Source organism: Rhododendron vialii, chromosome 3a (assembly GCF_030253575.1).
Source record: "Rhododendron vialii isolate Sample 1 chromosome 3a, ASM3025357v1".
NCBI classification, from domain to species: Eukaryota; Viridiplantae; Streptophyta; class Magnoliopsida; order Ericales; family Ericaceae; genus Rhododendron; species Rhododendron vialii.
The window spans coordinates 34,037,119-34,158,733 of NC_080559.1; the positions used below are offsets into that span (position 1 = coordinate 34,037,119).

General features: G+C 38.9%; 12 protein-coding genes and 2 long non-coding RNA genes across 24 annotated transcripts; 7 read left to right on the plus strand and 7 right to left on the minus strand.

The window, feature by feature from the left end:
* Positions 1-1,109: 1,109 nt before the first annotated feature.
* Positions 1,110-24,530, minus strand: LOC131320241 (F-box protein At5g07610-like). Of its 2 annotated transcripts, none has more exons than XM_058350880.1 (2): positions 24,334-24,505; positions 1,110-2,477 (listed from the first exon to the last, which is right to left on the minus strand). In XM_058350880.1, exons 1-2 carry the CDS (start codon positions 24,478-24,480, stop codon positions 1,290-1,292), a joined length of 1,335 nt encoding a protein of 444 aa, XP_058206863.1. In that variant the 5' UTR covers positions 24,481-24,505; the 3' UTR covers positions 1,110-1,289. The 2 variants fall into 2 exon arrangements, with proteins under 2 accessions (XP_058206863.1, XP_058206865.1); XM_058350882.1 differs by lacking the exon at positions 1,110-2,477 and adding an exon at positions 19,134-23,264 and having other exon boundaries at positions 24,334-24,530.
* Positions 11,197-13,665, minus strand: LOC131320246 (F-box protein At5g07610-like). Of its 2 annotated transcripts, none has more exons than XM_058350891.1 (2): positions 13,435-13,665; positions 11,197-12,606 (listed from the first exon to the last, which is right to left on the minus strand). In XM_058350891.1, the coding sequence occupies exon 2, from the start codon at positions 12,587-12,589 to the stop codon at positions 11,567-11,569; it is 1,023 nt and encodes a 340-aa protein (XP_058206874.1). In that variant the 5' UTR covers positions 12,590-12,606; positions 13,435-13,665; the 3' UTR covers positions 11,197-11,566. The 2 variants fall into 2 exon arrangements, with proteins under 2 accessions (XP_058206874.1, XP_058206873.1); XM_058350890.1 differs by having other exon boundaries at positions 11,197-12,571; positions 13,435-13,659.
* A 793-nt stretch (positions 24,531-25,323) lies between the features above and the next one.
* On the plus strand, positions 25,324-31,501 carry LOC131320248 (methyl-CpG-binding domain-containing protein 11-like). Of its 2 annotated transcripts, none has more exons than XM_058350892.1 (3): positions 25,324-25,436; positions 25,503-25,606; positions 30,349-31,501. In XM_058350892.1, the coding sequence occupies exons 2-3, from the start codon at positions 25,526-25,528 to the stop codon at positions 31,201-31,203; spliced, it is 936 nt and encodes a 311-aa protein (XP_058206875.1). In that variant the 5' UTR covers positions 25,324-25,436; positions 25,503-25,525; the 3' UTR covers positions 31,204-31,501. The 2 variants fall into 2 exon arrangements, with proteins under 2 accessions (XP_058206875.1, XP_058206877.1); XM_058350894.1 differs by lacking the exon at positions 25,324-25,436 and adding an exon at positions 27,595-27,711 and having other exon boundaries at positions 25,496-25,606.
* Positions 29,578-30,303, plus strand: LOC131320251 (uncharacterized). Its single transcript, XR_009198165.1, has 2 exons — positions 29,578-29,917; positions 29,978-30,303. It is a non-coding gene; the product is annotated as an uncharacterized LOC131320251 (long non-coding RNA).
* A 3,133-nt stretch (positions 31,502-34,634) lies between the features above and the next one.
* LOC131320245 (glucan endo-1,3-beta-glucosidase 14-like) lies at positions 34,635-38,444 on the plus strand. 2 transcript variants are annotated; one of them, XM_058350887.1, is made up of 3 exons: positions 34,635-35,058; positions 36,687-37,720; positions 38,162-38,444. In XM_058350887.1, exons 1-3 carry the CDS (start codon positions 34,992-34,994, stop codon positions 38,243-38,245), a joined length of 1,185 nt encoding a protein of 394 aa, XP_058206870.1. In that variant the 5' UTR covers positions 34,635-34,991; the 3' UTR covers positions 38,246-38,444. The 2 variants fall into 2 exon arrangements, with proteins under 2 accessions (XP_058206870.1, XP_058206871.1); XM_058350888.1 differs by lacking the exon at positions 34,635-35,058 and adding an exon at positions 35,081-35,401.
* Positions 38,445-43,994: 5,550 nt separating this feature from the next.
* On the plus strand, positions 43,995-46,341 carry LOC131320249 (umecyanin-like). Its single transcript, XM_058350895.1, has 2 exons — positions 43,995-44,385; positions 45,745-46,341. Exons 1-2 carry the CDS (start codon positions 44,202-44,204, stop codon positions 46,113-46,115), a joined length of 555 nt encoding a protein of 184 aa, XP_058206878.1. The 5' UTR covers positions 43,995-44,201; the 3' UTR covers positions 46,116-46,341.
* Positions 46,342-49,926: 3,585 nt separating this feature from the next.
* Positions 49,927-51,853, plus strand: LOC131320250 (cucumber peeling cupredoxin-like). The gene is made up of 2 exons (XM_058350896.1): positions 49,927-50,225; positions 51,398-51,853. Exons 1-2 carry the CDS (start codon positions 50,048-50,050, stop codon positions 51,679-51,681), a joined length of 462 nt encoding a protein of 153 aa, XP_058206879.1. The 5' UTR covers positions 49,927-50,047; the 3' UTR covers positions 51,682-51,853.
* Positions 51,854-55,859: 4,006 nt separating this feature from the next.
* On the plus strand, positions 55,860-57,043 carry LOC131320252 (uncharacterized). The gene is made up of 2 exons (XR_009198166.1): positions 55,860-56,316; positions 56,396-57,043. It is a non-coding gene; the product is annotated as an uncharacterized LOC131320252 (long non-coding RNA).
* On the minus strand, positions 56,599-59,224 carry LOC131320243 (uncharacterized). 2 transcript variants are annotated; one of them, XM_058350884.1, is made up of 4 exons: positions 58,802-59,224; positions 58,435-58,549; positions 57,735-57,849; positions 56,599-57,611 (listed from the first exon to the last, which is right to left on the minus strand). In XM_058350884.1, the coding sequence occupies exons 1-4, from the start codon at positions 58,900-58,902 to the stop codon at positions 56,683-56,685; spliced, it is 1,260 nt and encodes a 419-aa protein (XP_058206867.1). In that variant the 5' UTR covers positions 58,903-59,224; the 3' UTR covers positions 56,599-56,682. The 2 variants fall into 2 exon arrangements, with proteins under 2 accessions (XP_058206867.1, XP_058206868.1); XM_058350885.1 differs by lacking the exon at positions 58,435-58,549.
* A 7,942-nt stretch (positions 59,225-67,166) lies between these two features.
* On the minus strand, positions 67,167-70,378 carry LOC131320239 (probable clathrin assembly protein At4g32285). The gene is made up of 2 exons (XM_058350878.1): positions 70,058-70,378; positions 67,167-69,345 (listed from the first exon to the last, which is right to left on the minus strand). The coding sequence occupies exon 2, from the start codon at positions 69,299-69,301 to the stop codon at positions 67,415-67,417; it is 1,887 nt and encodes a 628-aa protein (XP_058206861.1). The 5' UTR covers positions 69,302-69,345; positions 70,058-70,378; the 3' UTR covers positions 67,167-67,414.
* A 4,154-nt stretch (positions 70,379-74,532) lies between these two features.
* On the plus strand, positions 74,533-80,057 carry LOC131320240 (BRAP2 RING ZnF UBP domain-containing protein 1). Its single transcript, XM_058350879.1, has 11 exons — positions 74,533-74,864; positions 75,658-75,766; positions 75,867-75,981; positions 76,138-76,235; positions 77,778-77,884; positions 78,025-78,274; positions 78,904-78,957; positions 79,059-79,202; positions 79,408-79,472; positions 79,606-79,660; positions 79,733-80,057. The coding sequence occupies exons 1-11, from the start codon at positions 74,569-74,571 to the stop codon at positions 79,880-79,882; spliced, it is 1,443 nt and encodes a 480-aa protein (XP_058206862.1). The 5' UTR covers positions 74,533-74,568; the 3' UTR covers positions 79,883-80,057.
* A 242-nt stretch (positions 80,058-80,299) lies between these two features.
* On the minus strand, positions 80,300-93,836 carry LOC131320238 (topless-related protein 4-like). 4 transcript variants are annotated; one of them, XM_058350877.1, is made up of 26 exons: positions 93,664-93,836; positions 93,464-93,569; positions 92,450-92,629; positions 92,218-92,331; positions 91,966-92,124; positions 91,694-91,877; positions 91,476-91,599; positions 91,116-91,225; positions 89,844-89,964; positions 89,638-89,747; positions 89,461-89,530; positions 89,280-89,353; positions 88,994-89,089; positions 88,823-88,918; positions 87,294-87,421; positions 86,942-87,176; positions 86,685-86,849; positions 86,522-86,611; positions 86,247-86,393; positions 85,173-85,283; positions 84,900-85,079; positions 82,502-82,630; positions 82,266-82,361; positions 81,817-82,005; positions 81,157-81,323; positions 80,300-81,061 (listed from the first exon to the last, which is right to left on the minus strand). In XM_058350877.1, exons 2-26 carry the CDS (start codon positions 93,541-93,543, stop codon positions 80,863-80,865), a joined length of 3,354 nt encoding a protein of 1,117 aa, XP_058206860.1. In that variant the 5' UTR covers positions 93,544-93,569; positions 93,664-93,836; the 3' UTR covers positions 80,300-80,862. The 4 variants fall into 4 exon arrangements, with proteins under 4 accessions (XP_058206860.1, XP_058206858.1, XP_058206859.1 ...); XM_058350875.1 differs by having other exon boundaries at positions 89,844-90,012; XM_058350876.1 differs by having other exon boundaries at positions 91,116-91,228.
* Positions 93,837-102,906: 9,070 nt separating this feature from the next.
* LOC131320253 (uncharacterized) lies at positions 102,907-107,410 on the minus strand. Of its 3 annotated transcripts, none has more exons than XM_058350898.1 (3): positions 107,149-107,410; positions 104,995-105,084; positions 102,907-104,312 (listed from the first exon to the last, which is right to left on the minus strand). In XM_058350898.1, the coding sequence occupies exon 3, from the start codon at positions 104,233-104,235 to the stop codon at positions 103,153-103,155; it is 1,083 nt and encodes a 360-aa protein (XP_058206881.1). In that variant the 5' UTR covers positions 104,236-104,312; positions 104,995-105,084; positions 107,149-107,410; the 3' UTR covers positions 102,907-103,152. The 3 variants fall into 3 exon arrangements, with proteins under 3 accessions (XP_058206881.1, XP_058206882.1, XP_058206883.1); XM_058350899.1 differs by having other exon boundaries at positions 104,995-105,102; positions 107,149-107,404; XM_058350900.1 differs by lacking the exon at positions 104,995-105,084 and having other exon boundaries at positions 107,149-107,405.
* A 3,137-nt stretch (positions 107,411-110,547) lies between these two features.
* LOC131320254 (auxin-responsive protein IAA28-like) lies at positions 110,548-112,660 on the minus strand. Its single transcript, XM_058350901.1, has 4 exons — positions 112,243-112,660; positions 111,960-112,138; positions 111,005-111,086; positions 110,548-110,720 (listed from the first exon to the last, which is right to left on the minus strand). Exons 1-4 carry the CDS (start codon positions 112,548-112,550, stop codon positions 110,669-110,671), a joined length of 621 nt encoding a protein of 206 aa, XP_058206884.1. The 5' UTR covers positions 112,551-112,660; the 3' UTR covers positions 110,548-110,668.
* Between the last annotated feature and the right edge of the window lie 8,955 nt (positions 112,661-121,615).

The window sequence follows — 121,615 nt, forward strand, 5'->3', positions numbered from 1 at the left end:
CCAATTGCCATTGTCACTTTGCATTTGATTAAATTCTGAAATACGGCGAGAAACCATGAATTCACTTTTGAAAAAAAACCGCATTGCCCTTATTTGAGTTGTTGATTTGTTTCCTAAAATCTCCGTAGAAATTCGATTAAGGAAAAAAAATAGGTAAACTGATGGGTCTCATGTTAGAAAAAATTATTACTTGCTCTTGCTGTGCTCCAAAGGCATCTACTACCCACGTAACCTCGTTCAAGTGAAATAATTCAAGACTAAATGTATGGACCTCATCTGAATGTGTGCTGTTAGAGGCCCCTCGAGAGCACTGAATAAGCACTCCTCATGTTAGATCCTTTTAAGCCCAACAATATGGCGGACACAATTCAAATTCGTTCTATATATACTCTACTTTCTAAAATCTCATCTGAAAAGATGCATCAATGCTGGAAAAAACACATCAGCAGCAGCAGCAGCAGCATGAACCCCCCAGGCTTTCATGATTAAAAAGGCCAAATGAAAATGACACAAGGAAATACTCCTACTGGCCATTGTAACAGATGAAAAACATAATACTACTCCCTCCGTCCCTTTTTAAATGTCCTATTTCGTAACTCCAACTTATTAAAAAAACATCATCATTATACCTTTCACATTAACTTTTTCCTCCACTTTCCCTACTTACCCATCATCATTACACTTTTTACTCACTAACTTTTCAAATGAAATCTACTTTTAGGGACAAAATAGACAATGTACCACCTTTTACCTACTAACTTTACCAAATGGACACTTATTAAGAGACAGCCCAAAATAGAATACTGGACTATAATAAGGGTACTACAAATGCTCCTGTCTTTTTTTATCATCTACAGAGAAAAAGCCAAAGGAACACTACTTTCATTGTTGTCCATTTTATGGTCAATGACACCTTTTTTTCCCTCGGGTTGTATTGGAGTCAGTGGAATAAACCCATTAATTGTAGTAAAGACTCAACACCTGAAACAGATTTATGAATTAATCAACATTTACTGTTGTAACACTAAACTAAAGAGTGAACTATAAAAGAACGAGAGATGGGTAACTTGCTCATTGTAGTATGTGGGCTTTCATGCAAAAGATGATAGCTGAATTTCTCAGGAAAAAGATTGCGACAATAGTAACCACACATTTTCATAGCAAGCACCTACTACAAATTGGACAACCAAGAATGAAAGCATTACCATCAACAAGTTGATGCACAACAGAAAATCGTATTCAAGATTGGGCGTATTGAAATCACAGCTGCTTCAACATGTAGTAGACACTCAAACAGGGGTCAAGCTTTCGATGAATCGATAAGTGCAGAGATATGAATTGTAATACGATTGATAAGAGCCACACTGCAAATCAAGAAGCACCTTCACTGACTTCAAATTCAGATTATAAGCCATCACTTTTCCAGCAGTAGCTAACACGAGCACAAGATCCTTTCCGTTTGATCCATTTGCACAACAAAGTACATTAAATTCCCGAGAATATCCTTGATGGTATACAGAATATATGGGCATCATGTTTACCCGGTACTTCACAATCCAACGACAGCAGTCTTTTTCCATCTCAAGGATTCTGAATCTCAAAAAAATGTACTCACGAGTCTGAATAAGAAGCAAACTGCCACCACATTCTCCAAAAAACCGAGTCTTCTCTTCTGCAAGAATGTTAGGTACTTTAGGCATAACGGTTCCCGTCAGATTCTCGGTATCAACATCGAACCGAATATGAACATTGTCGTGATTCATCCAATGAATTGCTCCGTTCCAAAAGACCCTGCGATAATAGGAACCACCATCGGGTGCTTTTGCATGGATTTCTTTCCAAGACGCAGACTTGGAAGAGTAGATATGAATTCGATAATAGGCAGATCTTTCTTTATCGCTAGAACAGTGGGCTATCAATAGAACTTTGTAGTAAGGCGATTTTAAAGGATCAAAAGCCAAGTAAGCACCGAATTCTCCACCAACATATCTATATGTAGTGCTGCGACCAGGTTCGGGAAGTGCAATATGTTTCTGGGTGGTCGGATTGCAGACAATATAATCCACTCCTCTCCCATTTGAGAACAACATCAAACCATTGCAAGAGTCCACAACCCTAGACTCCGATCCTTTCCGAACGGGATCAAGGAAGGCAAGTGTGGGAAGGCTTAGGTGGCCATGAAGTGAGACAGAATTTAGTTCCGAAGGTTTGTGATAGAAGTATATGCCTGAGATCAAGGAGGAACTGGGATTTCGCCGGGAGTGGTTGGAGGCAAACTTTGAGTCAGTGATGAGAGACTGCCAATGCTTAGATACACACTTGAAGTTAAGGAGTGGCTTCACAGGCACAAGGAAAAGGATCTCTGTTAGGAGATCTTCATTGCTGACAACTACTTCTAGTGCCCGTGAATGCTCAGACGATGTACAAGAGATATCTACCTTCCTTCTTTTGCTGGTTAATTTCTTGTCTGTCTTTGCCTGTTCATAACCCACGATAAGATCAGTGAGAGAATGTGCAGATACATGGTTACAGAGAAATGATGTATCTTAATTGCAATAGCTTTTCAATCCTCCTAAAGAACGGCACCACTTGCTCTCTTTACTTGCTAAAACCCATGAAGTCTCATATTTTTCTTACTTTCTTCCCTTGCACTTTGTTGCTTTTAACGACATAAGAGGTGCAACCTGAAAAAGCCTCCTAGGAATGTGAAAACTTGGTTCAGTCTGTTTAAACGACAATTGGTCATGGAGTGGCACTGATGGTAAAGGTAAATTTGATGCTTTAACCACCCTATTCCACTGAAACAGCACATATGGCCATGGGCAGATGGGGGTCGTCGGTGTTGGTGACGGGTCACTGTAGGCGAGTGGGAAGCTCACCCTGCCCGAGCCACCAGGTGGCCAGCATGATAGGCATCCTGAGTTATTCCACTTGCAGTTGCGAAAACCCCCCACTTAAGGCCTACATTCAACCGCTGTATGAAACTTATCTGGATTGTGTGTTTGGGCAACTAGATAATCCATAAAGTGCAACTTGTGAACCAAACACTTTTACACTTTTAAAGAAAAAGAAAACATGAAAGCTTCTCGCTCTAGAAAGTGGTGGCGATCTGGTGTCTCCTTCTCGTCGTCCTCTTGCTAGGGTTTTCTGCTCTTCTCCTTTGCTCGCAATGGCTACTGTGGTCTCTAGTAATGAGTTTAATTCTGCTTTTCCTCCTTTAGGTTTGCATTGTACTACTTCTGCTTAAAAATTAGGGCTTTTGAAGCCAGTTGTTCTGACTTTGCTACAACAAGATTCCAATTCGTTGAGTAATGTCAATTTGATTGATGTTTTGGAGCTTTTTCTATCTCTAACAATGATCATCTTGAGGTCCAAGCAACTGATTCTCCTACGGTAAAACAGATCAAAGATCTTTCGACAGAGGTGATGTCGTTCATAATGAACTTGACACCAAGAATAAGTTGCTTGATTCTTTGAAGGATCAAGGCAATCAGTCAGTTGGTGGTCTACGTTTAGGAATGTCCTGGAAGGATAAGGTCTCTCCTCCTAGTGAAACTTGCCCCAGGATGAACTTGCAATTTTTTCCTCCTGAAGTGGAAGGGGAAACAGTTCGGGTCTCCCCCCCTAAACATGTTGAGCTTCAGGGCTCTGAGAAGTGGAGAGATTGCATAGTTGGGCATTTTGTTGATAGGAAACACCCTTTCAAGTCAGTTAGGTCAATTGCTTTCAATAATTAGCGTGACTATGGACTCAAGGATGTTCTAGCAAACGACAAGGGCTTCTTCTTCTTTGTGTTTGGAGTAGAAGGGGCTTATAGACAAATCTCTGAGATTGGTGGTTGGCATTTCGCTGGACGATCGATGGTACTACAAGAGTGGCATTCCAAGATGGATTATGAAAAGGAAGGGTACTACAAGAGTGGCATTCCAAGATGGATTATGAAAAGGAAGGGTTACATAAATTGCCTCTATGGATTCAACTTTATAATGTTCCCCTTCAGTATTGGACCAAAGCAGGTCTTAGTTATCTAGCCAGGGCTGTTGGGAAACCCCTATATGCTGATGCTATGACTAAATCGACTAGTCGAATTAGTTATGCGAAAATCTGTGTAGAAGTGGATGCTCAATCTCCCCTGCCTCACTCTATCGATCTTATTACTTCAATAGGAAGGATGGTTAAGGTTGGTGTTAAATATCTTTGGCCATTCAGAATGCAGTAAGCTAGTTAAACCTCCAATACAGTTGGAGGCTACTCGCAAAGCTTAGGATTCCATTCAGAATAAAGTTTGGGTTGTGAAAGGCAATAGGTCTGAGGGTGATCCTAATACTTTTCTTGACACTTCTGGAGATCGAGTTGCCCCTAAGGAGTCAGTGGTGAATGTTCCTTGTTCCAATCAATTTCTATCCTTGCAGACTGAAGACAATTTGATCGATGATGCTGCAGAAAGTGAGAAAGAGATGGTTAGTTCACCATGTGGGGATGAGAACAAACCTAACTCTCCTGCTTCTAGTGTTGTTGCTGCTGGAAATAATGCTACATCTTTAACCTTGCCGGAGCCTAGGCCTTGCATAAACCAAGAGGGATCTGCAGCCTTTGATTTCTTACCTGATCTTGATGTGGGTTTACAGGATCCTGATGTTGTATTTCAAGCCTTATCTGTTTTGGAAGGAGAATCTTCAAAGAAGGTTTGTGAATGGGGAAACCTTGGAGTAGGGAAGAGACGCAAAAAAACAAAGCATAAATGGTAAAGTTTGCTTCAAGGAATGTGAGGGGGTTGAATAATCCCATTAAGCAAGCTGGAATTAGGAAATTTATCCTTGCTAATAGTTTATCTCTGTTAGGGATTGTTGAATCTAAAATTAAGAAAGAAAATATGGCTGGTGCTATGTTACACTGTCTTCCTTCTAATTGGGATTTTGTTCACAATGGGGATTTTGGTCCTGTTGCTAGAATTGTGGTGGCTTGGAATAAGCAGGGGTCAATAGTGAGAAAGTTGTTTTCCTCAGACCAATTGATCCTTTTATCTGCTGAATTTGATATGAAGTCTTTTATCATCTCAGTTGTCTATGGTAGTAATCAAGCCAGTTCAAGGAGGCAGCTTTGGGATGATTTGAGACTCTGCTTTGGGTCTTTTGGGCATCAACCTTGGATTCTTGTTGGTGATTTCAATACTGTTAGAAGACAAAGTGAAAAATCTGATCCCACTCACTTTGATGCAAATTCTGCTTTAGATTTTAACAATTGCTTAGAGGATGTCGAAATGGAAGATCGGAACTCTAAAGGCTTATGGTTCACCTGGTCAAACAAGTGAACTGGTCATGATCACTATAGTAGTAGATTGGACAGAGCTATTATCAACTCTCATGGGCAAAGCTTATTTACTGAATCAGAGGCAGCTTTTCTTGTTCCAGGTATTTCTGATCACTGTCTAGTTGTTGTTTCTGTTCTCCCTTATCAAAGAGGGCACAAACCTTTTAAGTTCTTCAATTTTTGGATGTCTCATAAGGGATTTGCTCCTCTCCTCCTTCAATCATGGGAGCACTTAGTAGAAGAGTTCTTGTCTCCTATGTTGGTCCTTTACAAAAAATTGAGAAGACTTAAGCCTTGTTTGAGGACTTTCAATTTGGAGTTTTATGGTGATATTCAAAAGAAGGTTCTACTTGCTAGAGATGAGCTCCATTCTATCCAAACCCGTATTGCCAATTCTACTGGAGATCCTATTCCTTTGGCATATGAAAAATTCGGTCTGTTATCTCTCAATGAGCTTAGAACCGCAGAAGAAGCGCGGTGTAGACAAAAGTCAAGAGTTAAATGGCTTGAGTTGGGTGACAATAATATGAAGTTTTTCCATAAGAAAGTGGCTAGTCACAGAATGCGGAATAAAATTTTATCCATCTGTAAAGAGGATGGGACTAGACTGGATACTCTTGCTGAAGTCAAGTCTGAGATTTTGAGGTTTTATCACAAGATGCTGGGTACTAGATTTGACTAGAAACGGCAAGGGGAAAGGTTAATTTTTACTGACACTGTTCCTCCTGCCTTTCAGACTCAATTAGTTTCCCCTATAACACCTGAAGAAGTGAAAATGGCTTTATTCTCAATCAATGGTGATAAATCCCCTGGTCCTGATGGATTCAATGCTAGCTTCTTTCAAAAGAACTGGAGTTTGGTGGGCCAAGAGGTAACTGCTGCAATTCTTCATTTTTTTTCAATCTGGTTCTCCTTAAAGATGTTAACACTACTGCCCTTAATTTGATTCCGAAAACAAGCTACCCTCAAACTATGAAGGAGTACGGGCCAATTGCATGTTGTAATGTCCTCTATAAGACCATTATAAAGGTATTGGCTAATAGACTTCAGCCTATCCTACCCCTTATCATCAACAAAGCTCAGGCCGCCTTTATCAAAGGCAGGCCGCCTTTATCAAAGGTAGGTCCATCTCAGATAACATTTTGTTGATGCAAGAGTTAGTTAGGAATTATCAAAGAGACAGTGATCCTCCTAGATGTGCTATCAAAATTGACCTGATGAACGCTTTTGATTCCGTGGACTGGGACTTTTTATTTGAAGTCGTGGTAGCCATGGATTTTCCTACTCAGTTTATTATTTGGATCAAAACTTGTATTTCTTCTGCTATGTACTCTGTTGTCATTAATGGGGAGCTTGAAGGTTTCTTCAAAGGGGAAAAGGGCTTTAGACAGGGTGATCCTATATCTCCTTATCTCTTTCTGCTGGTCATGGAAGGTCTTTATGCTTTGTTGCAAAGGAATATTTCCCAAAGGCACTTCACCTATCATCCCAGATGCAAGGACCTTTCCATCTCCTTTCTAGCTTTTGCCGACGACCTCTTCCTTTTGTCTGGTGCTGACTGCCACTCCATTGAACTTATCAAGGATGTATTGGATGAATTCTACCACTCCTCAGGGTTGAAGCCAAATTTGCAGAAAAGTCAGATTTTCTTTTCAAGTGATAGTAATGAGATGAAGGCTGCTATTCTCAGAAAACTCCCCATCCCAAAAGGCTCATTACCCGTGCGATATCTTGGAGTACCTCTCATCTCTATAAGTTTGAAGTATGAGGATTGTATACAGCTTGAGGAAAAAACCCAACTAAGAATAGCAAGTTGGACAAATAGAACCCTCTCCTTTAGGGGCAGAGCTCTTCTGATCCAATCTGTTCTCTTCAGCATGCAAACTTACAGGTGCTCTTTGTTTATTCTCCCTCAGAAAGTTATTAAAGAAGTGGAAGCTTTACTCAGAGCATTTCTTTGGTTAGGGCTTAATCTAAAGAAGGTTGGGGCTAAAGTGAACTGGATGGATGTTTGTACTCCGAAAGCAGAGGGTGGATTGGGTTTCAAATCTCTGAAAATGTGGAACAAAGCCTCCATGTTAAGGCACCTATGGGCTTTAAGCAAAAAGGAAGATACTTTATGGGTCCAATGGGTGCATAGCTATCAAACATCACAACATCTAGTAAATGCCTATCCCCATTGAATGTTCTCGGACAATTAGGAAACTTATGAAGTTAAGAGATTTGGGTCAGCTCTTTGTTAAACACACTGTAGGCAATGGCAAGTCTACCTTCCTTTGGTTGGACAATTAGCACCCAAAAGGCCTTCTGTACAAACTCTTTGATGATAGAACTGTGTTCAGGCTTGGCTTATCCCTTTATGACAAAGTCAGTTCTGTAATTGAGCATGGTGTTTGGCATTGGCCTAGACCACGGAATAGGGTCATCCAGCAGATCCAATCCTCCACCCCTGCCTCTCTTCTTCCTATTGGGGACAGTAAAGATGTGGTCACTTGGACTTGCTCCCCTTCAGGTAGCTATTCAACTAAACATACTTGGGAAGCTATCAGAAACAAGAATCCTAAGGTAACCTTGTCTCCTCTTGTTTGGTTTTCTCAAAATGTCCCTAAATGGGCTTTTATCTTGTGGATTGCCTGCCTTCACAAGCTCCCCAGCAGAGATAGACTAATCCGATGGGGTATGCCTATTGACCTTCATTGTATCTTATGCTTGCAACATGATGAAACTGCCAATCACCTTTTCTTTGAATGCTCCTACTCTGGTCAGATTTGGCAGTCTATATTGACCAAGTTTCAAACTATTAGAAGTTCAGGGAACTTTGATATGGAACTGGATTGGATATTGGCTCACTGCAAAAGTAAATCATTTCGAGCTCTTCTTATCAAGCTGTCCTTTGCTACAGCAGTGTACCACATTTGGCTTAAGAGAAATTCTAGGGTATTTGGTGGAAGACTGCGGAGCTCTGAAGTGGTTTTTGCTTGCTTAGAGGAAAATTTGAGGCTTCGAGTTTCTACCTGGAAACATTTTCGAAACTCAGTGGAAAATGCAAGGTAATGTCAACTTTGGAACCTTCCTAGTAGAATTCTGCGAACTCCCCCTCATTAGAGTTTTGATTCTTTCCTGCAGATAGTTGTAGGCTTCCCATGTATTGGTTTACCTTTGTTTTTGGGTTTTCCCACTGGTTTTCTTGGTTGTTGGCTATAAAATGCATCAATTACCACAAAAAAAAAACGAAAAATCTATGAGTACCGACCATTGGGGGAGAGAAAACGTACCGACGGCCGCCGGCGGGCCGTCTCCGGCCACCGGACGGTCGATCCGAGCCGTTCAAAAATTCTAAAAAATAAAACCGAGGGGGTCAACGCGGGAATCAAGGGCATCCGAGGTGTTTAGGGTGCTTGATCAAAGCACCCTTTTTTCGTGTATATATGTACACATATATACACGAAAAAAGGGTGCTTTGATCAAGCACCCTAAACACCTCGGATGCCCTTGATTCCCGCGTTGACCCCCTCGGTTTTATTTTTTAGAATTTTTGAACGGCTCGGATCGACCGTCCGGTGGCCGGAGACGGCCCGCCGGCGGCCGTCGGTACGTTTTCCCTCCCCGTGGTCGGTACATATAGCAACACTCCACAATTATCACGTACACGGACGTGGCCCCACTCTCTCTCCCTCACTCCTCTTGTTCTTGGTACAAAAAAGTGGCGGGTAATTTTCGAAAATTTGGGGATTTTGAAAACTCAGACGTTTATCAGCTCAGTAATCAGCTTCCAGTGTTCCACCACACGTTTTCCCCTCTCTCTCTCTCTCTCTCTCTCTCTATCTGGAAGTTTGTTTCTCTCTCTCCCGACTGCTTCTCATCTTCACCACCACTACCGACGCCCACCCCCACGTCACCGACGCCGGTCCGACGAAGCCATTGCCGCCAGTCTCTCGCCGAGTCGCTGTCCCACCGTCGCCGCCCGTCTCCCACGGACCCGCCCTCGGTCTCTCGCCGTCCAACACATCTTTATTCGAAGGGCTCAGACTCTCCAAATCCCATGGCGAAACCCTCGAAATCGAAGAACCCAATGGAGGATAATGCTTCATACAAGTCCTTTAGTTCGTCACAGGAAGATGATGAGGTGCTCGACCTCAATGCGGGTTCCCACCTCGATGCCGTCGAAAAGTCGCCGTTGACGGACAATGGCGCCGGTGACAAGGAGGTAAGCTTTTATTTTTTTACCTTGAGAAGAGGTAATCTAAGACATCACTTTCTATACACAAATGTAATCACAACTTCCTAAATAGGTTCTCCATTTGATTTTTTTTGCCTTTTCTTTTTCCGTAATCATCGGTTTATTGGAACACTAAAATGAGTCTATGTTTAATTCTTTTTGGTTGATCTCCTCAAATTTATAGTGCAATAAGGGGTTTATCGACCTGATATCCCGGTGTATGTATAGCCCACTTAACTGGTAGTAATTGGTAAGATTGTTTGTCAAGCGTTATTTGCCATTGTTCCATTCAAACATCGGACACGCAGCCTGTTATCCTATTCTATATTTAATCAGGCAATCCAATCATGGCAAGCCTCTATGTTGTGCTATTTCAATTGTTCACGAGTTTTTTTTTGAGTGTTGCTATATGTACCGACCACGGGGAGGGAAAACGTACCGACGGCCGCCGGCGGGCCGTCTCCGGCCACCGGACGGTCGATCCGAGCCGTTCAAAAATTCTAAAAAATAAAACCGAGGGGGTCAACGCGGGAATCAAGGGCATCCGAGGTGTTTAGGGTGCTTGATCAAAGCACCCTTTTTTCGTGTATATATGTGTGTGTACATATATACACGAAAAAAGGGTGCTTTGATCAAGCACCCTAAACACCTCGGATGCCCTTGATTCCCGCGTTGACCCCCTCGGTTTTATTTTTTAGAATTTTTGAACGGCTCGGATCGGCCGTCCGGTGGCCGGAGACGGCCCGCCGGCGGCCGTCGGTACGTTTTCTCTCCCCCAATGGTCGGTACTCATAGATTTTTCGATAATTGTGCTTTAACTAACGACCCGCTTTTTTTTTCTCTTTTTAATACTCCTCAATTCAGGTGGCTGGCCAGCATAATCTCGACTATAATTCCATGAATCAATTTCACAATCTATTAGTGAAGGGCTTAATTAAAGCTAGAGCAAAACTTCATTCAATTTAATCCCACAGGAAGTTGAGAGCTTCAAACTTGAGATTTTAAGAATATTAACTTTACCAACATAAATTCTTCACAGATTGAACATGTTAAGCTATATTTGGTAAAGTTGTCAATTTTTTATTTTTTTGTTTATAATAAAGAAGAAATGAGTTTTTGTTTATTTATAAGAGAAACTAAAGACATCCATTCTTTAGTAAAAGAAGCAACCCTAAAGGAGGTGCAGGCCCAAAATGGCCCTACCTCGGAGCAACTCTTCGTTTTCCATTGAAAAGAATGGGAAAAAAATGACGACAAAAAGAGAGAGGGTAATAATTTTAACACTCTCTTTTTTGTTAAATAAAGTATTTTCCTTGTCTTTTAGGGAAAAAAATTACACATAAAAAATTCCACTACAAGACAAGAAATGGAGTACATTTATAAAATAATAATAATAAATAAAATTGAGTGCAAAAAAAGAAAAAGAAAACATTACAAGAACACCACGCACCAGATCCATTCCATTTCTATTTCGTTACATTTTTTCAAAACTCCTTCAAGCATTTAAAACCAATTCTCCATATTATGTCATCAAAAGCAGATCAAAACCATAAACCAAGCAATTACCCAGACGATACTTCAGTAGTTTTGCTTTAAAGAAACATCTCACAAGTCACAAAAGCATTCTGCGAACCAGAAGAGTGAAATAGAAGAACTCTGCGAACTTATGCAAAATGATGAGAGCTTCCTCACCCAAAAGATTACGGCAATATTAACCGAAAATGTACAACAAACACCAACTACCATTTGAGCAATAAAAATGAATGTATTACCATCAAAAGCGAAAAAAACACTAGTATTAAAGATTGGGCACAATGAAGGCACAGGTGCTCCAACACGTAGTCAATGCTCAAAGAGGGAATAAGCTTTCAATGAATTGATAAGCATTACGATACCAATACCCAGGAGGCGGATGAGGGTCACCCTGCAAATCAAGAAGCACCATCATCGTCTTGCAATTCGGATTATACGCAATAACTTTTCCTGGAAACATGAACAAGAGCGTGAAATCTTTTTCATTTGCTCCATTTACACAAGTCAGCACCCTATATACAAGGTGGTATATCCTTCAGGGAATGCATTACATATGGGTCTCAGATTCACCTTGCACTTTACAATCCAACGATAGCAGTCCTTTTTCATCTCAAGGATTCTGAATCCCATAGCAGAGTCCTCACGGGACTGAATAAGTAGCAAACTGCCACCACATTCTCCAAAATACTGAATCTTATCTTCCTTAAGGATGTTAGGAACTTTAGGCATTGGGGTTCCGGTAAGATTCTCTGCATCAATGTCGAACCGGATGTGAATATAGGTGGAATTCATCCAATGAATTGCTCCGTTCCAAAAGACCCTGCGCTGATAGGAGCCACCGCCAAGGGGTGCTATTGCACGCATTTCTTTCCAAGATGCAGTCTTTGAAGAGTATATATAAATTAGATAAAAGCTAGATCTTTCTTCAAAAGAAAAATGGTAACTTATTAATACAACTTTGTAGTAAGGCGATTTTGAAGGATCAAAAGCCAAGCAAGCACCGAATTGTTCCCAAAATCCAGATGACGTGCTGCCACCATGTTGGGGAAGTGCAATATATCTCTGGGTGGTTGGATTACAAACAAAATAATCAAGTTTGTCACCATTAGAGAACAATAGTAAACCATTGCAAGAGTCCACAACCTTAGACTTCGTTCCTTTCCGAACGGGATCAAGGAAGGCAAGAGTGGGAAGACCTTGGTGGCCATGGAGCGAGACAGACTTGCGTTCTTTGTTAATCCAACGATAGAAGTAGAGGCCTGAGATCAAGAGGGAAGTGGGATTTCGACAGGTGTGGTTGGAGCCAAACTGCGGTTGGGAGATGAGAGAGTGCCAATGCTTAGATACAGACTTGAATTTGAGGAGTGGCTTCGCCGGCACAAGGAAAAGGATCTCTGTTAGGAGATCTTCATTGCTGACAACTACTTCTACTGCCCGTGAGTGGTCTGATGATGTACAAGAAGTATCTACTTTTCTTCTTTTGCTTGTTACTTTCTTGCCCGTCCTTCCCTGTTCATAACCCACCATAAGACCAGAGAGAGAATCTGCAGAGGCAAGGTCACAGAGAAATGATGTATCTTAATTTCAATAGCTTTTTAATCCTCCTAAATAACGGGCCGAATGGCACTACTAGCTTTCTTCAGTTTCTAAAGCCCATCAAGTCTCTTATTACTTCCTTTTTGTCCTAACAGGTGCACACTTGGCAATTTTGAACGACATAAGCAGTGCACTCTGAAAACAATCATGCTACAGACAAGCCTCTCAGCCACTCCTCTCAAGTAGTGGAGCCCGCAGATATGTGGAGCCCACTGCTTGTGAGAGAGGAGTGTCTGGGAAGTGGCCGAGAGACGTGTCCCCAGCATTTCCGGCCTCTTAGGAATCTGGAAACTAAACTTGGTTCGGTGTGCTGCTTAAATGTCAATCGTTCACGGAGTGACACTAATGGTAAAGGTAAATTTGATACTTCAACTACCCTATTCCACTCAAACAGTATATATGGCAACGGGCAGGTGGGGGTCGCCGGTGTTGGTGGTGGTTGTGGGGTGGGTGGGTGGTGGCATGACAGGCTTCCTAATTATTCCACCAGTGAAAACCTCCCTTAAATCCTACATTCAACCACTGTATCTAATTTTCTATCGTGTTCCAAAAAGAAAAAAAAAACACACTGTATCTAACTTGTCTGGATTCTGTTATTGGGCAACTAGGAGTAATCCAAAATGAAACTCGTGAACAAGATAAATGGCACAACATAAAACCGTAAGGCCATAATTGGTTGGACGGATTAAACAGAGATTAGGATAGCAAGTCGATATTACGAAAAAAGGAGAAGGAAAAATCATCAAATGGATACATAAAGTGATTTCTAAAGTCACCTCGTCGTTGTCCGTCGACGGCGACTTTTCTCCGGCTTCGAGGTCCGAATCTGCATCGGGGTCGAGCACCTCGTCATTTTGCTCCGACGAATTTGAGGCCTTGTATTTGGCATCATCATCGTCCTCCAAGGGGTTCTTCGATTTCGAGGGTTTTGCCATGGGGTTCGAAGGGTTTGAGCCCTTTCAATACGGATTTGTCAGAGCATAGGCATAGAACAGTGAATAAATTTTTTACACCGACACGTGTTAAAACAGTAGGCATAAATAAGAAAATAAAAAATACTAACCTCAGCACGGTAGGCGATGATTAATATGTTTTTAGAAATGCTAGGTGCAAAGAAAATGAATAAAGAAAATATTTTTAAAATGTACATGAACGATTTTAATATACTGCACAGTAAATCTGAACCGTTCATATACACTATAAGGATATTCTCTTTGTCAATTTTTTTTGTCCTTAACACTCCTCATGCAAAAATTGATAGAGGCATATGCAAAGTGTATAGAGATTCGGAAAATTGCATTAAAATATGTGAAAATTACATTGAAACTCCAATTTTTTGGGTGAAAATTTGGCACTCCCAACCATAATTCACATTTTCCTTTCAATTCATGTGTGTAAACACAACGAGACCCTCTTTTCGCACCCCTGACAACCCCCTCCTCCGGGTCCCACCACCTTTTCCCGCCCTGCCCCTCCGTTTTAGGTTTTTTTTTTTAGTTTCTTTTTAGTTTTACTTTTAAAAGACTTTAATTACTTCTTCTTTTTTACTTTCACTATTCTTTTTACTAAGATTTTAATTACTGTTTTAATTTTTTTTACTTTAATTATTGTTCCAAATTTTAATCCGTTTGAACCGGTTGAAAGATTTTAGTTTTCTGATCATTTTATCCTAAATGGTCATAATTAAATTTTAACTCTAGGGCTCTCGTTGATTAACCCTAAGAGATATTTGATTCTACAACTTTCTTAGGGCTATTCAATGAAAGTTCTAGATTCAAATTTTAATTAAGACCATTTAGGATAAAATGATCAGAAAACTAAAATCTTTCCACATGTTCAAACGGATTGAAATTTGAAATACCTAATTTTTTAACCTCTTTAGACCGTTTATATATTAAAAAATATAGTTAAAAAATTAAGTGTTTCAAATTTCAATCCGTTTGAACCGATTCAAAGATTTTAATTTTCTGATCATTTTTATCCTAAATGATCATAATTAAATTTTGACTCTAGAACTCTCGATTGATTAGCTTTAAGAAAGTCGTAGAATCAAATATTTTTTAGGGCTAATCAACGAGAGCCCTAGAGTCAAAATTTAATTATGATCATTTAAGATAAAATTATCAGAAAACTAAAATCTTTCCACTGGTTCAAACGGATTAAAATTTGGAACACTTAATTTTTTAACCATATTTTTTAATATATTTAATATATATAAACTGTCTAAATAGGTTAAAAAATTAAGTGTTCCAAATTTCATTCCGTTTGAACCCGTGGAAAGATTTTTGTTTTTTGATCATTTTATCCTAAATAGCCATAATTAAATTTGATTTTAAGGCTCTCGTTGATTAGCTCTAAGAGATATTTGATTCTACGATTTTCTTAGCAGAAAAGCTAAAGGTACAGCATTTGCTGCACAGCAGCCATGCACAGATCCGTTTTGCGCTCGTCTCGGGTCCCGGAAAGATGATCGGAGCCGCTCATTTTGTTCCAAATGCGTCGTTTATGGTCCCAGTAAAAAATCACCTCAATCCGATTATCGGAAAACGTGTTTATGAATCATCCAAATTTGCTTCAAAATTTAGGCTCATCTTTCCGGGACCCGAGACGAGCGCAAAACGGATCTGTGCATGGCTGCTGTGCAGTAAATGCTGTACCTGTAGCAGAGTTCCTTTCTTAGTGCCAAAAATTCAGTATGACTATTGAAGGTAAAATGATAAAAAAAATTCCACCGATTCAACCGGATTGAAAATCGAAACACTAAAATAATATTAAATAAATAAAAGAGAAAAAAGATACAGAGTATAAACATTATTATGTAAATAAAAAAAAGAGAAAATGGGTTCGATATTTCTGGGATGTGTGGGGGTATTTTCGGAAGAGGGGGAGGTGGGGCCGGGGGTGCGTGTGTCAGGAGGGTGCGAGAAGAGATTTACAAACACGTATATCTCAATTTTATAAAATTTCTCTACGGTTAGCTAAATTTGGTAGAAAATTTAAATTTAAAGAAAGAAAATTAGACTCTTATGTTTGTTTATAGGGAGAATTGCATTTCAGTGGAGAGTGGGGCAAAAAATGTCCAACTCATGGACCATGTTTTTGGAATTGCTCAATCATGAGAAGGAAAACAATAATTCCCAAGACATGGAATTGAAGACAAAAATACCCCTCCCTTCTGTCATGAATCAGGGGCAACTTAGGTTCATACACGGGGCAATTTAAATTCATACACAGGGCAACTTAGGTTCATACACGAGACAACTTAGAGGGCAACTTAGGTTCATACATTGGGTAATTTAGATTCATACGCGGGGCAACTTAGATTGATACATGGGGCAATTTAGATTCATACACGGGGCAACTTAGAGGACAATTTAGGTTCATACATAGGGCAACTTAGGTTCATACATAGGGCAATTTAAATTCATACATAGGGCAACTTAGAGGGCAACTTAAGCTTATACACGGGGCAATTTAGATTCATACACGAGGCAACTTAGAGGACAACTTAGGTTCATACACGGGGCAACGGGGCAACTTAGAAAGCAATTTAGGTTCATACACGGGGCAACTTAGATTCATACATGGGGCAATTTAGATTCATACACAGGGCAACTTAGAGAACAACTTAGGATCATATACGGGGCAACTTAGATTCATACATGGGACAACTTAAATTAACACACCTTGATACCTTAATACAAGGTGTATCTTATTTTCATAACATCTTTGTGCCGGCTCAAACGGATTGAAAATTGAAACACTTATTTTTTAATATGTATATAGGAAAAAAAGGAGAAAAAAAAAACAGTCGGATTCATTAGAGGCAATACTTACACCTCATGCTTAGAGTGTTGATTCGTGTGCCAAAAATATTATTTCTGGAAGCTATAAAAGGTGGACTTTGTGTTTCAACTATATTTTTTAACTAAAAAATTGAAATACATAATTTTTAACTATATTTTTAATATATAAATGGTATAAAAAAAATGTTTCAAATTTCAATCCGTTTGAATCGGTACAAAGATATTATTTTTCTGACCATTTCATCCTAAATGGTCGTAGTAAATTTTTGGCTTTAAGGCCTTTTGAACGAATACCTTAAGATTCTTTATTTAGTTTTAGAGTTCTCTTAGGGTGCACATTGAAAGGCCTTAGAGCGAAAAATTTATTACGACCATTTAGAATGAAATGATAAAAAAATAATATCTTTGCACTGGTTCAAACAGATTGAAAATTGAAACACTTATTTTTGTAACTATATTTTTTAATCTGTAAAGGACAAAAAAGAAAAAAAACAGTCGGATAGAAAGCGAGAAAAGAAAATAAAGAGAAAAAAAGAAAAGAAAAGAAGAATATTCAAACTGGAAAGAAAGAAAAGGAATTAAAGAGAAAAAAAAATAATTTAACAATCAAACTGGAAAGATAGGAAGGGGGTTAAATGTGGAAATGGGGTTGTGGTGTCGGGGTGGGTCAGGGAAAAAAACACAAAGTAAGAACTTAATTTTTAGGGTTTCAAATATGTATTGGGTATATTAGTCCTTTTACATAGCATTTTTCATGCATTGAGAATTACTTTTCTCCTTTTCATATTTAGATGAATTTTCAAAAAAGTGGTCTATGAGTTGGGCATTTTTTACCTCTCTCCCCACTGAAATGTAATTCTCCCTTGTTTATACTCCTTTCGTTCCAGAATTTTAGTTCCGTTGGGGAATTTCTAACTTTTTAAGAGAATACACATTTAGCATAAAAAAAAAAACACACACACACATTTAATGCACCAGAAATCCTATTGGTACCGACGGGTACCATAGGGAAAATGTACCGACGGCCGCCGGACGGCCGTCTCCGGCCACCGGACGGCCGATCCGAGCCGTCCAAAAATTTTAAAAAATAAAATCGAGTGGGCCTACGCGAGAATCAATGGCATCCGAGGTGTGTAGGGTACTTGATCCGAGCACCCATTTTTCGTGTATATTTGTATATACGTGTATATACACGAAAAAGGGGTGCTCGGATCAAGTACTCTACACACCTCGGATGCCATTGATTCCCGCGTAGGCCCACTCGGTTTTATTTTTTAAAATTTTTGGACGGCTCGGATCGGCCGTCCGGTGGCCGGAGACGGCCGTCCGGTGGCCGTCGGTACATTTTCCCTATGGTACCGTCGGTACCAATAGCACTACTCTTAATGCACTTCAAGTCATATCAAAAGGTTTCGCCATGGGTTTTGGAGGGTTTGAGACCTTTGAATACAGAGGTGTTTTGGATGTACGTGGAGTTAACACGTAGAATAGAATGAAAGTGGAGACATTAGGCAGATTGGATAAAGCAATTGTTGGAGTCCTGTAAAAAGAAGGAATCTCGGTTTATATGTTCGGACTTTATGCAGAGTTTTCAAAATGAGGTTGTCTTTTTTACTGAGGCTCCATGAACGGTTGGTTTATGTTTGGACTTTATGTAGAGTTTTTAAAATGAGGTTGTCTTTTTCACAAAGGCTTCATAAACGGTGTATATTGAGCTGTTCAATTTCACGCGTCCAGTTTAATTTTGAACGGTCGCGATTCATTTCCGTTAACATTTCTTTACGGAAACTTCCGTGAAAAAGTTTTTCTGGTCCAAAATAACCTTTGCATCTTCTGCACACCACAAGCTGGAAATCAGTAGATGGGCACGAGATGTAAATAAGTGGTGAAAGAAGGAAGAAAGTAAAGCTGGAGGCGATATAAATAATGGCCTCCAACGAGGAATTAGGGTTAGAAGCTTCAGAGCATCTCCTACACTTACCCTCAACCGAGTTTGAGTTTAGTTCACTCTCAACCCCGCCGTGGGCTCGAACCCTGGACTCTGACCATCTCAAAACTTCAAGATCTTGAGGCTTCAGCAGGGAGATGAGGGCGTTTCTGAGGGTGGTTGCCCCTCTCTGCTACTCATGGTGATGATCTCTAATCACACCATCACAGCCGATGATTCCTCCCAAAAAAATCAACAGCCCTCCTCTGTCTCTCTCACACACACACACCCCTCTCTCCTCTGTATATGTATGTACCTATATGCGTGCGTGGGTGTGCTTTTTTTGCTGGGAAATCAGTACTGGTAATGATAATTAAGCTCTCCTTCATACCCGCAAGGGTACCCAGAAAGAGAAACAGACCATGGAAGAGGAAAGGCAATACATTGGCTGTGAAGATAGCTTTTTTCTGAGCAGATGATTGGACGGAGGATCCGACCCGTTCACTGGCGGGGCATTCACAGAGCTGCTGTGGGTTGCAGCCATGGCGGAGTCAGACTCCTGTCTATTCATTCACAGATCTGAGCCTAACTAGCTACCTTACGGTGAGTTCCAAATATGGATGCTCTTTGGAGCAACTCCAACCGAGCTCTGCTAAGGTTCTTCACTTGTAAGTACTTATTTTCCGCTTTACGAGACCGTCATTCCATCACAATACATCACTTTTGATAAAAAAATAAGTGCTTATTAGCGGAACGGGCCTTACTCTCTGTTGCGAACTGTCTATGGGTACACCATTTGGTAATGCGAAGCAAGGCTGTGCTTCAGGATTTTGAGGCTTTCAGCAGAGAGATTAGTGGGTGTTTCTGAGGGTGGTTGCCCCTCTCTGCTAATCAAGATTATGATCTCTAATCAGATCATCACAGCCGATGATTCCTCCAAAACAATCAACAACCCTCCCATCTCTCTCTCTCTCTCTCTCTCTCTCTCTCTACATGTATGTATGTATGCATCTATCTATGTGTGTGTATGTGTATTTGCGCGCGCTTTTGCTGGGAAATCAGAACCTGGAAAATGACATTTAAGTTAAGATCCCGTCCAGTATCCAACAAGGTTACCCAAAAGCGGAACGTACGATGGAAAAGAAAACCAAAACTTTGGCTGTGATGATAGCTTTTTCTGGCAGATGATTCAGGTGATAGAGGATCCGACCGTTTCTTGGTGGCGGGGCATGCACAGCTGTGGGAGATGAAGGGGGTTTTCTTCTTTTTTCTCTCACGGTTAACTGTGTCTGCAGCCATGGCGGATTTGGACTCTTTTCTGATCATACACAGATCTGAGCCTAACCCCTATACATGCATCTGAAATTTTTTCATCCAATCTGGAGATTTGAAAGATTGGGTGGAGATGTCCTCCCCCAATAAATCATACTCCGTATTTCGTATTGGGAAAAAAAACCCAGAGCATGATTATGTTCATCCAGAATACGAAAATGCCCTCTAGATAAATGTCCAAAATGTTCTGGGGGCGTTTCCGGTAATGAATAAGTTTTGAGAAAGAATTTTTACAATTAAGTTGTTAATTATTTCCGGTAGTAAATAATTTGTTGAGAAATGTCAAGTTGTTTCGGGTGGTGAATAAGTTGTAGATGAATATGTGAGTAAAAAAGTTGTTGACAAGTTGTCAGTTAGTGTGAACAAGATGGTAAAATGGCCTATGTTTTTTCACCAAGAACTTGATGAAAACTCCACCTTATACCCATACCTCAGCAATGCCGCTCAAACCGCGAGGTTTTTGGGGCTATAATTTGGGAGCTTGGACCAAGAACAAGGGTTGAACTCAAAATGGGTTCAGCTTGCCTATCAAAACAAAAGAAACAAAGAAGGGTTCAGCTCTTCTACATACCTCTTCTTTTTCTCAAGAATGAGGTTCCAAAAGAAAGATGGGTTGTTTCTAACGGTGGTTGCCCCTCTCTTCCACAAAGTTGATCCCTTTTTGGATCATTTGAGCCGATGATTTCCCCCACAAAACCAACAACCCTCTCTCTCGTAGACGTACACATATACAATATGTTTGCCTGCATAGTGTGTGTGGAAAATTATTTTGTGTGTTGTGTATGTGTGGAAAATTATTTGGTGTTCTTGGACATGGAGGAAAGCTTATAAATGTGCACCAGCTGGTTCTTTTTTCATTGCACTCCTGTACTTAAAGGTTGTGATGATAGGTAGCTTTCTGAGAAGATGATCTTCAGGCAAAAGGATCCGATCCGTTTCTTGGCGGGATAAAACAAAGGGCCCATTTGAGGGGAGGGAGGGATTGTGGCTGATTCTATTTGCAACCCATTATTTATCCTTACCCAAATCTTCTCTTCACCCCAATTTCCTCTCTCAACCTTATGGGCAACTGTTGCTTGCAGCCATGGCGGAGTCAGTTTCTTGCCTCGTCATACCAGATCTGAGCCAAATCATTGAATTGCCTACTGTTTATGCGTATGTACACACAGTTATATGTATATTTTTTAATTGTTCAGTTTCTGGATGTAATAATGTGTTCGGTTTGGGGAGCTTGGTGGTTCTTGTTCATGAATTGGGTTTGTCTGTTAAATTTGTGAGGTTTTGGAGGGTTTATTATCAGTTTGATGGGTTGCATGTCGTGCAAATATTTTTCGGAAAGTGTTCCCCGAGCCCCCTCTGCCCCATTTGTGAAACTGAGAGTGAATCTATTGAGCACATTTTGTTTCGGTGTTGGACCAGAACAGTTTGGCTTGGAAGTGGTTGTTCCTTTTGGGTGTTGGATGGGATAATCACAGCTGCAGATAAATGGGTGTTTGAGCTTCTGTGTGGAAATTTAGCTAAGGAGTCTCCTAATGATGTGATTGCTCTTATTTTTCAACTCTGTTTGGCAATTTGGAAAGGGCGTAATTTTTTTGTGTTCAAGGGGACAATTCCTAATCCCGAGAATGTTCTCTCCAAAGCTAATTTGGCTAATGCTGATTATCTAGATGCTGTTTTTCCCGGGGTGAAATCTGCTACCTTTATCCCCTCTCAAAGTCATTCTCGGAGTGGAGGCTGGAATCCACTTCCTTTGTCTGTGTTTAAAGTTAATTGTGATGGAGCTTACTCTTCCTCCCGTAGCTTAGCTACCTTTGGCAGGCATCGTTGTCAGAGACAGTGATGGAATTGCTCAATTGTGCCGTTGTGGGGAGCTAAGGTCTCCTCGGCAGTTGCTATCGACGCTTGGGCGCTGAGAATTGCTTTTGGTATGGGGTTAGAGTTGGACTTTCCAGAGGTGATTTTCTAGACTGATTGCAAAATGAAATGATAGTTGACTGCATGAATGGTTGTAACAGTCAATGTCCGCGGGAGATTTATGCCATGGTAGAAGATATGAAGAGCTGGGCTGCTAGTAAGAAGTGGTCCTTTGTCTGGGGTGTAATAGGGAGAGAACTAGAGTGGAGCATTGGCTTGCATCTAATAGTTTACGCTTTTCCTTTGGTTGAATTCCCCGCCCGATTTGCTTCTCTTGTAGCCTTTCATAGGCGTTCTTAGTTCGTTAATATATTTTGATCTTCTCAATATATATATATATATATATATAAGTTTGATTTCAATTGCATAATCAGTTGTAAAACGAAGTACTTGGCTTTGGGTGATATGATATGCCTAGAAAGATTATGGTTTGTGGCAGACGTTTTGATGAGTTTTTAAATTCTCAAAGGGCATGTAAATTGAAGAACGAATAAGGAGAAATTTTTAAATTCTCAAGAAGCACCTTCACTGTCTTCCCATTCAGATTATATGAAATAACTTTTCCCGTAATTACAAATGCGACCGTGAAATCTTTTTCGTTTGCTCCGTTTACACAACACAACACCTTATATTCTTTTATTTTGATCGGCCACAACACCCCGCATTTTGCGCGGTACCCTTTTTTTGGTACACCTGTGCGGTATCCTTTAGGGTGTACAGAATGTATGGGTTTCACACTGAACTGATGCTTCACAATCCAACGACAGCAGTCTTTTTTCATCTCAAGGACTCTGAATCCCAAAGAAGGGTACACAGTCTGAATACGAAGCAAACTTCCACCACATTCGCCAAAATACCAAATCTCATCTTTACCCAGGAACATTGGCATACTTGTCAGGTTCTCTGCATCAATGTCAAACCGATTGTGAACATTGGCGTGACTCGTCCAATGAATTGCTCCATTCCAAAAGACCTTACATCCAACTGAGCCACCATTGGGTGGTTTTACATGCATTTCTTTCCAAGACGCACTCTTTGAAGAGTGAATATAAATCTGATAAGACCTAGAATGGCAACTTACCAATACAACTTTGTAGTATGGCGATTTTGAAGGATCAAAAGCAAAGTAGGCACCAAAACCCCAAGTTGAACTATATGAAGTGCTGCCACCATGTTGGGGAAGTGCAATATATTTCTGGGTGGTCGGATTACAAACAATATACTTCATTTTGCCACCATTCGAAAACAATAGTAGACCATTGCAAGAGTCGACAACCCTAGACTCCGATCCTTCCCGAATGGAATCAAGGAAGGCAGGTGTGGGAAGACTTAGGTGTCCATGAAGTGAGACAGACTTGAGTTGATAGAAGTAGAGGCCTGAGATCAAGGAGGAACTGGAATTTCGGCAGGCGTGGTTGGAGGCAAACAGTGAATCAGAGATGAGAGAGCGCCAGTGCTTAGATACAGACTTGAATTTGAGGAGTGACTTTGCAGGCACATGGAAAAGGATCTCTCTTAGCAAATCTTCATTGGCAACAACTACTTCTACCGCCTGTGAGTGTTCTGACGATATACAAGACATATCTGTTTTTCTTCTTTTGTTGGTTGATTTCTTGTCCGTCTTTGCCTGTTCATAGCCCCCAATAAGATCACAATGCAGAACGTGGTAAAAGAGAAATTATTTATTTTAGTTTCAATAGCTTTTCGATCCGCCTAAAGACCAGCACAACTTGCTTTCTCCGGTAACTGAAACCCAAGTCTCTTATTTATTCCTTTTCACCTTTTTTTTTTCTTCCCTTTCATCAAATGTTGGGAGAACTCCCAGAACTCTACATTGAGGGGAGGGGGGAAGGGGACGTGATGTATAAACCACCCCTGCCGCATTACGTCGCCTATAGTCAGGTTTGAACCCAAAACCTCCCAATTGCGAGGATCAAGGAAGTGGCATATGGGCTAGAGCCCATTGGCCTTCCTTTTTATCTTAAGAGGTGCACAAGCTGTCGTTTTGAATGACATAAGAGCTGCATTCTCAAAAGAGCTTTTCAGAATCTGAAAACTTGGTTCAGTCTGTTTAAACATCAATTGGTCATGAAGTGACACTAATTTTACGGGTAAATTTGATGCTTCAATCTCAGTACTGTTCCACCGCGGGAACAGAATGTATGGCAACGGGCAGATGGGGTCGGTAGTGATGGTGAGTCACTGTAGGTTAGTCGGGAACTCACGTTGCCCGAACCGCTGGGTGCGCTAAGGACCGAGGGATTGTGCTGCGCAGCGTGTTGTGCGGGGCAAATCGTCGCCGCTCCGGTCTCGCTCTGATGATCGAAAACGTTCACCTCGTAAAGCTTGTCGAGTAAAACAAGTGTATCAAAAATGGACTGAGGGACTGTGCTGTGCAACATAGAGGCTAGAACTCGAAGGCAAAAGGATAGATTGGCCCAATCAACTACTATAATCAGACTCCAAATTGCACGACCAGCATTTTGAATTGAACAATGACAAAATTCGGTGGACAAAACAATCTTGGGATGTGTTCGTTACCAAATTAACAAATGATTATTCGTTTCCCTTCCTCTTGTATCAGCTTAGCAAAAAAAAAAAAAAAACCAAATGATTATGGAAAAAGGAGAGAACCCATTAGGAAGTTTTGATTACGCGATTTGTAGTATATAGAGAAAAGTGATGTGCAAAGTTACCTCTTTGTCACCGGCGTCATTGTCCATTGACGGCGACGTTTCTCGGGCTTCGAGGTCGGAATCTGCATCGTCTTGCTCTGACGAATTTGAGGCCTTGTATGTAGCATCGTCCTTCAATAGGTTCTTCGATTTTGAGCGTTTCGCCATGGGGTTTGAGTAAAAAAAAAAGTGTTTTGGGTGTATAATTTATGGTGGTAATTACTGCAAAAGAAAAACAAATTTTGTAAATGATATGCTTATTTGGATTATTTGTTTGACTAGTATTTGTTACTACTTATCATTTACTATTGTAGAATTGACTATTAGGATTGTAGATAGATTTGTCAATTTCTCTTTGATTGTCTCAATTTGCTAGCACATCTAAATTCATCGGGAAAAAATCTCATACTCCAGTACTTAAAGACTGTTTTTTTGAAAAAGATAGTCTATTTAGCGTCGTCTTTTGTGAATTTTTAAAACTTTGATTATATTTTTATACTTTTTTGACTTCTCTTGTCAAAATAAACGGCACAATATAGAAATTTAGATCGAGTCTAGTTAAAATTAAGAGAAAACAACTAAAAAGACAATATTAAAATTAAAACACATAAAAAAAAATTAGCCCTACTTTGTTTTATATTTTTAGCTCAAAGGGCGAAAAACACACTAAAAAGTGATAAATCAAGGAGACAAGTTTTAATCATCCAATTTTATTTGATTTTGGATGAACAATTTTTATTTATTTACGAGATGTCTGAGTCAATTTGTAAAGCTCTGAAGGTAATGACCGAGTAAAAACAGTTTGGAGTAATAATTTCATAAATGTGGGGCTCTTTCTTTTTTTTTTTTAGGAAAATGATTTTGCCACTCACTTTTTTGTTAACGTCACTCCCGTGTAAGTATATTTTTAGTGTAAAAATATACTTGCAGGAGAGTAACGTTAAAAAAAAAAAGAAATAATAAAATCAGCGGCCATTTTTTATGGCCCAATATTCCAAAACAGAAGACACAATGACACGTGTGCCGGCGTTGGTTAAAGTTAAACTATCCGTTCTAATCCTCTACGACTAACCAGAGGCGCATGCATTCATTGTCAACTGTCGAGGAGAGACAAGACAGAGAAGGTAGAGAGAGAAAGTTCTACGTATATACACGTACATAGCTTACCTTCGTCTTGGTTTGGTTTTTAGGGTTTTGATTTCGTCTGCGGAGAATGGCGAGCTCAGTCGAGAAGGACGCCCAAGACGAAGCTTTCTCCCTGGAACTCCCTGCTCCTCCTGGTTGGACCAAAAAGGTTTGTTATTTCTCTCTCTCTCTCTCTCTCTCTCTCTCTATTGATATTTGTGCGCATAGTCGCAATTAGGTTAATTAAGCGAAGTCGTGGCGTTTTCAGTGCTACTAATTAGGTTTTGCTGGGGTTAATTTGGTTGGATTGTGTGGTTCTGTTGTTGAACTTGACTCAGTAGTGATGGTTTTGAAGCTATCAGTAGTCGGCATGGTTTATTGTGTTGGTGAATTGCGCAGGGTTTGCTTCTTTAACGAAAATTCTTGAGAAAACAGAGATTGAATCACTCTCGTTTTCTTCTTAGGGTTTCTTCAAGGGGTTTGTATTTGGTAGTGTCCTCTCTCGCTCTCGCGGATTTGGTTTGTATCGTATCCTTTTCCGCTGTCGCACTTTTGGTGGCCAAGAGATTAGAGAAGCTCCAATGTGATTTCCTCTGGAGTGGATGGGTGATGAAGCATTAGTATCATTTGGTGGGGTGGAAATCGTTAGATCTCCTTGGAAGAAAAGATATTTGGGGATTGGGAAAATGACTTTGGAATTTAGTGTACGAAACGGAGAGCTTTACAACGAGGGGGGCGGCAGCAAATATGGCATGATATTTTTTCTTGGTTGGGTGGGTGGGCTCAAAGAACATAGCACTGTCTCATGATGTTTGTCAGTGGAAAGCTATTAGACGTGGTTGGGTTACTTTCTCACCCATTTTCAGCACATGCTTGGAAATGGAAATCGGGTGCTTTTTAGGAAGCACTTATGGGCTGGGGACAAGATCTTGGGGCTGCCTTCCCAGCTATTGCCAGTATTGCTAGTAAGATTGATGTAGCTACTAATAGTTGTCTCATGGTGAAAAATGTTTCGGTGGTGTGGGATGCTGAGCTAGGGAGGATGTTGAATGGAGGGGGCTTTCTGTGGAGAGAATTTAGAGTTATCAATGCCCCTCCAAAGTTAGGGCTCTTTACATGGACAGTGGCACACTGGTGTAACCTTTTTTTTTGAACAGCACACTGGTGTAACCTGACCATTGTTGATAATTTGTTTCAAAGAAGGCATACTCTCTTTGATTGTTTCTGTATGTGCTATGATGATAATTACATGGTTGATCATCTTCTTCTTCATCTTGATGTAGCAAGGGAGTTGTGGTCCTTGATTTTCCTCTTGGTAGGTGTGGAGTGGGTGTTTTCTGGGAAGGTGATGAAGGTTCTAAACTTTTTGGAGGGGAGGTAAAGTGGGTTGTAGGGGAAGGAAAGTGTGGGGTTGGGCCCCAAAACAACAGAAAATTTTCGAGGGAAAGAAGTGCCTTATTTATTTATTTATTATTTTGGCTCATTGGCTGATTCTCCTTGAATCAGATTTTGTACTTTGACGAGGGTTTGGAGTAGCATTTCATGTATGGCTAGGATGAGGAGCTAACCTTTCCCTTCATTTGTTTACATTAACTTGTTACTACTTGGGGACCATAGTACTTGGATTTTGCTTTTTCTTATGGTTGACGCGATAGTTTGGAGTGACGCGGTTATAACAGATGGTAGAACTAAGGGGAGGGGTACATCAAAATTGACTTTAGAGGCTGTAGTCGGAAAGAATTTTGGATTTTGTTTATCATGGAATAGGATGCCCTTGACAGAGCTCAATGGAGAAAACGGATCTATGTAGCCGTCCCAATTGATTGGGAGTTAAGGCTTGGTTTGGTTTAGTCAATGTGTTAGTTGAATCTTTATGAGTTTATTAGAGACAAGAATCAAACAGATTCAGAGAATAGCCCTGGCAAGAATACCAAGGTATCTGCAAACGGAATTTAGCTTCCAAAGTATCTGAAAGAGCTATAAGCCTATAACTTTACATGATTCGACAACAAAGGATCGATGCCATTCACTAGCTGATGGCAATTAGCTATAAAGACATTTAATATTGGCTTGAAATGAAGTCCTTTAAATATATGTACTAGCTGTTGCAGAGGGGACGACAAAGACCCACATTTTTTGGTTGCTGTCATTTTGCAGTAAAAAGAATGGGGATTTTTCTTGTACCGGAAGATGTCACTAACTAAACAAGAAGCAAGAAGAAAATTTGCTTAGTTTCCCACCACCTGAATCGATGTTGCCCAGAAGTTTTCTGGGGTAAGCATTTCAAGTTTAGCTGTTGGCCTTCACACTTTGTCTTCTTTTGATGAGTTAGCTGTTAGCCTACACGTAAATAACCTTTATGTTGATACTCTAGCTTGAGTTGTGAAAATTGTCTTTTAAGATAATTCCATATGGAAAGAAAATGTGCAACTTGCTTTTTATCTGTTTTATAGATATTATAGACCTGACTTCTACTCTCAATGAGCTGTAGGCATTCTGTTTTGACGGAGATAGAAACTTGTAATCCACACTTACCTGATCATTTGTTCTGCTTCGCCTATTTGATTGCGGATTCTTGACATTCTTGTCGATCAATTTACATTGGAGAGGTTTGTTTAGGATAGATGCTCTATTGATATGGTTCTTAGAGTTTCAGAATAATGGACAAAAATGTCTCCTTCAGAGCCCTTGTTTATACTAAGAATATGATATATGTAGATTATAAATGTAACAAGCCTATCGTTTACTTGACTTCTTAAAAAAGAAACTTGCAGTTTAAGAATTAGCATTTTTGTACTACTTTTTATGTTATTACACAGTTGCCATGTTGACATCAATTAGATATGCTACAACTTATGGTAGACAAGAATGTTTTCTAAGATAAAACATAGGGTTAAATACCGAGACACCCCTCGAACTATTCTCGTTTGTTTCGCTCACCCCCTAATAGAATTTTGCCTACGGAGAGACCCTCTCATTAAAGTTTTATTGTCTCGTGCACCCCTTCCGTTAGGGTTCCATCTAGAACCGTTACTCTTTTCACCTAAATTCTGTCAAAAGTTGTATAATGTTCCAATATTACCCCTAATATTTTCCCCACTTTGGCCAAAAAAAAAATTACTCCATCTCTCAATTCCCCTCATCAACGACACCCACCTCCCACCTTTTCTGCGCCTCACCAAATGACACCCACCTCCGCCACGCACCACCACCAAACGCCGCTGACACTGTCTCTCCTAACTCCCATTTCTCTCTCTCTCTCAACAAACCCCAAATACCTTCCCAAAAAACAAGATCACAACGAAGAGGGGGGCTTCCTCGAGTTCGTTCGAAATCTCCAATTCGCTACAGGACTCATTCCCCGGGCCCATGGTTTTCTCCTGAAAGACGATCCCCTAATGGATTTAATGGGCTTCCGAAATTAATTCACAGGAGATCTCTCAACCCGGTAATGATTTGAGGGATCTGGAAGAGACCATGGTCATCTGAGGTCTGCTATGCCCAACAGGAGAGGAGCCCACCTGACCAGGTTTCATCTTGAAGGAGATTTGATATTCTAGATCCTCGAGAGAGGACAGATGGCGATGACAATGAATATTTTGGTTGATTTCATGAGCTTGGCGGTGACAGAAATGGTGATGAGAGGAGAAAGAGGTTGTCCTCCGCTCGATGTAATATCCGACGACGCTCTGCTCTCTCCGGCGGCCTACGACTTTGATTCCTTCGTCCTCCAGCCTTCGATTCTGTCGTCCTCCGTCGTCTCCAACATCGTCTTACCCAGTGTAATCGTGATTTGTGATTATGTATTGAGATATTTTTGTAGTGTTTGTGATTTTGTGATTTCGTAGTGGTTGGGTTTGTGATTTTCCTAGTGTGATTGTTGCGGTTGAGTTCGTTGTCGATCAGCAGGGTCGACTTCGTCGTCGTCAGTTCTTCTTCTTCTTCTCTCTGTGTGAGTGTGCCAGGGAGGGGAAGGAAAACATGGGGTATTTTGGTCTTTTCATTCATTCCGTCCAACGGCGTTACCCCTCCAAATGGAAACTTTGCTCAAGGGGTCTGGCCGTAGGCAAAATTCTATTAGGGGGTGAGCGAGACAAACGGGAATAGTTCGAGGGGTGTCTCGGTATTTAACCCTAAAACATATTAGGGCTGAGTTTTTCTTGAGTGTGCTAGGCTTGATAATATATTGGTTTACATTTGGCTATGTTGAGAAGATTCATTGTGCAATAGAATGTCAACTCGTTTGCTCATTTTCCATGTTTTGTGTTCATTATTTCTTGTATGTGCACCCTGGTTGTTCTGGTCCATGGACAATAGTTAATTGATTTTGTGGAAGTTTTAAATTTAACTGTGCTTTACAGCCCCTTTGGATTCAATGAGTTGGTAAGAAAAGAAAGAAAGTAGTAGTGTTTCTCACCCAAATCACTAATTTGCAACGAGTGATTGGTGAGAAATATACAAAAATGATATTTTGTGATTGGTTCATTCCTCTTTCTCACCAAATCTCACCGGACATTTTTGGTTAGATTTGGTGAGAAAGGGTTCTTGGGATCTTGATCTTCACTCCACCTTGATATCAAGCAGACCAATGGGAGAAGAGTCCATTGCATGAGGATGATGGAATGGTGGACGAACTAGTTAACTTCCTATGGTAAAGTAGGATAGCCAAATGAGAGTGTTTTATTAATCTCTAGTGCATGAGACTGGCTTAGATCTGTACTGTAGTAAATGTTTTCTTTTTCATTTTCGGGTTTTCTAGAGCTCCTGTAGATATGATCTGTTTAATTTTAAGAATTTTAGGTGTGCTTTGAAGACCCTCTACGTAGATTTTATCCATTCTCATTCACAATAAGATCATATGCTTCCATACCAATAACCTGCTCTTTGAAATACTTAACCCTTTATCTGCAGTTCATGCCCAAGAAAGCAGGCACCCCTAAGAAAAATGAGATCATATTCACTGCCCCTACGGGAGAGGAGATCACCAACAGAAAACAGTTGGAGCAATACTTGAAATCACATCCTGGTGGTCCCAAAATATCTGAGTTTGATTGGGGAACTGGTGAAACTCTAAGGAGATCAGTCAGGATTAGTGTGAAAGCAAAGGCAGCTCCTCCTCCACCAGAAACTGAGCCTCCAAAGAAGCGTAGCAGAAAATCTCCGGCTTCAAAGAAGGATACCAAAGAAAAACAAGTAGCTACCGAAGAAACTGAGGTGGTTAAAGAAGTCGTGCAAGGAGAGATAACTGAGGAGGTGAAGGCTACTGTAGAAATTGAGGAGGATGTTGTGAAGGAAAATCAAGAGCAGATTAAAGCAGAAGATGCTCCTGAAGAATCTAAAGTGGGACAAAATGTTGAAATGCAAGATGCTGAACAGGTCAAAGATGATGTAGAAGAGACTAACCTTGGGAAATTAGTCAATAGTTCTGAAGTAACTCAAAATAATGCAGGGGAAGTTGAGGTTTCAGAAGTTCAAATGGTAGAGCAAACAACATTTGACGCAGAGAAAAAGGATGGCCTTGGGAAGCAGGAAAAACCCGATACAGACATTGCTGTGGAAAAGATGTACCAAATGGAAGGTGAGGAGAAAGTGAAACAGAAAAGTAGTGCCCTTGGACTTGGAGAAAATAATGAGAAAGAAGCAGCGGACAAGAAAGACAATGAACAAAATAAGCCAATGGTCAATGACATAACCAAGAAGGTCGAGGGAGCTGCGACCAAGAATGGTGCCGAGGTAGAAGAGTCCAACCCTTGCGTTACAAATTAGATGCCTTTTCTTGACTCTTTTAGGCTTGTGGCTAATTCGGATTACTGAAGTAGTAGTATAGTAGCTGTCTATGGTAGTATTATAGTTGTTCATGAAGACATGTATGTATGTAACGTTGTAGATTAGAGCTCCCACCCACGTTGCGGGCACACGTTGCGCGTAGAGATTGTTGTAAAATTACTAGATTAGGTCTTCAGGGCTGGCTGTGTTGCTGCCTTTTGTGCATTTGATACGCTTAGCGATCTGTGTGACACTGTACTGTTAAAACTGGTGGTTCAAATAAGTGCTTTTGCATTCAGTTTCTGATTCTATGATCTTGAATTCTTCGATGGGATGCTGTACAAGTTTTGAGCAGGTTATGAGTGGGGTGTGAACAAATGAATGAGCTAGTTTTCCATAAGTGTTGTTTTATCATATTTGCTACTCTCTGATTAGCTGAATTGGGGAAATTGACAAAATGTGGGAAGGACCACATGCTAGTTTTATGCTTGTTCCTCTATAGGCTCTCTCCAGAGCTTTTCTTTACGGTGGCAAATAGTGGTGTTTTGGCGGATGCTGCCAAAGATGATGGTAGTAGAAGGTGAAAATTGACGGAAAAATTGCCCCTCTCCGCGAGCGTGTCTAGAAGGAGATACATTGCGATCTTTAATGTCTCCTCCGAAAAGATGCAACGTACAACTTGAGATGAGAAAGAGAGCAGCAGCAAAAGGAGATTCCCTTAGCATCGGTGTATGGTTGTTATCTAGCTGGGTATGGGAAAAGCAATCCCATTATTTATGGCTAGCTTTTTTCACATCACTATTATTAGTATGAAAACATACCCATTTTTAAGCCAGCACTAAAGACTATCCTTTAAAGTCAGCTATACCGTGTTGATGTCGAGGATGATCACTTCCACCACAATGCTTTTGCTAAGCCAATACAAACAGAGAGAGAGAGAGAGAGAGAGAGAACGATCTTCCACCTCCATTCTCACTGTTTGCTTCGAACTTACTTTTATTATTAGCTGTCCACTTCTTATAAGGGTGCCCTTACCGTATTACGGTAAGGGCGTCCCCTTTTCTCCTCTTTTTCCGACCAAATTTTGATGCTCAATGTATTCAAAACGCGATTTTAAGGGTAACCGCAAGAATAAGCAAAAAAAAGGCCGGGAAGGGCTTAATTTGAACAGTTTTTATTGAACCGTTCGATAAAATACAAACAAAAACTGCTCAAATCAAGTCATTTCCGGTCTTTTTTTTTGCTGATTTCTTGCAATTGCCCGTAAAATCACGTTCTGAACACATTGAGCGGCTCGGATCATCGCAAATTGGTCGGGAAAGGGGCGTCCTTACCGTAATAGGTAAGGGCACCCTTATAAGAAGATTTGTGTTATTATTAGTCAAGGACTCGATTGTCATATTTACTCAATCAGCAATTTACAACCTCAGGCTCAGTTTGAATGCCCGTAATCCTTTGTAGGAATAGGAATTTGATTCCAATTCCTAGTAATTCAACACCCAAAGTAATTCTATTCTAACGTTTGGATTAATTAAGTAATCTTCTCTAGGAATCAATTATTTTGGAAATATCCTAAAGTCACATGTATCCTTTTTATATTGATCAAGATAGGAATCCAAGATTCCCGTGGATGGTGGGAGGGATTAGATTCCTCCTATATTCAGGAATGTGATTCCTCCTGGATTGGAAGATCAGTAATCTCATTCCCACTCTTTACAAACATAGAAATGTTAGACTTCCGGAATCACATTATCATTCCCTCCTAAGATATTTGGCTATCTGCCATCAAGAATTAAAGAGGTAATGTCATACAACCATGATTTTTATATAGAAGAATGATGTGATATTCTCTAGTTCTTTTGGTCTCAAATTAAAAAATCTATCGTTATAGATTCTTGTTTTAACATTTATCATCACTAGATTTATATTGTCATCACGGGATTCATATAGTTTTACGGTCTTGCTATTGTCAACCCACTGGGCTGACAATAAACACACTAAAGAACAAGGAAAACACAGATTTCTGTGCACTTTTTACACTATTTAATACACAATCACACACTTACTATTGTCAGCCCATTAGACTGATTTTAGAATTTTTCATAGTTTTACCGTCACATTATGCTAGCTAGACTCTAAAATCTCTATCTATTTTCTATACAAAGGTCATTGGATAAAGTTTAGTTTCATCTCAATATCTTTCTTATAGATCTCTCTTAGCATCAAATCAACCCACTTGAGTCCCAATAACCACTTGGTACATTTGAAGGCCTTTTGCACCCTATGCAACAATTCAATCTCTTTCTTATAGTAGCTCTCTTGATTTGAAGACTTCTTCTATTTCTCTCCCATTTTTTCATTCGGACCAACTAAAGCACATTATTATTACTTTCTAGGGACCAATTCTACCTTCATAAGTGGGGGTCTGATTGAAGTCGCGACAAGTCTCGTAGGACTCACAAAAATTGTTAGCATCTACGAGGTTTTGAACTTGAAACAAAAACAAACCAATAATTAACCGCCAATTGTTATGCTCTCTCAGCCGACTAATACGAAGATTAAGACATGTGGATAGCTTACCTAAAAGAAGAGTGGCATTAATATATATAAAGCTAAACTACTAATCCATAATCCACACAGCCAAGAAAGCATCATTTTTTATAATCTCAGTATGTCATGGTCATGCATTAACAATTGGTTCATCTTTTGAAATTTAAACTTAAGACAACTAAGCCCAATGGTTATCCTTTCGTCAAGATTAAGGGTGTGCTCTTGGTATTATTGTCATTGCCATTTTGGTCATTATTTTTGACTTTTTGTTAAATTCGCGTAAAATCTTTTGGATTATTTATTTGCTCGAGAAGAGGAGTTAAAAATTTGCAAAATTATGACAAGAATAAAAAGTTCACAAGAGATGATGTCAGGCATGCCGACAATACCCCGTGACTGACCTCCTGCAAGCTCGACTGTGATTCACCAATCCGGAAATCCTTCCGGACCCTCATCAATGACCCAAATCATTAATTTTCAAGAACAATTACCACATTAAAATTTAAAATTGATTAGATATCGTTTGAAATGATTTCAGAATAAATAATTAGATAAATGGTTATAATGGTTTTCGATCGAGTGTTTTCCTCTCTTCTTTGGACAAGATAAATGCGTTTTAAAACAAATACTGTATCAAATGATATTTTATCAAATTGGTACTCGACGTATTTTAAAAAGTAAACGATTTGGATCATTGTCGCCAGCCCAGAAAAAGTCCAAAACGGGCCAGCCCTGTTCGATTTAAGTTTTGAGGGAGATTTTTGAAAGTAATAAATGAAGAGAAATAAATAGAAAAAATTTATTATAAACCGTGTCTAGGAGTTTTGAGATCTCACGAGAGAGTATCCAATCCCAATGGAAAAAAAGAATAAAGTGTGTTCCCAAAAATACCCCCTCACCTTCTCCTCCAGGATCTCACCCCCACTGCATACAAACCCACACAGATAGAGAGAGAAGCTTCAACTTGAGTTGTAGATGTGTGTATTTCAACAAATGCAAAGCAAAAGCCCTGTCCAATCAAAACCCACATTCTATTATCCCTCCAAAAACAATATCAAACGCTTTGATATTTAGCGGACAGAGAGAGAGAGAGAATCATATTCAGCTTGAAGACAGAGAGCATTTCCGTGCTTGGTTTTAACATCATTGCCAATTGGGGCTGTCTGTGGCACGCCCATAATATCGAGAACTGGGTTGAAGGAGTAGTAGAGGAATTGATCGTCGCCAATCGGAAAGCAATGAAGATTTCTTCGTGTTTCTGGGTCCGGTTCTTTCTCCTGCTTTCGGTCTTCTTCACTCCAAGTGGTAACTTTACTGTTCTGCCCCCCACAATTTTGAACGATTAGATTCATTTCATAGTTATTTCGGACAGTTTTGTGGATTTTTTTTTTTGGTCACTGATCATAGCTGTTCTTTGTCTGTTCCTATGAGCCATATGTTCTAATTTTCATCTTCGTCCATATATTCGTTTCGTGGTTGTAGTGGGTCGGATATTGGTTTCTTTTTATTTTTTTTCGCCAGAGGATAGGAGGGTTAGCATGTTAGTATTGGTTAGATTACAACAAGGGCCAACTTCCTGTTATAGGATTCGAACACTAGACCTCACACTCCAATGGAGCGCTACACGAACATTGGGCCAAACCCCAAGGTCGGCTATTAGTTTGTTAACCTCGTCACTAAGTTTCAAATTTTTCTTGAATAGATTAGAGATTGTTTCTGTTCAAGGTCTTTGCTTTAAGGAGGAAATTCACTACTCGCATTGTTCAGTTAATCAAATCAATAGGATGTTGCGGATTCGACCTAACAGACATCAAGTAAGAACACAGAGAAACAAACTAGGCACACCCACCAGTTTCATTATGTATCACATGAAGAAATTGTCACATAAACATCGGTTACTGCGTACAAAAGGAATCTATATTCTTTGAACCCAGGTATAGTTGGGGACCGAATTGGGCTTCACAAACCCAACAAGAAATTTGGAGATAGACGGTGATGCTGCTTTGATTTCTTATGAATACTTGTTATTTGGTTGACGGAGTTGTTAAGGAGCAGTTTAAATTCAAAGTAATCCACCCTTCAAATCCTCCTTTGTGCCGATGGATTTTGTGAAAACTTACTATTGAGTTCTAGTAAGTAGTATAAGTTTTTTGGCGGTACTACCATACTATACAAATCAAATAAAAACCAACGTCTGCCCTTCCTCCCTTGCTGAGCTATTTTGGATGTAGTTTATGAATCTATGATGCACAAATTTAGTGGCTTTGGTATATCCATTTAATCAAGTTGAAATCCGAGTAAGAAAATATGACTTCAGATTTAGTCCTGCCACTGATTAAAATCAAATGCTAAGTTCATGGAGTGTCTGATACCTATGCTTTTAAAATCAATTGGTTGATGGGATTATGATGAAGCTGCTTTAGTGAATTCTAATCCAATCCTTCAAGTCTTACATTGTACTCACCAGATCATGGAATTGACGGTTAAATTCTGAATCTTTTAAGTACAACCTTGTCCACTTCTGTTTTATGTAGTTGACTGTCTTTCTTGCTGAGCTAGTTTGATGCAATCTATGATTCAGATGTATTCTAGTTGTGACTTCGGCATTTCCGTATTGAGTTCTAAGTTACTAACGCATGATTTAAGGAATGTTTCATACTTTACAGCTTCATAGGATTTTATGAAATTGTGTAAGTTAGTTGGAACGACTTGGAGAATAACCGAGAATGTTTAGCCATTACCTAATATCCAGTGATAGTAAACTATTTCTTAGCCATTGTTGTGTTTTGTGAAAAATTGTTTCTACTGGTGCATTAAGTATTGTAGGCTGTCAAAGGTAGATATTGTCTTGCTATTCTTGAGAATGGAACGACACAATGGATCATGAAGTTGCTCACTTGCTCCTGTTCGGTGTTTTTGTTGTTTGTTTCTAGTGGCTGTGGATGCCTTCACTGGAACTTATGGGATAAACTACGGTAGAATTGCAGATAACATTCCCTCTCCTGATAAAGTTGTTACACTCCTCCGATCAGCAAAGATTAGGAATGTTCGTATCTATGACGCTAATCACAGTGTCCTAAACGCCTTCAGTGGAACAGGGCTTGAATTAGTGGTTGGACTCCCGAATGGAAACCTACAAGACATGAGTACTAATCCGAATGATGCCCTGACTTGGGTCCAAGAAAATGTGCAAGCATTCCTTCCCAAGACAAAAATCCGTGGGATTGCCATCGGAAATGAAGTTCTGGGCGGTAGTGATCAATCACTATCAGAAGCGCTTTTGGGTGCTGCAAAAAATATATACAACGCGACGAAAAGTCTTAAGTTAGATGATGTAGTTCAGATTACCACTGCACATTCACAGGCTGTTTTCAATAACTCTTACCCTCCCTCTTCATGTGTTTTCAGTGAGAATGCTGTACAATATATGAATCCACTCCTTGATTTCTTCTCAGAGATTGGGTCCCCTTTCTGTTTGAATGCTTACCCATTTCTGGCCTACATGAGTGATCCAACGGAAATCGATATAAATTATGCTCTTTTCCAGGCAAATCAGGGAATATACGATAACAAAACAGATTTACACTATGACAACATGCTTGATGCTCAGATTGATGCTGCTTATGCTGCATTGGAAGATGCTGGTTTTAAAAAGATGGAAGTTATAGTTACAGAAACTGGTTGGGCTTCTCATGGTGATTCAAACGAAGAGGCTGCCACAGTAAGCAATGCAAGGACTTACAATTACAACCTGCGTAAGAGGCTTGCATTGAGGAAGGGTACCCCTATGCGGCCTAAAAACATGTTGAGGGCTTATGTGTTTGCGCTGTTCAATGAGGATTTGAAGCCTGGTCCAGCTTCCGAGAGGAATTTCGGATTGTTTCTTCCCAATGGCTCTGTTGCGTACAATATTGGGTTTTCTGGGCTGAAATCTTCGTCTGCAACATCATCTTTTTTGTCATTAAAGGTATGTGTTTCTTTACCCCTTTGAAATGCATTGTTTCTGTTACGTTACTAGGATTATGGCGCATATAGGATGTTTATAAGGTGACATAGAACATTGGGCGTATTACATAGAGTTCATGCACAAGCATATGGCAAACTGGACACCCGGACACATCCCAATCACAATATCTCACACCCGGACACCCCACCTCAAGTGTTGAGTGTCCGACTCAGTTACACGCATTTTGAAGAGCCCTTGTAGCTTTGGGACTTGTTAATGATGTGTTATAACCTTCTTGGAACTATCTTTTAGAATACATAGGGTGCCATTTGCTTATTGTCCAGGGTCCAGAAATTAAGTTCATATTCGATTTGCTCTGATTTCTTAGGACACTTTTTGTTACTAAATTCAATATGACATTGACCATCTTTTTTTACATTTTTTTCCTTGGCAATTTTACAGGACATCCAACATCAAGGTTCACCCAATTCCTATTTCTTGGTATTGACAGCCTGTGCTATTGTGCTGCTCTCCTTGAATTATTGAAAAAGCCATGTGTTGGACTTGGAGCACTCTTAGATTGAGGACATAGCAGATAGTATAGGTTGTGTCACATAGTGTCATATTCCAGTTGTTTCAACAGTTCTTGTTAATCTGCAAAATCCCAGATGGAATTGCTGAATCATTTTTATCAACTTCAGCAATGTATATTTATTGATGTACAAATGAAATCTTCTTTCTGGTTGTTCTTGTGGCACATTTGGTTCACTGCACTTCGTGAGATCGGATCATAAATTCCGTAAAACTCGTAACGCCTAGAGTCTTTTATATAGGAGGCGTGAACTGCGACCACCTACACTTTGAGGGTGATTTCGGAATCACTATTAGTCCTACCAACTACTCGAAAAAGGGGTAAACTAGACGGTCCAATCCTTACCGGAGACAATCCGAATGGAAGACCCATAACTAAAAACACATCGAATCATAATCCAACTTTTCTAGTGGTAAAGCATCTAATAGCACAGAATGGATTCAAGCATCATACACTCTTTGATTTTTTCCTTACGCGAATTGTCGAAAATGCCCTTCTCTAATTTTACCAGGGATATCAGCTGAGAGAGAATTTATCCCATTTTAGATAAAGAGATGTAGACACAAAGGCAAAGACGCCAAGACAATGAGAAAACCATGCATTTGCCGTAATAATCAATTTCTAAGCCAAGCCCCGGCCACCGCCAGGTATCCAAATCAAAATTCCCATTGTCATCCTTGTTATTTTATTTGTGTTGGTCGGTTCTGCTGGAAAAAAAAAAAAATGTTTGGTCGGCAAGATCACACCACCTGGGTGGCGTCGGCGAGACACTCTCATGCATGGCCTATTGTGTTTGGAATTTTCTCTAAGGAAATTACGATCAAGACAACTTATAGTGCTACGGATGGTGCATGGTATGGTGTTCGCAAGTTAGATTTTTATATATACTTATCAATTCTAATTCCTCTCGTTGTTGTACTCTTCGTGTAGCTGACGTTAGGCTACGAATTAAAGTCGGCTTTTTTATTATAGATAATTTAGGTGTCCGGGTCATTTTGCGCGCACCTCAACTAATTTTGGGAGACAAATCACAAGCCCACTTGCAAAGATCTCTATTGAAGTTATAGCAAAGTTCTGCGTGAACTTACTCTGAAGGAGTTGTAGCACCTTAGAAGTTTCAAATATAAGATCTTAAGAGAGATCTAACCTTTTTAAGTCTTAAGTTTTGATCATCAGGCCAATCTCTTCGGGATTAGAATTAAATCTAGCTTAATCAATCTTAAAAAGGATTGTCATTCAACGATCGTATTCTCTTACCCATTTTAATAATACCTAGTAATGTAGGGTTAACTACGGAAATCTTGGCATGTTTTATAAAAGCCGAAGTTCGATTAACAAGTCTAGAAAAAGACGTGTGAAAAAGGAGTGGAGAGAAATCAAAATCAAGAAGTGGGTAGAGATATCATTGCTACCATTGTTTTCAGGCTCCCAAATGGAACCAATAACCAAGGCGGCTGAGGGTCTGTTTTTTCTTCCTCAAAGGTCCGGTTGTCCATCCAGACCAGTATACGCGCATCTCGACTAATTCCATTCTCGGTCCGGTAAAAAGCGGACCATTCACGGCGATACTAGATTCACACACACACAAAATTATGACGGCCTAACCCAAGAATCGAATCCTAATCAATTATATCGGGAGTAAATCCACCAACCAATTAAAGTATGTCTGGCTGAGGGTACTGTTCTATTGATAATAATGCAAATGCTGATGAATAGTCAACACCTCCCAAAAGTCCACCGAGGTTCGGTAAGGCCTCGCGTAGGAAATCAGGACATTTTCCCGGAAAGAGAAAAACGCGGTAACTCTGTGGGGCCCAGTTTCTTTTTGGGGGTCCTATATTCACATTCGTTGTCACAATCACCCATCTACCCCTTTGAAGTTGCATTTGATGTTTTATAATTCCAATTAAAAGCTAAGTATATGTCACGTGAAGTTTGATAAAAGTAAAAAGTAAAAAAATTGTTCATAAATCTAGGTAAATAAACTGCTTTGGTCTGTTCAAAAAAAAAAAACTGCTTTGGTAGAATTCATGTTTTGGACGACATGGCAACAATGTAAGGTGGAACACCACCCCAATGGGTTGGTCGGTGCTTAAGACCTGAGACTTTCAGAGATTTATTCCATCCTGAGGTCTCAGATTCGAAACATTTTGAATTTTATTGACTCTTCTGGGCCAGTACGTACGAGATATTTGCTCCAGCTTTTACTAAGCTCTCTGCAAGTAAGGGATGTGATTGGGCCCCTAAAATTAATCGATGTGCGTGGAAACTGGCATGAATACCAGAGTTATCAAGAAAAAGGTGGAACATCATGAAAAGTGAATATATTCCAAATTCAACTCCATGTCCTTTTAAGATTTGACTTTTTGTAAAAATCTTGGAAAAGTTAATTTATTCCAAATTCAATTGTGTTCCAAATTCAAATGTGGACACACACACACAAAAAAAATTGAATCGAAAAAATTTGGAATCCTATTATAGCTAGGTTTAAAAGTTTTTGGCATATAGCTATAGAAAGATCGTTTCATGTGATGCAAAATGAGAGTTACCACAGTCTTATTCCATGATCCCATTCATTTGTCTAGTAGGTCTCTGTGTGTTTAGCATCCATGTAAGAAACAAAGTTGATCGAAGATCAGGAAGATTGCTCTAATCATATTTGACCGAAGACAATTAAGCGGTCAGAATTTGAATGTTTATTTCTTTTGTGACAAATATGTTTTCGTTCTAACAAATACATATGTCCAGTAAACTTGATTTTTTGCATCAACTTGATACAAATTGAGACTTAATGAATAGACGGTTTGGATTGAAGCCGTGTTCGGTCTCGTTTTAGAGTACATCACATCAAAGATCACATGAAGAACAGATCATCTCATAGAAGATTTCAATTCGTTAAGGGCTTAATAGAAAAACGTACTGTACAAGAAACGAGAGCAAATGATATTTTACTATATTTGAGGAGCACAGCAGAATACGTTAAAATACTCAGTAACTACCAATCAAGGATAATAGTATAAGAGCATCCGCAATGGTACTAATCAAAATCAATAATCAAAATGTGTCACGTCAGCATTTGATTATCTATTTAGAGCATCCACAATGGGAATAATCAAAATCGATAATCAAAATGTGCCACGTCAGCATTTGATTATCCATTTAGCTCATAATCAAACTTAACAATCTTGACCTCCACATTGGTTATTTTTGTATCCCTATAAAAAAAACCCCCACAATACGCAATGCACATATGTCCAATTGCAAACGAGTTTCAATCACGCATCCGACCACACCAAATTATTTGTCTCGATGAGACGATTCTAATGTGAGGTGTTTTTTAATTTTTTAGTTTTGAATTTGGTTATTGGGTTTGGTTATTGAGTTTTGGTTATTGGTAAAAGTTGTTAAGTTTGGATGAAATGGGTGGAATTTGATTATTTGCTAAAAAACTTGTAACTTTGCTTATTACAATGTGAGGTGTTTTTTAGCATTGTTGTTAAGTTTGCTTATCCATACCAATTTGCTTATTACTTAGTCCATAATCAAACTTAACAACCTCTACCTTTACATTGGTTATTTTTGTATCCCTAACCAAAACAAATCCCATAATATACAATGCACAATTGTCCAATCGCAAACGAGTTTTAATCACGCACCCGACCACACCAAATTATTCATCTCGATGAGACGATTCCAATATGGGGTGTTTTTGAGTTTTGAGTTTAATTGTTGAGTTTGGTTATTGAGTTTTGATTATTGGTAAAAGTTGTTAAGTTTAGTTATGGAATAGGTGAAATTTGGTTATTTCCTAAAAGACTTATCACTTTTGTTATTACAATGTTGGGTGTTTTTTGAACATTGTTGTTAAATTTGCTTATTCAGATCCATTTGCTTATTACAATGCGGATGCTCTAAGCGTGTGTAGGACACAACGAATAACAAAGAATATAAAAAGGAGATGTATACCCTGAAGGTTATCACACATGTCTAAACACTTGACAATATTATGTTTTTCTGAAGTTGACTAAGGCCATCCACATTGGCATAATCAAAAATGGATAACCAAAAGTTGATACGTCAGCTTTTGATTATCCATTTAAGAGGTTGCAAAATTTAACAAAGTTGAGGTCCACAATGATCACTTCTAGTCCATAACTAAAATAAGGGATACACTACAATTTCACTCCCTCTCCCCTTGTATTTTCCACCATTGATCACTTCCCTCCATTACACTTTTTTTTTTGGCAAAAATATATCGATTTTCTCCTTTAATTTTGGGAAAAAAATTGGTGACTTCCTTCCCTAATATTATGAATTTGGAAAAAAAATCATGTACTAAAAAAAAAAAAAAACAGATGTGTTCTTGAATTTGTAAAAAAATGTAAGGTTCTTTATGTACTCAACCACAGGGAGAGGAACGAAAAAAGAATAAAATAAAAACGGAAAAAAAAAGTGAAATACCTTAATGCGGCGACAAATGTTTTCCACCATTGATCACTTCCCTCCATTACAGTTTTTTTTTGACAAAAATATATCGATTTTCTCCCTTAATTTTGGAGAAGAAATTGGTGACTTCCTTCTCTCATATTATGAATTTGGTAAAAAAATCATGTACTAAAAAAAAAAACAGATGTGTTCTTGAATTTGTAAAAGAATGCAAAGTTCTTCATGTACTCAACCACAATAAGAGGAACGAAAAAGAATTAAAAAATGAAAAAAAAAAGTAAAATACCTTAATCCGGTGACAATGAGTTGAATTGTAAATGATTGAAAGATATGAGCTTCACTTTTGGAGGGAAAGAAAAAGAAAATGAGATATAGAGCAGTCGAAGAAAATGAGAAGAAAATACCATTTGAAACACGCGTGTACATAAATTTTAGAACCAGTTAACTTATGTGGTGTAAGATCCACAAATTTTGATTATTGAAAAAGGTTGCTAGTTTTGGTTATCCAAAATCCAAAATTTGATTATTTCTAAGAATGTTGTTAAGTTTGATTATACCATTGTGAGCTATCTTTTACCCCAATATTGTTAACTTTAAAAATAATTTGTTTTTGATTATGCAACTGTGGATGGCCTAAGATATTACAAACTAACTCAAACATCTCTATATTTACAGAACTCTCATATCATATATCTAGTCAAGTACGCAAACATAGATAATATAAATAAATTCAAATATGACACCTAGACTCCATACATTAATAACACTAATGACTCGTTCCGTTAAAGGAAATAAATATTTTTTGAATTAAAGGTAATGTATTGTGAGAGAATGACATGTCTCATAAAATAAAAAATAAATATTTAAAAAATAAGATTCTTAGCAGAACGGACTCTTGACCCTTAAATTCTATACACACATCAAGATACAAAATACATATACCTTGAACATAAATCGAACATACATAAACTCTTCATGTACCATACACATGAACAGTACTCTCCTTACTATAAGGGCGTTCGTACTCAGCAAAGTGCGGATTTTCCTTTTCCGGATCATTGAACGATTTCTCACGAATACCTTTAAAATCACGTTCTGAACACATTGAGTAGCTCGAATCATTGAAATTGGATCAAAAAAAGGAAGACGTCTGCACTTTAACACAGTGCGGACGCCCTTATATAGGAAGGCCCGTGTACACATGAATTCTCAAAGATGTATCTAATGTATTACTCCCAATTCTAAATTAATTCCATCGGACTCGTTCTAACTTGTGGAGTCCAGATCAATGTCGGCCAACTATGTGAACAAACCAATCGCTCTTTAACTTTTCTCTATAAATATCCCCACCTCACACTCCCTTATTCCCCAGTCTCTCTCACCATTCCACTACTTATTCAAATCTAGAGAGAGAGAGAGAGAGAGAGCAGGGGCAACCTGACCACTAAGAACACACAAAAGGCAATGGCGATTGAATTGAAATTGTTTGCTGCTTCTTTCATGTTGGCAGCTGCTCTCCTGCAGGGCTCGGAGGCAGAGACTTCGCACGTGGTGCTTGGCACCTCGGGTTGGATCGTTCCATCCGGCGGCTCCGCAGAATATGTCACTTGGGCCGCCGCACAAACCTTCGCCGTCGGCGACTTTCTCAGTAAGTACTGTGTAATATTTCTTAAACATGAAATCCCATAAGGGAATGACTTCGGTGTCTTCGGTCATTTTAGGGACACCGTAACTTTTGACATAACAAAACCATTATGAGTATAACCAAAACTCATTACAAGCATAACAGAACCATAGCAAAGCATAACCAAAACCATAACAGGGCATAACTTATTTGTTATGCCTTGGTTGGGTTTAGTTACGCCTTGATTAGTTTTTTGGATGTTCCTTAGTTATGCCTTATTTGGGTTCTTTTATATTTGTAATTGATTTTAGTTATGCTCCTAATGATAAAATTATGCCAAAAATTATGGTGTCCCCAAAATGACCGGAGACACCATAGCATCATCCAACACATAATTCATAACTCTTATGCCTTATTTACCAAAAAAAAAAACTCTTATGCCTTGTTTGGATTGGGAACTTGGAAAAATATTTCTCCTAATTACAACTAAATTTGGGTCAAAATTTTAGGTCTCATCGTTTGTTTTGATGAGAGAAATAAAAAAAAGTATAAAAATATAGATTAAAGTCAAAAAAATCTGTGTAAGACGACGAAAAAGAGTCTTTTCTTTTCTCTCATTACGACGAACGTTGTGATGTAAATTTGATCCAAATTTAAGTCCAAATAAAGAAAAAATAACCAAAAAGGCCTCGCTAAAATGTTGCCAAAAAATTAGGCTGAAGGAGCTTAATCTATGATATCGCAATTACTCAAAGGAAAAATACTATTCCTTGAGATATTTCTGCGAGAAAGCTCTCCCACCAAACAGGTCCTTTTTTTTTTTTTTTTGTGCTGATAAAAAAAAAAAACCGGACGTCGCTTTTGTGGTCAATAATTGAATGCAACTATAGCGTATTTGTATCTGTTCAAGATATTGTTCGTTAAAGTGCTTATTTTTAAGTATTTATTTTTTGTTTTACGAGACAGATCATTCTTTCATAATACATTATTTTTAATTTAAAAAAATAAAAATAAGTACTTATTTTTCTTAGAGAAATGGGGCCTTAGTTCATTATGAGAGAGGCTTAGACAAAAAAAAAAGAAGAAAAGGGCTTAGATCAAAAAATAAGTAATTCTCGTACGTAATTTTTTAAGTTTTTATGCCAAATTATAGAGATTTCAATTCTTTTTTAAATTGGTGCAAACATATTTAAAACATTATGCACGAAAACACTTTATTTTTAATCTAGAATATTTAAGACTTTTCATACTGAGATAAAATTTCGGAACGCAAAAAGTATTTTCTTTTAGAGTGCATTCCACGATTATAATTTATTTTTTCCATATATATTGTGTTTGTATAACATTATTCACCTTTCTATTACGTACTTTTCATTTGTACAGTCTTCAACTACGCCACCGGAGCACACGACGTGGCGGAGGTGTCGAAGACGGCGTACGAAGGCTGCACCAGCACTACCACCATTACCCTCGCAACCACCGGTCCGACCAACATCACCCTATCGACAGCCGGCGAGCACTACTACATCTGCACTGTTGGGTCTCACTGCAACGGGGGCCAGAAGTTAGCCATCAACGTCACCGCCAGTACCACTACTTCCACCCCGCCACCGCCCGGCACCACCACCGCTTCTCCTCCCCCACCCGGCACCACCTCTTCTCCTCCCCCGCCCTCAAGCGCCGCCACGCCGTTCGCCACTGCCGCCTTGCCTATGATCACCTTATTCTCGATTGTTTTAGCTATGTTGCACTAGCTAGATACTTAATAGTAAAAACTTTATAGTAACTACTAGTAATATAGATATAATTGATGTGTGGTTCAGATTCTGATTTTGAGTGTGGTGGTTCTGGATCGGACCACAGCCGAGGTGAATTTAGACGACACGGTGATTATTCTATGTATTTATATTTTTTGTTTTTAGTTTTCGTGTGCGCAATTTTGCTAGAGATTTTGTGCTAATAAAGCTGATTTTATTGTAATTTGGTGTTAATCCATGGTTTTATATATATATATATATATATAAGTGTGAATTAATGTTATTTAAGTCACATCATACACGTGTCCATGCTTGAACGCAAATACGAATGTATCTTTCAAAAATATTTGAAAATACTAGTAACATTTAAGAGGGGAGAGAGACACTTATCCACACAAAAAAAAAAAAAAATCTAAGAGAGATAATTAGAAGTTCGAGTGCTGAGAGCAGAGGACTCTAGTGACATTGACTTTTTCACAGATAATAAAAAATACCGAAACGCCGCAATGAATCAAATCTTTGTTTGGATTTGCACCAGACAAATGGAGATTCAGGTTTGACAATATAGTCTGAATACTCTGTGATTTTACAGTAAAAATCCAATTTGCCAAAGTGGAGAGGGAAATGCATGGCTAAAAGGTGACATTTATGAATCTTATTAGCGATATTGTGTATTGGGTAAAAGGTAGAACCCTTTTATTTTGTGCTTTTTTTTATTTATTGATCATGAAAAATGCCCAGCCGGGCCTTTTATTTTGTGCTGATGATTGTGTTGCTTTAACACTAATTACTCAGTCTAAGGTTTCGGAAATATCGAATTATATAGGTGTCCGTGTCAGCTAACGTGCTCTTCACTAATATTGAAAAACCAATCACATTGTTCACTTGCGAGAATCCCAATTATAATCTCTTATGAATAGTTGATTCATCGTCAATTACTATGTTTTTGTCTTCCATAGTCTGCAAGAGATCTGCTCATGTCTAAAGGGCGGCATGCCCTAGTTGTCTTGTCTGCCCTGCCCGGACGGATCTAGTCTAGTTTGTTCAGACTAATTTAGTCCATTTTTTTGCATCCGAACTCAGATTTGTTCGGAGTGTTTTGGGTATTTTGTAATAAAAATAAATTTGAACAGTTCAAAATACTTTTGAACGGTTCAGATGCAAAAAATAGATTAAACTGATCCAAACAAATTGAACTGAATCCAACCCCGCTCAGGACAATCTATCGTCTTTTATAAACCAAGGCCAACTATTTTATTTTTATTGTTGTTTATTCCAAGCCTAAACTCGTCACCTCCATCAATCAAAATGGAAAGTTGAGAACGAAGGGTCGATGTCGATTGCATGGGATCTTTCTCGGGCTTTCAAGGACAAAATCATCCATGAGGTTTAGATCTCTAGACTAGTAATTAAAAGACCAAAGAATAGTTTGCTTTGTGCTGATCCCCGACCGTGCGGCTGCGTCCATGAGGGGTTAACCGATCTTGTGACATGAAGATGATTTGTAGGCAGAGAGAATTTGCTCTTTTAGGGATGTACTCAAAATCCATGGGAGTTCAATTTGCTCTTTAGGGACTCTTCTCATCACCAAAAGATAATCGCACCTGTGTTTCCTTAATTAATTGGATTGTCATAGAAACACTGAAGTCTAATATAATAAAATAAATAAATAAGGCTTTTACGACCCTTTGAATTCATAAGATCTAGTATTAATTATACTTATAATTAACCTATTTGCATTTCGTTAACTGTCCATCCAACTGTCCAAGGATGGGACCGGGAGGTCTATTGGAGGCGATCGCCACGATAAGAATTTTAGAAAATACAATTATTATATGTAAAAAAAATTTATGCCCAACTTATATAGTTTCACTATCACTAAATTTTTTTAATATACATTTCGCCACTGCTAAGGTAAAATCTTGATTCCATCTTGCGTCCGTAAGCAAAGAAGATGGGTAATACTAGTATTTTTGTATCACCATGAGAGCAGTCTTATGTCACTCTTTAGAATTTCGTTTTCATTTCGTTTGTTATTTTTCTCGAGTCTGTGGGCCATTATTATTCAACTTTTTCAACATGGTACTCCATTATTTATTTGAAGCCATAATTGCTCAAATATCTCACGATCCCCAACAATTTGATTTGAAAGGAGCTGCACAAGTCTGGAGGAGGCCGGACACATGCACAATGGCATCACGGAATTCTATAAAGTGTTTCTGATTGTTCCGGCCATATAAATATTTGCGTGTCTTTATTTTCTGTATAGCTTTCCGAGGCACACAAATAATCGGAGCCCAACGTTAATAATTGAAGCCGTTCAATTTGTTTAAAATCTGTATTTTGAAAGAGTTTGTGAAGAAAATCAATTTATTCGGATATGCTACAGGCTTGATTGATTGTTTAGTTTTTATCCTGTCAAATTTATGGACATATGTCGATAAAGTCTTTACCGATATCCGAATGAGTTGATTTTACAAGGTATAACTTTTAAAAATATGTTTTAAATAAATTGAACGGCTTCGATTATTTGCATTGAGCCCAAAACTTGTATCCCCAGAACCGCACCTATTACTATTTCCCCAGTAAAATTCATAAGTTGTTCAGGGTAAAAAATGTCACACAAATCAAAACAAATGATCATGCCGCGCGTGCTCAATTCAAGAGGCTGATATTCATCGTACCATGGAGCCAAAAAGACAAATGGTTTTTTCAAAAAAAAAAAAAAAAACTCAGCCGGATGAACTTACTCGCACCTCAACTGATATCGGGAACCAATTCAAACGTTGACTAGCAGGAACAGCAAGAACAATGTTTCATAGAGAAGTTGATGATTACTTGAATTTGTGCTGGAATGCTAAAACCAAATATCCCCTCCACTGTACCCACCTAAATGGCAGGGCATTTCAAATGCGGAAGCATGTGCGCAAGTGCAAGAATTAAACATTCGTATCATTACATCGTGTGTATGAATTACAAAGTACAAACTACGGGACACTTATGTGTGAGAGTACACGAAATAATCAAGCCTAATAATTCAATCAACAAGATAAATAAACCCATCAAAAGAATCACAATCACTAGCTATAAACCCACCCCAATATAAGCCCCGGCCATTAGGGAACAAATAATCCCAACAAATACAAAGGGAATGAACACCTACACGTAGGTGTGAAACTTAAACTCTTAACTTCCAAGTGAGATGCAAAAGTTTTGCCCAACTGAACTAGCCCAGTTGGTAAACATCTGTATCTATGCCATTCATATTATCGGCCCAAGGAAATTAGCTTATATGTAATAAAATGACATTAAACGAGCTTTTAATAAAGTCTGAAACAATTTAATCTCAAACAATGTTCTAAAAATCACTATGCGCTAGTCGGGCAGGAAAGGGGCGCTTAGCGCCTAGGCGGGAACTAGACGCCCGACTCTACGCAGCGGTCTAATGTCTAGATTAGACAGCCGACGTTTAGAACACTAATCTCAAGTAACCAAGTTTATTTTCCAAACCTAGACGTGCATGATTCTTTTCTTTTCAAAATTTAGGCTCATTCCTCCTCCAATTCCTTCCTTGCGTTCCACTGTGTACCCCTTTCAGCTTGTACGATGGTCCAAGAAACAGATAAAGAGAAGAATATAGTCCCCAGTCTCTAGAACTCCCAAAAGTCTTGCCTAGACGCCTGTTTTGAAAAAAACAACCCACACACTTTGTTGAATACTTCCGCGTTTCCATTCCCATTTCCATTTCCATACCTGTAGCATCATTTTTCCTATAAGTACCACACCTCAACTTCTCAAACATTACCATCACTTGTCATTGTTGTCAAATCCTTTTATTAATTAATCTGTTGACAGATTGAGGTAAAACAGTTTCTCGAGGGGAAAAAAAAAAAACAATCAGGGACGACCTGAAGGACACTGACAGACAAATGACCGGTCGCTTCGGAGTTATTGGGTGCTTGGCGGTTATAGCCGCCGTGGTAATGGGTGCAGCAGCCGACACGTACACCGTTGGAGACGATTTAGGGTGGACGGTTCCTCCCGGCGGCCCTATTGCGTATTCCGTTTGGGCCGACAAGGAAACTTTCGAGGTCGGAGACACCCTAGGTATGCGTTGCTCATTTTCCATAACCAAGTCTCGATAATTAACTTGTTCGTATATGGTTGTACAAAAATGGAAACGAAAACACTTTTTTTTTTAAACACTTTTGGTATAGTTCCATTATTGACGTGTTCTAGGGGTGATACCGGTCCGGTTTCGACCGGTTTGGGTGTATTTTTCGGTCGAAATCGGTTATCCAGTTTGAGATTTTTAGAAACCGGAACCGGTTGAAATAAACCGGTCCGGTTTCGACCGGCTCAACCGGTTTCGGTCCGGTTTATCCGGTTTTCATTCATGGGTTATATTTTGGGCCCAACACATCAAAAAATTTACAATTCAACCCATAAAATATCAACCAAAAATCTATAATTCAACCCATTTTTTTGGGCCCAACAAAAAAGGATCAATTTTGATCTCAATACATAAAAAAAAAACCCATAAAAACATAATTAAGCCCATAAAAACAATTTTTATATAATAAATATATTTATTAGACCAATATACATCACAAAATATCAACCAAGAATCCATAATTCAACCCCTCCCCTATGTTTATATATATATATATATATATATATATATATACAGTCCGTCTCCCGTAAGGACCACCTTATTTTAGTTAAAATGCGGACCTCCTCGTTTCTTCCATTTTCCGATCGAATTTCGATGATCCGAGCCGCTCAATGTGTTCAGAACGTGATTTTAAGGGTACCCGCGAGAAATTGACAAAAAAAATGACCGGGAAGGGCTTCATCCGAGCAGTTTTTGTTTGAACCGTTCGATAAAAAACAAACAAAAACTGCTCGGATGAAGCCCTTCCCGGTCATTTTTTTTGCTGATTTCTCGTGGGTACCCTTAAAATCACGTTCTGAACACATTGAGCGGCTCGGATCATCGAAATTCAATCGGGAAAGGGAGGTCCTCATTTTATTAAAATGAGGTGGTTCTTACGGGAGACGGCCTCTATATATATATATATAACCGGCCCGGTTTCAACCGGTTTTTCAAACGCATAAACCGGATCGAAATTATTTTTTCGGTTTATAAAATTTTATAAATCGGAACCGGATCGAAATTATTCAACCAGTTTAAAAAATTCGATCCAATCCGATTTTTTCGATTTTGATCGATTTTCCGGTTTCGAGTAACAGCCCTAACGTGTTCTATCTTCTTTCAGTATTCAACTGGACCGGGACACACAACGTGGCCAGAGTATCAACCAAGGCAGAATTCGACAACTGCACCGCGAACAACGTCATCGGCACGATCCAGACCGCCAGCCCGGCTAACTTCACTCTCGATACCAACGTCACCCACTACTTCATCTGCACCATCGAGTCCCATTGCTATCTGGGCCAGAAGGTGGAAATCACCTTCGGCAACAGCGCTTCACCGCTCGCCGCCGGGGCCTTCTCGGTGGTTCTCTTCGCCCTGGCCGTCTCTCTCATGAGTCACATGTAAATCAGCGTCCATTATATCTATAGCAGATTTCTTGCCAGTGGTTTTAGGATTCAGTTTATACACCTTTAATTTTGTGATTTATTCGAGTGTAATAAAGTAATCTGATTGATTACAGATTGTGGGATTTGTTTACTGTACTCTCTGCATTGATCAACGAAGCGTTCTTTTAATAGGATTTGGGGTTAATCGCTAAGCTATTTTAGACGTCATAAAAACACAAATGCTATCGACTTTAAGAGGATTATTCTGGCCTCTACTCAAAGAGTGTAGGATAATAGGTGAAAGATGAATTAATATTCGAAAAAAAATGTATTCATATTTGTAAAAGTGTATTAATATCCGTGAAATATGTATTAATATCTAAACTTGTTTGAAATTATTTATATATTATCCTCCACCTAGTGGCCGGGCGGAGGTTAGCAAAACCGTATGAACATAAAGGAATTATAAATTCCCCAAGAAAAGTTGTCAAAAGGAAAAAATATCCAAGCATGAACCTCAGAGCCGGCTTATAAGGGAGGCGAGAGAAGCGACCGTTTTTGGCCCCCGAATTTTGATCCAAACTTGAGACCAAATGTTACGGAAGAAACAAGTTTTCCACCAAATGTCACGGAAGAGAAGATAGATTGAAATCAAATGACCTTTTAGGATGTATGGGTAGTTAAATACCGATTGGATGAAGAACCATTGGAGTGGTTCACATCAGATCAAGCCCTTGACAAAATGGATACTCGTTTTGAGGGAAAAAAGACCGGGGCAAAAGAAAGGGAATGTTTCAAAAGATCCCCTTCCCTTGATTGGTTTGAGATAGGAGAAGAGAGAGAATCCGTCTGTACGTACGCACCGACGAGATGCATATCGACGGGTCTGCGGGGCTCACTCCAGGTCTCATATTGATGATTCGAGCAGTTAAACAATTTATAGAAGCAAAAAAAAAAACCGAATGAGCCTGGAAAAATCAACTGAATCCGATATGTGTAAGTGTTAAATATAATCTTCAATTTTTTCATTCAGAGATTTTAGGATATCCTTCACTGTCTCTCTTTCTGTCCTCTTTGGCTCTCTCTTTCGCTGTCTGTGCAAGATAATGGGGGATCGAGACCCACCATTTTCCCCATGTTGGGTGTCTTGGCACAAGGCTACATCTGGGGTTGAGCTGCAGGGCGTATCCGAAATGGTACACTCACTCTTTCCTTCCTGTTTATCCATTTGCCTACACAAGTGTGCGACAAGAGTATTCATTTAATTTTCAAAGTTAACTTTGCCCCAAAAATATACTACTGTAGTACATTGGACATTAACAATCTTTTGATTGCAATAGATTCATCTTACCGTTAGTTTTAATAAGTATTATGATGATGACAGACCATTCATTTTTTTTTCATAACGAAGGGTCTCTGTCTGTACAAAGACCCAAGGCCCTTCTTATAGCACAAGAAGAACTGTAGCCCTGTTCATTCTCACTCGCACCAGACAAGGCCATAACTCCATACATGGCTGCTGAAGAAGGACTGGTGCAGCTGCAAATGACCACTTGGAAGCAGGGACGGATTCAGGAATATAGCTTAGTGGTGGCACATTGTTAATCATAATGGCGAAAGTTTATTTTTTTAGTCAACCACAATAAGATTGTACTCCCTCCGTCCCTTATTTAGAGTTCAGTATTCCATTTTGGTTGTCCCTTTATAAGTGTCCATTTTGTAAAGTTAGTGGGTAAAAATTGGTGCATTGTCTATTTTGTCCCAAAAAGTATATTTCATTTTAAAAAGTTAGTGAGTAAAAGTGTAATGATGATGGTTAAGTAGGGAAAATTGAGAAAAAAGTTAATGTAAAAAATATAATGATGATGTCTTTTTAATAAGTTAGAGTTACGAAGCAAGACACTTAAAAAGGGACAAAGGAAGTACAAAATTAAGGCATGCATTACTAGCTACAAAAGTTTATAACACGTATTTTAAGTTAAATTAGGTAAAAATGAGCAGTAAATCTCAAACAAAAATTTTAAAGTATGTTTTAAATGAACATTCGACAAATTTTAGAATGATCAAACTAGTTTTGTTAATGACTTTATTGCAAATATTTCTCCCAAACAGTTAAAAATAAAAAAAATCAAGAAAGAATATATCCAAATAGATAAACAGCTCATAAAACAACAAGTATAAATGCACCATATGATGGAATTTATTCATAAAACTAGTTCTATATGTGTATTTTTGAGATAAATGCAAGTGTGTGTATTTATATATTAGCACACTTTTATAATTATGTTAATTTATACAAAAATATTTTTAAAATATTTTAATTTCGAATGGGGTGCGCGTTTGAATGGGAGCGAGTGACCCCACGTGCCTCGCCTAGCACCGTCCCTGCTTGGAGTTGGAGGCCACTTTGTCTTCGATTATCAACGGAGGTGTGTGAGTGAACAAGAGGATGGGAGCCACAAATGCAGTCAACAGAATAGAAGCCCATACTTTGTTCAATACTTCTCCTACTTCACCTCAACTTCTCAACATTACCATCACTTGTCAAATCCATCTTTTCTATTAACATATTGAGATACTGACAGACAAATGGCCGGCTGCTTCGGAGTTATTGGGTGCTTGGTGGTTATAGCTGTCGCGGTAATGCGCGCAGCAGCAGCTGAGACATAGTACACCGTTAGAGATAGTTTAGAGTGGAAAGTTCCTTCCGGCGGCGCTATTGCGTATTCCACTTGGGCTAACAAGCAAACTTTCAAGGTCGGAGACGCCCTAGTTACGCATTGCTCATTTTCTCTAACCAAGTCTCAATGATTGTAGAGGGGATTTTGTGGTTTTGGTGATTACCGTAAACGTTCTGTTCTAGATTATTTTTGTAGAATACTCGGCTAGAATAATTCTATGGCACTAATTTTTTTTAAGTGAGTGCATCTCCACCTCTTACTCAAATTTTCACTCAAAAATTTTGAATAAAAACATGAGTAAAAGCTTCATTTGGTATTGTGTGCGCTTCAATGGGCAAACTCAAACCCAAACATAAATACACATAAATATGAGTAAAAACTTCATTAATGGCAAAGTCGTATATATAAGAGTGTGAAATTTGCCTTCACAATTTTGAGTAAGGATTTGAATCTAACCAAATTTGAGTATTTAATATAGGTTTGAGTAAGGAGTGGAGGAGCCTTTTTAAGGATTTTTACTCAAATTTTGAGTTTTGAGTCAATAAAAGAGTAAGGAGTGGAGGGATTGAGGGGTGCTATCCTGGCCTTGCGGGGCCTGCTTCGATTTTTTTCCGATGATCGTAAACGTTCACTTTGTAGAGCTTGCCGAGTAAAACAATCATGTAAAAAATCAGCTCGATCGGATATCATTAAGTGCCTGATTGAAACATTTTTATTTTGGAAAGAGTGGATCTGAAACACTGGATCAAATCCACTGGATTCCATTATTGGCAAGTTGTATGTGTTCGAATCAGGCACTTAATGATATCTGATCGAGCTGATTTTTTTAATGGACTCGACGAGCTCTACGATGTGAACGTTTCCGATCATCGAAACAAGACCTAAGCGGGCCCCGCAAAGCTGGGACAGCACCTTGCTGCCCCTGGTTCTGCAGTGGAGATGCTCTAACAGACCACTCTATCTAGCTTTTCAGTTAAAATTGACAAGTTTCAAACACATAGCATGCATGTATGTTCTTTCTTCCCTCTTACTGTGGTCCTATTCAGGCAGTGCCAATGGTGTACCAACACAGCTTTATTCCCCTAAAGGGAAAAATTGAAGCACGAATATAAGTACCCATTAAGCATGCTAAAAAAATTAAAGTGAACTTTTAGTATAAGTTGTATATAACTTGTTCGTATTTCGTTATACGAAAATGGAAACGAAAACCCTTTTTCTTTTTTCTTTTTTGGAAACGAAAACACGTTGAGTTCCATTATTAATGTGTTGTTCTTCTCTCTCTTCTTTCAGTATTCAAACTGGACCGGTACACAAGACGTGGCCAGAGTACCCCAAGGATCAATTCAACAATTGCACCGCAAACTTCGTCTTTGGCACGACCCAAACCACCAGCCCGGCTAACTTCACTCTTGAGTCCAACGTCACCCACTACTACATCTGCACCATCGATTCCCACTGCTCTCCGGGCCAGAAGTTGGAAATCACCACTGGCAGCAACGGCGCTTCACCACTTGCCGCTGGGGCCTTCTCAGTGGTTCTGTTGGCCTTGGCCGTCTCTCTCGTGAGTCACATGTAAATCAGTCTCCCTTATATCTATAGCAGATTTCTTGCCAGTGGCAGTGGTTTTAGGATTCAGTTTGTATAAACCTTCAATTTTGTGATTTGTTCGAGTATAACAAAGTAATCTGATTGATCACAGATTGTGGGATTTGTTTACTGTACTCTGCATTGATCAAAGAACCATTCTTTTAATAGGATTTGGGGTTAATCACTAAGCTATTTTAGACATAAGAAAACTAATATGTGTACTAACACCACTATAAACATATTTAAAAAACTTCCATCCCAAGATAAGTAGTTAAGGAATAATCCATGACAACTTTGACCCACCAAACTTTTCAAAATTACATTCCAACCTCTAACATGTCCCTCGCGTGTCCGACTTAAGGTACAAATCTTTGGCGTTTCCGTTCGTAGCTCACTGTTATGATGTCAACGTAAGCCAAGCTCTTTCCACTCGGCTATTTCTTGGTCTGAATTTAAGGACAAGAGGTAGTTCGATTGAAATAATGAAGTTTCATAGCAACCTGCAATGCTAATCTAAACCCTACCGGCTACCGTTTCTGGTTCTTCTTAGATGCTATGTTGTCTTCATCTTATTTTCACAAATTATTTGCAGAATTTGCAAAACTTACTTCTTTGGCACACCCTTGCAACTGGGAACTCATCAACAGCACGCAAGTTCACAATAAAAATGTACATGAATATTGGAGGAGCCAAAGATATATATGCAAAATTGTTATTTCCAAAAATTGTACGTTACATTCCAAAAACTAAAACTACGAACCTGGCCTTTTCATTCGACCAACAAACTGGCTGGATCTGAGCTCTGGTTGTGAGAAAAATAACCCATCCTCAAGATTTTCATGTAACTGTGCTTTACGCTTTCTGGTAGCTGCTTCCACATTCTGACCTCCACCCTCAGAATTCCACCGACTTCTATGGGACTCAAAGGGATCATTAGCAATATCCACAGGAAAGAATGAAAACTCCTTGTTTTGGTGGGGAGACAGATTAGTGAACATGATCCCCTCCTGAGAACTGCTTACATCAACTGTAGGAGTGTCATGAGCCACAACTCTTCCCGGTTTGATGCACGGTTCTTTAAACAACCCCAAACGTAACGATAAGTCAAACCCCGTTTCAGGTGCCTTCCCATGGTGCTTTCTGGAATCTGCTTGTCTGACTCTGTTTGAAGTATTTTCATCCCTCTCACAGGAAAGCAGGTTTTGCAAGAAACCCTTTTTAGTTGTCTCTGCGATTGATGGGAAAATTGGTCTACCAACGAATATGGCATTGGGGTTTCTAGGGACTTGGAAGGTTGACTGGGGCAATTCGGGTTGGAACTGGGTCCCATAGTACAAGGGATAAACCAAACCGACATTTGGGGAGGTGTTACTTTCCACAGGGATAAACTGGTGGTTGCTGGGAGGAGGAACTTCCACACATGGAGAAGGAAAATTGCAATGAGTAATGTGGTTATTACAGCTATTGCTTTGTGTCATAGTTGTATTAGATTGAGTTGAATTCATGGATATGGGCCTTGGGGAGGTTAATAGATTGCCAGAGTGGAGAGGTAGTGACTGGGGGTTCCACTCATTGGTAGTGTTATTAGGATCTTGAGTTTTCTGGCCAAGGTAACTTCTTGGATTAGCATTTCGTTGGCTTCGGGATGCTCTTACTGGAACACAACCCAAATTAAGGGCAGCTGAACATCAGGTGAAAGGGGCACAAACAAACAACAAGACGCAAAAATTAAATTAATCATTTCAAAAATATTCATAACAGTAAATGTTTTCACTAGCTAAAGTGGTAATTTATGGATAATCACCTTCAACGCATGGGGGCAAGAGATCTCCCGTTTCGGTGCTTTCATCTCTCTTAATGATCGTATTAATGGCATCATTAACCCGGTCCCATAATGTTGCAAGATCCATGTACTCAGCCTAAGCAAAGGAACAACAGTGTTCGAAACTTATGTACTCCAAACCAACGTATGAAGTCATAATCAATGCTAACCCATATCAAGGCATCTCCAATCATGCACCAAATCTTTTATCAAATCCTTTCACCACAGTGATACTAAATTAAGGAAAAACTCTTTTTTTTTTAATCAAATCCCGGAAGAAACAAGTTTTCCACCAAATGTTATGAAAGGAGGTTTGGGGAAAACACGTGGAACCTTTTATTGATGAAATGTTTAAGAGAGGATAGATTGAAATCAAATGACCTTTTAGGATACATTCGATTGGATGAAGAACCATTGTAGTGGTTCATATCAGATCAAGCCCTTGACAAAATGTATACTCATTTTGAGGGAAAACAGACTAGGGAGAGAAAAGTTCAAAAATTTCCACTTCCCTTGTTTGGTTTGAGAGAGGAGAAGAGAAAATGCCAAAATATTAAGGGCACAACATTTTCCCTCTTTTCCTCTTAATTATTTTCTCTTCTCTTCCCTCTCTTTCCACAAGTTCCAAAAAGCGCCTAAGGACTGGAGATGGTCGATAATATCTGTAAAGAAGAAGTAAAACCTCAGAATTGGCTTTGGAGTATATGATTTCCTCTGCTTTCAATACCACAATAGGCAGCTTCTCTTGCCATTCTTTGTTCTTCTTAGTGACAGGGCTATGACTCTCTTGGACAGCCCTAAATTCAAACACATGGTGGGCATACGGTCAAACTTCACAAAAAACACACTCTAAAACAGAAAACAAGCTTGACACCAAACACTACCCGGGAAAACCCTAACCTAACGCAAAGAGGGCATTCATAAAACTTCACACAACACCCAAGCTTCTAACATACAACCCATAGACAACCCTAATCGAACACATTGAGGGCATCAACAGAAGTGCCCCAAAAATAGAAGACAAGCTCGAAACAAACACTACCTAGTACCTGAAAATCTGCTGAATGACGGAACCTCTCATTGGTTGGTGTCTATCGCTGTGCCAAGCTCTCCTCACGCACTCGTAGGGTCTTGGCCCTGGCCTCGGCATCTTCAAATTACTGTATAATTAGAGAGAAATGATTCAAGGGCCTACAGGCCGTGTATGTTGTTGAGTTCGGACCCAGGGGAAATGTGGAGAGAGAAAGGATAGGAGAGAAAGGGAGGGAGAAATCTGCTTTTTACAGTAGAAGGCAGGTTCTCAACATGGATGTGTGAGAAATCTGCTTTTTCCCTTCACCACTTCCAATCCCCAGTAGCAATCGTACTTTTTAGAGAGAGAGAGAGAGAGAGAGATGCTCTTTTCACATTTACTTTTGTTTTGTCCTTGGGATTCAATTATGTAGTACTGTTTTACCAATGGTGTGATATGTCTCTGCCCTCTCTCAGTCTCTCTCTCTCCCATCCCTGTGCGAAATAACCCCACCCTCACAAGTCACCATTCAGAAACTGTCTTTATTGCGTTTTGGGCATTTGGGGACCTCTCTCTCTCCCTCTCTCTCTCCTTCACACACACACACACACTCTCTCTCTCTCTCTCTCTCTCTCTTTCGCTGTCTGTGCAACAGTGCAGGATAACGGGGGATCGAGACCCACCATTTTCCACATGTTGGGTGCCTAGGCTGAGCTGCAGCTCGTATCAAAAAATGGTACTCTTTCCGGTTTGTCCGTTTGCCTACACAACACAAGTGTGCGACAAGTCAGTCTCCGTAGGACTGGGGGGAGCTGCTGTCCCTTGAAGGGACAGCAGCGTGCTGTCCCGGCCAAGGGAGTCCCGCTCCGGTCTTATTCCGATGATCAAAAACGTTCACCTCGTAGAGCTCATCGAGTTGAACAAGTACGCAAAAAAATCAGTTTGATCGGATATCATTAAGTGCCTGATCGGAACACATATAACTTGTCAATGATGGGTTCTAGTAGATTTGATCAAGTGTTTCAGATCTATTCTTTTCAAGACAAAAAGGTTTCGATTAGGTACTTAATGATATCCGATCGAGCTGATTTTTTACGTACTTGTTCAACTCAACGAGCTCTACGAAGTGAACATTTCCAATCATTAAAACGAGACTGGAGCACGGCCCTCTTGACCAAGACAGCAGGCTGCTATTCCTTAAAGGGACAACAACTCCCCCAACTCCCAATCTCCGTAGTGCACCGATGCACTCTGCGTATAAGAGTACTCCGTACCTCGGTAGATTTAAATGAGATTTCTATCATCGTGATTTCAACTGTTCAATTTATAGAATTTGTTGACTGAATTTATCTGAAAAATGAAGTTCATCGGACTTTTGTAATCTTTTGAGATTATAATAGATTCATCTCACCTTTCGTTTTCGGAATTGTGACTGATCAATCTTTTTTCTTTTTTTTTGTAACAAAAGGGTCGGTCTTTGACCAATATTTTCCAAATGAAGAAAATAAAATATGAAATAGTAAGTACTGTCATGGCTTCCTGATAAATCCAGAATAAGCTTAACTAAATTAGATGTCCCATATTTAAGTGTTGAACCGCTCTGCAAATTATACGGTTCAAATCACAATGATAAAGTTTCTATGAACGTCATGCACTATACCGCGCGTTCATAGCGTAATATAGAAACTCATTATCCACGTAAGTGCAAATTATGCGATGACTTGGAAAAATTTACATAATAAATGAATCCTACGTTTCATCTTTCTAACAAAGTAGTAGAAATTTTTTTTTTAAAGAATTAAGAATTTAATTGATTCCTAGAGTACAATTGTTACGTACACCTTGTATTTGCAATTTTATAGTTTATATTACACAAAAATAATAGGAGTAGAAAACTTTGGGTTGGTTAGGAGCACCGAAAATAACCACTTTTGTTTTGTCATTGAAAAGTGGTCACTACAAAAACTTGTCCTTTGAGATCTATAAAGAAATACTATAAGGTACTTTTTAAATAATATCTATTTAATTAGAGTTAAACGTGTCAGCAATTGACATGAATCCATTGTGGTTGTAGAATGCGGAGTGGCTTTGTACACGCAGGGTTCCAAAAATCTTTCGCTCGCTCTTGGCACGGCTTTCGATAAGTTTCATTTTCAATTAATTGTTACTTTCATCTCTTTATCAATTTCTCTTCATATATTCATGAGTATTGAATAATTTTCACATTTATTATCCCAAAAAACCACCATTAAAACATTCATTGTATCAAACAACGAGGTCATATTGACTCCCTTACTGTAACGCCCCGAATTTTGGGTACGTTAAGAAGACAATTTTATTCATAAAATCAAATGGAGTGTGGCTCGTTATTACAACAAAACTCTCTCAAGAGTTCAATATTTACATAAACGGAGGGGGATTCTAGGGTTCCTAGCTACAGCTCCTCAGCTCCTCCATTCTTGCCAGCTCCTCAGCTCCAAAGCCTCCACGGTGATCTGCTTACCCTGATCATCTACAAAGTCTGACACATTATACCAGCGTCGCCACCGATATAATATGTCAGGGTCGCCAAAAGGCAACACCGTGAGCTACAAAGCTCAACAGAGTAATCCCATACCCGCTAACCCATAACTTAAAACAACAGGAAATAATAACACATCGATTTCCACATGATACATATATACGCAGCTTAACAATGACACATCCACATTCGTTAATCAACTATCGTTGGTGTCCAAGATTTCAGAGTTTTCTCCTACGCAACTCATCGTAGACCGTGTCAACATTTTTCCTTACAAAACAATCTTTCAAAAATCATTTGTTTAACTCACACAATATTGCATTGGCTCCGTACCGCGGATAACCAAGCTACACACTCAACCTCACAATGGTTCCGTTTTTCCCGGATCTCATTGGAACAAACACAAAACACACTCCACACAATGAGCTACCACGTCCGGCCACAATTGCGGTTTCCAAAATTTGTTTTTAACACACCCAACCTCGGTTCCGCCGCGCCGGTCTCCCGAGTATCCTCACAATGGTTCCGCCGCGCCGGGTTCCCATTGGCACACAATTGCATTGGCTCCTCTCCGCGGATAACCAAGCCATACCTCACCATGGTTCCGCCGGTCCGGGTTCCCATGGGAACGCACACAACCTCACAATGGTTCCGCTATTCCCGGATTCCCATTGGAACACACACAACCTCACAATGGTTCCGCTTTTCCCGGATTCCCATTGGAACACACACAACCTCACAATGGTTCCGCTTGTCCCGGATTCCCATTGGAACACACACAACCTCACAATGGTTCCGCTATTCCGGATCTCCATTGGAACACACGCAACCTCACAATGGTTCCACACAACCTCACAATGGTTCCGCTATTCCGGATCTCCATTGGAACACACACAACCTCACAATGGTTCCGCTTTTCCCGGATTCCCATTGGAACACACACAAAACACACACCACACAATAGGCTACCACGTCCGGCCACATTGTGGTTTTCACAATTCACGCAATGGGCTACCAAGTCCGGCCACGTTGCGGTTTTCAAAACATTTCAGCCTTTTCAAACGTTTCTTTTACACACGCACACGACTCACATAATGTCTCCCAAAATCGGTCATTATGTAGTTTCAAAATATTTCCTTTCTCGGAAAACATTTCTTTTAATTAACCACACCCTAGGTGTCATGTTTCTACTTTCTCGGTTCTCGTGTCTCGTTTACATACAAAGACTCCGCGGTAGAACAAACGTAAGCAAGAATCATCCTAACAAGATCATCCAATTCTATATTACTCATCACGCTCAATTACTACTCATAGCATAACGCCACATGTACGGACACCTTTGGAGTGTATCACTTATGCTTTATTCAAAGCACAACGCCACATGTACGGACGTCTTTGGAGTGAAATCACTTATGCTTTATCACATACCACAAGTAATACAAGTAATTCATATACGCATACTCATAACTATCTTAAAGATCAAAATACGAATATTTCTAATCAAACGATAAGTACGTAAGGATGAACTACATATAATTAGGAGTAGTAGATAGGGATAATCTACCGTTCTTCTTGGCGGTAGTCGGCTACGGAAAGTACGTCGGTGGTCGGGCGGAGTAACTTCCTACGGTAGTCTCCGGTAGCTTCGAAAGAGAAAGGTTTCTCTCGAAACTTCTACTTGACTAATACTACTACTACTTTTGGATCGAAGGGTGGTCGAGTGGCGGTTTAGTGGCGGCTTAGATTGAGTTTCTTGAAGAACTCAAGAACAACTCAAGAACAAGAAGAACAAAAGCAAGAACAAAGAAAGAACACTAATTTTCTAGAGAGAGAAGTTGCTAGGTGAAGGTGTGAGTTCAATGGCATGGGATGGCTTGCTATTTATAGGCAAAATTCTTGGGCTCTCCCTCCCTCTCATGGCCGGCCCCCCCCTCTCTCTCTCTACCTCAAATTTTGACACATGGCATGTAATCTTTGAAAGATCAAAGTCTAACCCTAGGCTTGCATGGCTAAGTTTGGCTAAAAGGTAGGCTTGCATGGCTAAGATTTGTCCTTGGATGGGATTATGGGAGATTTGTTGAAAGATTTGGAGACAATGGGTACAAGATTTTGTGCTAAACAAATATAGAAGTACAATGGAGAGTTAAGTTTGGTTAGGGAAAAGATTCTCCAAGGATGAAGAAAGATCAAGGAAGGATCATGGAAGGTCAAGAAAGTACAACAAAATCTCTCCCTCTCTCTCTCTCCTATCTCTCTCTCGGCTCTCTCTCTCTCGGCCTCTCTCTCTCTCTCTCTCTCTCCTAGTACTACATATATATATATATATATGCGCATATATATACACACACACATAAGAAAGAATAAGAAAGTACAAGATTTTCCAAATCAAAAATCCTATTAAAGAAATACAATTAGGCACATGTTGATTTAATAAATAAATTAGGGTACTTTGTAATCTAGGTAGATCACACCTCCCATTAAACAAATCCAATTGGGTACAAAACCCCAATACAAAATAATATTAAGGGTACTTAGGAAAACTTAGGTTTTAAGGCTACTAAGTACTAGCATAATAAAATATTTGTACCTCATCCCATGGGGTTTTTGAAAAAGACTAGTTTATTAAACCCATGTACTTGGTGAAAGAATAAATCTATTACCTAATGGATAATAAATCCCCTAACATTTATTGTCCAATGGATAATAGCTACAAGGAAACTTTTTATAGTAAAATAATCAAAAAGGTACCTTAAAGTAATTTTATAAAAATCTATAATAGTACTTTGTCCAAATCTTTCTTTAAACCCATTTAATATAAAGAATTGGGTTTCTATTATCCAATAGATAATAGTTCCCCTAACTTTTATTGTCCAAAGGACAAAGAATAAAATCAAATTAATAAAAAGAAATAAATAAGTAATTTCTAGGGTTTGAAAAGGTTGACTAGTCACATCAACTTTATTGGAAGGTTCCCTAGTCACATCGGTACTTTATTTGGTCAAAAGACTTTATTACCCAATGGTTACTAACTTCCCTAACGGTTATTACCCAATGGATAATAGTTTCCCTTGCGGTTAATAACCATTGAACAAAAGAGTACAAGTACCTTTTATTAAAATAAAATTTTGAAAAGACTACATGTACTTTTATAATAAAAAGTTTATTATCCAATGGACAAAAATTACCCTTGTGGTTATTATCCAATGGATAATGGAGGGGTGGGAGAATCCCCAATAAACAATGCATATAAGTACTAGCACATGTTTTTATAAACCATTAAAATATTATATTTTGTATTTTACCAAAATATTTAAATGGGGGGCCTATTGTCCAAAGGACAAAGATTACCCTAACCATTATGGACCAATGGGTAAAGAGAAAGGTTCAAGAGTTTCAAAAGGTCCAAAAGGTTCATCTAGTAACTAGGTGAGTTGGTTGCTCGGTTCCTCCAAGTATTCGGTTGAAATTAACTAAATTGGTCACGTAGGTTTTTCTAGTCAAGAGTTTATCCAAGGACCAAAATCTAACTGCGACGAATATTAACAAGAAATCATATAACACTCAAGAGAAAATAAGTAATTTAAATAAAATTCAAATATTTAACGAAATTTTTATTGACCAAAATTCAGGGTCGTTACGCTTACCACTAAGATGGTAGCCCAGTTGGCAGGGTTTACTAACCTCCTCAACGGAAACGTTGGTTCGTGTCCCGACAGGTGGCTTGGATTCACGTCTGCAGATGAGTCTTTGGACCATTGAGAAGGGGAGCTTATGCCAATTGTGCACCAGGTGGTGCCATGGTGATGGCCCGTCCTCCCAGACAGTACCTATAGCTCGAACTAGACATTTCATCAGGGGGCAGAGAGCCCCTATGGTCACGGCCAAGGGGGATTGCTACGCTGGTTGCCCCCTCCACCCTTTTGAGGATCAAAATAAATCAATAAATATTGACTCCCTTGCTTTGTTGCTGACATTTATAGAATAAGCTAACTAATTACATTTAGATGTCCCAAATGAAAGGGAAAACGAGAGACTCCAAATTTCGATTTCCTTAAATGTTTCCCTCGACAACCAAATACCTAATAAAACGAATACAAACGCTTCCTCCTCGTTGTTTCACCAGTTTAACCACCAAATAAATACAGGCACGACATACTCATGATGACAAAGACAATTCACGAATGGTGGGTATCTGTGCACGTAGAAGGGCTTATTATGTGTAAACTGATTCTCGCTTTGTTTTCAATGCGTTTTGCAGGAAGCAAGTCCATGCGGGGCGTCTGCAGGGCCTTCTGGAGCGGTCTCTCTCTCTCTCTGGTGCGTAGCTTCACTAGTTTGAAGCTGAACTTTTGTTACCGCGAGGCCAACCATGCCACGGATGTGTTGGCCAAACGCGCAGCCCTAGGGCAACATGGTTTTGTTGTATATAGTTCACCCCCTATCTTTTTGGCTAATGTTTTGTTGTCTGATAGCTGTAGCTTGGCTGTTCCTCTTGTAAAACTACAACACTCTTGTAACTCTGTTATCTTAATGTAATATAGTTCCCGGGAAAAAAAGAAGAAGAGGGCTTATGACTGCATATCGCATCTTTTTTCTTTTCACTGGCATTAGTTCCCACACTAGCCTACATCTACGGAAAAAAAGGGAACGGGAATCACACCCAACAACTCGATAGAGCGTGAGTCCACAACTTCCACGATAAAAAAAAAGAAGCCAAGAAGTGGAATGCATTTATCAAAAGCCAAGAAGAATGGCTTCCCCTGTGACTTGCTTTTCTTGGACGCTTGCTTCCGTCTCCAGTTCAGAAGAATGTTCCATTGATTGGATTTCAATTAGCCTAGTGGCTACTCAAGATAACAAGGCTCAATTTAACTCTTGACCATTAAATCAAAAGTGAATAACCCGTCCTCCTCTCTTTGAGGCAAGGGGCGCTTCTGGTTCTGTCGGTGCTTCAAAGCAATTTTGTCTTCTCCATATTAGGATACATCTAGAGTCAATAATCTTATTTGAGGAACTACCGAACTCCATCAGTCGTCGTCGTTACTCTTCAATTTTCAGTTGAGGTCTATCCAGTGGAGGTACTCAAAATGGATTAGTGATCTAGGCCCAATGCAAATGTCTTACGAAAGACAGCAAAGCGACAAGACTCCAAGACGCTACGCCAAGACGGGTGAAGCAACAAAACCCTATTTCCTTGAAACTTGGATAAGCCTTATTGCTTTCGAATCCCTTGGCCCGTGCACCTTTTAAACAAGACTTGGCAACGTTATGACCCAGAAAAAGTCAAGGATAAGCTTGCATTCTAGAAGTGGTAGCTTCAACCGCATAACAAGATCGAAACTCTAAAAACCTTCTTAAGGGAAATCTGAGTTCCTAGCACTGGGCTAGCCCCAAGTGGTTTAGATCCCATCTGAAATACAAACCAAATGGAACCCATAAAAAGGTCAAGAATGTACAGACCAACCAAAAAAAAGGTGGACTGAGTCAAATTTCTGTGTGACATCCATATGCCTCTTTCCTGTTAGTGTTAGATGTTGAATCCACAGACACAAGGGTGGTCAAGGGTTTCTAGTAGATGCCATCAAAGAAATAAGAAGATGTCATTAGGGGCCAACGACCACAAACCAGTCAAAAAGGACCAATTCAGTTGATTGGAGTATTGCATTGACCTCATCCAATGCCGGCGATTAATAATAGAACTCGCAATTTTATACTACAAGATTTCAGGGTACTGACTTAACCAAGGAATAGCCTTGATAATTGGCTAGTTACAAGCAAAAACAGACCATGGAAGTTCCTTGTTCTGATCTCCCCACCAATTTGGTGACAAAATTGAATAAAACCAGAAGCAATCTACCTAACAATTGATGCAGGTTGAAAATGAAAGAAACTCCGTCAACATATATTCATTTCCTGTATGAACGGAAAACCATTAAACATAGAGACACCAAAACAAACGCTCATGTTCTCTTGTGTGGCCTCTTCTAGCCTCTTATGTAGATAGATAGCTTCAACACCAATGGAACATTAGGATGAAGCATAGATAATATCAGAAATATTTCAAACAAGCATTAAAAGAGTAAATTTTTACCAACATCATATCCCAAAAATCACTCCTCCGGAAAGCCATCAGTAGGTTGGGTAGTAGTACCCTCCAGCCGGACCCATGCCAGTCACCGTTGGCATTCCATAAGGCATCATTGGTTGTGAACCAGGGCCATAGAAACCACCACCTCCAGCAATCTTGGCCAAACCCAGCTGCCCTTGCATCCCACTACTGCCATACTGCTGCCAAAGAAGTTGTTCTTGGACAAGCAAATTCTGCTTCTTCTCCATATCAGCAATCTGCACATATGCAGGAGGTGGCACCGTTAAGGACGCTGCAAATGGGTCCTGATTTCCCACCATTTGGAACGTACCATCAGGGGCTGGCAATGCAAGGACAGGTGTTGCACTCTTCCCCGCGCCAGGCAATGCTACGCTGCTTGCACTCCCACCATTTAACTGAGCATTGCTCACATGCTGCCTCACCGCTCCCTGATCATAGATACCATTCAACAATAGCGAATCAAAACCACCTGCTAAGTTAGCCTTCTGCTTTGAAAGGTTACTAGTAGACTCCACCAAGGCCAATTCCCAACCTTCTTTGCCACTCTCAGCCGCTGGTGTTTGCCACGCTGAGGTTACTTCAGGTTCTCCATCTGAAGGGAATACTTCCCAAGAGCCGTTTGGATTGGAATTGGGTGGGCCAGAAAACAAAGCCAATGCCAATTTGTTGTTTTGCTCCTGAGCGGACACACCATCCTTCAAATTCACTAAGTCCTCCGTTACATGCTGAGATTTTGGCTTGGGTTGTGGCTCAGGTGGAGGTTGAGGTGCTGGAGTGTGATTTTCTGGTGCAGGAAGCGCCTTTATTTCATTCATATCCTGTATTGGCTCCTCTTTCACGACTGCTGAACTATCTTCCCTACGCCTCTCTGGGCTTTTCGGTCTATTTGCTTTTTCCCTCACAAACCCCTCAAGTGTCCCCAAAAGCTTATCAGAAATTTTCTGCACTTCAGGGTACTCTGATGACCTTGCAACCCCTATATCCTTACACCAACCATAATAGGCTGCAAGCTGATCAATCATCTTTGCTGAATTAACATAAGCATCAAAAGCCTTAACACAATCAACATACTCCATCTCCAAAAACCTGTCTAATAAAACCCCCAAAACCTCACATATATCACCATAAAGCCTAAAACTCTCCCTCACAACTGGGTACTGAGCAACAAGCACCGTCCTACTATTCTTCGCCATGCCTGTTGGCTTGCACGCCAAGAATCGATCAAGAAGCCTTAGCAACTCATTCAGCCTCTCCAAAACCCTCTCAGGCTTCATTTCCCTAAGTGGGATTTTCTCTTTTCGCTGCTCTCTAACAACGGATTCGTTCAAATCACCATAAGACGTCGACTTCCCATTCATCCCATAAGCCGGTTCATCCCTGAATTCTCCATACCCGTAACCATCTTCATTTTTCCTCCCATCAACACCACTCAATTTCCTCTCATACACCATGAATTCAAGCTTCTCATCGAGGTAAGATGCGTAAGTCCTCACAAAACTGGAATGATCCCAAGAATTCGAGTGAGCCTCATCGCGAAAACCAGACATGTTCAAAACCCTTGTCCCCCTTCGACTCGCATACATAATCTCCTCCCCTATAAAAGGGCCCCCATCAACCATCATTCGATGCACAAGCATTAAGGCCTTCAATGCCACAATCCAATCACGAGTTTTGCTCAACCTCTTCGAAATCGCAAACACAAAAGCATTAACATAACCCTTTGAGTGCTGCATGAGGTATAGAATTTCCCTAATGTACTTCTCATCGGCAGGTTCTTCATCGTGGCTCGTCGCCTTCACCACCAGTACTTCGAGGTCCGGGGCCACAGTTCCAGCCACTTTGGCTAAGCTGATACTCGTTTGGTCCTTCACGGCGCCTATTGCCTTGCGAATCGTGCTGGATGCCATTGCCACAACCCACCCCCTTTAACCACTGGTTGATAGCCCCTTCTCTGTTCGTGAAAAGGTCTAAAATTAGACAATTATGCGAGTGCGTATCTATGGATGCAGATGCAGATGCAGATAAATGGGACAAAATGGTTAGCAGTGGAGTCCAACAATACAACCTTAACCCTTAAACAGGTTATGATCATTGGGGTTGATCCCCAGGACGGACACAAGATTTTAAGATAGGCTGAGCTAACATTGAAGGAAATTGTAACGTGATAAGTACAAATTGTATTAATACTGTTGTATGATATAGAAATATTGCTAAAGATAACATTATTTTTCAAAAACTCTTGCTTGGACTAGTGTTACATTCAAATGATATTGAGCTGACGAACTTAAAATAATTTTAAAGTTTTTGAGACAAAAGCTTCTATAATTAACAATTTGAATCTTGGGATAGGGCAGCTGCACGGTCATGATCCCGAAGACAACCTCAACCCTTCAACCTGGCAACCCTGATCTGATAGATAGACAACTATATACACATACGCACATAAATAAGGTAAGACTGAGAACTAGAGAATTACCATTTGGGATCTAGACATGAAGTGATGCATATACGTGAATTGAAGCTAGAGAATTACCATTTCTGATCTAGATATAAACACCACTTCTTCGAAGCGTGTGCGTACACGTGTGTAAGACATGGGTATAATTACGGATACAGCTACAGATATGGATATGTCCGTAGATGGAGAAAAAAAAATGTTCTACCTTTTTGGGTCTGTTATGAGATCTAGAGAATAAAAGGGTCGAATCTATGGAGGGAAATGAGCGATGATGATCAGTGGACTAATGTCGAAGGCGGAGATGGCGAGGAATTATGTCCAGCAATCACGGCCGTACTAGCAGAGCTCTCACTTCTCTCTCCCTCACTTCTCTCTCTCTCTGTGGATGTATGTACATATATAGAGCTTTCTCTTTATGTATAGATACGGGGTACAGGGTACTCTCTCTCTCTCTCTCTCTCTCTCTCTCTCTCTCCTTCCTTATCGAAGGAAGAAACAGGGGAGGGGACGAAACCGCGTGTTTAATGGTCTAAGCTTTTGCTCAGTAACGCCAAATATCTTTTAAACCCCGGCCGAGATTTTCCGTTTACCTCCCTTTAGTTTCAAGATATTGTACTACTGCCCCAGTTCGACTTGATTTGAATTTTGAACCGTTCAAATAAGTATTTTTTTTATTTACTACTACTACGTATATTTCTGGCTAAAGATATTCAAACCGCCGGTTGTATTTTATCATGCTCTCGTAGTTGTTATAAACAAGCAAAAAAATGGTTTGCAACCTGAAATGTTTAATAGTTTAAATGCAATTTCATAAAAGGGAAATAATTTTCACACTCTACTTTTTGGTTTTTATTGAAAAATTAAATATAAAAAATTTACAAAAAAACAAAAGATGAAGTGCATTTATAAAAAAAAGAATGGAAATCTTTTAACCCTTTCATAAAAAACTTTTTTGGTTTTACGACTTCAATTATAAAATTCTAATCATGAGTTATTAAAGTAATTTGCAATGAAAGTAATAAGGTACTTGATTCAAATGAACTAATGCATTGTCGGCACTCCAAAGTATAGGGAAGTGATCCCGGCAACGGCGCCAATTGTGGGTGGTGTCTTCTCTTCACAACTTCTCCGGATTGCCCCTCCTTTGCTCTGTTGGGAACCTGCACCAAGGCGTGACCGCGTGAGGTGGTTGGCCGCCTCTCGCCCCTCCGACGAGCAAGTTAGAATACATGAGAGAGAGTAATTTCAGAGTGATGTCGGGTTGTGTACCTTCTCTAGGGTTTTATCCCTCACTTATATAGGCGAACGTATTTGCTCTCCAAGCTCAAAGTGACCGTGACATATGGCACATGCCCATGACGTTACAAATAACCGCCTTCCTTCTTAGACATTTCAGTCCTCTCTGGAAACAAGAAGAAGAACCTCCATGTGGCCTTTGAACGAGTTAAACCGATCCGACCGACCAACCAGGCCCACAAGCCCGACGCAAAGGCTCGGACGCTAGGCTAGCAAATTGGACTGTAAACCGACGAGTCGGACCCTTTGATCCGGCCCACCTCCGCTCGGCCGGCCTCTTCGCTACGCTAGGTCTCAACCTAGGCGACGTATGCAGGGCCAGCCAAGAAAGGGCAGCCTCTGGCTCCGCCCGCTTCCCTTTTGTGGGCCAACCACAGGCCCAATCTCGGGTTCGGCCTACCACATGAACTAATGCATTGTCAGCACTCAGTCAATGATGAGTAAAGAAATATTTTTTAGATGTCCTTATGTCACCTTAATTGTTCGAATGCACAAGATGGTATATATATTCATGTAGTCAATTAAAATGTTTAGCATTTTTTTATATTCTAAATTTGAAGAGAGAATACCCAAAAAAAGAGTATAAGATTAAACCTTTCTTTTTCAAATTATAATCATCCCATAAATTACGGGATATGCAACTAGTGTGACTCCTTCGAATATCTTTTCTTTTAAGATCTAAAAACCTTCTTTTGGCTGTCTTGAGGATAGTCTATGTATACTCTTAGAGGCAAAACATTTTTAAAAAATACCAATCAAAACATTGACGCCATTTGGTGCTATCATGGCTCTTTTTTCTTAAAGTCACTTTGGTCTATATAATATTACATAGTACAAATGAATTTTTTAAAAACAAGAAACATCTCACAATTTGTGGGTGGAACCCGTTAGACGGCATTGTTCTTATGTTCCTTTGCTCTGATCTCGAAGGGTCACTATCGTACTACCATGACCTGTGCTATGCACGCCAATGGAAATAAAAAATGGAATAAAACAGATTTCAAGAATGTATTTTCTTATTGCAATATATAAGTAGAGATAGATTTTGGTATATAGATTTGATTTGTCTTAAATATGATTTTTTCAAATCCAGTTATCTTATTAGTTGGGATCAATTGGATTTTAATTTTTTTTAAAAACACATATGTATTCAGAAATTTTATGTTAGGCCACTGGTCATAATCAAAGCCTTCTCACGAAAACACCCCTACTAGACTACATATACTACTCGTACATTGTTTTTACACAAAGTTGTTAAAAATAATAAACCATCACTTTTACGGTCAACGATTATTTCTATCAATTGATTGTGATATTTTTTTTTTTTTTTGGGGGGGGGGGGGGTTAATTTCCTTACATTGGTTATAACTTTATAATTACGCCTTAGCAAACTATAAATTTTCTACTTGCCACTGTTTTCATTGTCACTAATTCTACGACGGTCTAATTTTTTTTTCTAAACCAAAGAAAAATATTAAATACTTAATTTGCCTCCCATTTTGCATCTGAAACGTAGCAATAACAATTAATCGGAGAGATTATTTGTGCTTCTAGAGCAATGCTCCGGCGACTCTCTCATCAAATACTTGTGTGGGCAAGGTTTTACACATCTTATGATGGTTCCTCAACAAATGCGAAGTATATATGGAAGGCCTGTGCAGCGTTGCTCAAAGTGATCTAAATAATGATTCCAATAATAGATTTCTATGCTTATCGTCATGCAAACTTAATTATCTCAAGGGCTTTGACTTGTGGGTACGAAAAAATAATAATGTTTGTCTTCCATGAGATCACATTTTGAGTACAACAAAGTCAAATATTTGCACCATCGTTAACTTCATAACTTTGAAATTAGTATGCAAGCTGGGCTGGACATAAAGTCATAAAAAAATGATTGATAAACATTTGTGATCATTCCAATGGGCAAAAGTGAAAAAAAGGAAAGAGTGTAGCCAAAGCAAAGGGACAACTCTTGGTGGCTAAGGTAGTGTGAGTTGACCTCTCATGAGGTTTCGTAAAATTACACTAAACTTTACCATTTTGTTCATAGTTACACTAGACTCCCTTGATATTCAAAATTCCTATCTTATGTGCACACGTATATCTAAACAGAACGGAATTCCAACTTTCATTTTCATAGCAGTATACGGATACGGTAGCGTATCTTGTCTCATAGGAAAAAAAAATGGATGAGAGCCAATTACCACTTGATGTGGTTAAATAACATTCTTTAATAGTGTGAGGTTATGAGTTTTTAATTATATGAAAAGGTGGTTGATACTTACTTTCTTGAAAGTGAGTTGGATTCGGTGTTTTAGGTTATATAGGTTTAAGAGAGAAGAGAATCCTAAGTAAGAGGCATAGACTTGTGTTTGGAACTTAGAAAAGGAAGAGAATTTAATAGTAAATAGGAGGGAGAAAGCAAAAAGAGATTGGTAGGAAAAATATATTTTTTTTTTGTTTGGCTTTTTAACATAGAAAAGAGATTAAAAGAAAGGGTAAGAGAAAATAAAAGTAGGAAGAAAATTAAATTTTTGCTATTTGATCCTCTAAGAGCAAGTCCACTAGTAAGCAAAATAGCAATGTTGTATACTACTCCCTCCGTCCCAATTTGTTTGTCCAATTGTCAAAATACGTGTCTTTCAAAAATATACTTATATCTTACATTTTATAATATTTTTTTATGATTTTGAAGATTTTGTATGATAAAACTAATTAAGATCTATCAAATAAGATCCATATTGCATATTAAAAACATTACGAATTGAAAATTATAGTCAATTCTTTGAGAGGTTAAACGCTCTCAAAAAGTCAAAAAATGGACAAACAAACCGGAAGGGAGGGAGTACAAAAGAAAGCCAATGAAAAGAAAACTGCTTAGAAGCAATGACGTACACTTTTTGCAATGAAAAGTGTCCAAAATGCTAAAAAACAATATTGTTCATCCACTAGTCGAAAGCCATTATGTCACAATCCATAACAACACCTCCGCAATTAGCTAGTCTGTTAATCCTTTGCCTAATCAAGTGATTTTAAAGTTGTAACTCAAATGAATTACAGCAATTAATAGCTAGTCGGCATACTACTTATTGCTTTACATATTTAGTCGACGTGGGATTTCACGCAACCTTGAACTTGTTTTTTTTTTTGAAAATGAACCTGAACTTGTTTAATCTCCCTAAATCCTACCCATTGATCTCACAAAATATCTACAACCCTATGGCACTGAAACCGTTCCCTTTCAAGAATATATTCTCCATTTGATAAAAGCATAAGGTCTCGTTGTATTTTTCCCAAACATCAGGGATTGTCAGTGTATTTTCTCGTCATCCGACGTCGTTTCTCCTCAACCACCGTCTCCCGCTTTCTTAACCACATCAACTTCCTCTCCCCAAACCAAAGAAAATACTTTAAAAAAAAATGTACGTACTCCAGATCCACACCGTCGACGATTTTCCCAACCCCTTCGCCACCACCAGCTCCGCCGCACCCGGCCCGAAATCTAGCACTACCAACAGCTTCGCCGATGTAACCGAACTCAAAGGCGTGGTCCACCTCTTCCGCAACCTCTCCCCCGCCACCGCCTCTCTCACCAGCCCTAGCTCTCGCTCCACCACCCTCTTCGTCGCCGCCGTACCCAATTATCTTTCCCCCGAAGACTTCCTCCTCTTCTGCGGGTCCCACCTCGATCACTTCTCCCAACTCTGCTTCCTCAGGTAAAATTAAAATTTGAACCTTTCTTCGTTTTTTTTTGTACTTATTGGTTCCTAGCGAGAAAGATTACAGTTTTCGTGAATTTGAATGTGTCCCTTTTTGTAATTGTTTATCGAATTAGGTTAAAGTAAGGATTTTGTTTTTGAAAAGAAAATTTGGAACCCTTTCAACAAGTTTAGTCGAGGTGCGTGCAATATGCCCGGACATTCGTTTGTCAGGAAAAAAAAGTTTAGCGAGCTGTTAACGGAATTAGTTTGAAAAAAGTGTTTTTGAAAGTGAAACTGATTTTGGCAGATTCCCCAGTTTTGCAATTTCACTTTCGATTGTTGAGCTCTTGGGGTTTATGTGAATTGGGAATGATGGAATGGAGGATCCAAAGAAAAATCGTTTTTTTACTCAAAACATGGTTTATGAAACAAATTTTGAAAACTCTCAACGGGATAACTTTTGAAAAGGGTTTCACAAAACTAATGTTGGTGTCAAAATGACATTGCCAAAGTCTTTTACATTGTCATTTTGTTGTAAAGTGGAAGGATTGCTCTGCCAGTGCAATGTTATGTTGGCATAACCACTTTTCTTCTCCTTTTGCAACCACTTTTCACTTGGCACCAAAAACGACATTGCCAAAATTTGGCATAAGGGTGGAGAGGGTTTTGCTATTCTTGATGTTAAACTTTGGCTTTGGCTTGGCATTTGGCAAAAGGGCGGACTTGTTCTAACAACCAAACATAAATTGTTTAATTTTCTGAATTTCCTTTTCAATGTTGAAGCTATAGGGTTTTCTATGTGTTGCAGGAATGATGGAATGGAGGATCGTTACAGTGTTCTCATCACGCTTGTCAATCAGTTGACGTCGGATGGATTTTATTGTAGTTTCAATGGAAAGCGGTTCAGACCATCGGAGGTGCCTGGTTTTCTCCATTTATATGTAGAGTTGTGTTAAAGGGTTGGATTTTACACTTTACTATTGTAATTAATTTTGATTTTAATGGATGATTTGTTAGGCTGAGGTCTGCCACATATATTTTACTCAGTCGGTGGTGTGCTATAAGTTTGAAAAAGAGGCTGGTTTGCCTCCCCACGGATTCATTGAATTGCCAACTTGTCCTGTTTGTCTTGGTTAGTATGTATAAATTGGTAGTTTGTTCGTTTGTGTGGTACTATTAATCAGTGCATTCTCAATGGTTCATTTGGGGTTTTAATCACCTTCCGGGGTTAAAGAATTTGTGATGGTTGTCTTATGGTGATTTGTTTTTATGTTTTCTTTACTGCTAGAGAGATTGGACCAAGATACTAGTGGAATACAGAGTACACTGTGTGACCATTCATTTCAATGTCCTTGCGTTTCAAAGTGGACGTATTTGTCTTGCCAGGTTGGTTAATTCTTGCTTCCCTCTGATTTTTGAAACCCATTATCCATGTTCAAGATAAGATTCAGTAGGTTTGTACATTTGGCAAAACTAAGCTCGTTGACCTTTCTTGCTGGAGCTTACCCGGTCTTTCTCCACAAGTTTGTTGAAGCTCATATGTTTTTACATGTCTTGAACTGTATCAAAGCCACTATGCGTCCTAGTTTAACATGCTATGCAAGCATGTCTTACTGTTTTTTGGGGAAATAAATAAATGGCTTGCTATTTATTCCATATCCAAAGGTATTTATACCATAACCTTTGGATACTAATGGTTTTTCCTACCTAGATCTGTGTACGACACTACCCCGCAACAAATCTAGGTTGATTTTCATATTGTCACACAATCATGGCCATGCATCTTGTCAGTTTTTCTCTAGGTTGATTTTCATGACCCCTTGTATCTATATTGACCATGGTGGATATGATTTGCACCAGTAGTATTTATACAATGCTGATGCCTCGCAAATGAAGGGCTGTTTTTCAAGTTCCCCATCAGATTTTTTTTGTATGCTGTAAGAAGAAACTTGTTGCCTTACTATGAGAAGAAGTTTCTGTTAGACTTGTCCCACATTGCTCATCTAAGCCACCCAAGCTTGGTTAATATATTCTAGAGGCTACTCCACCTATTGCCAATTGGTTTTAGGTTGGAACCTTCCAAGAAATCTAACATGGTATCAGAGCTAGGTATTGGGTGGCCTCACCTCTCATGGGAAAGTCTCTGTCATCTTTGTCGCCCGAGTCAGTCAGTTAGCTCCTGGTCTGTCACCTCCACATGCATCCGGGATGCACGTGAGGGGGAGTGTTAGACTTGTCCCCCATTGCTCATCTAAGCCACCCAAGCTTGGTTAATATATTCTAGAGGCTACTCCACCTATTGCCAATTGGTTTTAAGTTGGAACCCTCCAAGAAATCTAACAGTTTCATCAGGTGTACATAACTAGAAACAAGCTTTTAATTACTTTTGTCTGTGTATCCTCATAAAGAATATTGATACTTAAGTTGCCCATGCGTACGAATGTTGTCAACAAACTAGTTTGAACTTGGTCTGTGTCTGTATCTTTCATATTGATACATGCTGCAAAAAGATCCAGGACAGTTGTTGATGGGCCAGAAGCAATGCTAGGATGTTTGCTCAGAGTATTTCTTTTGATGTTTTCTTTGCCAAAACTCGTGGTCAGCTTGGTACAATCTTTTGTTTCCCGGAACTATGAAAAATAGATGTTTTAGCGAGGGAAGTGTTTGTTTGGTCACAAACCCTTCACAATTATATACTATATTGCAATTACAGTTCCTAGTGAATCACTTCAGCTGTTCATATTGACTTGTACATTTTATAAGAGTGTATATATAATGCTATATCACCCCAGTGCCAACTACTTTACATGTGAGCTTGTCTTTTCTAAAAGAGGAAGAAACAAAACCAATGTTCTGGAACAGAAGGGAGAAACTTGCATTTACTATGTGGATGAAGATCTCTTTTAATATTTTGTATCCTGCTATCAGGTCTGTCGGCTTTGTCAGCAGCACGATGAGAAACCACGGTGCGTTGATTGTGGAACATTGAAGAATTTGTGGGTTTGCGTGATATGTGGTTTTGTTGGATGTGGAAGGTAAGCATTCTTCAGTTGTTTGTGTTTGATGGATACTTTATCAAGGCCCTTGCATAGTTTATGTCATGTAGTCATGTACTGTATCAGCGGTATTCCTCATTGTAGTAGTTATTGATATTAATATCCTTTTCCAAATCCAGATATCAAGAAAAACATGCTGTTCGACATTGGGAATATACACAACATTGCTTTTCTCTTGAGTTAAAAACACAGCAGGTTTGGGATTATGTTGGTGACATCTATGTTCACCGCTTGAACCAATCAAAAGCTGATGGGAAGTCGCAAATGATGAATTCTCGTTGTATGTTGATTCATGAAGAATGTGGAACTTGTGGATGCAGTGAGGATTCTGGCATTAGTGAGGCACTTTTTGACAGCAAAGTTGAAGCGGTACAATATTCATCTTATTTCTATTGTTAAACAAGTATCTCAAAATAGTGTTCTAATCCACATGGAATTATTTAGGGAATCTAGTCAGGGATATCGATGCAGACATGCGACAAGTTAATTATATGAAAAAATATGCACATGCTTAGACATAAATTTTAGAACATGGAGATTGCAGGAACCTATTGTCAGAAAAGTTGGCTATGCAGAAATTTATTTACATAAAGCTGATGAGGAGAAAATATAGTGTTCAGATCAGATACATCATTTGTGCATCTATTAAGTCATAAACAAGTGAAATATTTTTTAAAGGAAATAGAATATTTTAGTAATTTTACCATATGGAAGATTGTGGAAAACGAGTCATTTGTTACTTTTACTTGGTAACACTTAGTTGGTGAGGCTGACGTGGACGAAACCTTAAAAGTCAAGTTAAATTTGCATGCTCGTAATTTTTTTAGTTTTCTTCAATATGTTCGTGTTATTAAACATTGTACTTCAGCAGTGTGAAGATCATTTGAGAATGGCAACTGGGTTTACCCAAAATTTTATCCATTCTGTTAATTCATAGATAAATGAATTTTGATGTATCATGGATGCAGTGATCATTTGACCTGTTTACGTAATATCAGATTGCGGATGAGTACAATCGTCTTCTCGCAACCCAGATGGAGACTCAGAGACAAGTAAGTACAGCTTATTTCACTTGAAAACTTTGTTTTGACGTAGTAGAAAGATGAGGACCTGCTATATTATTTCTCACATTTTTATGTATGTTCTCCTTTAGAATTTTGAATCACAACTCATAGAGGTGAAATGTAAAAAGGAGAGTTCCATAGCTGAAGCAGTGGAGAAAGCTTTGTCTTCAAGGATGCAGGATATCCAATCAAAACTAGAACAATATGTCGACGAAAAGAAGACTGTTGCTGATGTAAGCCCCCCCTCTCCCTCCCTCCTCTCTTTCCCCATGCTTTTTCCCTTCCGGTTTTCACCCTCGGGAGAAATATAACTTCATTTCAAGCTTCTTCGAAAAGGCATCTTTCGTGGCTAGTGAAATGTCGCGTTAAAGCTTTGGATTGAGTAATGATACCTTAAGTTGCAATTCTTCCCCTGATAAAGTACCTTTCTGTTGTCAGACGAATCAATGTCTTATGAAAAGACAAGAAATCTTGCGGAAAGCGGTCAAGGAAATTGAGGAGAGGTAACTGTTTTATATTTTTCAAGCTTAAGAGTGCTTTCTTGTCTCGACAATCGCCGTGTACTGGACAAGAATGCTGAACAACTACAGTGAAATATTACCTGTGTATGATTCTATTCGCTCTCTTTTTTCCCAGGGAAAACTCATCCCTTAGATCAAGAGATGAAACGATACGGGATTTGGAAGAACAGGTATTTTGAGCTACACTTTATAAATTCCATAGTATAATTTCATTTTCATTATGATTTTGTTGTTGACAACAGATTAGAGACTTAAAAGTGTACATTGAAGCCCAGAGAACAGTTGCTACCATGAATGGCATCAAAGGAGGAACACTTTTACCAGTACAATCGAACCTTCCCTCCCCTGCCAATTCCAAAAGGCGGACAAAAACGATTCGAAGGCGTAGTTAGATAATCTTTCCGTGTAACCCAATAGGTGGCCCAATAGACTGGGATTGTGGAGCAACTCGGTTGCTTATTCCGTCAAAATGCCAAAATTGGGGGCCAAAGCGATTGTTCTTCCCTCCTGTACAGTTGACATTCAAACTGAAAAGTGATGAAGTTTGTTACTACTTTTCTTTCTTTATGTTTCCCTCCTTGCCGAAGTTTTGTTGAAGCTGATGTTTCGGAGACTAGAACATCTATTTTGCAAGCAAATATATGATAAAATCATCATATGGGTTATTATTACGGGGTCAAAATAATTTTTTCTCGGAAGACTTATTCAGTGACGGATACCTACAAAATAAACATGTCAATGTCATTAGAGTAGAACCTGTGCTGATCATTGGAAGCTTGACATCTAAAAATAAAAAAAAATGCAAGATATATAGTAAACCCATTCTTTCCAACAAAAGAAAAAACCCTTCCGCCATACTGTAAAGTACAGATAAAACAAATTCAACTCACAAACTAGAAAGATCATATCTACACAGACCCTGAAGAGGGAAGGATCCAGAAAACTCATTGACTACTAAAGAACAAATTTATGTACAGATATCCTCTCTGGGTAGCTTAAGGAGAAAAAAGACAAGGAAATAAAAACCACAGCGGCATCAGCCAAGCCAAATTCATCACTTAATTCCCGGTTCCTTTAAAAATGTAAGAGGGATCGAGATCTATTTCAATAATCCCTCTCATAAACTTATATCGCAGTTCCTAACTTTCCAAAACAGTGCAATGAGGAGAATTAGGACCATCTCCAGTATTTTGAATAAAGTTGATTCCACTAATGTCCCATGAACTAACTTCAACCGGAAACCTAAAACTAGCAGCTTCACATACCAACAAAAAGAATTCTTCAAGCGCCCATTTCTACCAGGGATTGAAACAGCGTGAAAGATACAGTCTACAGTCTCGGTCAAGTTCAAGCACATATATCTTATATACTTTTATCTTTGAGGTTGATCTGCATTGGTTGCACCAGCGGTGGTGCTAGGGCCAGCACCATTTTCAAGGGGAGGAGAGGTGCCCCATTTCCCTTCTGTTTCTAGTGGCTCAAGGATATAGACTCCACCATCGCTAAGTCCTAACGAAAACTGGTTGGGTTCTGAAGGATGTGCAGCGATGACAACAGGATACACTCTCGAGCTGCAATATCAAACAATTAAATACTTGTGAAAGGAAGGAAAAAGAACAGACCTCAATTTTCAACCTGGAAGTACTGTAATTAAATAAGTACGCACCTAGGGTTTGCAGGTAGATAGGAAGTAGGGCTAATTCGACATCTCAATTGCAGGGTTGAAGCAGTTAGAACACAGACACTACCATCTTCGAAACAGATGTATATTGATTGGCTATCACAGGAATACGTAGCGTGTGTGATTGGACCACTTGCTTCAAGAGCAACCCACTATTTGAGAAACAAAAGTATAAAATTGAAATATTAGAAGCTAGGACAAAAAACTAACTTCCTGGTTAAATAATAGTACTAACAGAAGTGTCAAACAAACCCAAGCAACACTATTTATGAAATAACGTCCACACATGCAGCACATGGGTGACCTTTTTGCCTACCTCTTTTTGATAACTCAGTATATGGCACACCAAATATCAAAAATTGAAGTCCAAGTTTCAAAACAAGAATAAGATCACAAACTGACGAATTATTTGAAGCCATCAGATATTGTCTACTAAAGCAGTGTGTAAGGTTTGATATTGAAAAGAATATTTCTGCAAAGAATGTCCTTCAATACATGGCTCATCATATATCAAAGAAAATCCAAGTTTCAAAATTCAAATAATGAGAACAATATGATGCACTTTGATACTACAAACCTATAAGTAGCAAAGACGATGATTAATCAGAACAGCTAATAGGGAAAAAAAGAGAGAATATGCTTCACCTTGTTAAGGCATTCCAGCTTAGGTGCTTCATATATAGCTATCTGAGTTTCATGGACTACCAGTAAATGTATCTGATCTTGGTGAAATTGTACACGCGTATCTGATAGACGAGACGGGGTTCGTGCACTTGGAATCTGCAAGTATTTACTTGCTTGCTTCTCCCATCCATCTGTGCTCCAAACACACAGCTGCAGAAACAAACAACCATGACTAACTGGATAATTCCAACTCATAAACTTTGTTCATTTTATGAGGATTCTTAACGGTGCACGAAAAAAGGAAAAAATCGAAATGTTTCGTCGTTTGTTAAGGAGAACAAAAAAACTGAAACATAGACCGCAATGGACTTGATAACAGTATATATTCTGCAGTCTCTGCAATTACTATTTGTTTTTATCCTTTTGGGCTTAAAAAAAACTGGACAAAAACAAGGCCCCAAATTTCATACCTGTGAATCAGCACCAGAAGATACCAGAACATTGAGAACGTTAGAGAAGGCAAGGCCTGTTATCCTTTTCTGATGGCCTTTGAGCTTGGTTTTGACCTAAATAAACAAACATACACAATATAAAACATTGTGGTTAACTAAAAAAATAAATAAGTGTCCACAATGCATTACCAACTAACTTTTCAAACATACAAGAGTTTTACAAATTTAAGGCTTCATGTAAAATAGATTAAAACCTCATCAACTCGAACATTGTAGATTTGGATAAGAGAGTCCTCCATGCCTATTGCAATGATATTATTGTCTTGAGGATGGAAAGCTAAAAATGTTGCAGCAGGCGGAGGGGGCATGAACGTCGTCATTGTCTGCATTAGTCAAATAAAACCTATAAATGTAAAACCAGAGAAAGAATAAAAGGCAATAGAGGGGAAAATATAGAACCCGCATATGTATACAACGTATTTGTCAAAGCTATATAAATTCAAAGTAAATACGAAACGGAAAGATGTAAATACAAGACTACTAGAGTCGTAATACAAAAGGGGTACTTAAAGTAAAGGAGCAATGCTAATGGGGCAAATATGTTTTTCATTGTGGTTTACCTTCATAATTTCTGTGGTCTATATTATGCAAGTTACAGCAGTCCTAGGGAATTTGTTTGTTGTGTCGGAGTTGTAATTTTCATAGAAGGGCATGAACTTGTTGTACATCGTATGCCTACTTTATTTTTGAAACATTTCCAGTTGTTTTGGTAGACGGCGACAGAATGGTTAGAGCCGATGTTGAATGTTTTAAAACCCAGATCCACCTGGCCGGTCGGACCAGTTGGTCCGTCGACCGGCCACTACTCCGGTCTGGCCAACCCATGAGAACCGCTCTGAGTAAAAACCCGGATTGGGCCACTCAAAACCGGTTATGAACCAGTTAACCGGAAAACCTAGACCGGCTTTATGGAACCAGTTTGGCCCAAATTCCAGCCCAAATGCACTTTCTCATAGGCGTGGTGCTCAGCTGGGACAACCGTCCCCATTTGGGATTCAATTGAAGATTTTCCTTACATTATAAAGGCATGTGATTTAACTTCTTACTATCCTTCTCTGATGTGGAACTAATTTGTTTGAAAGAATGCAAAGAACACATGCTTTTTCTTGTTCTTTCATTTAGAACAAGTTTCCAAAGCTAATTTGATTGTAATCTTTTAATCTTGAAATATAAAGTACTTACGTAATTTTTCTTTCATATTCATAATAATTTTTTAAATTTTAATAATAGGTAATTATGATGTCAGGGTTCAACCCCGGTTGAACCGATAACCCGTCCGCCTAGTATCTTTTCCGGTTCGCTCTAGTTTTCGGGTTTCAAAGCATTGCAACGTTCCTTTTCGAAGAGCAGAATTGAAGTATAGTGTCAAACAAGTAGGTGCAACTCTTTGAGTTCTATGGTGGCGAACTCAATGGAGTCAGTTATAGTGACCCTGCTACTGTGAAAAAAATATGCTAGACGCGCTATACACCCAATTCTCTTGGGATTGTAGTTCAGTCGGTCAGAGCACCGCCCTATCAAGGCGGAAGCTGAGATTCTCTGATGAATCCTACTAAAAGAACTTGCAAATGTTAGTAACATACAACTAGCCACTAAGAAATTTCTCTCATTCACTCCACCATAGTTTTGAACACTATCCATTTTAAAAGTTAAGGTTCATATTTTCAAGCTCTTTTTTTTTATATATACTTTCACAATCCAAATACTCAAGGCTTCAAGACATGACTAGAAGGTTTTAGTATCGGAAGAATATGATTAAGAAATGACTTTTTGCTATTAAGAAAAACGACAATTAATCAATTTTGCAAAGAGGTCCATAAAGTTCCTCAAGCTGTGTTCTGGTTCGCCAATTTGACAAGGGAAAACGCCAAGAAAATGCACTATTTTCTTGGTTTAGCTTACAGGGATATAACGAGGGGAAAGAAATAGAAAGGAAGTATTTAAGAAGTTTTCAGTTCTATATATCATTTCTCAATCTCAGAATCCAAGCACGGCCACCATTTCCCATCTCCCAAAAAGGTCTTCAGTCAATCCACTCGAGCCAATTTGATTGTCCCTCGAATTAGGTTTCGAAAAAATGAGTATTTAGGTCCCTCCTCGACCATTATTGAGCTGCAGGGATCTGAAAGCAAATGTAAAACTAATCTCCATCCCTTGTATCCTACCAAACTCCACCTTTTTCGGTCCTTTTAGTTCTTCTCGTCTTCCTAAATGACCACCTTTAGCCTCTTTGGTATCCATGTCCTCCAACCATCTGAACTCCTCTGAAAGACAATCTCCTCCCTCTTTCGTCTAATGGAACCAAAAAGCCTTATTAGCTTTGTCTTCAAAGCCATTACGAGAAACCACCAGGAACTTACAAAAGCCCCATTAGCTTTGTCTTCTAAGTGCAATAAAATCACAAAGGAGAACGATTTTCCTTCCCAATTTCATTTCCGTTTCCTTTTTGACTACTATAAATCCAAGTTCCAAGAAAAGCCTCATAAAATAAAATATTCCGAAAACCAATCCTTTTCAATAGGTGGAAAAAAATTAATGAAACAAACAGTTTTCAAGGAAAGACAAAGGAAGGCCAATGCAAATGCCATGTACCTTGAACGTCATCATGTTAAACAACGAGATTTTTCCTCCAGAAGCTGACATAACGTAAGAGTCATTCTTTGATAATGCAAAGCATGAAACAGCTTCTTCAGAGTTTGTATCGCTTATATCATTCGTCATCAACATGCCACTTGGAGGTTGCCAGAGCTGTGGTGCAACACTAGCAGTTGCCTTCAACAAATATGTCATAACACGTATGTAAGCAGAATTAATATGAATATAATGTCACAGCATTGCATATTTCTTGCACAAATGACTCCATACCTTGCCAGTTGAGTTCCGATCATTTCTCTGCCATTTCCAGAGTTTATGCACTGCATTAGCTGATAGTGCCAAAATGGCATATCCAGAATTTGTATAGATCAACCTACAAACCTGAAACACATGGTGGAAAAGCTAAAGATAGGACCACAGCATGTAATACTAAGCACACAAGGAGCCGAATCGAGTTTTACAGAAAGGCAAAAAGCATATTCAAATCACTACTCCAGAAAAGGTCAAGCAAGAAAAACTAACAGAGAATTAAATTGCATGTTACATTACAAGAACACCGAAGATTTATGTTGCGACTAAAAAGAAGCGGAAATGTCTATTCAGCCTTTTCCCTATAATATATGCAGATCATTCATGCAAATCTATTTTCGTTGGTGCCAATGCCTTTTCTGCAACTTGGTAGAGAGGAGTGACATTGGTCCAAAAAACATATGCATGTGTTAGACTATGTATTAATTGAACATTTCCCATTTTGAAAACTTATTAGGCAGAAAAGAATTCTTTTCAACAAAGCAAATGACATATGGTTAAGCACAATTACTCCCTCCAGCTCGTTTCATATACTTTCTTCTTAGAGAAGTCCCATTTTACATGTCTGATAATAATCAATAGTTTTGATCATTTTCCAAATTATAGTTGAAAACTTTAAATTTAGGAAAAACCAAACTTCAAAAAAAAAAATAATAAACCAAACAAGATAATAAGGGCTTTGTTCGTAATTTTTCACCTAAAAATGCTTTCCTTCAGCTGTGCTGGCTCAATCATGCCCGAGATAAGGGGATAGAGGCACAAGTCATAACTTCTATTAATACAAGTATACAATGATGCAGTTTCTTTATTTTCAGAACTCAAAGACGCGATTGTTTGAAACGAAGTAGGACAATGTAGAATGAATTAAGCAAATTGTTTTTTGATAAAACCGAGAAAAGAAAGAACTGAAGGTAGCCAGCAATCCATGAGTAATATATATAACCAACCAAAGACATATATTGAAGCTTAGAAAAGATTAAAAAGAGGCAAAGTCAAACCAAGAATCTCTAACGCACGATCAGAGTCGACAAATACCTTTGTTACAGGCAAATTATCAGGTATCCTCAGGGATCGGCATTGTGATGGTTCACCAATTTCTGTCAGCTTCCAGATCCTGGATTTGTCCACTGACTCATCAGCAACTCTGGGTTTTACGTCTAACAAACCCCGATTATCACCATTCTACAGCAACTCAACGTAAGAGAGTTTAGAATTAAAAGCACAAGCATTCTAGTAAAGCAAACAACCAAATATGTGATGCACTCATCCACAATTGAAAATGGGTTCCCCACAACTGAGACAAGACTCACCATTGCAACAATGGACGCTGTTGGAGCAGATCGATCTATGATGCTCAATCCGACAGGTGGATTAGCACCAAACGTTCCCATTGTAGAGGCCTATCAAGACATTGAGAAACAAAATCAGGAGATATTTATATAAAAAGCTGCTAAAGTTCACAAATCAATTTACCTTCAGGACAGATGAGGATCCAGCTCTAGAAGGATCAAACGAACGAGTTTCGAGTGTCTGCAGTAGCCTAATCCCATCTATATTTGCTAGTATTTTAATACCATTCTCATTGGTTGAAATAGCCAACAATATCCCTTCCTTGTTAAATCGCAAACAGGGAGAAGCCTAGAGATATAATCAAAATGAGAATGGTTGGCTTAGAAGAGGGATGTTGATCGAAAAATCTACATCGACTGTATGATGCATCTAACAATTACCGGTAATCCTCCATCAGCATTAGTGGTTGTCAATAAGTTCACATTGTCCATGTCCCAAAATTTGACCATGCCATCATCACCAGCAGCCAAGAATCGATTCTTCGTGGTATCGAATTGCACAACCCCTGTGGATCGCTTCCCGAGACCATGATACGTACGCTTCACAGCTCCCTCGCTTTCATTCCATTCCACAAGGAAAGAATCTCCTTCTTTATTGGTTCCACAGGAGAACAACCTATCAGGTGCCCATTTGATAGTGAAAACAATGCTTTAGTCAGAAATACCATATTCAGCAAAAAGATCAATCCTCAAGCCTAATAATTTTGGTGGAAAGTAGGAAACGTTTTTGGACCTTGTCCCATCGGCACTGTATGACATTGTGGTGGATGAATGCCCTGGAGCATCATAGTCAACCCTAGAACCCAAGTGATCATACAACCACGCCTTTATTTTCCCATCAGTTGCTGTTGAAAATATGAACTGCAATAAGAAAGAAAAAGATATAACAAAACAAATCGCTAAAAAAAAAAGATTTTTAGATTAAAACCCATAATTTATAAGTTGCTATGAAAGGTTTGAATTAAAAACGAAAATGAAAATTCTACTTTAACTCGATTGAGAGCACTTACATTCAACAATATTATCGTGGTAGAGGAAGTCTGTTGGGTAATCGTCTAACAATTACCTTAAGTACACATTAAAGTCATGCATTCCAAGAATCATAAATTAAGAACATCCTACAACTTCAAGTCCAGATTTATATCCCCTTCAACCATTTGGAATTGCATTCACATCAGAGGCAAGTAAACTCCTAGGATTACAAAGCCAAGCTCAGATCCTCCAAGCATACAAATGATGATATGGACAAAGAAATGTAAATAGTTGACCCATAACAGCTAACTTTGGCACATCCCTCAAACACCATTACATTTTTAGCTAGTTTGGCTAAACATGGATTAGAAACATTATACGGTCAGTTAAGACTTAGATAGGAAAGAATTTACCTTAAACAAATCTCTTTAGAGTGAATAATGTTAAAAGAGTAGCCATATAAATTTTCATCATGAAGGTGGTCTATTTTGGCCCCTATGATACTAAAGTTATATAAATGACAGGTGGCCTTGAAGGTAGTGATCAGTGGGATGACGGAGGATTGTTGATTAGAACCTACGCTGCTAGTTGAGCATGAAGCAGCATGATGGTGGATAGGTCCAGAAAGCAATCTAAATGTCAATTTGGTGGTGAAAAAGACAGCACCATTGGCAGTGGGAATGTATGGAAATGATGGAAAAAAGTTGACGGCAATAACTTGGTGAAAGCGACGGTGGTGGCAGCATGGATTCTAATGGTGGCATGGTATTTATGGCAATGCCATAGTGAGTTGTGTTGACTGGACAAAACAGCGGGTTTTAGCAATAGAAGTAACAGCATAAATAGCAACATCGTAATAATAGGAGTGATTTTCCTAGATTGGTTTTCTTTTCTTAAGCAGGTTTTCGTACACCCCCTCATTCTCTCAAATTAGAATACCTAGCATAGAGGTTGCATTCAAAAGACAAGATTTGAATTTACGAAAAATCCTCTCGTTTTTCGTTGGGCAGTACTCTTGAGTCCATTTTGACAGGGATTGTGTGACCAATAGGTTAATATCGCTCGCCACCATGTGCTAATCACAATTCATGTGCTTATCATAGAGAATATAGAATCCCATTTCTAACTGGAAATACTAAAAAAAACAATTGGTAGATTGTGAGACATCAGTTGCTTCATTCATCCAAATTGCCATCCTTTTCATTCCACAGAAAACTAAAGAAAAAAAGTGATTTAGCATTCATGCTTTTTAATTTACAGTATATGTATATGTTATACAATGAACAGTACCTGAATGTTCTCCTTGTGATGTGGACATACTGAATAGACGGGTGCTTCATGGCCCTCAAAACTGTACTGCTTAGCCCCCGTAACTGCATCCCACACCTGTACAACAATAAACCTTACAAACTAAGTCCAACCCTCTGCATTTCATAAACAGCAAAGACAGAGAAAACAAACCTTTATGAGCCGATCCTCCCCGCATGTGACAATACAAAGTTGTTTGTTTGGGTAAGAAAACGCAAGATCGTTAACACTACCAGAATGCGCCTCAATCTGGATAACCAAAACAGAGTATTTATTCACGAAAATGGCCATGTAATACATAGGTGCGTGCGCGCAAAATTTTGAACACATGCTCCGACCATTGGAGATATTGACAGACAAAAAGGAGAGAAAGGGGGGAAAAAAAAAAAGGAGCAAAAGGAAATGAATAACCACCAGGTGATTGATTGATGGCACAAACCTCTAGGTGGTTTTGTACATCACCGCCACCATGGTAGGAATATAAGTGCACAATGTGCTTGGAGTATGCAACACCTGAATTAAGGACAAGATATTAGAACCAACACCATGCCCACTTCATTGTCAATATTCTTCATTGCACTACATCGTCAAGTAACATTAATTCATTTAATTTAACTTACCAAAAAGAGTACCATCAGGACTCCATATAACCCGGTTGATTGATGCAGTATGATCATTGGATAGAGATGCCTGATACACAACCCCAAAACTATATTGCAAACTTGTATCGACAACTCTAAGAAAAATCAATTTAAAACTTGAGTTTACTCAAGTATATCTAACAATTGCGGCCAAACCTGAGGGGTCACCGACCATGATCCAAGTTCCCAGACCTTAAAATTCCTAATAGCAAGCCTCTCTCGATTACTGAGGTCCCATACCATTATGTCTCCCGTATTTGTTCCGACTACAAATAATGATCACACAACAATATACAGACAGACATCAAGCATCCACAAAGCTGATCAACCAATAGCAACAAGAAGTGGTGATGGGATCTAACCAAGCAGTAGAATTTGTTGGACTGGATGGAAATCCATACTCTTCACAGCTGACCCTGGATTTAAAGTCATCCAAACAGACTTGGGCAAATCATCAGAAGAGTATGAGCTCTGACCATGGCTCTGAGCAGCATATCCAACGGGCATAATACTTACAGGAAGATTATTGACCTGTTAATGAAATTGTGAAAATGCAAGATCAACTAAACTCTGTTCCCAACCTGGATGTAAGCTAAACTAAAGGCTCTAAGTAAGTTACTGCTTTGAAATGGACTTAAGCCCCATCTCCCCGCAATTCAAATAGATAACGGCCCCTCTCTTCAAATAGATAACATCAGTATGTACACCACAAGGCCATGCGCACGTACTCACGAATAATAAGATTGCATCCCTCATGTCAAAAAAATGAAAGGGAATCAAATAAAAAGAGGGTTGCTTTGTAAAATATGCAAAATCTTCATAGGAAGTGAATTCTTACTACTACTTACAAGCCAAAGAAGATAAAGTAAACATATTTAAATTCCTCATGTGCACCCTTCTATTCTGTTTAAAGCTTCAGTTAAATGCATTCCCCATTTCATTTCACACGTGGAACTCTTAGATTCTCTTCTATAGGCCTCCTAAAATACTAGAAATGGAAACTCTTAGAAATTAGAACATTTTACGCTGTCAATTGTCATCACAGTTAAAGAAAACCCATGATGTGCTTTTTAAGAAATTGTTCAACTAATATACTAGCATTCAATATCTCTCACTTATTTTTCTTTCTACTTAGACTATATACTTTCTCTTCTCCTAAGAAATAGATGCATTAATTTCAACAAGAAAATAGACTTCAATCATTCCTAATGCCCAAACTCGCATTAATGAGTGACTCCAAGTTCTTTATGCCCAAATAAAAACTAGTACTCCATGGCATAATGGGACCAAACATTGTAACTAAGACAACCACATTTTTGCATTCCTATTTTGCCACACTTGATGTATGTTCCAAGTTAAGATGGTTGGACAGGATGAATAGTTGCTCCACTCGTACATAAACCCCAAGGGGAACCAATTCCATGAATCAAACCATTACTAATCATAAAAATCCATGGATCACTCCCTCCAAGAGCTTCAAAGCACTAATAGAAATTACAATCATGCCAAAAAAAAACAGAGGAAATTAAATAAGAAAGATAAAACTTTTGGAGATAAAACTCCTAAATTTAGTGGTGTATGTCTTAGACTTCCACCAAGTCCATGAGAAATGCAGACAAACTATTGTGTCGTACTTCATCTGACATTCCAAACGGTCTTGATCTCTTCAACACATGTTCAGAATCTGCTGTCTGATAGTCGACTGCATTATTTGTTGGAGGACTCCTGGGGCGCTTCAGAATAGCTGCTACAGAGTGGACAAAGACACATACGGCCACAGGCCTCAGTAATGAGAAAAGCTTAGATTGATTAATAAGAGTGGATTGGAGCATGGATATTTGTACAAAATTGGCAAGAGATCAGCTTAGTTTGATGAACACAATCTGAGATACATGTATCAGTAAAATCTTCTCATGAAAATCTTCATGCATAATGTTTCGTTCAGTGTATGACGGCAAATTGTAGCACTCAATCTATATAATAATTAAAACTACCGGCATTATTAGGTGTACTGAAACTAATGGGCCCAGCAGAAGTGGAAGGATGAGGAACTGGAGACGGATTAGCCATCCATCCAGCAAGAGATGTTGGCAGGGTAGCTGGTGCTGGCTGGAATGGCTGAAAAAAAAACCTGCATTAAGTTAAACATCTAGAAATGCAAGATTAGAACATCATAACAAATTGTAGTAGCGCCCTTTCTACTTCCGCTTACACCATGAGCACCCAGTAGAGGAAAACCCCCAGCTTTAGGAACAGCACCCATTAGTGGATGAGTTACAGGCGATGGGGCACGAGCACCATTTGGTTGCGACTGTCCACAAGAGTGGTCTACGAACAGGGATTTTATGTCAGGGTTAGGTTTGGGATTCTTGCAAAGCTGGTGCTGCCAATTTAAGCTGCAACAAAAGAAGCAGGGTGTCAACTAGTACCGAATATCTTAACTTGGAAGAAAATATCAAATCGACAATAACACAAGTAAACAACCTTTGGTTAATTAGCGTCCGCAGTCTTGAGTTCTTCAGGTTAGGAAAAGTTAGCTTATCGCGAAACAATGGATTTGCCTCAATCAACTTTTTAAGTTCAGCAAGCATTATAACCCTAGCAGACTTGGAATCTCCATATTTAGACAGCTGCTCGTTATCTCTGCAGATCGGCTTATTAATGTCAGGAAACATGAACTATAAAACAGAAGTAAAACAAATAAGACACGCTGGAGCAATACTTTTTGTTCTATACCTGAAGTTATCCAAGGTCAAAAGATGTGTTATTTCCTTAAAAAGGTCCTCATTAAATGCTGAAAAAACTTTCAAATCCTTCACCAGAATTTCCACGGCTTCAGCACGATCCTTCCTACAATTACATAAATATATAGCAAATTAAATAAACTGCCAAAGAGGTAAAGTAAAAACAAAGCTACCAATGACATTCTTCACAGAGATGTCTCCAATAGGATCAGTTTAGCACTTACTTATCAAGAGCTTCGAGGTACTTCTGTTTTCGGATTTCAAAGAAGATCTTCATGGAGTATCTATTATCGTCAACCTTTGTGAATCCAGATAAATACTTCTCCACCTCGTCCCAAACCCCGTTTGTCACCAGTTCCTCAAAATATCGCATGTTAAAGAAAAACCCAGACTCTTGCTCCACTCTCCAACATACAAAAAGAACAAGTTAAACAACAAATGTTAGTTCAATTACTTCAATCACACCAAATTGCAATGCAAAAAAAATCCAACATAATATACAATGATGCGGTAACATCAAATTTGGTGCAGTGGCGGATTTTGTATGCGCCCAGGGGAGATGTGCCACTCCCGATGTTTTGCTAATTACAATCATAGTACCCCATGTACTCTCATTTACCCAAAGAAATTAAACTAGCGACCACCCAAAATTATCTTAAGATACCCTAGTAATTTTAGTTTTCAAAACAGTCCCGACTATAATCCTAAAGAACGCCAAAACAATGAAAACAGATTCTTTTTGTACCATCCCTCTGGTCTCTCACGAAGTTTCGGGAAATGGCGGTTCTAATGAAATTGCTCCATTAGTTTATGGACTTCGCCATGGTGGTCAAGGCTTGGGACTTAGGAGTTTCCTTCACTCTCTGATTTGAAACCTTCCGGTGCTATCAACTCTTTTGGAGGGCGTCCATACGGAGCTTTGCCCCGGCTTTAACTGGACCCTGCTAGTAGACAGCCGGATGGGTCCCCCGTTTAGTCAAGGTGCGTCTAAGCTGGCCGAACACACGAGTTATGAGGAAAAATCTTGTGGATTTCCGTTTCGCAATGACCGTATAGGCCAAATCAAATGCTAGCTCACCTCAATTCAAGTCTACTAGCTTGAAAAACAAAGGAAAATGGAAGTTACGGAAATTTTAATTTCTCCCCCTTTTCCTCAAGCTATCTAAGTTAAACAAAGAGAGGGGGGCGGGGGGGGGGGGGGGGGGGGGGAATGATAATTACAGAGAATAGACGCTTACTTGTGAACAGTATCTTTAAATTTCTCTTCATCGAGAAATTGAAGAATAAGAAACACAAGCTCTCTGCTGAGAGACGACATGTTTGAGCCCCTTCCGACAACTATCCCTAAATTCAAACCAAAGCACATCAAACTACACAGTATTATCATCCAGTCCTAAAAAATTTACGTTGTGAGAGAAATTGAGGAGAGAGAGCGTACCTCGGTTGAACGAGGGAGAGAGAAACAGATCGGAGGGTTTCTCTCGGAATACAGGGAGGAAACGAAGACGACGACAGCGACTGTTTTACTACTCTCTCTCTAGACCATCTTTCTCTCTCTCTCCCTCTCTCTCTAGGGATTTGAAGGAGGAGAGAGAAATGGTTCTAGTCTTCGAGACAAATGAAATGAATAAATACTGCTAGTACTTCGTAGTCGGAGGCGAATACGAGATGAGAGATAGTGAACTGCACACGGCTTTTTAGAAGAGAAGAGGGTGTTTTGATAAGCAAGAGTACTTATAGATTGATAACTGGACGAGAGTTGATAAGTTGTTGGGCTTATAAATGTCTTTTAACACGTCTGATAATGTAATTAAGTTCGGCTGGTTTTGCGGGGTTCACAAGGTGGAGGGATTACATGTGGGAAATGATTCTGTGAGTCGCGCGCGTGTAGTGTTTGTGGACACTCGGCCGATGTTACATGGGAAATGATTCTGTGAACCAAAGGACGAACCATACACACTCCGGATACCTCAACCGGAAAAAAGTGTCTTTAGCGATTGAAATTGTTCAAAAGTATCTTTCGGAGTCGAGAAGATACTTTTGTGTAATCCTATGGCTGACATAAAAAACAGAGGTGCATAAAATTTTCCCGTGAATCCAGGGGAGGTGATGTGCACATCTGGACTGTCCGTTCGACAATACAACGGTTCAAATTTCATCTCGATAATGAACGGCTCGAATGATGGAGATGAAATTTAGACCGTTAGATTACCGAACGAACGGCTCGGATATGCACAGCTGTCGCATGTCACCATCCCCGATTCTTTTCCACTACAGAAGATTTGACCTCAAATCATACTCCTCCAACCTCCAACCATATTACACGATTATTCCAAGAAATTTTGCTAAATTTAATTTTGTGCATTGCTAAAATATCTCGTTAATGATTTTTTTTTGTAATTAAGTTAAATGTTTATTATCTTTAACTTTGGTTAATCGTGTTTAACAATTTGTCTTGTATGTATTGCACGAATGTCAAAGTTTAATTTTTCATAGGAGTACGTGTTTTTTTTTATTGGAAAAGAAAATGCAAGTTATATTGATAGAAATCATATACAAATTGCTTGGCCCACAGACTGAAAAATAAAAAAACAAGAACAAAAAAATCAGAAACAACAAGAACAAAAACGAAAAAGGATAGGCCGCTCAGTTCTAATGTTGGACCCAGCACTCCGCTCGTGCAGATGGGTGGAGGATCGCCACTGGATCTGCACAGGGTCTGCATCTTGATGCCTTTATCGTCACCGCTGGAGAGCCCAAGAACACCGTTTCCCGAATCGAGACTTTCTCATGATTCAGAATTAATTAACCAATCGAGAAAACTAAGGACATTGACCAAAGGGGAGACCGACCGGTTACCGACGGCGAGCCGGGCCCACTCCAGCCACCGAACGGCTGATCCAAGCTGTCCAAAAATTCTATAAAAAAAAAAAGTGGGCCCATGCGAAATCAAAAGCATCTGATGCGTATAAGTGCTCGATCCAAACACTTCATTTTTGTCGTATATATAACCACTCGTTTTTTTAAATAAAAAAAAATTAAACGACTTGGATCAATCGTCCAACGCCCGAAGTGGGCCCGGCACGCCGTTGGTAGCCGATCGATCTTCCCTTTGATCGGTGTCCGTAGCATCCACCCTCTTAACCAATACACACTAAATTGCGTACATAGGTAGGTGGTCCAACTAACTCGTATTCACGAGTTTGAATTCAATAGTAGTAACAAGTAACAGGCAAGGAGAATTCAGGGCTTGTTCTTCTAAAAAAGCCATTGGCTTTTTTGCAAAAAATGAGCCAAATAAACCCACATAAAAACAAAAATAAGCCAATAAACCACTTTTTTCGTCTTTATTCAAAAAATATTGGATTTCGATCAAAATTTTATACTTTTTAGATTCTTCTCGTCGTGAAGATGCAATAATCCCCAAAAAAATAAGGATAAGCCAAGTGATACGAAAAAAATTTGAATAAAGACAAAAAATACGCCATTTTGGCTTATTTGTCCGAACACCCTCAATCAATTCATTCAGAAAGAAGTACCCACAAAGCGTCAAAAGATTCAGAATATCAGAGACTATATATAACATGAACATATATAATCTTCTTGTATTAGTCCTAAAAATAAACATTATCCAGGAATCAGGAACGTGAAAGGCAGGGGTGTCCGCCAGCTTACACAAATCTGACTACTTCTCATTTCTGATTTGGTCAAAAACAGGTCATCAATCGATGAACATGAGTGTTCGAGCCAAACCTATGCAAACTTGGACTAATCATCTCTTCAGTCTGGTCAAAAGCAGGCCATACATAAATGGAAAGAGGTTTTCGGGCCAACTTACAACTAATCTCCTCTCCGGTCGATCTGGTCATAGGGATGGCAATTCCGGCCGCCCCGACCCAACCCGCCCCGTTCCCCGCCCCAAATGGGTAGAGGATTCGAGGATTATTTGGGGATCGGATAAGGTATGGGGATAATTTTTAAAAAAAAGTGGGGAACGGGTAGGGGTGGATATGAGGTAGTACCCGCCCGATCCCCGCCCCGCCCCACTAGCCTACTATATATAATACATAATTATATATATATACATAAAGTTAGGGACTTAGGATTCCTGATCCCCGCCCCAGCCCCACTAGCCTACTATATTTATAGATAAGTTAGGGTTTTTCCATTTCCCAGTCGCTACTCTAGAGACTTACGTCTCCAATCCCCAGTCCCACTAGCCTACTCGTCTTGTTTGTTTGAAACTGTTTTTATTTCAATTTGGTTTGTAATACACTGTGGCAGCAACTATGTGACTGTTTTAATTTAAATTTGGTTTATAATGACACTACGGCAGCAGATGTGACTGTTTTCATTTTGATTTGGTTTGTAATGGCACTATGGCAGCAACTTTGGCTATTTTTCTTGGCATTTGGTTTGTAATGTCAGCGTAGATTGTTTTTCTTTTTTTTTTTTTTTGAATTTAGTTTCTTGGTTCGTATTTTATGGCAGGTGACTTTTTTTTAAAAAGTTTTGGGATCTTTGGATCCCCGATTCCCCATGGGGATCCCCGTTCCCCGTTTGGAGCGGGATGGAGGGTAAAAATAAATCTCCGGTGGGGATTGGGGCGGGGATGGGGAGGAATTTGAGTTCGGGGACGGGAATAGTGGTATCCACCCCCGACCCTCCCCATTGCCATCCCTATCTGGTCAAAAGTAAACCATATATCCATAGATGAGCAGGGATTTTCAGGCCAACTTACATGTATATAGACTAATCTCCTCTCTGATCCGGTCAAAGACAGACCATCAATGCCGGAATTAAGAAATTTACAAAAGAAATATTATTACGGTCTAACCAAAAAAACCAAACTATGATCGATTATACTGTGACGAGCAAACCGGCCAATGAACTGAATCAACCCTTCTGGACGGAAAGCGAAGTTTTACAAGTGATACAATGCATGGATGTTGATGTGCCTGCTGACATGGCTTACAACTGGGGGGAGGATCGTGCGTTTGGAAGCGGTGGTTCACACGTGCTTGCATGTTTTTTTTTTTTTAATAACCGAGAAACAACTTTATAGCCGAGTCACAATTAAACCTAATTGTATAAACCAAACCTCGGGAAACTAGCACGGCCATCGGTGGCCGTAGCTTTTTCATTTGTCATAGTAGTAGTACATTCTTAGGGCCCCTTCCAGAAACAAAAATAAATTCTTATTTTTTAAAAGACAATTTTAAGCTCAAACATCATGTGTTTATACAAATAATTTTTTTAAAAATATGGATCTTATTTGATAGATCTCATTGAGATCTTTTGAAAAATTAATTTTCAATTACATTATTTTTGAGTTTAAAAATGTAAAATAAACTGTTTATTTTTTAAAAAAATTTCTAGAATAGGGTCTTACTTCTCTCTTTACTAGTATTATTCATTAATATTTAAAAATCTGATTAAAAATAAGTCATTCACGCTAAAAACAAAGAATTCCCAAAAAGATCTCTTGTGACTCGGCCCAATCTCATTTGGTTTTCAGTTTTAAGATAAATTGTTGAGATAAAAGAGTTTTCTAGATTTGAGTATTTTTTGTCTTTAATTTTTTGTTTAACATTTTAATAAAAAAATTATTTTTTAAACAGAGGTGTGCTATATTCATCCAAAAAGAAAAAAATTTGTTAAAAGATTGCTAAAAATGAAAAGCACGGATAACGAAATAGTAAAAAAAATTGGATAATTTTTTTTTGAGAGAAAAACCATACAAGGTGTGGGAGTAACAGAACTAAAACTATTGCTTGCTTCCGAGACACTTTATTTTTCACTTCTTTGCTAACTTATTTTCTATCATTATATCGCATTTTTAGGCTGATGGTGGAAATAAGAAATAAAATAGGAAAAGAAAAGGTGTTATAATTTACAAACACATTATTGTTAAACCACTAAATCAATTCCTTCTATATCTCTGTTACTAATTTTGAGGAAGCCTTGACCAAAGGGTTGCTCTAGTTGTTGTGGCACTCCATTACCAGGTAAAAAATGTTTGGGTTCGAGTTTTATGGCTTTGAATTGCAATACTATTTCCCTTATCCCTAACGATTGACCCAATTTATTTATTTATTTTTTTGAGAAAGCTCTAATAATGGCCTGCAATATTATTAAAGACTCCAAATTTAAAAATTGGCCTGCTAAGTATGTTAAGAAAATCAACTCACCACACCCATAAGTTGGACAAACTTATTTCTGTAGTATAGCCGTTCATTGTCGAGATAAAATCTGAGCCGTTAGATGCACGATCCGACAGCTCGAAAGTGCGCAGTACAGTGCTGCTCACACCATTGCACGTTGCCATCCCCAAAATATTCCTCTTCCTTTATCTATCTTTTGATGCTTTTCCATGGGCGTTGCAGTTCTTGTTAATAATGAATGGCTGATTTTAAAGTTTCAAAGGCTGTTTGGTGAAACATCACAATCATTATAAGTTCTATTAATGTTTATGGAAAACAAAAACTCTCATAAGGAGAAAACTTTTTGGCTTGTGATTCAATTCTTACCCAAGGTGCTATCCAACTGCTATGTTTCACCGCTCTCCTTATTGCAGTGCTTAATTTTATCATTCGTCTCGGTATAATCAATAGTTCAAAATTAAAATAAAAAAAAACTCTTGCAGGGAAAACTAGAAGAGTTGTTTTAAAATCCGGATTGCCCAAAATACTTTTAGACGGTGAAAATAAAAACGGTGGGGAAAGCAGTGAGAGTAGACTTTCTGATTCTTACCCGCATGCCATTCCATTTCTATTTTGCTCTAATCATACGAGACAGCTTCTCGATTTTAAGTGAGTTTTCTAATAATGAACGGAGAGATTGATTTCCTTAATTAATCCAAATATCAGACTTTTAGAACAACTCGACCAATGGATATTGACAACCTATGGGTGTGTAGGGCCGACTTCGGGATCTCACGTAAATGATCTGAGAGGCGTATCAATTTTCAAAAAAAAATTAATTGCCTTATAAAAAACTAATTTAATCGGATAACGATAAATGTTTAATCTATTTTTTTCATTCACAATTCAAGATTAAACACTTACATAATTGATTTGTAATAAAAAAAATCATAAAATTATTTTAAAAGTAATGAATCACTTGTACCATATGTGAGTGATTTCAAAACCAGCCAAAATAAAACCCTATCAATTCCGGCCTTGTTTGTTCAGGGGACCTAAAATTTTAGGCATGATTTTCAATAATTTTTTTTATTTTACTCTGAAAAATCTCCTTCAAAACCCCAATACGAACAAAGTTTATGAGCTTGTTCATTTGGAGTACTCAAAACCCATGCACACGGTCTCCAATAAATTTTATCTATTATCTCTTTCCACTTATTAATACACTTTAAAACCTCTTTCGAAACCCAGATCATATAGGATATACGTGTTCGTTTTGGAATCTCAAAATTTTTTTCAGTACAGTCTTCAATAAGAAAAAGTAGTGCAATAAAAAAGTGAACCTCAATTAGTCGTCCTCAAACGTCGCATCAACAGGATAAAGCAGATTGGTTTAATTAAAGAATAATATTCAGGGGTACACACAAAGTACCGTATCGTTATGTTTCAAAAGAAAAAAGAAAAGTACCGTATCGTGAGAAGCATCATATCGTCTCGTTGTTTAATAACTCATCAATCTCTCACGTCACATGTCGAGTCCGTGTGACGCTAGCCATTTTCTAATGTCTCTGCAACTTTTCTTTTGGGTGTACTTTCACAGGGCAGTGGGGATCTGGTGGAAACAAGTCCACAATAAACAACTCCCGACCCAATCAGGCACGCAACACGTGTTCCGCCACATTTCATGGTATGATAAAATATTCTACTCGTATTTTTTTTTAAACTTAAGTGTTCGAGTCAGCTTACACGCATCATAAAAAATTTTGAGAGGCTAATCTCACCGTTCACTTGCTAGGGTCCCCCTTTTTTTTTGGCCAAACGGTGGTATACATCAGCGAGGGTTAGAGGGGATAATTAATAAGTCAGTCCACATGGGATCCAAAAACTGTCCATAACCCTAAACCACGAACACCTTGACAAGGCTCAAACCCTAGCCGCCCACAAGGGAAGAACAAGTAAATGTTGTTGGGATCCCCTGAAAATCTATGAAAAAGCTCCAAAAGAATTGATATCACGTGATGAAAGGAACAAACCCCTCAATCCAATACATTGACTGCTAGCTAGGCAAAATGTATTACCTTATCGATCCTATAACTTAAACGGAGTTAGATCATTAAGTAAAATTTATTTAAATCCGTGCCACTGTTGCTTATTTATACTATGTGAAGTACTTTTAAATGTATATATACTCATCTAAAAGTCAAATAAATTATCCTTAACACTTTAGAATACGAATATAAATGCCTCTAGAAATGGAAAAAAGCGAGTATACAGGAAAATTACTGTCAGTATTTGAATCCAACGTTAATTATACGTCCCCATTAAAAATATCTCGTAAATTTTATCATCAATGTAGGATGGGAAAAGATTGTTTTTTCCTATAAAATGTGCTAACCACCAAAAGTAGAAAATTCATCCCACGATGAGGAAGGGGCGAGAGAGATCAAGTGGGCAAGTCACAATCAACAGTGGTAGAATTTTGTGGCCCTAAGTTGAGATAATTGGTCATTTTTACTACTCCTTTTGCTTTTGAGATAATGCTAAAGGCAATAAAGATTACCCCCTGGGCCTTTTTGGCAAATTGAGGGATTGTGAATTTTGTAAGATATTACTTTCGTTGAAGTTTCCTCAGATTCTCAAATGGACATGTTGCACCCAATAATGTTCGCTGCCTTTTCTAGCAAACCTCTTTTTGCTGGTTAGGGCTTTCGGGCCAACTTATACGCACGTTGATTAATCTCCTCTTCGGTCCTGTCAAACACAGACCATTCATGCCAGGACTAGAAGATTTACAAGAAATTTGCGACATGATCCCAATAATTGAATCCTGGTCAATTTTGTGGAGAATAAACCTATCAGCTAACCGGACCAATTCTTAGGGCTGCCTTGTTAACATTCTTCATTGGCACCAAGTCTTTTACTTTCGTATGCCCTTTTACTATTAGCACATCACACTTTCTTTACTTCTTTGCAACTTCATTCATTTGTACTTAAAAGAAATGGTTTTGACCTTTTGAGCAAGTAGTGCGGCTTTGTTTAAAGTAAACGAATAATGAGCTCTTGCAAAACTTTTGTTATTATTACTACTATAAACAAGAGTCCTTTGCACGAGTACATGTTATAAGAAAAGTAATTTGAACCAAATCATAGCTTCACCGCACTAAGAAAATTGCCCTATTTATATATAACAACAATTATATATATAAGCGTTGGTTAGGGTCTCTGGCTACGAAATTCCGAGTTTGGTCAAGCGAGCATGCATAAGAAAGTTAATTAGTGCCGTATGCAAAGGCGGAACTATGCTTTAGGAGACCTGGGCTGTAGCCCAGGTGAAGGCAGGTGGAGTGGGAAAAAATAAAAATTTATTTGTAAAAATTTAGCCCAATAAATTTTAGCCTACCTCATTTATAGGTAAATTTGTTGAAGATGTCGACTCAGATGAGATAATAAATGATTTATATTCTCTAAAACAATGCAGGATACAATTTCAATAGGGTACAGATTTAATAGTTTACGTTTTTTGTACTTTTCTTTTGTTTATTGTTGAACATTTTACATATTTATGTGCAAATTTGCTGGATATTAATTATTAAACTTTTTTTGGTTTATATATTAGTTTATTAATTTTTTTATTAGCCCAGAGCGTTTTAAATTCCTAGTTCCGCTCTTGGCTGTATGTTCGAATTCCACGTATGTCAAACCATCAAATTTTGAGGCTACTAGAGATTTGTCTAATTATTAATTTTAGGGTCTGTAAATTAGTCGAGGTATGAGCTAGTTGTTCCGGATGTCCTTTATGCAAACTTCATGCAAAAGAAAAAAGCCTCTAGGTATGGACGGTCGGGCAATGTTGACTCCAGCAATTCAAGTCAAGGAACTGAATTCTTTCACATGCCTGATTGCCTGTGATTGACAGAAGATAGAGACACGTAGCCAAAATTCAAAAGCAGAGCTTTTTCAAGTTCGCTACACACAGATTCGCTGCGCACAGACAACCGGGGTCCGGGGTTCCACACGAATAATCCAAGCCGTTCATTAATTTTAAGTTTATTTTTCGAGTGGCTCCGTACCAACAATCAGCTCGATCGTATAACTGTAAGTGCTAGGTCCAATCTTTCAATTTTTCTTTTGGATAACTAAATATTGAACGCTTATTGTTCATGTAATACGTTGACATTTTAGAGTTTCAGCCCCAAAATCATAATTGTAAGGGTATAAAACAACTTCTTATTTATATAGCTCATGTATCCGGGCCAAGTTTATGTTCACCTTGACTAATCCTGGAGGCCAAATCCCAATATCCACCAAAGAGAACCCAATTAAAGCCGGAGAAAGCCTCATATGAACTCGCTGCAAAGAACTTGATGGTTATGGTGTGACCGTGTGAGTATTTTGAATATTTCATTCAATCAAATTAAACGATTCAATTTTCCCTATTGTTTCCTCTTCCATTTCTTCATTTGAAAACAATGATGGAAACCAGTCAACCATAGTCTTATGCCTTTGCACAGCTACGTAGACAACAGTCACAACAAAACTCATTCAACTGTTCATCCAATTCAGCTACATTCAGTAATAGAAAACATCATCCTATGTCAATTCTCGAGGTTTATCTTGATAGGGTACATAAATTGAAAGAGTCGAAACAAAAAAAAGAACGAAAAAGTTTCATCTGAAAACTAAGGTCCTGACAAACAGTGCAACAAATTCCAGGGTTGGGTACAAAAGAAACCCCAGAAATTCACGTGGGAAAATCGTGTCTAGCCTACAAGTGAGAAAACAAATTAAGATGATCGTAAACAGCCACCGGGGAGAAGAAACTTGTACCTTTCTGCATTTTCTAATAAGTAAGAGGGAAGATGAACAGCGGAGGCCGATTTGGGTATCGGTCCCATCTTCTTGATGAGCTCCTGGAAACTAAACTCCTCCGGTAGCATATCGAAAAGATCATCTCCGTCGCAGATCAGTTTCTGGATTCTAGAGTAATGCAAAAACTCCTTGTGCCTCACTCTGTCAGCGTGGCTGTACCCGGTCATTTTGAACACAAACTCCCTCAAATGACGGAAGCAAAAACTGCAATGCCATCCAGCATCGGAGAGAATAAGATCGGTTACGCGCGAGTGACGGTAACGGGTCCCCGGCCCATATATTTGAGCCGTGGTCCGCCAGCTGCTGTAGTCAATCGGAAACTCGAATGAGTACATGTACTGTCTTAGCTCAAGGTGCAATACAGGTGGTACCCCTTCGCAAGACTGTAGTAGTTTAATAGTGTGGAGGCTAGGGATCTCATCGGTATCTGCCATAATAACTAGGTCTCCAGTGGAAATACCCGCCCGAATAAGTAATTGGTTCATGGACCCACGTTGCTGCGACTCGACCACAAATGGGTCTCCGCGAGGCGAAGTGTGACCCACCGTGAACACGCCGTGGACAATTTTGCCCTCCGCAAAGGAAAACCGGTCACGATTGGAAGCGAAGAGGAGGGGTTTTGGGATGCCAGTGAAGGTGGTGTTGGCTTCGAGGATTACCAATTTTGTGACGTAGGGGTTTAGTTCACGCCAGCGGATTTCGAGCAAGTCGAGCTCATTGCTGAAGATGATGGCGTCAAACACACGGCGGGGTTGGGAGCGGAGGGACCAGCCGTGGAGACGGCAAAGTTGGTCCATAGAGACGTTCTCGGCATAGTAATGTGGCAGGTGGTGGAAGGGGGGTGACGGAGTGTCCCAGAGTGGGCGGAAGAAGTAGGAGATCTTTTGTCGGTGGTTGAAAATTGCAATTAAGGAAATTGGGACGAGTATGAGGAGGAGAATGAGAATAAACTTGCGAGGAGATCGCCTGGAGGTGAGGCGCAGAGGTCTTGGGGCCATGCTGTGAAGGACCTCGGTCACGAGGAGAAGCAACAAACAAGACGGTCGCCAGTCATGGTTCTGCCTATTCTGACCACCTGCATAATTTCTGTGTTAGAGAGCATTGGAACAGAATAATCTGTGCATGTTTTTACTTATCAGTGTATGTTAACAAGGAGTGTTTGGAAAGCTATATTTTCTGAACAACTTCGTTCACAATGTAAAGAAGAACAAGAAACATTAACACCAACTTTAAAGGGGGTTAACGAGTTCCAAAAGGCTCCTGGGGTTTCAAAAACTGGGTTCCATGAAAGGGCCAGACGCTATTCCAACATTAACACCAACTTTAAACGGGGGCACTCTGACTTCTCTATAATTCCATGTGTTTTCTTTTCACCATAAATTTCTTGACTTTCTTGCCTGTGAGCCGTTGACTAAACAAATCGAAGTACTGTTTGATTTTGGAACAACTACTGGATGACACTAGCTTTTTACCTCATCACAAACAGAAATGCTCTAAATCAATCGTCTAATGTAGATATTTGACATTCTCTATCTTAAATACACTAGCACAACTAACCGGAATTACTTATTCACACGTCTAAATACTCACTATGCTTCTACGCCCTATTAATTAAAATGACTCATTGATTTGCAAATAAGTGCTCTGCTCTTCAAGCTAGCAAAACCGTATCAAACTTGTTCTTAAAACAAACAGATACATAAGCCAAAACAAGTGCTTGCACACATATCCAAACAAAAAATAGAGTTCGATCTAACCTGGACATATATGATTGGTTCATGGTGACCGCTGCTCAATCCTTTCCTCAAACATGAGGGCTAAGTTCTGTAGGGTATGAAAATGTACCCCTGATGTGAATGTATAGTCTATTAGATTAAGCAGAAACACAAGGACTTTTATGGTACAGCATACAATTGGTCGTACAAATTTGAATGGGAAAACACAAGAGAAAATTGACGTCATCTCAATGAGGAGTACATTGGAAAAAAATTATTTGCAGTTACGTGTTCAGACAAATCCAAGGTAAATTTCATATCACAGCCGGCCCACCGGAGATAGGTTAAGCATAGTGATATTCAATACAATAGACTAATTAACAAAGCATGGAGCTCATACGCACTTCAAGAAAACACACTTGGTAAGAGCAAGATTATCCCACTCAATATGGAGAGAAATTATCATCACATAGACTAGGGTAAGTCTTATATTCATGTATTTTCGGGGCCTTCAAGACATGATGTATAATGTGAAAGGACATGGATATAAGAAGCAACATTTAGATGCTACTTTCATGCATTGATTAACAATGCACTGATAGCATCCTTACAATTGTAAGATTGTGGAAGCTCAATGTGAGACTACTCAAAATACCAACTGACATAGTGAGCACAAGTCAAACAACCAAATCCCTAGAACTTAAGGACATAAAAGTATGCCACAATAAATACACAAATGAGTTCATTAAAGTTGCGCAATATGCTTGTACTTAACATTGTCCACTTTGAGTGCTATGTGAGGCCATTTATTAAAGTTGCATTAGTTCACTTGATAGCATATATGCCCAAATTTCCACAGATGAGATCACGTTAGATATAAAAAGAATCAGGGACAACCCCTCTTTCAATCAGAAAGTTGAGACCTTTGCCAGAATCTTAGACAGGCTTCGTAACAATTTGGCTGAAATGGCCCCCCGGATTGGTGCCAAGCCACTTTTGATAACAAGGAAACTAAAGCTTCGCTATAATCTTAGTCAGACTTTCTAGAAATTAGCGTGAAATACAACCTTGTCCGAAGGATTCTGATTCTCATTCCTCAATCTCAGTTTCAGACAAGCAGCTTCTTCTTCTTTTTCTTCTTTTATTTTTTTTCTCTTTGACGAGTATCAGCAAAATTGTGCTTCTCTGTATTCCATAACTGGTCTCATAGTTGACTATAGATCCAATTCCAATCCCACTTCAAATACTGTTTCCCATGAGTATAGCTGAAACTCAAGTTTGATTCCCTCTATTGATTCCAATTTCTCTAATGGGACACTAATAATCAGACATGTTTTGCCGTTTAGAGTGAAGAAGCTGCCGATAACGTCTTGTCTTTTTTTCCCTCAATTTTAGTAATGTCAGCTGGATCTTCATAGTCTCTTTTGTAAGTGACAGATTAAGGCTTCTATATTGATGAAGTTATATACCTCAAAAGAACTCCTTTTGTATTCAGGAAAATAGATTCTTTAAAGAGTTTTTTTTAATCCCTAAACTATGCACATTTTTTCTACTTCATCCTAAACTACCAATTTGACTATTTGATCCCCTCAATTCTAGTCTGTTACCTATGTCATCCAATTGATAACAGAATTCAAATTTTCAAAAATATTCTTCAACTAACGGACCGGAACTTGAGCGGATGAAATCGTCAAATTGGTAGTTTATGGACGAAGTAGAAAAAATGTGCATAATTTCGGAGATAAAAGCAAAAAAAACTTTTCTTTAAATAACTCATATGGGAATTGTTATGCAATAAATGCAACGGATCTTAGCTATACGTCTCCACAAAGAACAGACTTCTTAAGCTCATAAAACTCAAAGATTATGTTTTAAATCCGGTTAACTAATGTCAACGGTATCAGATCCCCACATATCCTTGTGTGTAAATTACCTTAAATACAGCAACAGTATAAATCACTCAATACATATTATTTGAGCTCTCATTAACACATCAAAACATCTTAATTAAGCCCTTAATATCCAATCAATTTCTGCCTTCTAACCAAATCAAAATACATGTACGACAATTTCTTAATGTATGAGTAATACAGAAACCCTATCCAAATTCCACATAATTAGGAATCAGTTAATAACACAGTTAATATAAATTACCAATCCAGAAACAGAACGAATGGTCATAATATTTTCACCTACCTGATGTTGCAGAGACTCGTGAATTTGAATCAACAACGGCGAAAATACATGAGGCTACATCACGCTTGTGTATACATACACCTAGTAAACTATGTATGTATGCGTTCTGTATTGTCAATGAACCAGAATGTGGGGGAGAGAAATCAGAGAGAGAGAGAGAGAGAGAGAGAGAGAGAGAGGCCCCGCCAGGAGGCAAGAGGTAAGACCGGCGCGCGAAGAGAGTGAGTGAGGTCAGAAATGGATGGATAAAGATTGTCTGCTCTTCAGACCGCAGAGTTTACGGAGTGCTCCATTTATTGAATTACTGTAGGTAATAATTATCGAACTCATTTTTTGAGGTTGGATCGGTCAAGTCTCCGCCTGACCAATTTCGTATATTTTTTAAATTGTGGTTATTCAAAAGTATTTTGGACGGTTCAGATTTGATTTAATAAAAATATCCAAAACACCCCCAATAAATTTGAGCCGTTCAAAATACTTTTCGAAGGCCCGAATGAAAAAAATGGATGAAACAGTCGAAATTGGTCGGGGGAAACTTGACTAGATCCGATCCCCTTTTTTGATAAGTGCAATTTTTTTTTGTTTTTAGTAAAAAAACTTCTCTATTTTAATAAGTGCACTTTTTCTTGTTTTTTTTTTTTTTACTAAAAAAATACACACAAAAACTGCACTAAAAGAAAAAAAATAAGTGCCATTATAAAAAAAGAGTGATAGAAAATCATTTCCATTTAAATTATGTCACTCTTTTAAATTTGTCAACTCTTCATTTATATCTTTTGGATAGGATATTTTATTAGCCTAGCAATGTCATTTGAAGTTAGATTTAAAAATGTCATTTCCTGATTTTGTTGTGTCGCAACATGAATTTCAAATGGATTCTTTATAAAACCGAATATGGAAAACTTGATTTGACTAAACTACGATCGTTGATTCCTTCTTCTTTGCGTTTGTCCGGTACCTGTTTCATTCTTTGTTGTTATTAGTTTTCACTCGTTGCCGGCTTACCCATTGAAAGCCGTCCTTGCGTGTTTAGTTTGACCTAAGGAGGGTGACTATGAACAATAGCATATGATATTAATGTGTACTTTTCTTAAGCAATAGAACGCCCATATTGTTACTTTTGGTAATGAAATAGCTTAAAAACATCTTAAATGACAATTTTTTAAAAGTTATCATATATTATAAGAGGTTAATATAATAATTACGTCAACAATTAATATTATATGTATAAAGCGCTAGTGTTCAATCTATACCAATGGAATGAAAAATGGATACGGTCGCGAAAACCGAAAAAAGTGCTAAGAGCAACTTGTTCACCGATTTCACCATGGTATCTTGCTAGGACTGATAATATCCTATTCATATTCAACCGTCCAAATTGAAGAATTTAACTCAATCTTTCCGTATTTTGTTGCTCAAATTTGAGAGATGACCTCTCAATATGTCCAATAGCTTTGATAGCAACGGCCACAGAGAGATGGATGGCCTTTCAATACGTCCAAAAGCTTTGATAGTAATGGCTACAGAAGAGGAAGTCGTTTTGGCGTGGAAGCTTTTCTTTGATTTGACTTCGTTGCCTGTTATTTTTTCTCATGACTTGGTAGTGGTTACATGAAAATTGTATTGGGACCATTGCCTTAAATCCTTCCCCTCTACATCAATCTCTTTTCTTATTATTTACGAATCGACGAAGGGATCTATTCATATATTTGTTCCGTCATTTTGTTATATGCAATTTGATTTTAGTCGTGTTTATATAAGATATACCCAATATGAAATAGCATCGTACGAAAGGTAGTTTTTATGTGGTAGAATATTAGTATCATTTACTTTTTGTTGGGTGATTCGAAGACGAGGAACCAGCGCATTGGAGTACCCGTGCCAAGCCGATACTCCGTGAGTACCCAATAATTGGCCAGATCTTTCTTCTTAAAGTAATGTGTTTGGAAGTCATCGAATCATGTGGCTTCCAGATATTGGATAACTAGCCATGTGGGGTTTTGACCAGTAGCGGTAAATGACCATTTTGCCCAGATGGTGGGTCTGCTTTCCGGGTGATACGGTGACAGATGGCCCAATAAAGCCCAAGTAGTTGTTGAAAATAGGTATACGGGCCAAAAAGTTCAGGCCCAAACGTAATTCTTTCCAAATGGGCCAATTGTACGGTATGCATGGGCTTAACTAAAACCCCCATGATTTTCACTTTAGTCCAAAACCATAGAGTGCTGCTACAGGGACCGACGGGTCCGGCACCGAAATTGTACTGATGGCCGCGCCGGGCCATCTTCGGCCATCAGACGGGCAATTTGAGCCGTCCAATATTTTTTTTTTTAAAAACCGAGTGGGCTAACACGGAAATCAACGGCATCCGACATGCTTAGATGCTCGATCCAAACACCACATTTTTTCATATATACATGTATATATATATATATACACGAAAAATAGGTTGTTTGGATCAAACATCCTACACACATCGGATGCCGTTGATCCCCGTGAAAGCCCCCTCCGTTTTTTTTTTTTTTAAATTTGGACGGTTCGGATCGGCAGTCTGGTGGCCGGAGACGGCCCGGCATGGCCGTCGGTATGATTTTGGTGCTGGACTCGTCAGTCCCTATAGGTTTTCCGAAAACCATAAGAGGAGCATTTGCTTATCTTGAAATGATAGAGAGTAAGGCTCCGTTCCGCTAAGGGAAATAAGTAACTTATTTTTTAAATTAAAGGTGATGTATAGTAAAAGAATGACTTATCTTGAAAAGAAATAATAAGAACCTTATAAGTGGAACGGGCATGCACAAAGACAAACTAAAAGCCAGTAAAATGGCAGTAGCCTTGGCAACCTATGACCTGCTGGATTCGGAGGGGTTTCCCGCGAGGCTAGAGGGTTGCTCAATCATAGGCTTCTACGGGAAACTAGAGAATTGCACGAGTTTGGAAGCAGAGCTTTGAGGTACTCTACTAGGAGCGTTCGAGGTGATTTGTGACCAAGACATGCTATGCTGGAGGTTCAGGATTAAAAAAAAACAGCTGTCCAAATGATTAATAGTGGGACTTCTCCAAATGCTCCGTATGTAACATCCTGGCTATGGAATGCCGAGCGCTCATGGAAGCAACGGGTTGCTAATTAATTGAATCATACGCTTCGTGAAGGGAACAAAAGTCGCGAATAAGCTGGTGGGATCGATCGAGCGGGAGGATGAGAAAATGGTGGCTCAAATAAGATGATGAGATGATCAATTAAGGAGTTGCTTTCGGTCGAGTTGGCCCGCTGTTAGCTACGAGAGACTCAAATTTCCTATCCTCTCTTTGTTATATATCCAGCAGCACCAATAAATGGCAGCAAATTAAATTTTGCGATTCGGGAAATATACGAAGTAGAAATTCAGTATTTTAACAGTTGTTTCAAATACAGCCGGAGAATCTACTCATTTCCTTTTTGATCAACAGTAACTGAATGAAATGTCGAAGGAAAAAAAAAAAAAGAGGCAGACAGATTCGTTGATCATTAATTCCTCTTGGATTACTCCACGCTCCTTAGTAATTTTAGACGTTGCACAGACTGGATGAAACAACTGCAGAGAAAACAACACATACATCAAACTACATAGGATAGGAAGATAATTTATCATGAGATTTATACGTACGCAGAGGAAATTTCTTCATAAGATTGTGTAAATGGCAATCTTTAGGGTCCGTTTGGAACTTGTGAAAAGAAAAGAAAAGTGTTTTAAGAGGAGGAATGAGCGAGGAAATTAAATGTACTGTTTTCAAAACTTTGTTTTCTTATTTTTCTCTCGCTTTCTTCTTTCGAAGCCAAACAAGGGGAGGGAATGATAGAGAAGGTTGAAACACATACCTCCAAGGTACATCTCCTGCAAGTAGCCAATCCCCTTCTCTGTCTTGATAAGTGAGGTTGTAGGCCTCCACATTTTCCTCACCTGTGCCCAAACAACCCCAGAGATAAATCGGATTAGATCAATTCCAGATTACTTTAAGGGAGTCATTTCGGCACTCCCTTTTTTCTCTAACGGCACTCCTTTTTTGTCTCTATTAAGTGATATTGGAGACAGTGGTGGAGTCAAATTTTGATCCGAGGGGGCCGGGTTAATAGGCATATATTTTTTATCAGAATGTATACTTATAATATTATAAAGTTTTTATTTTTCAATACATTACATGTGGTATTGAAATTTTAGCTTAATGTAGTTAAAATATACCAATCATTTTGTTTTTTCTTTAGTTCAACAGTCACGTGATTATTATTTTTATTTAGGAAAAAAATCGAGAAATGAGAATGTAAAATAACCGATTTTTTTATCAAATCAAACCAAAATTATTAAGATTATAAATAGCTATACACGAATAATTATCAATAATATTTAAAATTAAATATACACAAAATAAAAATTTTGAAAATCAGGGGCTCGGAGGGAGATCGGGGCCACCTTGGGCCCCAAGGTGGCTCCGCCACTGATTGAAGATGGAGAGAAAAAGAGAGTGCCAAAATCACTTCCCTTACTCTAAATCTAAACCTCAGCTGGAAACATAAAAACCTAGCTAGTTACAGTCAAGGTAAAGTGGTAGATTGGTAGTCATGATCAAGTAGAAAAGAGGAAACTAGCTAGGCCTTAAAAAACAAATGCAACCTCGTGCAGTTTAAATCTAACCAATTAAGCTTTTTTATGGAGTAAAATTGGAAGGTTGCTTTGTTTCGGATGCTATTTGTGGAAATGATGCAAACTTTTGGGACGACCCAAAATGGAAAGACGAGCTAACAAAATGATCAGGATGGATGGAGTATTAGCGCGCACCTGATCTCCGAAACATGTCAACCAAGGTATCCTTGAGTTCTTGGTAAGAATTATGGAGGCTTAAGTCAACCTTTCTTGCTATTACCACTCCCTCCATCTTCACTTTCACGAAAGTGGAAAGCTTCTCCCTCCAGGACTTAATTGGTGGCCACCCCACTACTTCATCTTCCTCTCCATAGCTTCAATTAAATCACATAAACTGGTCAATATTATAATTCCAGAGAGAGAGAGAGAGAGAGAGAGAGAGAGAGAGAGAGAGAGAGAGAGAGAGAGAGAGAGAGACTTGTTACTGGTGGAGGAGTTCTCGTCAAGCTCGTCAGTTTGATCAACTTCTTCATTTGGCTGCTGGTTTTGATCCAAGGACAACAGAGGCAACGTTTTAGGAGTACTACTACTTAGGACACAATTCCCTTGTTCATAAGCTGCTTCACCAAAACCACGTTTCATCTCCGAGTTATAGAACTGATCACCGTGATCACCAATTCTCTCACTCCACAAACACGACGAACCCAAATCCAAAACCTCCGAAGTCTCACCGCCACCGTAGCGATTCAGGTCGAACCCCTTAATCATACCGCTCGGAAGCTCCATTCCAACACTCAGCAAAATCCCAAAATTCACGACAGGCTACGAAGGGATTTGGGTATGTTTTTTGAGCGGTTTTCCCTCTCTCTCTATCCATCCATCTATATATATATAGACACAGACAAGAATTCATGCGTGTGTGTATAGGTCATATAAAGAGAGAGATAGTGATCGGAGACAGAGAGACAGATGGGGGTTGGAGGGAGACAAGAACGAGAGTGAGCGTTCCATACCATTGCCGGGCTTTTACCCGACCAACTTGTCCCTCTTGTATTTCTACTCCAAAACTTCCTTTAGGGCTTGTTTGGAAACGATTCTGGAAGATAATCCTGGTTCTTAATCAAACTAGGCCTCCTCCCGCTAAGATTCTTATTTTATAAGTACTTATTTTCTATTTTACGAGACGGGTCATTCTCTCACAATATAACACTTTTAATTCAAAAAATAAATACTCATTCTCAAATAAGTACTTATTTTAGTTAGTGAAATTTACTCTATAAATATTGTCGTCCAACATATAGTCACATTGTTCTTTTTGTTATCAAATGGCCTCGTGTCAGATTTAAATGTCAAATGCATTAATAGTTTTTTATTACTAATAAAATTAAATTCGACTAAATACACACTAATCTGTAAAAAAATCAGTTTTAACGAATATCGATAAATATTATTTATGGGTTCGTATGTCCGAAACTGCCCAGTTGAGCATTTTCGCTTCTACAAATCTAGAAATAATACTTACCGATACTCGTTAGAGCTGATTTTTTACAGAGCCCTCTAAAATATTATTTTAAAATTTATGGATATTTTTTTGTATTTTTTGTGGGACCCAAAATGAGTCTCGTATAAAATGTAATGAGTGGTGTAGTAGTTAGTGTAGTGTACCTAGACTTATTGTTTGAGATTTTCTTTAGACGTGGACAGTATAGAATAAACAATATAATAGGGGGGAAAAACCCGTCGGTGATGATAGAGAAAACAACGTCAGTGATGATAAGAAAAAGGGATCAATTCTTCTCCATACTCCTCCATACTCCCCTTGTGGCTTCCACTCCCAAGCCAATGCCGAGAATCGAAATTGTTCATTCGTAAAATTCGCAGTTATCTACCTCTGTGAAAAAAAATCCGATTCATCGAGCATTTATAAATGTATAAGCGAGTCATATTCTATTTCACAAAATGAAAAGCTATGCGACTATAAACTTAAACTATCCAATGTTTGAAACAAAATGTGATTTGTCTACACATTTATAAATGTCCAATGAAACTCATTTTTTATCCAGACGTAGCTAAGTGCGAGTTCTACGAGATGAACGATTTTGATTCTTGGTGTCGGCTCAGGAGTGGAAGTCATGAGAAGAGTATGGAAAGAAGGAGCATGAAGAGGAATTTATCCCAGAAAACAAAACGTCAGTGATTATCAAAAAAACCAAAAATTGTTTGGGGTCCAAATAAAATTAATACTAAAAGCTCCAGCCAAGACCTGGACTTCAAGTTGATCCTATTTTAAAGTAAGAAAGTAGCTGTAAACAAGTGTTTATGAAACTCAATCTCGACCGTCCAAAAGTGTCTTGAAAAATTTGGATTGAAAATAATCTCTTAACTATTACTGTTAAGAGATTATTTTCAATCTGGATTGTCCAATGCAGAAATGAATGACTGAGATCACTCAGCTCCGTAAAGAGTCATTTTGTAGATAATCTCTTTTAAAGTATACATAAGTATCAGTCCCCTTCTTATGAGGGATTCCTTACATAATTTAAATGCGGACCTCATTGATTTGGATCAAATTTTGATATCCAAATCGTTCAATGTGATTAAAACGTGATTATAAGGGTTCCCTCAGGATATAAAAAAAAAGACCGGGAAGTGCTTCGTCCGAACAGTTTTTCATTGAACGATTCAGTAAAAAACTGCACAAATCAAGCACTTTTCGGTCATATTTTTTGCCAATTTTTCTCAAGTACATTTAAAATCACGTTAAACACACACATTGAATGGTTTGAATCATCAAAATTCGTTGGAAAAAAGGAGGTCCACGCTTAGGGACCTCACTTAAAGTCTTTACAGTAAGTTTTTTGACATAAGTAGTGGAGTACATTTTTAGCCCAAGAACCCAAAAAAGAAAAAGAAAAAGATAAAGGAGAAAGAACAGATCCTAGTAGTTTACAAGACAAATTGTCAAAACCAACGAGCTATGTGGGTCCAACCCCCTTGATGTCATCAGTGAGAGCTGGGGACATGTTTTCGACTGTGTTCTTAATGATGGGGAAAATCCATGCAAAGATTCATTGGATTATGATCTTTAATTTGATCACATTCCTCCCCCTAATCTCGACTCTGGGGTTAGTTGTTTTTGGCTGTCTCTTTTCGATAATCGAGTTGTTGTTAAAGTTAAAAGTAATTCAAGTAGGACTTTTCTAAGATTTGTGATTTGCAAAAAAAAAAAAAAAAATCAATCTCTGGATATTATCATGGCGAGAGTTGCTGTGGTATTCATAGAGGAGAAAAATTTCTTTATAGAGATTCCGTAAAGAAGGTTTTTACGAAGGTGAACAATTTCATCCGTTTAAAAGTGTCTTTGGTGGTCCACATTTTAAATAAATTATTCGTGCGAATAATTACCGGTGAGGATGTGAGTCGTAGTGATTTAACCCCCACTGGTGATTTAACCGGCGAATAATTTACTTAAAATATGAATTGTCAATTATTGAAACGAACGAAAAAGTAGGGCGACGAGAAAATATCTTTTATGAAACACAACCTCATTCATAAAGAACTCTTACTGGTCAAATTTTTCTTGCAGATTGTCCAGAATAATTACCCGTGAGGATGTGGGTCCTAGTGATTTAACCCCCACTAGTGATTTAACCGGGAAAAATGAGGTTAAATTTTGTGTCACCTACCTTTATTCATTGTATTAAAGCATGTTTATCTCTATCACGCATCAATTTAGAAAATGAATTATTCTAACTTCCGTCTAAAGAGTGTAGGATAATAGATAAAAAGTGTGTTGATATCCGAGAAATGTATATTGATATTTGTTAAAGTATATTAATATTCGTGAGATATGCATTGATATCCGAACTTGTTCGATTACCAAGAAGAACGATGAGATAGGGCGATGTGAAAACCACTTTTACAGAGCCTCTGTAACACAGACAACCTCATTCATAAAGAACTCTTACTGGTCAAACTTTTCTTGCAAATTGTTCAGAATAATTACCGGTGAGGATGTGGTTCCTAGTGATTTAACCCCACTAGTGATTTAACTGGGAAAAATGAGGTTAAATTTTGTGTCACCCACCTTTATTCATTGTTTTAAAGTATGTTTATCTCTATCATGCATCAATTTAAAAAATGAATTATTTTAACTTTCGCCCAAAGAGTGTAGAATAATAGGTAAAAGGTGTATTGATATCCGAAAAATGTATATTGAAATTTATAAAAATATATTAATATTCGTGAGATATGAATTAATATCAGAACTTGTTCGATTACCATAAACAACGATGAGATGAGACGACGCAAAAATCTCTTTTACAGAGCCTCCGTAACAAAGACAACCTCGTCCATAAAGAACTCTTACTAGTTACTGGTCAAACTTTTCTTGCAAATTGTCCAGAATAATTACCGGTGAGGATGTGGGTCCTACTGATTTAACCCCACTACTAAATTAGTGATTTAACCGGAAAAAACGAGGTTAAATTTTGTGTCTCCTGTCTTTATTCATTGAATTATTAAAGCATGTTTATGTCTATCACACATCAATTTAGGAAATTGCTAGTAACAGAAAATTGACGCCGGCGCGAGGAGACATAATTCTCACGTGATCGCGATGTCGGGTTTGAATTTCAAAGGATAGACTAGCGATTAAACAATTAATTAATGTTCTTCCCCCTAAGGTGGAAACCTCAGGGGATCTCTCCTATGGAGTTTTTCCTTCCGTTGGCGTCCAATTGAAATATCTTTTTCCTTCCTTTATTACTCTTCACCCTCATTCTCCCCTCAAGCCTCTCAAAACTTTGGTTTTCCTAGTTTTTCTACCGCCGGACTTCCTTCATCATATTTGCTATTCCTCGGTGACTCGTCTCTGGTGGTGTGATTTTGTGGACACGGAGCTTTTGCGCATGATTGAGTCGTCAGAGTTAAAAATCTATGTTAGTGGATGATGATGATGAGGGTTTTTTTTTTTTTTTGTTGGTTTGCGATCCTTTGCTTCTTCTCCTCCCTTTTGTGGAAGTTATCTCTTTGGTTTCTTGCCCAATTCGATCTCGTCCCACCGCAGACTGGAGGCAAAAGCTAGCCGCTGTAGACGCCGTCTTCGTTGCCGGTGAACTAATTCCAAGAAACAAGATCTAGAACCCCAGACCCGAGGGTCTAAAAATGAAGGGGAGAGGGAGAGATCTCAACTATATCACAACCTTGGGCCCAGAGAGAAGGAGAGGAGATAGGCTGAAAGTGGGGAATAGGGGGGGGGGGGGCGCGGAGGCGGAGGAGGAGATAGGCTGAAAGTGGGGAATTGCGGGGAGGAGATAGGCTGAAAGTGGGGAATTGAGGGGGGGGGGGGGGGGTGGTGGTGATCTGGCAAGTGATCAAAATCCTTTATCTTCAAGAGAACAGTCATACTTCAACACAAGATCGAGAGTAAGCTCAAATGGGATATCTATACATACATTGTTGAACGATATACATTGAAAATTAGGTTTGTCTATTTTAGTGACTAACGAATTTATAATCGCGCGATGACCCATCAAACTCATTCCGTTGCTTGAATATTCTCTTGGCAATGAGTAAGGAAAACTATTCTAATTGCGAAAACACTACGTCCATCGATAGTGAAGTCGTTGGCTGGCCATCGACCAGTGTGTGAGGCCTACTCTAGGATCCGCAGAGATAATCCGAGCCGTTCAAAAAAATTTTATAAAAAATCCCGAGTGGGCACACACAAGGATTGGCTTAATTCGATATGTGTAGATGCTTGATCCAAACTTTCTATTCTTGAAAAAACTGGAAAAAATGAAAGATTAGATTTTCCGATTTTCAAGAATGGGAAGCTTAACTTGAAAATCTCACTTTTACCGAAGAAATATCGATATATTTTAAGGGGCTTATTTGTGCGGATGGTCCCCAAAGTATTAGCGAAATGTCAATTTGGTCCCCAATTTACAAATCGTGTCTATTGCATCCCCAACGTTTATAATGCACGTTTAAATGGTCCCTGGAGCTAACTCCGTCCAAATGAACCTTTAAATGCAAGGGTATTTTTGGAACTTAGCTACAAAATATCTCTCATCTTCAACCTCCAAACTTTGCCCTAACCCTACTAAAAACCCAGCAAACTTCTAAACCCAATAGAGAGAGAGAGAGAGAGAGAGAGAGAGAGAGAGAGAGAGAGAGAGAGAGAGAGAGAGAGAGAGAGAGAGAGAGAGAGAGAGAGAGAGAGAGAGAGAGATATTGATTGGTGAGGCACTGAACAATTTCGTCCGAAAAATCCCACACGGGTCAAATAGATCCCTATTCGGCGGGTGTGCACCAAACTCGAACTGATCGGGTCGTAATTTTGTAGGATTGATTTCGATCGACCATGCAAGAAACTAAGAAAGCATGTTGTTATTATTACTGCTGCTACTACCACAACTTAAATTTACGCATGGCGGAAACGATGTGGAAATAATTCGATTCTACGAAACTAATGAATCTGTCTTGATTGGGGTAAGAGATTTCAGTTTGAAAAGTAAATAAAACTGTGTTAGAAATAGTTGCATCATAAATATGAAAAAAATGAGGTGAGCAACAAAAGGATACTGCACAGTTTTTTTTTGTTGGGTAGACAGTGAATCGTGTGAGTAGGGGATCAAAATACAGTGAAAAAATGAGTACCAAATTTTACCCACCTAGAATTGGCATCAGAGTGGGAGAGGCGGTAGAAGAAGAGCAGAATCTCAATGGAAATCGTAATCTAAGGAGGTTCAATTACTTGTTGTGAGGGCTTTTTTTTTCTGGTGCTTAGTTTTTTGTTTTGTTTTTGTATTTCGGAAATTAAACTGGTGCTCTCACGCTTTTGTGAGGAGATGTTGATGCTAGAGTTCGAGGATCCCACGCTATTCTAGCCTTTAAAATCACATTTTTTTTCCGGTAGGGTTAAGGCATAGATTTGGTGGTTGAAGATTAAATGATTTGTGGCCAAGTTCCAAAAATACCCTTGCCTTTAACGGTCAATTTGGACGGAGTTAGCTTCGGGGACCATTTAAACATACATTATAAACGTTGAGGATGCAATAGACACGATTTGTAGATTGGAGACCAAATTGACATTTCTCTAATACTTTGAGGACCATTCTTATAAATTTTTATGGTTCCAAGTTAGCCCAACCAAATTAGATAACATATGTGGAGGATTTTTATTGAAGGAGATATAATTGAAGGATCTATTTCGTTTGTTCATCTATACATATCGGATTGAGCCAAACCTTGCATATGCCTACTCGGATTTTTTTTTTGAAAATTTTTGAACGACTCGAATTATCTGTGCGGGTCTAGAGTGGGCCCCACATGCCGATCAGTGGCTGGCCACCGACTCTCCTGTCGGTGGACGTAGTGTTACTCTTCTAATTACGAGAAGGGAATCAGAATGGGCCCACAATAGCTCCACTAAAATTGTCTTACTGTGGTGATTGATCACTTGGGTGTGATCCCCGAGAAATTTTTGGGTGCCAAACGAGTATTACTTGGCGGTCTCTGCCAGCGATTCTAACATTTTGTTTGTTCATCTATACATATCGGATTGAAGGATCTATTTCGTTTGTTTATCTATACATATCGGATTGAGCCAAACCTTGCATATGCCTACTCGAATTTTTTTTTTGAAATTTTTGAACGACTCGGATTATCTGTGCGGGTCCAGAGTGGGCCCCACATGCCGGTCAGTGGCCGGCCACCGACTCTCCTGTCGGTGGACGTAGTGTTACTCTTCTAATTACGAGAAGGGAATCAGAATGGGCCCACAATAGCTCCACTAAAATTGTCTTACTGTGATGATTGATCACTTGGGTGTGATCCCCGAGAAATTTTTGGGTGCCAAGCAAGTATTACTTGGCGGTCTCTGCCAGCGATTCTAACATTTTGGACGGTCCAGATTCATTTTTTTCTCTCTCCTCACCCCACCACTCTCTTTTCTCTTTTTTTATTTTTACAATCCAAACCGTCGAAATTTTTGGGTGCCAAGCAAGTATTACTTGGCGGTCTCTGCCAGCGATTCTAACATTTTGGACGGTCCAGATTCATTTTTTTCTCTCTCCTCACCCCACCACTCTCTTTTCTCTTTTTTTATTTTTACAATCCAAACCGTCTAAAACACATTTAGACAGCCAAAATCGCTAATGGAGTACCACGCGTGTGGTACCGCACGGCACCCAAAAACTTCTCACTTGAGTGCCATCCCCATTAGGCTATATTGGGCCCTCACTGGACCGCGGGCCCACACTGGTTGATATACGGTATATGGACACCCTGCATTCCTATTCCTTTGTCGATGAGACAAGAACAGTTGGGATCGAACCCACGTGTGTTCGATTGATTAAACACAATCAAATCAAATCAAATCAAAATCTCAAATAAAACAAGAGGACTACATTGAATTAATAAACCAATTTAATGACAACCTTTTTTCGCACCCCTAATAGCATGTTTTTTGTCCAAACACGATGCTAATTACTTGTGCTTCTCCATTTTGTCGGTCTATTTTTTACCTTTAAATATCTGAAAACGGTAATAGTATATATTTTGGTAAATGAAAAAATAATAATCACAGCCCTATTGAACGGTTGTTAAATGTCGCAACATGATTTCATTAAACTACGATGCATGATTGATTCCTTTATTTGCATGTGTTTGTCCTGTGTACATTCTTTTGCTGTACTTAGTTTTAACTCATTGTTGGCGTGCCTATTGAAGACTGTCTTAAAGCAAGTATTTTGACCTGAGGAGGGTGACTTTTATGGACCTAAAGCTTATGAAAACTAGTGTGTACTATTTTTAGCCAACAGAACACCAATATTCTGCGGATCAAAAAAAAAAAAAAAAAACACCAATATTCTTACTTTTTGATTACGAAAGAACTTAAGAACAACTTAAATGCCAATGTAAAAAGCTTATCATAATGTTTGGTTCAAAAGCTTGCAAATGGCCCAATAAATCCAAAGTACTAGTAGTTGTTGAAAATAGGTTCTCGGGCCAAGAAGCCTGGCCCAAATGTAACAACCATGCACCTACAAAACGAGCCGAATAATTCTTTCCAAATGGGCCAATTATAAGGTAAGCGAGGCTTAACTATAAGCAGTGGCGGATCCAGAAATCTAAGTTAATAGGGTCCATTATTTACGGTAGTAAACAGGAATTTAATAGAGAAAATAATAATGAATTTAGTGGGAGCACGTGCCCCCATGGGACCCTTAATGGGTTTGCTCCTAACTATAATAGTATAACCCATGATTTTAATATAGAGTGTCTCAGGTCAGCTTAAACGCACTTCGAACTAATCTCTATAGCAGCTCCCCCAACTGTTTCACATGTTTACTTGTGGAGGAAAGATAACCTCAAGAGTTATTTACAATGAGAATCGAACATAAAATCTTAAGATTGAGCAAACACCTAAGTTTCAGGTCAATGCACTAAGCTAACCCCTTAGGGTTATAAGAAGAGCATTTGCTTAATTTCAATAAAAGAGAGGTAATATAATTGCACATAGGGCTATAAATGAATTGAGCAGTTCGCGAGTTCAGCTCGACTTGTTTAGTAAACGAGCCGATCGTTTGACAAAAGCTTGCATGGCTCGTTAGGGGAGGCTCCGGTTGATTAAAGAGATTTGTTTAGTAAATGATTAACTTGACTCGTTAAGGGCTCCGCTCGTTAAGGCTCGAGCTCAAGTTTTTGATTCGTTTAGTAAACGAGATGAGCTCGAGCTTGAGCTAGACAAAGCTCAACTCGGCTCGTTTACAACCCTAAGATTCACACATAAAGTAAACTGAAAGACCGGAAAATAAATGTTGCAGGCAGTATTAAGGTTTGTT

Bases quoted from the DNA above. Each gene is read 5' to 3' on its own strand.
- LOC131320246 (XM_058350890.1), bottom strand. From the start codon at position 13,593: ATGGCAAAACCCTCGAAATCGAAGAACCCCTTGGAGGACGATGATGAT. The intron at 12,572-13,434 runs GTGACTTTAGAA...GGTTATGAACAG, and splicing joins CGTCGACGGACAACGACGAG to GGAAGGACGGGCAAGAAAGT.
- LOC131320241 (XM_058350880.1), bottom strand. From the start codon at position 24,480: ATGGCGAAACGCTCAAAATCGAAGAACCTATTGAAGGACGATGCTACA. The intron at 2,478-24,333 runs GTAACTTTGCAC...GGTTATGAACAG, and splicing joins ATGACGCCGGTGACAAAGAG to GCAAAGACAGACAAGAAATT.
- LOC131320248 (XM_058350892.1), top strand. From the start codon at position 25,526: ATGGCGAGCTCAGTCGAGAAGGACGCCCAAGACGAAGCTTTCTCCCTG. The intron at 25,607-30,348 runs GTTTGTTATTTC...CTTTATCTGCAG, and splicing joins CTCCTGGTTGGACCAAAAAG to TTCATGCCCAAGAAAGCAGG.
- LOC131320245 (XM_058350887.1), top strand. From the start codon at position 34,992: ATGAAGATTTCTTCGTGTTTCTGGGTCCGGTTCTTTCTCCTGCTTTCG. The intron at 35,059-36,686 runs GTAACTTTACTG...GTTTGTTTCTAG, and splicing joins GGTCTTCTTCACTCCAAGTG to TGGCTGTGGATGCCTTCACT. The intron at 37,721-38,161 runs GTATGTGTTTCT...GCAATTTTACAG, and splicing joins CATCTTTTTTGTCATTAAAG to GACATCCAACATCAAGGTTC.
- LOC131320249 (XM_058350895.1), top strand. From the start codon at position 44,202: ATGGCGATTGAATTGAAATTGTTTGCTGCTTCTTTCATGTTGGCAGCT. The intron at 44,386-45,744 runs GTAAGTACTGTG...TCATTTGTACAG, and splicing joins CGCCGTCGGCGACTTTCTCA to TCTTCAACTACGCCACCGGA.
- LOC131320250 (XM_058350896.1), top strand. From the start codon at position 50,048: ATGACCGGTCGCTTCGGAGTTATTGGGTGCTTGGCGGTTATAGCCGCC. The intron at 50,226-51,397 runs GTATGCGTTGCT...ATCTTCTTTCAG, and splicing joins CGAGGTCGGAGACACCCTAG to TATTCAACTGGACCGGGACA.
- LOC131320243 (XM_058350884.1), bottom strand. From the start codon at position 58,902: ATGCCGAGGCCAGGGCCAAGACCCTACGAGTGCGTGAGGAGAGCTTGG. The intron at 58,550-58,801 runs GTACTAGGTAGT...GTTTGAATTTAG, and splicing joins GTCATTCAGCAGATTTTCAG to GGCTGTCCAAGAGAGTCATA. The intron at 57,850-58,434 runs GTTTTACTTCTT...TCCTTTGCTTAG, and splicing joins ACTCCAAAGCCAATTCTGAG to GCTGAGTACATGGATCTTGC.
- LOC131320239 (XM_058350878.1), bottom strand. From the start codon at position 69,301: ATGGCATCCAGCACGATTCGCAAGGCAATAGGCGCCGTGAAGGACCAA.
- LOC131320240 (XM_058350879.1), top strand. From the start codon at position 74,569: ATGTACGTACTCCAGATCCACACCGTCGACGATTTTCCCAACCCCTTC. The intron at 78,958-79,058 runs GTAAGTACAGCT...GTTCTCCTTTAG, and splicing joins AGATGGAGACTCAGAGACAA to AATTTTGAATCACAACTCAT. The intron at 79,203-79,407 runs GTAAGCCCCCCC...TTCTGTTGTCAG, and splicing joins AAAAGAAGACTGTTGCTGAT to ACGAATCAATGTCTTATGAA.
- LOC131320238 (XM_058350874.1), bottom strand. From the start codon at position 93,543: ATGTCGTCTCTCAGCAGAGAGCTTGTGTTTCTTATTCTTCAATTTCTC. The intron at 92,630-93,463 runs GTAAGCGTCTAT...TGTATGTTGGAG, and splicing joins TTTAAAGATACTGTTCACAA to AGTGGAGCAAGAGTCTGGGT. The intron at 90,013-91,115 runs GTACGACACAAT...TTTCATTAACAG, and splicing joins CGTTTGGAATGTCAGATGAA to GTCAATAATCTTCCTGTAAG.
- LOC131320253 (XM_058350898.1), bottom strand. From the start codon at position 104,235: ATGGCCCCAAGACCTCTGCGCCTCACCTCCAGGCGATCTCCTCGCAAG.
- LOC131320254 (XM_058350901.1), bottom strand. From the start codon at position 112,550: ATGGAGCTTCCGAGCGGTATGATTAAGGGGTTCGACCTGAATCGCTAC. The intron at 111,087-111,959 runs GTGCGCGCTAAT...GTTTGGGCACAG, and splicing joins TGACATGTTTCGGAGATCAG to GTGAGGAAAATGTGGAGGCC. The intron at 110,721-111,004 runs GTATGTGTTTCA...TTTTCTCTGCAG, and splicing joins GCAGGAGATGTACCTTGGAG to TTGTTTCATCCAGTCTGTGC.